The following is a 144179-nucleotide window of genomic DNA, read 5'->3' on the forward strand; positions in this document are numbered from 1 at the left end:
AATAAATTATTTGATGTTCTTGGTGTCATAAAATTTGGCTTAGCTTGAGGCGCCGTTCGCATCGATACATCGTTATCATATCTATGTACCGGTCTTGGTTGATGATTTTGTGGGATACCAAATTTAAATTGTTGTTGATTCGTTGTTTGGGGGAATTGCCTGTATCCAAATTGAGGTGGTCCACCACCAAACTTAAATTGTGAATTATTAGGATTATTAGGATTATATAACCCTTGCTTTTGGTTGGTACCGAATTGAAAGTTAGAGAAATTAGGTTTAAATCCTTGAGGTTGTTGTTGTGGTTGTATTCCAAATTTGAAATTCATTGGAGGCTTATTTTGGTGTTGGGGTAATTGATTAAACTTATTAAAATTATTTTGTGAAAAATTATTTCGTGATAAATTATTTTGTGGTAAATTATTTTGTGGAAAATTATTTTGTGTTAAATTATTTTTTTCATTAATATTTTGAGTATATTTTTGTCTATTAACACTACGTGATTTATATTGGTTAAGGAAATTTACTTCTTCCATTACTACACTGAGCGCGTCTTCTAGAGTTGTACATCTATGTAATCGGACAACGCGTATCATATCTTCGGGCAAATTGAAAAGGAAAACATTTAAACATGTATGGTTATATATATTCATCTTCGCGTTCTTAATATTCTCGTCCTCTATTAAATTAATTTTTGAAAATAATGTGCTACGGACGCTTTGGATTCGATTACAAAAGCTTAAATATGACTCGCCTTGATTAATTTTAATATTTTCTAATTCAATCGAAATACATTCTTCAGTTCTAGGATCTCCGAAATGTTGGATAAGAGTTGTTCTTAGCTCCTCCCAATTATTGATGTCTTGTCTCTCGCTTATTAAGTGGCTCGCCTTACCTCTAAGGCGGCTTGTTATAACATGAAATATGTATATATCTTGTGCTATATTCGGACGTTCTGGCCTAAAGGCTCTAATGACATACTCACTTTTTTTTAAAAATAAGTTTAATAGTTTTTGTTCCCCATCGAACTTAGGTATAATATTTAGAATATCAGTTGGAATTGTGCGTATTTCTTGCATTTTAAAAAAAAATATTTATTACAATAATTAAAAAGTTTAAATTTATATTCTTTACTTATTTACTAATTCAATATAATTTTCTTTTGTTTTCAATTAAAATCTTTATCAACTTAAAATTACTTAAATCTATTTTACACAATACACAGTCAAACGGAAATAAAATGGGACAGGTTGGAATGCGAAGAGGTTTACTCACATAAGTCTGCAACCCATTTCTTCTATTTATAACTGCTTCTGCTTCTTTCACTTTTTACCTTTTACCGTCGAATTACGCGATCAATAATGACTTATTTGTTTGGTCGTAAAATATCCGTTAAATGCGTAAAAACACACGCGCAAACCTACACTCAGACTGATTTTAAGTCTTCACAGGCACAGGATCACGACGGATATCCTACCGGCTGCGCCAGTCAAATCGCGACGGTTATCAAAGGTTTTTTTAAAAAGGAAAACTTTATTAAGTAAATTACACTTAATATTCTTAACTTATAGTCGATACGAGACTCTTATTCTAAGTTGGTCGATGTTAGACCCTATCACTATGGTGGTCGATATTAGACTACCTTTTATATAATCATAATCTTACAGCTAAAACCCCTTACATGATAACTTTGATTCGTGGTACACAATGGAATAATAAGACTAAGCATTGATTGCATTAATGCTTACGGTGCTATTTGGGTATCTGTGTGACATTGTAACTACCTACTAAGTAATGAATAAATACTTGATGTCACAATTCTTGAAGTGCATTCATTTTATTTCACTGATACCCGTGTTTCATTCCTAACTCTACGGACATAGAACGGTCTACTATAAAGCCGACCAATCAGGGACAGCCTACAGTTGACAATTTGACAAGTTTAAGATTGTAATTTGACGGTTTCACTTCGATAGATTACAATCTACCGAATAATATTACGTTAAATTGTAAGCAGTAGGTACGTTGAGGTTCACAATCTTTCGACAGTTCACAATCTCGCGAGATAGATTACAAATAATAAAAAAAAAGTTTCATTTATATAATATAATTTAAAAAAAAAATTGTTTCAGAAGATGTTATGTAGATTCTAGTTGTATTGAATCTGAAAAGACTTCAGTTTTGTCAGGTATTAATGAAGCTGTATTATTCCAGATATCTAGCAAGGTCTCATTATTATGTTTGTTATCTTTGATCTGTAAATATGTATATTTGATGTTTAATCATCATCATTAGATGTTTTCGGTTGTTGATGGATTTAAAGAAATAATTCTTTGGAAAATTTTAAAATTTTGAAGATCCTTATGTATTTTTGGTGCATTTTTGGTGCATTTTTGAGCCTGCTTTTTATATAATTCATTTTGTATTATTGGACATTGAAATCAGTTATTATTTCTGCACAGCACCCGTTGCTACATGTGTTTTTCATTTATTAATATGTATAATTGAATTTAAATGCGATAACTGCACACTGGCACCCTGTAAAAAAAGTAAACTAATTTGTAAATAAGCATTAATCTATAAAAATATAAGAATTAAGATTATAGGTTGGTTACGTGAGAAACAAAACGGTAATTAATATGTCTTCGCCTGTCTAATTCTATCTTGGAGTTTAATTGCCTTGGAGGCTGTTTTTGATCGAAATATAATATATATGTTAATTAAGTAAGGTTATAATTAAAGCGCAAAAAACATGATGTTTGTTTACGTGTTTATAGGCATATATTTACTTCATAGGGACTGGTGCGACGCCAGAAATGCGTTCTGGCAGGTTCTTGTTGATCAATATTTAATTTGAATTTCTAAGCTAATACTTAACAGATAAAAAAATAACTTAGTATTTAGGTTCTATAGTCACTAATAAATACTACCAACATATTCGCTAAATAATAGTGTTGAACCGAGTTTAGTTTTTACCGACATCTAATGCCCAAACGATTATGTATTTATTGTATTATGGAACTTAGAGAGTAGAATAATTTCATATTAACATTTTCATACCTGTATATAACTTTGCCTCATAATATACATATGAATATGTTATTCGGTTCTGACGTCACCCAAGTTATGAGCTGAAACACTTGTAAACTGGTAATATTTGTGAGCTGCTGCGCAGATTTATGTATTTTGCCTTTTGTTTTATGTTTGCGCATGCGTCTATTTTACTATTTACAGAGATGTATTGTTATTTTATTAAATTTATTGAACTATTCTGTACTTTCCATTCCCATGTACAATACATAATCCTACAAATATTAACAGCTATTCAGTATGATATAAATCTACTTGAGTTTTTATTATCATTCAGTTAATTGTGACACGTAGTATCACATTATTAAATCTGTTATTATTGCAGCGTGAGCGACTTTATTGGCTGTATAAATGGTAATGCCAAATTTATATACATTTTATCTTCTGCCTGCAAGATTTTCGCGCCCTCTTCAACAACAATGTTTATTTATGAGTATAGTTCTACATATAAAATAAAGTTTCCTCGGGAATCACACTATCTATTGGTTATATATCCCCTAACTACAGACAGGCCCGCTACCACACATAATTTAATAATATTTATTAGATTTTTATGAAATCACAATTTTTAAAGAGTCTTTTTTTTTATAAGTGAGTAAATAGATCGTAGAAGTAGATAGGATAGGAGGAGTAGTTGGTAGTAGAGAAAAAAGAACAAACATTTAATATATTTTATTACATTATAAAACAGATAATTAAATCGACTTATGAAACATTAGACTACATAAGCTGATGTTTGACCTTTAAGAAAATTCTCGGCCAATGACGGGTCAAAGTTATACAACTATTAATGCTACTTCAAACTAGCAATGACTATAAGTATGTAATATTAGATGAATGTCATAAGGGCCAGGTTTGTCCCAAAAGCTTTTAGGCTGCTTATTACCCAAAAGGGTCAACTATCTAAATTTTTTAATGAAAACAGTTTATCCGAATGAATATAACATCGAGAAAACAGTTAAATTACTGAAAGATAATACCAAGTAGCCATGAAGTGATATGACGTATGGTGGAAAATTTTTATCAGTATGTTTACCGGAAATTACGGTTTTTTACAGAGAAAGATAATACAAATTAAATTAATTTAATATATGTTCTTTATGTAATTATAATAAAATTAATTATACCTTTTTTAAGTAACATAATTAAATTATTTTAAGAAGGTACGACTAAAACAATGCTTAAGGAAATATAATGAGAATTTAGAATTATAATTGAGTTTAACAAAAAACAATAATAAACTTAAAATATAATAACTAAAATATATTATAAAAAGGAGTCCCTTTAGGTACACTTTTTTAATGAGTTTTTATGTTATATGGTATTATTTTTATAAGTTAAAATGTATATGTATGTAATTCTTACAATTTTAATTCTACTTTAATTGAATTCTAAATTAGAAGATTAAAAAACGATGGAATTTGTATGAGTATTCATTAGAGATATTGGAACGAAGTTCCTTATCGCGCGTTGTGAAAGGGGGCTAGACGGAAAAAATTCTTACGAAAAGTTGTCACGACACTTTTTTGCTATTTGCTATTGTAATACAATTCTCGTCCGATCACTGAAGTTAAGCAACGTCGGGCGAGGTCAGTACTTGGATGGGTGACCGCGTAAGAACACCTCGTGATGTTGGCTTTTTTTTTTCGTCGTAAGATTGGTGTCGAGAAAATCTATCATACTGTTATGATACCAATTAACATATAAATTAATCGAAAGGAATTTCGTTCCATCCGGGTGTCCCTTGACACCTCTAAAGTTTTATTTCTTATGTGACGTAATTTCTGACGCATAAAAAATTATTGCTTTTAAGTAGCTAAACTACTGAACTGTCAGTTATCAATGAGGAGGTCTAATAAAAGAGTCCACCTTTAATTAGGCTAAGTTCTTGACCGGCTCATTGAAAACAAACAGTTGTGTAAGGATTTAGGTAAATGTTATTGTGTTCTTAAAGATGTCAAATTTCACGACACCATACTATAGTGAGTCAACAAGCTTAAAGGTTTCTATTACCAAAACTCATAATACTTCTTTGTATGTTCTGTTTCTGTATATTACTTGTATTTAAAGGTAAAATATATAGTTTTGATGAGAATATGTCAGCAGTCATTATATGTATAAAATATCAAATACATTTGCAATGTAAGACGGAACTATTTGAATTTAAAAAAAAATACAAGTGTATAATACGCAATTATAATATAACACACGTATACATAATACATTTAAAATTATGATTAAATGTATTATTTCCTTTGAAAAGCGGTATTTTGTCTTATACGCCCGTTAAACTAGACCTCTGCGTTGTTTAAGCATTGTTCAAGTCTTCCAACAAACAAAACACTTGTTATAACAGCCGTATACATCAGACTTGCCTATTCAGGAATTATTAGTAACATTAACACCGGCTTATACGATGTGCATAAATCTTTATTAGTAAGACTGTAATGTATAAATTAGCATTTAAATTTATTGCGCTTTTTCTTATCATTTTCATTTAAATAAATGTTTATTACGTTTTTTATGGATACCTGCAAAATCTATTATATTTTATCTAATTAATATTTACCACGTGTAATAATTAAATGATAAAATTTTAAATAACTGTGATTATAAAAAAAAACAAACAAATTGTGCCTATCAGGTAAAATATTATCTGCCGCAACACAACTCCTGCGTAGTGTTCGATCGCCCGTTGTGAAATACGCGCGCGTGATACCGCGATAATTCTTCCGTAAAATAGTGAATTATTCAAAGAGTTCAAGCGATGCAATAAGTTGATTTTATATAAGCTATTGCAGTGGTATAATATTTTTTTGGACAAAATGGCGAGTGCGTTAGCAAAATTGCAAGGGTTAGGGCAAAAAATGAGGGGGAAAGAACACAACGAGTGCAGGACACTTAATGTAAACATACCCCCAGCTACAAACGTTGACATTGAATTTCGGAACCTCTCAATGAATGTGTCTATGGGAATCACTGGAAACAGTAAGTTTTAATTAGATAATAGTTTTAATTAGATTATTTAAATTTGTTTTCGAAGATAAATAATATCGAGTTATCAATTTATAACACATGTATTGATTATATTTTGTATTTTAATTATGAGGATTTGACATATTTTATGGATTCTCGCTACAATGCTGATAATCATTTTAATAAATTAAACATAATTGATCACTTACAATATGGCTTTGCACCGCCAATGGTTATTTTTATTAAACCAAATTCATACTGCATATACGCATAGTAATTTAGTAATACCTAATGATATAGTGAAAAATCCAATACCAAAGACTAAAAATATAACAATATTGCCTAAACTTTTGTTGCGTTAATTGAAGAATTTCTAAATACATGTATGTACAAGGTAGATAAACAAAAAACTTTACTTTGAACATAAATTGCTTTACCAGTAATGTTAGCTCGACATATAATATATATATGGTATAAATTTCTAATAATCCTATAGAAATAATGTAACATGCATCGTCAGTAAAATGTATGTTGAAAGCAAGTTAGTAAATCAATATAACCAAGAATGTTAAAAATTATGTCAAAACCTCTAACGGTAATTAAGATAATGGATAATTAAATATGTAATGATATTGATGATTAGTGAGAAATTCACAAAATGTAAATAATAATTTGTGATAACTTCACCGATTAATTTAAAACATCAGAATTCCCAAATTAAAAAAATATATTATTAGAATCATAAACACTCCAATTAAAACTTAATAAATAGATACGTTCACTGAACTATAATTGAACATCGGACGCTAAAACAAGTTATGCTTCAAGTTATTATTGTATTATACCACCTACCTCCTTGTGTATTATAAAATAATCATTAATTTTACTCAAAATAATAATTTAATGTGCAATGCAAAAACTTCAAATTTATGATAGTAATCATTTCGGCCTGTAACTTATAAATGTGAACATTAACATTTATTCCACAAGTTTTAATTTATTCATTTACAAACCAGTATAACTAATTTTAAATAAAATAGCGGCACGCTGCTATTACTGCTATTTTTGCAACAAAATTAATTCTCACATAAATACAGCGCGCATAAAAATGCAAGATGAAACCATAGAAAACAAATATCATGTATGTTTATGAAATTCTATATCAGCAAACTGCTTAAATAATAAAAATATCCGAGTAAATCCTTGAAACCACTAGTAAAGTAAGATATCGTTGGATCCAGAGTTCCCCACCGTAGGTATGTTAATTATAGTAAATGTGGGATAATTTCATAAGGATATACAATGAACTACTATCGTACGCAGGTTGAACGATAATTATTCATTGTATAAGTCATACAACTGGTGGATCCGACAATTTTGATCAATAATAATAAATCTATATCTATACTAATATTATAAAGAGGAAATATTTGATTTTTTGTTTGTTTGAAATGAATAGGCTCCGAAACTACTGGACCGATTTCAAAAATTCTTTCACCGTTGGCAAGCTACACTATTCCCGAGTGACATAGGCTATGTTTCATTTTCAAAAAAATTAGGGATGCTTACTAAAACTTGAATACATAATCTAACCCAAGGTGTAAACAATAAACAAAAAACTTCCTTCAATCGCGTGCGCTGCGAAAACTATTAATGATAGAACAAAATGATGTAAAACAATTTTTCAGGACACATCACTATTTATAAAAATATCGCGACAGCATGTCTCTATCTTTTATAGTTATGTCACAATAAGCGTCCTTTTATTATTTTTTTTAAATTATAATACCACCGCTAGAAAAGGCTCTTTATTTGTACCTAGGTATTGATCCTTATCAAAATAAACACCAACGTTTCACATAAGCTACAATTTAATGGCATAACCACCAGAAAAGCATGGTGGATTGGTGTTCTCCTGCCGTTTCTCTTGAATAGTTTACTATATACAATAATTTTGTGGCCCTGGATGAAAAAGCAGCCTGGCTTTAGATTGAGAACACTAGTACTAGTATAGGGTACTATCGATTGATAACCATAAAATGTTCGTTGTTGAAACCAGTATTATAATCAGTGTATTTTCAAAAAGCCACTTTGCGCTTTGATGTAGCGCCACCTTTTAAATAGCATGCAATTATTGTTTCATGAATAAGTATCATTTGAATTAAATTTGTCTTTGAATTTATTTTAATGTTTCACAAAAGGTTATGAAATGACTAGGTATATTGTCAATACATTACCGACATAGTACACAGTTAAATAAATGTAGTTAACACGAGTAACTAATTAAATTATCACATATGAATTGATTATTAACCTATGACGGTAACATTCCACACGCATTAAAATTATTATTATTCGAGCATTTAGTTTAATTAATTACCATATTTCTATAAAAAAAACTCTCATGGTCAACTACATTCATGGTAACTATTTATAATTAAGTATATCAAGTAAAATAAAACAATTCAACACTTCCTACTTCATAAGACTTTAACTTGTTATTTACACTGTCGCGATATGATATGGTCGGATACACTCAGCTCTGTTCTATTACTCGGTACCTATTTGAAATAGGGTAGGGTACATATGCAGATGTGTTAGAGAGGTTGGGGCTGCGAGTACCGATTAACCACACTAGGTATGGGAACCGGAAACTATTGCTGGCTGTGCCGCGAGTGCGCACTAACTTGATCAGACATTCACCACTTATGCGCACACTTAATAATGAAGAATAATTATATTTTGTATCTAAGTGACTGCATTCACAAGAGTGGTAGTGTCCAATATTATTGTTATAGGGAAGGTATAGGTTAACTTGATATTTTTTTCCTTTTCTCTCGAATGTTAAGCTGTTATGGTATCACATAAAAATAAGTTTAAAATAAATTACTTTTACTAAAACAAATCCAGATGAGGTGAACGTTGTTTATTTATTCTCGCAACAAATATTTGTCATTATACTCGGTATGTAGCAGATGTTGTTACGATGACTGGTCGAACTTGAATTCGTATATGCAGTGATGTTAGTTATTTCAACTATGTATTTGCGTGTTTTTCTCACGAGAATGTGCGTGCTCCTATTTCACCATGCCTACTCTATCAGCATAGAGGACTTTGTTTTTAATTTTATTGTAGTTGCAGAAAACATTGTGCAAAACAAAAACCTTGGCGATTAAAAAGAGTGGCGCAGAGTTTATTGCCAGTTCTTCTCTTCCGTTCTACGCCCGTGATTTGAGAACGGGCAGAAAATGTAAAATTAGACGCATTTAGCATTTAATATGTATCTCTTTTTGACGTTCATAAGTATACATTGTGTTACCTAAATGAGTAAATGATTTGATTTATTATTTACAGCTAAATATTCTCAAAAACATCAAATAAAAGTAAAGCTTCACGAATAAGTCGTCTAAAATGATCAAGTAAATCACTGGAGAGTTTTTTTTTCTGATCGCCGAAGTTCAGTGAACGCTACTTTATTGCAACCGCTAAACCTTCATGCTCAGTTGGATGTGTATTTTTGATAAAAATCTTAAAGTAAAATTAATACAATGCCTTATTACCTTCAGGCAGAAAATATTTTAATCACTTAAATAAATAAGTTCTGCCCTGCGATTCTGTAACTCACTTTTCGACGACGATGCGAAAACCGCTGTGTGAGTTCGAAAAGTGAGTTACAGAATCGCAGGGCTGGTTAAGCTTGGCTATAGCAATACAACTGTGTCTTTGGTTTGGTTCAAGACAAAAACGGTATTAACGATCTTAGACGCTTTGGTAAGATCGAATGCAAACATTATCTTTATAAATAATCGTAAATGTAATAAACAATTATAATATTAATTCAGGAAATAGTCACTTTAAAGTTTGTAACAATAAACAAAGGTTTTATCGTTAATTATCGACTTGTACAGTACATCACACCGGCACATTACACAGAATTACAAATAAATGCAAAAACTGTTAATGTGTTAATTGTTATTGTGATAAGGTCAAACAAGCCTGTATGAAGAATCTTCATTTAGTATTTGTATTAATTAATCGCAATGTGTGGGACTCGAATCTCACATAGACTCTCCGCAACTAAAAGAGCCACTCCACTAATCCTCAGGATTTATCAGCGCGTAATAGGACGCAAATACAAGAATTATGTATAGATGGAAAGCAATATTTACTGTTCTTAAATATTTATATATTTTTTATAGTTAGTATTGTATATTTTGGTACATCTGACATTACAGTCATAATACACGCAACAGCCACGCAACTTACAACTGCAACACAGGATGTTTACATTGCTGTCTCAATCTATCAATGCTTGACCGTATCCATATATCCGATCTTAACCAAGTTTAGAATTGATATTAAACGCCTAGTATTTTCAAATATATTAATTATAAAGTAGTTTTCATTTGGTCCTTAAATAATAAAAAAACTATTACATTTTAAAGCTAATTAGATTATTTATACTCTTAACTTAACACATAATAATAATTAAGAATAAATAATTGAACACTTTTTCTTTATTAACTTGAATTGATATTTATTTATTTATTTAATTATTAGTAATCTTACAGCTAACATACATAATATTACAAAACAAACACTTAGACAGTACAGAAAGCCAAAACAGATTACATAGATAAACAATATTATATACGAAAAATAAAACAAATAAGCGCATCAATAGACAAAACTATATACAGAAAACTGAAATTTAATATTTAAAACAACAAATAATACTAAATATTTCGAATCACTACCTAAACAAAATTAGAGTCTTCCCGCCTCTTCAAATATTTAAAATAGAAGAAGTTAGATATACCATATTTATTTTTTTAATTTTAAAACATTTTATTATGAAACAACCAAATTACAGAATATAAAAGTAATACTTAATAACCTTAAAAAATAATATTATTATTATATTAATATAATATTATTATTTTTTCGGATTTACAACTCAAATAATGAATTAAGCAATTTAAATGCGTTGTTCTCTCAAGGGCAGGTTCATAGTAATTCTATATTTTAAGATAATTATGTTTCCTGAAACGATGTATATGAAACGCAAAAGATAGTTAGCTACATTTTATCTTACCATAAAAACCGCTTTCAAATTAGTAATGGCCTTATAGCAATGCCTGTTTTGTCATGGACTAGATTCGCAAGTGCGAAGCGCGTTCGAAACAAGTTTAACCATATAACTGCTAACAACTATTTATGACGAATATTCAAGTTCCTTGTCCTACCAGTAAAACTACTGCGATAGCAATCTCTCAGTTAAAATAAATGTTTACGAATGTAACTTGAAACTTGTTGGAAACTAGATGATATTGCAGAATTGAATATTTGTTTTTTAAGTCCACATTAGTATTTACACATATACATACAAAATAATATCCAATGAAATTATGACGGAAACAAAATCTTTGCCCACTCTTCGATACTTCGGTACACTTCAGTACGAGAATTGCAGTTTCTAATACAAACGCATAAATTTTCAATAGTTTCCTATTGTTTACACAGATAATATTCGAACAATAGCCGCTTCTGTTCAGTTCCAAATATGATATTATTATTAATAATCTACGTAGAAATTACATAACTGAATCAGCAAAGAGAAAATTAATACTCTTAATTAGCCAGATTATGTGCGCCATTTAGTCTTTGAAGTTTTAAGTTAGAAGTGGTAAGGCGCTCGAGACTGTTGACTCTTTAATTGTCTTTAGTTGAATTTTATATTATACTAGACACGTTATTTAAAAATAAGGACCTTATCATGAATAATATCATATATTTCTTAACCTACTAGCACCAAAAACTTTGAAAGGATTAACTAAATACGTTATTTAATCGTACCATTAGATTAAAAAGTGTACCACGTTTAAATGTCTGTAAAAACTAAGTCTATATATCTAATTAATTGATGTGAAATTTTTACCCAATGTAATTATTGTAATTAAGTATTCTTTCACAATGAACTGACTCAAAACTTTCCTAAATTTTATTAAAATCTACTCATTAGTATTAGACAATAGATTGTTTAATTAAAGCACACTTTTACCTGACTAAATATTCTTCTTAAAAATTGGCCAACCTTAAAACACAGTTAATGAGAAAGGTCCCCAAAAAACATCATCATATATTGTAAAGAAAATGAATATATGACATGTTATTATGAAGACCTCAATACATATTTCAAACGACCTTCCGTATTTATTTCCGGTTATCTTAAGGAAAATTTATTATAAAGGTAATCATATTCTGAGCCAGATATTATAATTAGGTTGTAGTCAAGGACAAGATAATTTTGTTTCATCATCTGTCATTTCACAAAGTATGCTTTTTCCTTAGCTTACTTTCATAAGGAAAAATTAAAATAGAGTCAGATTTCTAGCGATTTCTCTAGCACTCGCCAGAGACGGGAACGATTAAAAGTCGGCAACATAAGAGATGGTTGCCGCGGATGAGGATGCCGAACATAGAGGATGATTGCCGACATTGAATGACATCCAATTCAATTTAATATAAATAAGTAATTCAATATAAAGTCAAAGGTTATTGCCAGCATAAAACGAACACGTTTAATTAAGTGCGAGAGCAGAGGATTCTTGGAGAAATTTTAAGAATTCTAAACTATAGTACCCACGTTTTAATTAGATTGCATATAATAATAATAGATGTGACAAATGACAATTATGGATAATTTTTAATGAATAATAAATAGTATTTAAGTACGACGCAAATAACGTACAACGTTTAGACTGATTCTAATTTAAATATTTTCCGATCATCGAGAATATTCTTTCGTAATCGTAAAGTATTGAATAATTGAATTGAGTACATTATGTTATTAAATATTTAAATATTGTTTACAAAATCCTAATCTGCGTTGCACAATACTGGTGTTATCACCGTATAAAACGTTCGTGTCACAAAATATTATGTAGCATATATTTCATATGTGGTTTAACCTTTAGTACTTATAATCTATATTATTGTGAAAGAGCTATTGTCCAGGACGTGCTATCACAATATTTACATAGTACTCTGAAACGTCCATTAACTTAGAATTATTTTAAGTACAATAAGCCAATATAAGAAGCATAAATATACACACTGATCGTATTCATAGACGTGCTAAAGGTACGCCTTAATTGGTTTCTCTTTTCACGTATTATTTTCAATATATTCAATAGAATTTAAGGAAATATAGTACGATAATGATTTAGGAAGAAGACAGGCCGGTCTCTGTTCTTTATTGAGGCCCATGCAGGATATAGTGCGCAAATAAGAGCACTCTCATACCTGGATATGGATCTTTACTAGCACATCAGAGGCGCGGTATTCAAAGTAGAAACATCATCTATTGCCTATTTATTAAGATAAAAAAACCTTGGTCTTGGCCTCAGATTTCGTTTATCTGTTTCGTAATTATTTAAATAGGTAAATAGGCCTCTGTGCGCACGACATCAGGGTTGAGGGTCGCACGCTTAAGGCACTAGACTACTTCTCTGTGTTTGCTATTTATTAAGAACATCGGTTTTTTTTAGAAATAATAGTCGAATGTGAAATAGACGGGATTGTTGGGTCATTTTCAGGAGAAGTGCTAAAGAGACGAGTAAAAAAACTCTGAATTGCCCTGAAACGCTTAAAGCCAATGAAGAAGTCCTGTATTCTCCCCTCCAATACAAAACTTTGAAAGTCGATGTTATTTCATTCTTTAATCTAAACCTCAAGCGAGCCTATTCGATATTGAACAACTAAGTGAGTTGTACGTCATTATTTTATGTCAACTAAAATGAAAGTAATTCACACTGTTACAGGGTATAATTTCATATCAATATCATGTCAATTTAGCCTTATAGTTCAAAAACAGTTACGAGAACTATATATATTTTCCAACTATTATTACAGTTGTAACAAAACTAGTTGTCAACTGAGATAAGCTATAACTCAAGTATTTTAAAGTATTCTTGAACTACTCTAAATGATCTACATTTTTGTTATATGTTTCAGGATGTTGTTATTTAATAATATAGTAGGTACATATCTAAAGGTTTATTGAAAGTCAAAAGATCAAAATGCAAATTGTATAACCATTTAAATACTTAATTAAATACAGGAAGCTCTTATATATTTATTAATGACTATATAGTGTTGTTATATATTAGTGAGATCTTGTTCGATATAATATTTATTATTCACTAGCTGCAAAATGGTAATGGTAATAAAAATAGTAAATTTTGCTATGCTATCCCATAGAAACTATTCAATAAAATTGGTCCAGCCATCTTCGAGCTTTGCGCTTAGCAGCATATTTTGGGATTCATTTTTATTTGTATAGATTTATATTGTCATAATAATTATGTCTCTAAACTCCTAAATAGAAATCTATGAAATCATGTCAAAATTCATATAATAAAAATTTCACCTTCTAAGATTATATTTTAAAATATTTAATTAGTCTATTTAAAAAAGAAGCAGGAAATACAAAAATCGGAAGTAACAAATGCATATTTGGCATAGCAAAGGTCAACTTGCAAAAATTCAAGCTTAATACAACTCGCAATTTTACTTGAGAAATTTCAATTACATTATATATTATCCCTGTTTGTCCCTGTAAACCTATTTGTTACGTAATTGTTAACCATCTAAATTAAGATAACGTCAGTGTTTTAAATATAAGAATAAGGGATTGTATCTAATTACTTCCTTACAATTACTAAACATTAGAAAAGATAATAATATTATGAAGAGGTAAAGTTGGCGTTGTATATATATAGGATAATCACTGGTTCTACTACTCGGATTTGTAAAGTGAGGCCGAGAAAATACGGTCGAACGAAAAAGATTCTTACAGATATAACACTACTACTTTTAATGGTCTAGTGAATAGGCTATCTCGCTCTTACAACTTGATTACTAACATTGATGAAAATATTTATATATTTTACTTTTTTAGTCTTCCAACTTACCATAACTTTGTTTATCATGCTCTTAATGAGGTTTATGTTGTCATTGAATATTAGGTTTTCTTTTAGTTTTTCCCTTGCTAGCTTGGTTATGTTCTAAAATAATTGATGTGTATGTGTGTGTGTGTGTGTAAAATTTCTGATGTCATATTTTCTTGTATAATTTTATGCATACACGTTGTTTTAGAACTAATAAATAAATAAGTTCTAGAGAAAATTTTTAGAGCTTGATAATTCCTGCAAAAAGGTCAGCGATAGATTGTCTAACTTTTATATAAGTAAGTCCTCCGCCACGTCTATCCGTCTTTATCTTTGTGACAAACTATAAAAATACTGCGCGGAATTCATTGCGGTTTTTACCAACATCTAGAATATTTCATGAGGAAGGTTTACGGCTCACCGTTGTCCGTGAAAAGCCAGGGCAGCCTAGCGATTCTGTAACTCACACAGCGGTTTTCACAGCGGCGGTCGCCGTGTGAGTTCGAAAAGTGAGTTACAGAATCGCGAGGCTGGTCGCTAGATTTTAATAACACCGTTTAGTTAAACAGACACGCAGTCGCTATTACTTACACAAATTAGAATACAATAAACGTTTTAATGTGTGCAATTATAATAATAATAATTGTCAATTCATTATCGTTTATTAAGTGTAATTAAGACTTGGGAAATATGATGGTGAAGAAAAACCGGCATTCTGAGAACAATTGACGACATGTCATCATGTCTTAAAGGCCTACATCCCATCAGAGTTTAATCAAATCAAGGCTGGTTAATAAGCATATAATTTGAGATGTTTTTCATTATCTACGTTATCATTATCTAATCTAAGCTATAATTAGTTAATTAAGTTATCTAATCTGAGTTTTTAAGAACAGGGGGCTCACCTGATGTTAAGTTATACCGCTGCCTATGGACACTCTCAATGCCAGAGGGCTCGTAGAGTGCGTTGCCGGCCTTTTAAGAATTGGTATGCTCATTTTTGGAGGACCCTTTTTCAAATGGTTGGGAAACACTTCAGTGGGAAGCTGGTTCCACATAGTGGTTGGAACGGGGCAAAAAATGCCTTAAAAGCGCTCAGTTAACTGGATAATAAATTAACAAGATTTGTAATTTCTTAATAATACTATGTATGTTAGCTGTAAGATTATATAATTAAATAAATAAATAAATAAACGAGAGTAAATAAAGACTGTCAAATCTTAATATTTACCAATCATTTATTGTGAAAGTCTATGCACTGCGTACCATCGCGGAGGGCAGCAGTATTTATTTTGAATTAATTTATAAACATCTCTTGCCGTTTATGCCATCTTCAAACCGAAACAGGCTTATCGCCTCATCCTGATAAGGAAGTTTTGGAGGATCCCTTTGGAGTAGAGACTCTTGGGCCGTGGAGTTCAAGGGCACAGGCACTTATTAAAGATTTAAGTTGGCGCCTAGTAGATGCTTGGTGCTTTCCTCGCTCAACTAATAAGTATTGCAATATAGCGAGGAAATGCTGCCAGCGTTAAAGGTACACTGCCACAGAAACCAAACTTTTTAAATTTATTGAAGTGAAACTTCTTTATCGGGGTTGGAAAAAAATTTAGTGTAACATTTTTTCGTTACGCGTCACATTTTTCCCTTACGCGCCATCTTTTTCTTGTCCCTACCACGGTTGATCCGAAGAGATTCGAAGCCATTAGTAATAAAAATATATAATAACGATAACAATGATAGTAATACTAATAATTCTATTACAATTAATGAAATTCTGTAATAATCTTAGTACTACATAGTAGTACAGTAATAAGTTAAAATGAAATAATTGTATTTGTATTCATGTCAATGATAATAAAATCCTTTTGTTAAACTTTATCTAATTTAACTTTATTTAACCAATTTCTGTAAAGTTGCATATATGTAGTAGATAATTTTTCGAAAAATAAGGTCATAAAGAAGTTTCACTTCTTACGTGTGTACACCTAGTACACGCACACATTTTTTAAATTATTTTATAATTTTTTTATTACTATGTAGCTTAAGAATATTGTTAATACTGTATATTTGTGTGTCGGTAATAAATAAATTAATATATCTAAGAAAGTTCAAGGTCACTATATGAATGTTATAAAATTATAAGCGATACTGTTATATTTCTTAATTGTTTCTGAGTTATCGAATTATTCTGAGCACTTTTAACAGTTTTGTTGTGTCTAACAAAATCTCATAATAAATTAATGAGGAATTTCAAAATAAGTTGATTAAAAAATCTAAATGGGTAAATGGTACATGTTATCAAACATGTCTGTCAACCGTTGAATTTTGTGTCAGACATCGATAAGAGACGCAAGCACCGATTTAAAATCCATTTGAACAGAATTTTATAAGGTTCCTGAAACTAGAAGATGCGAATCGAGTATACATTTGAACCAGTCAATATCGTAATCTTAATAAATAAATGAAACACCTTGGGTATTATTTTATTTTAAAAAAATCTTTGAAGATGTTTTTAATGACATTCTACGCCCTAAATAAATGTAATTTTAGACACAATTCATTAATTTTTAAGTAAATTATTTTTTTTTGACTATTTTTGATAAGTACAAGGTGTTACATATATAATAAATTATATTTTAATTTTATCTAAAATAAACGCGAATTAATTAATTTAATTATTTAACTGACGTACCTAAACCAAAATATTAAAATTTTCATCACTTACAATTAACGTACCTAAATAATAATTGTCTTATTGGTCCAGAAATAAGAAAATAAATAGGTTACTACACAACATATAAAAATATATATTCATGATCAACAATCAATTGGTGTGAATTGTCCAAATTAAATTAGCACCTGCTCCTTATATTACAGTTTAAGAAAAACTATTTATATGTCTTAAAAATATTAAAGATGAACGATATACATAATAAAGTCTACAAAATCGCAACGTAATTAAATAAAAAAATATTAAAATATAATTGTGATAAAAATAAAAACATTGCCGAAAAAAATTAAAAGCTTCCTATACAACAAAACAAAATTAAGTTATTCAATGTCAGTCAACTCGTAACCAACACTCGAATTGATAAATATTTGCTTAATTACTTCTTATTACGCACGACGCGACGTTTAGTTGACGTACAGTAAAAATATGAGTTCGCAAATATTCTCAAGTAGGTAGGCTACTTGAGAATACTTAACTAGGTAAACCAATAACAGATTACTTATGCGATTTACATCAAGAGTTTTTAATTTTTTCTTTAATTCTACTGATACAATTAATCAAAGAGCACCAGAAGTATCTTCCATATGGAAACGTTTTTACGCATAACAAAATTGGTAACCAGTCATCTATTATTTGAATTAAATTGATGGAGTTTTTTGAGTAAAAAAAAGTCCCCGGGTTTGTAAGAATCAGGGTTATGATTTTTTTGAAAGACGAAACAACGGAGCTTTGATATTGAACAATTAACAGCATCTCTAGAACTTTTAAAAACATTCCTTAAAACCAGTCAATTAATTACCTGCAAATACCACTTGTACCGATCATCTTGTTCTCAATAAAAATAAAAGTATTATAAAAACCCAGTAAAACTCGTTTAATTGTAGAGGGTAGATCTACGGGCTATTTTAAGTCTACGTATGTCTGCGTGTTTTAACAATCGAATGTTCCAGATTGCAGGATGTATAGATACAAAATTTACACTCGTTATACTGGTTTAGCCACATTAAAATGACATTAATTACGAGTAGTAAACATTATGTACCACAAAAAGCGGTGCCTTGGCCGTCGATACACATTTTTATACTAAAATAATAAGTCCTGAGTCCTCGTTTCGATATATCCTTTATAACAAAGAGAAAGGCACACAATTGTCAGTCGTAAGGATATATGGCGAAATTATTATTATGTTTTTTTTTATTTTTATTTATTTATTTATTCTATACATGATCCTAAATAGAAAGAAGTTGGCGTGGTGGAAACACAAACTGGACACAGTTAAAGTTTTTTTGGACAATTCACACCGATTGACCTAGTCCCATGCTAAGCTAGTGAAGCTTGTGTTATGGGTACTAGTCAACGGATATACATACATATTATGGATAGATACATATATAAATACATATTTAAACACCCAAGACCTAAGCACGACACCAAATGCTCATCACATCGATGTTTGTCTCAGCCGGGGATCGAACCCGGGACCCATGGATTCGCAGTCAGGGGTACTAACCACTAGACCAATGAGCCGTTTTCATATTAGTTTGGGAACAATAAGATGGGTTAAACTGATAATGTATGCCTTGTCTTTCAATAGTCACAAAACACTCAAAATTATAAAATTGAGGACGTAACTATAACAAATATAATTGGCAAAAAATAAAAAAAAACGCGTCCAACAATCCTTGTGAAACAAAGTAGTAAGTCAATCAAAAAATGTGAGAATTGGCCAAGTTGAAATAATTTCGATCACCCTCATCAAAATTTATGAAACTAAAATTATGTATTTCGAACAGCCTTGCTCGCGGTTCATGATAATCGTGTACTGACTCGGTATTAATGCAAACAATGTTTAGTTATGTATCCCTATGTTATGTTGGAATTAAAGATAATTGCTATTTTCTATTTAGGTAAAAATTTAAAATTTATTAAATTCTTCTACAATTCGTTTGCACCAATATCCACCATACCTAAAGATATTCTGCACATTTCAAGATTTTTTTTATTTATGAAGAAGAATGGTCTCACAATTTATATGCTTCTTTAAAAGATGAATGTACCCGTGCAATGTGCTATTGATTTGATCTATTTTGTACAAACAAAAAGGATAAAATAACAAGAAAGGAGTATACAATGCCAGCCCAGTTGATTTTTTTTTCGTATAGAAAGTTGGGTGAAGTTATTCGCAAACATATGTTTCTATCTTATATCTTATTAATAAATTACATTCATTTGTATTATTAACATTATAAATTACATTATCCATTTACAAAGTTGCAATCAATACGATGTATTAAAAAAAAGTTTCCCGTGTAATTGTATATTTTATGAATAAAAAATAAAGAAATAGTGAAATAGTGAGTTTAACGCGCATTGAAACTGCTACAGTTATCACAAAAGTTTGGATCCAACGTTATTGGAACATATTCAGACACATTTTGAGTATTTATGGCATTATAACGTGAGTCTATTTTTGTTTTTTTCATATATTTTGTTAGCGCGTAAAAATTCGAGGTAGTATACCAAAATTCGTGAACGTTTCATACGCATTTAACTCATGGTAGTTAAAGATACCAAAGCCACATTGTGTATACTGTCCACTAAGATTAAGTAGATTTATCTGAAGACGGGATAATTAGTGGTAAATATAAGATTGGTCGATAATTAATTAAGAGTCCGCGACATTTTACGATAATACGTAGTATACCTACCTACCTACCTACGTAGTACATATCACGGGGAAAACGTTTGGCAACAACTTGAGTTTTTATCCTTATTTTCGTAATTCAAAAATTTATATTAATAGCATAAGAGTACAAGGAAAATATAAATCTACATTGTTTTATATCTGTATGCTAGGTTTACTATTTTTTATTATATTTTAGGCGGAATGAAAAATTTTGATAAGTGGCAAAATAAGAATCGAATCAATATATCATAATGATCATCATATATTTTTATATTTTGGCTCGGATTTTTTTATTTTTTGTAGTTTTTCTATCGTCATATCAAATTCATGTACAAAAATTGGATGTAGTCGTCTTGGCTTAGAAAGGCTGATTTTTGTTTCTGTTCAAAAAGAGTGGCGAAGAGTTGATTGTCGGTTCTTCTCGTCCTTTCTATGCCCTTGATGTGAGAACTGGCAGTTAAACTAAATTCAGCACCATTTATTTTATTTATTGCCGTATGAAAATGTACATTAAATACTATAAGAATACAAATTGTTTTGATATGATATAAACGTAGACATTCTTAATTTATGCAGGTACATCGCGTTCACGATTTTTTACTCGTTAAGTGCTGTATTTTTTACAATATTTACCGACGTCTGATCGCTGTAATTGATAAGTTTTATTGATAACGTGACATATAAAATCATAATTACCTACATTTTTTATCTTTATTTGCAAACGTTAATTCTAAGTTTAGATTTAGTTAACTAGCTCATGCCCGCAACTGCGTTTGCACAGACAATTTTCAATAATAAGTCAGTAATTGCGATAAAATCGCTCGCTCAACGAATAAGTATCGCAATACAGCGAGGAATTGCTGCCAACGTTAAAGGGACACTGCCACAGAGACCAAACTTTTTAATCTTGTTTTAATTTTCTTTTCATTATTTTTATTATTATTACCAATGTAGGTTAAGAAAATTGGAAATACTGAATATTTGGTTGTTATATTTAGACAGAAATTCTCTTCTCCAGTAAATTTTTGAACGCAGAGCTCGTGTTCCCCAGGGAGGTGGGCCAATTTCTAGCCAAATCTGGTAATGTGCTCTGACTTTGCCTTAGCGATTACACGTTCGCCGATAGTTGCATCACAGGATGTCACCGCCTCTGAACGTTTAATGCATTTTCGCTTGCGACGCAGGGCCGCCTTACAAGAACGCTTAAACCAAGGCTGGGACTTACCACCGACCGGCACCGCAGAGAATGGAACAAAAACTTCCATACCCAGCAGGACCACTTCCATATCCGGCGACAGAGTCAACGACGGCATCTGGAGTAGGGGAGCGAGGGGCTAGTTGTAACAATTTTAACAAATAATTGAATATCATGAAGTGTATTGGCTAAATTACTACCAAATAAACGTTGATCGATACTCTAACTATTAATCTATGAAGTCGAATTGAAATATTATCAAATCTACAGGTAACTATCTCACAATTATGATTTTTTTGAAAAAAGGGAAGTGTTACAACTTACCCCGTGGTTGGGGCTAGTTGTAACATCTGTTGGGACAAGTAGTAACAACAAAAAAAACAAAAATGTGACACCTTCAATCTTTATTTTTCGCAGATTTTTAACTTTTTCTCTCCCCTTTCGCTTTTCTATATCATCTTTTTTTGCTTTTTCTTCATCTTTTCTTCATATTCCAGTCTCAAAGCTTCTTTTTCAGGCGTATCTGTCAGAATAGGAGACTTCCTTTTGCGTCTGCAAATTATATTTGTTTTTCGTGGTGGCGCCTTTGGTAATGGTCTAATCTTTCATTGGGAAAATTGATTTTGACCAGAGCAACTTGGAGTTGGTTTGTACGCAGTTTCAATGTGGCGTATATTTCTGTTGTGCTGATATCCACTTCAGGAGCAGAATCTAATAAATAGTTGCGGATGTTCAAGGTTCCACGATAAATTCTCACTTTCATTTAGAACATTTTCTGATTGTTCTGTAGGATCTGGACGATCAGTAACATAAGAGGGCGCAAAGTCACTATCTTGGAAAATATAAACATTCAAAGACCAAATACCAGAAGCTTTAAATCCACTGATAATATTTGCAGGGTTCAAGGCAAGTGATAATGACACCTTCACTACACTTCGGATGTCATAAATTGCCATCGTTTTTACTGAATTATTATCCATGCAGTCTGTGCTCTGTTCACGTGGTTTTTATAAGGGCCGTAGACTCCTACAACCATAGGTAGCAAATTGTGGGAGCAATGGGGGGGAAACGATAACATGATAACATTGTTTTCTTTGGCTTTTTCGCCAACTGCAATATTCATACGTGAGCCATGATTATCGAGCAGTAACAGAATTGGCTCTTTCTTGGTAGGTTTCGCGTGTTTGATAAAATGATCTATAAAAATCAAGAATTCTTTTTCAGTCATCCACCCTGAAGAATTGCCAGCTCCAATGCAATCTTGAGGTCCACCGCGAATGAACATTTCCGAGTATTTAAGCCGCGGAAAAATAAACATCGGTCGTCAGTAACTTACAGCAATCTGGGGGCAAATTGTAACATGTTACAACAAACCCCGAGGTTTTGTTACAACTAGCCCCTAGATATAGTTCTTAATATTTATCACGATAACTATTAAATCAACTTAGTAATCTCGAAAACTGTTACACATAATCATAAATAGTTATATTTGAGCATAAAATAAAATACATAAAACTTCAAAGCTACGAAAATAGTAAAACTAACCAAAAATTTACGTAAGTAAAATTATAGGTTACCTGTCAACAATAAAGCGTTTGCACACACCCACTCACAACGCCGTCTGGTGGGATCCTGGCTGTGGTAAAGTGGCGTGGCACTTTATAAGTTTAAGATTAGGTAAAAAAAAAACGTGAATAAAATTCAAATTCCTATTGAAAAAGGTCTGTTACTATTTACCCCTGTTACAACAAGCCCCGCGCTCCCCTACCCGACGAAAAGCAAATGGGCCTCCAAGGGTAGGACGCAAAAAAAGACCGCATTCTATCCCAATCTGCTGACTTGTAGTGCCACATGCGGCGACAGCCTGCATAGCGATGGGGCACAGGGCACGTGAATGGCACAATTCTCTGGACAACTAAATGATCCGATGTAGTTCACCGGATGCGAAGTCAGCAGAAGGTCCAACAAAGAGGATTTATGACTATCCACATCTGGTATTCGCGTAATCGCGACCATTTGTGTCAAGTCGTATTCTAAAGCAAAGTCGTGAAAGGATCTTCATGCGTCATCAGTGGTTTCAGAGCCGAGCCAATCAGGTGGGCGATGGGGTCGTCACGTTCCGCGGCGATAAAACAGCCGTTACAATACTAAAAGATTATAATTTTTTAATCCTAAATAACATATAATTCGCCGTCGTTATACAATTACTGTCATAATTAAACTATTCACCTTGAGATCTGACCCATGTTTTTTCGTCTAAAAATCGCAGTATAATTAGGCGCAGTTAAAATTCATACGAGTAAAAACAATTTCCGGAATCTAGCTGGGTATAATTAAATATTTATGAATTTACGTAATTCTACAATTAAAGTTTTTTCTCTAGACCTAATCTAGATATAAAAATAATTAATTAATTTATTTATTAACACTTCGTTGCATACAGAAATATAATAGAATTGACATAATTAAATGAAAAGGAGGGCAACTGGCGGCCTTATCGACTGTGAGAAAAAAAATTAGGTAAGGTAAGCAAGAAGTGCAAAAAACATAATACATACACACGCAGACATAAAGTGAATTCATTAATTTGATCCGTAATTGTGTAAATAAATACAATTATCGTGTTAGGGGGTGAAATTTTGTTGTTGTTCAGGCGTCGTCATTAGAAATCAGAGAGGAAATCTGTTCTCGTCGCCTTGGGACGCTTGAAAGAAACGGACATATCTAATCTCTGGCTACGCGTAGACTGTAACATCCGCGATTCTACGCGTGCGTGTATAGGTCCCATAGCGGAAATCCCGAAACTGACCGACTCATCGAGCACATCCTTGGCTACAGGTTTCCTGCTCGAAAAGGTCCCGTCCACCGAAATCGTGATACTGGGCAACTTTTATTTATTTATTTAGTTATCAAGCTTACGACATCACACACAGTCCTAAATTTACTAATTATTTTACAAAATCTTACATCTAAAATGTGTGACAATTAATGCAAGCATAAGTTTCTTAAAAAAAAAACAATTAGAAATTAAAAAAAAATATAACTAAAACACACACGACAATACAAGCACACATTAAAATAAAATAATTTTTTTAACATAAACATAAAATAAAAATTTTCAACAAAAGAAAAAAAAGAAAAATCATCAGAAAAACAGCGAAATTAGGTTCGAGAAAGGCACCCCACAATGCTTTCTCTAAAACCGATCAGCCCACTACCGAATATATTCAGCTCCGGATAAGCTGTGTTCAATTTGTTAAAATCGCGAAGAATTCGAACGAGAGGTGCCTGAACTCCTAGGTTGGTTTAACTTTAACTTCCACCATGCTGAGATGCATACCTCCTTCCACGTATTCAACGAAGAGCGGTTCGAATCGTCAACGATCAATCGCTCTTCGACCGACTGATCCCTTGGCGTCGGGTAGAGATGTGGGGTCCTCTGCATCTTCTACCGCATTTACCATGGAGAGTGTTCAGAGCAGTTGTTCGGATTAATACCTGCAGCCGAGTTTCATCATCGGACCTAAGCATATAAAACATTATTATTGAATAAAATTTTAACTAATTATCATATACTTACAAACAAGTTTTATCGACGTTATGATTAAGTATCTAATACTGATATTAAATTGATTTTTATCAATTAAATTAGGTATAAGTATTTTTTAATAATGGCTACGTTTGCTTTGCCGACATCATTTCGATGTATATTTCTGTAATAAACTATTTTTTTTTTATATGGATTATCCTTTGCACGACGGGATAAACGTGAAAATTGTTTAAAGCAAGATAATTCTTTATTACTACACGTATATTGAAGTGTTACTTAGATTTAAGAACCCTTAAATAAGTTAAGTTAGTTTTTTGTTAGCGTCGCAACCCCTTATTTTATGTTTATTATAAGCTCTTGGTTTAAACGGTTAAAGCCAATATAGGAAATAGCCGCCAATATAGCCAATATAGCTTCAAACAAAGAGTTTCATTTCTTTCAACATCTCTCTAACAACCGCCACCGAACTTAATTCGGGGCAAAGAGGTTTTTGTTCGGCTATAGGTCTTCGCTTCTCGGAGCCGCAGTCGCACTCTCCCCTTCGCCTTTGCATAGTTACGGCGCAGGAGTCGATAAAAGATTACCCCTAAAAATTTTTTGTTAGGGGTAATCTTTTATCGACAGCCTTTTGGCTGTAACCATTATTCATGAACTTAAAGTTAAGTTCGGTGAGACCTTTTTTAAAAAACATTAAGGTCCTCTAACTCAAGGAAAGACTTAATTGGTATGGCGAGAGTTAGTTCGTACGCTTGCATCGAGTTAAGCGCAATATACCGTTTTGCATCTTTGGTCGTACGTACACTGTTAAATATTCACTTTGCTACGAGAGGGTACCGATATTGTCTTATAATCAGTCTTGCCCTTGATGTTGCATTTCGTAATGGCTAACATAACGTATAATAACGACGTAATCTAGTTTGGCCTTACACCGACCATGATATTGTCATGTTGACTACTAATTTATTAAAAAGAATTGACATTTATTAAAGAGAATTGATAAATGTATACTGAGGGCTGCCATCTCGAAAATACTCGTATATTCAAACATTAGATATATCTGTGATTATTTATTTAACGTGGTTACGTCGTTGTAATTAATGACTTAACTAAAAAAACTTAACGGTCGAAAACTTGTCTTGAAACAGGAAAGCATTTTTATTTCTGTGTCTATGAGGTTGTCTAAAGGTTTTTAGAAAAAATTGCGAATAAGGCTTGTTATGCCTTAATATGAAAAATATAATCAATTCTCCTAAAGCATTGGAAATATGGCTGTAGATCCTAGCTAAGAGCAACACTAAGTGATGGCAAACCTTGAAGAAAATAACATAATCGCTGTATTATTATGTGCACGTTATGCTTCAATTAAAAAATATACGGCCTTTGATTCGAGACATAAACGGTTTGCCTCCCTACTCAATTTGCAAATTACTGGCACAAGATTGTTTTGTCATATAGTTTTTCTGTGTCATGCAATATTATTTAAAGATTGTTACAAGTTCCCGTGAATTAAAGGAGAATATAAATTCTTGAACGAAAGAAAAGACAAATTTTACTGGTTTTCGCGGTTTGCCGTTACTTAATAAAACCCTTTTTTATCCTCATTCTTTAAGTTTTGGTTGTACTGTGAAGGATTCACACTTAACAATTTTAATTAAATTATGTCTTTTAACATTGTAAAAACAAAAGCTACAACGCCGGTATTCGTTTCTCTTAAGGAAATTATTTCTATTAATTATATAATAAATACGATCTAGACTAGTTTGTGCGGTTTATTCCTTAATGACGATAGGTAATTACTTCGTACTAGCCTTGGCCTCAGTATATGTAAAAGAAATGCAGAACGATTAAAGATAATATATAAGCTTAAAGCTATATACAAGTATTCGTAATAATTGTTGTCAACTTTATCCAAATTGATTGAATTGCAATAATGTGTTTAAGTTTTCCTTATCCGAAATATCTCAATATATATATACTATATAATATATGTTATGTAGCAAACGCATCGGCTAAACACGTTTTTATTGCAACCAACTGTTACAGTTAGGCGCTACGTCACAGTTGTATGGTGCAACTCATATACCTACATATTATGTTATAACAATTATCGCTCGCTATTTTCTAAAATAGCTACGGTATACATATACTTTATGGATTATTTGTATTTCCATAAAATAAATGAATCGCAAATTGGCAACTATAATATATCATATCGATAATATTTGATCGTTGCTATATATTATATTTAAGGAAGATAGCGTACCAATTCTTGAAAGGCCGGCAACGCACTTGCGAGCCTTCTGGCATTGTGAGTGTCCATGGGCGGAGGTATCACTTAACATCAGGTGAGCCTCCTGCCCGTTTGCCTCCTATTACATAAAAAAAAAAAAAACATAAGCACATTATAATTTAAAATTTACCCAAAAATATACAATTGCTTTAATATAAATTGTATTTAAGACTTCTTCTATGGTAACTATTTATTAAGAATAGACCAAAGACCAAACAGTTCAGACGTCTATAGTTACAGACAATTCTGATTATATATATGTACTAGCTGACCTGGCTCACTTCGTTCCGCCCTACAACCTTATAATATCGTTGTTACTTTAATTTAACTTATTTTAGGATTTCATTAATGTTAAGTATTACATTAATACAACTCTTTTGCAAATACAGAAATGTTTTATTGCTTGCCATTGCGAAAGAAGAATGGCAGTTTTACACATTAGGCATCTTCTCTCTAGCGTCAATATGGCGATACTGCATGTTAAGCACTTTCTGATATCCAACATCTTTTGATCAGGATCAAAGCATGGTTATGCATCTCCTCATTCACCTCAAGATCGGAATTTCTTGAACTGACACGAATTCGACGTAAAATGATGCGTAGTTTTGTCAACAGATGGCACCATATGGTTTTTGCATTCGTAAAATTAATTAATTTATTTATTGTTATTCGATAACTTATCCGATATTTTATTGCTTATTCTGCTATTCGGGACGGAAACAAATCCAACAAATCAAAAACCATTGCAATCGGTCCAGCCGTTCTCGAGTTATAAGTGTTGTAACAAACACGACTTTCTTTTATATATATAGATTTACATTATTTGCTATATTCCTGTTATCGACTATTGTATATGTTGTCTTCTCTTTGGATCTCAAAAAATATATTAAACTTTTAATTTTTTATTTGCAATTTAGAAAAAATTCAAATAAAGATATAAAATTAACAATACCGTAGAAATCACGTAAATTAGACTTTTATGATAATTAAAATTAATGATAAGAAAAAATACGACGCACAAAAAGCGTTCATTGACGTAATAGGAATAATATATACAATTTATTACATCAATATTTAAATAAAAAAAATTCTTATGATCAATGTTTTTCCAAAAATATTTATAATGCTGTCTTTATTCTAACATTTATTAAAATCTTGTTTTGTTCGCATTAATATACTTAAATCTCTCTTGAAGGGTAGCGCCACTGGATTATATTGTTTTAAATTATATTATACTTCGTTTTTATATTTGATATATATTTTTTATTTATACTTAATACTACTGCTGATTTTCAAATAGAATAGTTTCAACTATGTTATATCATCGTGATTAGTTAATTGGGATAGTAAATTTCTAATAGCTTCTCATTAAACGGGAACGATGACCTGTTGCAGTTCTATAAAGGTTACTAATGTAGCCGATTTATATCACTACGATACAAGATAACGTTCATGTAAAAAATTTTTTTATAAACGTTAGAAAATTATTTTAGTAGCAACCAAACTGCTAAAAAGTTTTATCATTTATTCATGTAGGTAACTTAATGTACACTTATGAACGTCAGTACATAAATTGAATGCATTAATTGATGAATAAATGAATGCTTAATTTACAATTACTGCCAGTGCTCAAATCAAGGGTGTAGAACTCACCAGAATAACTGGTAATAAACTCTCCGTCGCTATTTTAAATCGCCAAGGTTTTTTAACTAAATATGTGTTTCTAAGCATTTACAACCAGCTCTTACCTCATGTACATGTTAAAGGTATTAAGGCAGAAAATAATTAACACATAGCCGAATATATACTGATCCAAGTTGGACCGGTCACCACCAGTAGCGCCTGTTCAAGAGTACGACGCATGGAGCCATCGGCCCCATCGCCATCACAATTCCGTTTAAATGATGATGACAGTCCTTGAACTGTGAAGTTGGTCAGATAATTTAAAAACAATAATAAAATAATTAAAATGTTCTTCCTCGGTGCAAAGTATCAATGGTAAAGTTACGTTTTAAGGTATATGTGTTAGATTGCAACATCTACAAATATAATATAAATCTATATCATTTTGCGGTGTTCTCAAACTGGTTCGTGCCCGAACGAAATATTAATGGATGCACTAAAATACGTTTTTCTCTATTATACAATTAATTTTTAAATGTCACTAATTAAAAAGTGGTATAGCAAGCAAAAATATAATGATATATCAAGGTTATAGTGTTGGTACGATAAATTTTAAAACAGTAATAATTTATAAGTAAATGTTAATGGAATGTAAATTTCTACAAATGCATTTTATCTTTTAAAATAATTATACACCGGGTGGATAAACGATTAGCATCATGTTAATAATGCTTTATAAAGTCTCTAAACAAATTTCCCTTTGTTTAGATACCCATGTAACTAACCCAGATGCCATGCGTGATGCAATAGGTTCATCGGTCCCGATCGGTGGCAAGTCACAGCCCTGGTTTAAATGTTCTTGCAAGGCGGCCGGGCCTTGCTAGAACGGAGAATGCTTCAAAGCGCGGGCGGAAGCGGCGACATCTTGTGATGCCAATACAAACGAACTTAAAAAAGCATATAACTCTGCCTCCAGGTCCTTCAAATAGGAGGGCCACGAGCTGATTATTATCAGCTCGTGGCCCTCTAGATACCTCGCATATAATGTTTCATGATAATGAAAATATATTCCTTTTAAGAATTGGTACACTGTTTTCTTGAATTTACAATGAAAGTCGTAACGATGGAGCCAAATATATGTATTAAGATCTCTAAATAATTATCTAGCGTAGCAGAAATACGACTTAAACACGGTAAGATATCAAATTCCAATGTCATATTTCCCGTATCATCAGCCGGTAATAATAATTATCGTAAGCATCACGTTATTATAATAATTAATGCCAGTGCCACAGACTAAAAACAACAGTTATAATAGTTGAACTTTGTTAAACGGAAATCTCTGTAAGTAGGGTTGGGCTACAGATGAATAAATTTTTACATAAAGAAATTAAATATCTAATGAATTAACTATAGATCCAATTAGCACCATAAAAGGTGTTTAACTCTTCAATGTAAGCTAAACGAGTATAAATATCGCAGCTAAACTTGGCCTCTATTTGAGAACGGCTTTATTAACCAAACATAATAATATTACCATTTAAATGGATACAATTAAGGACGTCGAAGAAAGAAAAATAGCTTGGCTAGTATAATTGATTATTAGCAAAAACTTGCAGTTTGTTAAACCCAGACGTTGAAAAAAAATGTGTGCGTGCTTCTTTATGACCTTATTTTTCGAAAAATGATCTACTATATGCAACTTTACAGAAATTGGTTAAATAAAGTTAAATTAGATAAAGTTTAACAAAAGGCTTTTATTATCATAGACATGAATACAAATACAATTATTTCATTTTAACTTATTACTGGACTACTATGTAGTACTAAGATTATTACAGAATTTCATTAATTGTAATAGAATTATTAGTATTACTATCATTGTTATCGTTATTATATATTTTTGTTACTAATGGCTTCGAATCTCTTCGGATCAACCGTGGTAGGGACAAGAAAAAGATGGCGCGTAACCGAAAAATGTGACAAATGTGTATAATTTTTTTTCCAACGCCGATAAAGAAGTTTGACTTCAAAAAGCAACATGGCGCGTAACCTGCTACAAAATTTCTCCCATACGTCGATAAAGAAGTTTCACTTCAAAAGATGGCGCGTAACGGAAGAATGTGTCGCGTAACGAAAAAATGTTACACTAAATTTTTTTCCAACCGCGATAAAGAAGTTTCACTTCAAAAACTTGATAGATAATGATATATTTCTATGATTATCATTAACTTATAATGTTTCTAGTTTCATATTTATCCCATAATTAATTTTGTATATATTTAATATACCTGATATTTTAATTATTATGCCAACTTGGAATAGGGCATTATTTTAATTTCATTCCACTTCATAGTTCATGTCCACTTGCGAATTAACGAAGCAAGTAAATACTTATTATCTTATAATAATATGCATTATCTTTATAATAGTTCTCGTTATAATGACATACGTACACATGTCACATCCTTGAGTTACGGTTGTGTGACTACGTAATATAGCTTGTTATTTTTGAAGTGAAACTTCTTTATCGGGGTTGGAAAAAAATTTAGTGTAACATTTTTCGGTTACGCGTCACATGTTTCGGTTACGCGTCACATTTGACTGTTACGCGCGTCTTTTTCTTGTCCCTACCACGGTTGATTCGAAGAGATTCTAAACCATTAATAACAAAAATTTATAATAACTATAACAATGATACTAAAAATTATATTACAATTTATGAAATTCTGTAATAATCTTAGTGGTAATAAGGTAAAATGAAATAATTGTATTATTTGTATTCAAGTCTGTGATATGAAAAGCCTTTTGTTAAACTTTATCTAATTTAACTTTATTTAACCAATTTCTGTAAAGTTAGTTGCATATAGATAATTTTTCGAAAAATAAGGTCATAAAGAAGTTTCACTTCTAACGTGTGTACACTAACTAGTACACGCACATTTTTAATTTATTTTATAAAGTTATATAAATTATGATATTAACCAGAATTTTAGGGACATAAAATAAGTATAAAAGAATAACGTGATACTTAACTTTTACTTAGAATATTTTTTGTTATGAATGTAATTTATAATGTTATAATCTCTACAAATATTCTCGTATCATAATGAACAAGATTTTTTAAAGTGGACGAAGTTCTTATACAATTATAATTTACGTGTATTGCCGGAAAATCTTCGCTTTTAACCTCAGTGTTTTAATATATTGTACCAAACACCATTTACTTGAATTGTCTTTGCTTGTACGAAGACATGTGTTACCGTCACCAAGGGATTTTGTTTGATATTAATAAAAAAAATACGATCTGTACCTAAACAAAATCTGGAAATAACTAATCGATTTAATGTTCATAATAAGAAACTAAGAGTCTTGGAATACGGGCTGTTGTAAGAAAATGGTAAAAATATCTTCTATTTGGCTTGGTAATGTAAAATACCAGAAAATTAACAAACACATTTAAACTTAACAAAAATAAGAAAGATACATAACAGTAGAAACCAGAAAACAACTGAAAAATCAATAATCTCCTATCAATCTATTCACGAGAATCTAATTGACGAACCTGTTCTTGAGCATAGATTTCGACTTAAATGACGTTTTGGAATAAGTCAGAGTTAAGATTAGGCGATCATCGATCAACGGAGAAGCAGTTGTTAAATCGAGTATTGAATTTCTTTTTAGAATACAAATTTTAACTCAAATCTCGTATTAAATCAACAATCAACGCTTAAAATGCAATTTAGAACACAGGCCTTAGTATAACACTATCTTATATATAAAATTCTCGTGTCACAATGTTCGTTCCCATACTCCCCCGAAACGGCTCGACCGATTCTCATGAAATTATGTGTGCTTATTGGGTATGTCTGAGAATCGGACAACATCTATTTTTCATCCCACTAAATGTTAAGGGTAGTCCACCCCTAAATATTATTTTTTATTTTTAGATATTTTTTTCTGTTTTTATTTTTTTATGATACAGCATTAAAAATACATACAACCCCTAACTTTCACCCCTCTATGATCAACCCCTATTTTTTTATTATAAATGATATACATGGCAAAGCGACGTTTGCCCGGTCAGCTATTCTTATATATAAAATTCTCGTGTCACAATGTTCGTTCAGATACTCCTCCGAAACGGCTCGACCGATTCTTATGAAATTTTTTATGCATATTCAGTAAGTCTGAGAATCGGACAACATATATTTTTCATCCCCCTAAACGTTGTTGGTGGGACCACCCCTAAATTGTTATTTTTAGACCAAACTTTTTGTTTTTATTTTTTTATGATACAAAAATACATACAACCCTTAATTGTCACCCCTCTACAATCAACCCCTATATTTTATTATTGTATATAGTTATTTTTATTGAAGTAAAAAAATGTTTCCTAGAAATAATATATGTAGATGGCAAAACGACGTTCGCCGGGTCAGCTAGTAACATATAATTTGTATTGTCATCGATCAAAAATGATATTAATAGCGGCAATAGCGGCAATTATACCATTCAATGAATATTCTGTACTCATTATAATTGTTATGATAACAAAACTTAGATAACGGTGTGACTCGAAGTTTTTTTTAAACTTTCCCTGAACCTTTAAATGCATTGGAGATAATTTTATGATAGCTATTTCATTATACTGTCAATGGTAGAACTTTAATAATCAAAGCTCTAGATTAAATAGAACTGGCGTCAAAAGGGCTATTTCTCTATACTCTATTTCAATTATTTTAATTCATGTTATAAACGATAAAAACCTAAATTAAACGATAAAAAAATCAAATTCGAACATCCGTGTTTTGCTTGGTTGACTGATCAAGTTTATTATGTCTACCCACATTTTTGGTGCTGTTCTGTTTTGTTATTTTATATAGGTACCTACATCTGTGCGCTCTAATTTCTAATTTTTAATCTTAGTTTTAAATATGTGTTTCTCAGTAAGTGAATTTTGTATGCAATTCTTATGAGAAATAAAGTTATTGTTAAACCCCTAAAAATAAATATAATATAAATTTTGCACGGCGTAGATATCAAGTAACTTTATTACCAGTGTCTTTTATTTTTTGTAAATATATATTCTTTGTTATCGTATTACATACCTCCTCACCTTGAAATACTGCATTCAAGTAAGGGCTTCGTAAACATTTGTCAGATTGCTAGTAACTGATATTAGACGGTTTAAATGCTTTTGTATTAAAATGTTCGTAATTTTTTTTTTTTTTAATTTCTTTATTTTACAAAAAAAATATAATACAATCATAACAAGTTACATTAGCAAACCGCTGTGGTTTATATTCATGTAACCATAACAATCTTGTTTAGGAGCGCGACAAATGCATATAAAAGTAGTTTTTTAGTTTGCTGTTTATATTGGTTGGCGTTAAGGTGGGAACTGACCAAAGTTACGATGTGTAATGTAGCATTCGCATCGAGCGTGTAACGCTGTGTTTTAAAATCGGCGTAACATGCTCGTCAAAACTCTGTGCTCCACTTTCGCCGCCAGTGTTCACGAGATGTGATAGTGATAATGTTGATATCTTTCATTCTATTTAATTATTGTTTCATCCAAATTAAGAAGAAGAAAAAATGTTACTGGACATAAAACTTATTTAAAAACACAGGCGTATGAGGTGGTTTGTTATTGATTGCAATATTAAAAACCAAATGATTACTGGACAGTATAAAAACTTTGTACGCAGGTCTCGATTTTGAAGAACTGTTGAATTTAATTGGACCAACAGTACTTAAAAAAGACACAAGTTATAGAAAATCATAATCATGGTCACTAGCGACGTGCGACGCGTAATTACTGAACCGCGTAACAGTCAAAGGATTCGCCAAAAAACCGACAGCCAGGTGGAGCACTCAAAGCGAGCAACGAGCGGCTCGTTGCTCGCTGGTTTCCCCGTAACACGACGTACTGACTGCACGAATGCTCGCTGTGTACCATTACATTACATGTTACATTACACCTCGTAACGTTGGTCAGTTCCCACCTTTAGGCAATCTAAAGGTGGGAACTGACCAACGTTACGAGGTGTAATGTAACATGTAATGTAATGTTACACAGCGAGCATTCGTGCAGTCAGTACGTCGTGTTACGTCGTGTTTCCCCGTAACACGACGTACTGACTGCACGAATGTTCGCTGTGTAACATCAAGGTGGGAACTGACCAACGTTACGAGGTGTAATGTAACATGTAATGTAATGTTACACCGCGAGCATTCGTGCAGTCAGTACGTCGTGTTACGGGGAAACCAGCGAGCAACTAGCCGCTCGTTGCTCGCTTTGAGTGCTCCACCCGGCTGTCGGCTTTTTGGCGAATCCTTTGAGTGGTACGCGGTTCGGTCAGTACGCTCTTTGTCACAAGTCGTCCCGAGCGCACGCGCGTCGCGAGTAATCACACGTCAATCAATCAAACATGGAGTGGAACAAAGAAAAATCTCTGTATTTCTCTATAAAATGGAAGAAAAGAGGAAGTGTTGTGGAACCCAGCTCATCCAGAGCAAATAAATTCAACAGTTCTTCAAAATCGATCGGAGACATGCGTACAAAGTTTTTATACTGTCCAGTAATCATTTGGTTTTTCAAAGTTGCTATCAATGACAAACCACCACATAAGCCTCTGTTTTTAAATAAGTTTGGTCTCCAGTAACGTTTTTTCTTCTTCTTAATTTGTATGAAACAATAATTAAGTAGAATCAAAGATACTAACGCGTCCTCGCTGTCGGCCATCTCGTGAACACTGGCGGCGAAAGCGGAGCACAGACGTTTGACGAGCATGTTACGCCGATTTTAAAACACAGCGTAACATGCTCGATGCGTTACACGCTCGATGCGAATGCTACATTACACATCGTAACTTTGGTCAGTTCCCACCTTTACATTACATGTTACATTACACCTCGTAACGTTGGTCAGTTCCCACCTTTATATGTGATTTGGTAGACCATTTATTAGCCGCGGTAGCAAATACCTCAACGTTCTCTCGCCGTATACGTTGTTTGCTCTTGATGTACGGAGCCGGACATGCGTTACCGCTCGGGTCTGTACGTCATGCTCTACTCTTTTTTTTAGTCATCTTGAAAAAAGTCTATGGCTCTATAACCCAAATATGTATTAGCCACCAAAACGAGAAACTGCTGCAGCTGAAAGATTAAAATTTAACTTTTATTTAAACAAATTTTTAATCTACATATAAATTGTGCAATTTCTATAATAATGATGTTTGGTAAAATATGGACGTGAGCTAGAATGCTGCAGAAACGAGCATAAAATTTAAAAAATTTAACTCCGAAAAATATTTAGTTTAATTCTTACCTTTACCTTGCTAAATCAATTAACAAACAATTCACTACCGTATTATAATATTATAAATACATTTTATTGCGAGGAAGTATTTTTCTGAATATACTCATGACTACAGTTAAGTTCGTTGACTGCAAAGATTGACAAGTTGGCAGGTGGATTGTGATTCAAAATAATAAACAATGTTTTTTAGGCAGTGTTTTTTTTGCTTTTTACAATATTGGCGTTACTGTAAACAATGGACAGCGGTACTATTTACGGAAACGAATTTGATATTAAATTAAATTTTATTATTTATTAGAATGTATTTAGCATTAAACATTCAGAGTATTTGATGTTAAGGCGTACCACTGATATAGATGGAACTCAACCAAGAGCTGGTTGGCCAGCATCGTAGTTGTGTTGTGTTCGGCCTATGACTATCTGGAAACTATCTGCGTCCATTTCTTCAGGTTTTTGATCGTAGGCAGGTCATTGGCCTCCCGTGCCTCCAACCACAAAAATAATTTATTATCCAAAAGTGAACCAAGTACCAGACTGGTGGGTTTCAGCCCGTATGTCCTGTATAAAAACCTTTCTATAATTTTGTAACCAACGAGCGATACTATGACAAAGTGTATTAAAAGTGAGAGATTTAGATACTATACTTTGGTAAACATAAAACAATATTCGAATAGGTACACGAATCACAATAGTTTATAAGCTTTTAGGTTGAGTGGTTTAGGAATGCTTAAAGAACAAAAAACCTTATTTTACTACATTAAATATTTTACAAAATTTCCAATTAGCCTAACTTTAACTCCGTACTCACATATAACTTATATATTAATAGGTTAAACTACCCAGTTTCACCGTGTTTTTTGTTAATAGTTTCGTTTATTGTGGCAGTTATTTTATCTAATTTACAAATAATACTGAAACTAATATTTTTTATTGTTTCCAGAAAAAAAAACAATCCTCAACAATGTCTCGGGACTGTTCAAATCAGGCCACCTCACTGCCATAATGGGGCCATCAGGTGCTGGAAAATCGTCGCTTTTGAACGCACTCACTGGATTCTGGTAAAATATAACGTATTAGCCTAAGATAACGAAATGAATTCCAAAATGAACAAACCATGAAGATATGAAAAAGTTTAATTATGTACGGATGCAACAATACTTAAGACCTTTAAAAAAAAAGAATAACGAGAATTCCAAGTTATAATGAAACAATCTTATAGTTCAGTTATCATTCATATGCTTACATTAACCAACGAACAATAAACTTGTAAAGTACCTTTAAGGTTTTTACCCTGTTACAAATATTTCATTACAAGGAGATGATTAACCTTGCAAACTTTTTACAGCGTATAATATTGTTAATTTATAAAACATCTGCTTTATAAATTATATGCACATAATATCCATTTTGAATTTCCGGTAAGTATTAAAACGGAGGTATAGTTAGCCAAAATTAAATTAATTTCAGTTTAAACGGTGTAGAAGGCACAGTCAGGGCTGGTGAAGCAGTATGTAAAATAAGAAAGGATATATCGAGCAGCGCGATACGAGCTTATAGAAAGAAATCCTGCTACATCCTTCAAGATGACCGCCTGGATCCGCTTTTTACAGTCAAAGAACTTATGACCTTCGCTGCGGATTGCAAACTGGGGAACATGATCACTCCGAAACTAAAAAAAACTATAGTGAGTAACGTGACCGATGTCAGTCAATGTCAGAGATTAGATTATTTGCCATTTGAATCTCTAAGGATTAAATACTTAAGTAGCAGTTTTTTCGATGTGTAACAGTTTTTTTTTTTAATTAATTTATTTATACTTTATTACCTTAAACAAAACGTACATATAAAAAAGCAGGTTACAAAAGTTATAAGGCAACAGGCAACCCTAATGCGGAACAATAACAAAGAAACACCTAGAGGGTAGAGTACAAGAAGTGCATGAATAATTAACAAAAAAAACTTAAAATAACACGTAACTATAACTAAAATAAAATAAAATCTAAAGAAAAAATAACAAACATTTAAAAGCGAATCAAAAGGTTAACTGAGTCACAATAATTAATTTATATAGGTAGAGCTAATTACGAGGCAAAAAGACAATCATCAAAAAGAAGCTTTTTAAATAAATTTAAAGACTGAGCTCGTCTAATATCAATTGGTAGGGAATTCCATGGATACTTTGCACAGTAAAGGAGGAGTGATAGTTTTGTGAATAGGAGTTTCAAGAATAATTATTACTTATTTAAGAGAAAAACAATTGCCCATAAGTACTCGGAAGTTTCCTATAAACCAGTCCAGTGAACAATTATGACTTATGGCACATTTTTTTCTTATATTAAAATAAAGTAAAATTGATACAATTTAACAACAACCATATTTTTATATTTTTTATCTCAATATACAACGTCATTGGGTCCGGTTTTGTATTTCTCAAAGATAACGGTTTGCGAATGCGAGCAAGGTACGATTTAATAATGCATACTGTCTTTTGCACACATATTGTCTTGCACTGCAGTTGCCAATGTTGTGTTAATTGAATAGATTTCAGACTCTGCTCTAACCATGAGATTTGCAGTCGCGACTTATTACTAAGTGTGACGAATTAAATACGTGTTTTATTATAGGGTATCAGACTTAGCTTTCATGTGGAACATGGTGTAATGGTTGCAGCTCCTTACAAACGTTGTGTAAAAAAAAACATGGCGATTAAAAAGAGTGGCGGAGAGTTTATTGCTCTTCTCTTCCGTTCTACGCCCTTGATTTGAGAACTGGCAGTAAATGTAAAATTAGAAGCATTAATATGTATTTCTTTAATGACGAATCACAAGTGTACATTGTGTTACCTACGTGAATAAATGATTTTTTGATTTGATTTAGCGCCTCGACTTTGAGACACCCCTTAATGGTCCACTGCGCAAATTTATCATGCGTATGGCATTCCATATATGCGTTTTAAATGCGGCGGATTGATATTTACTCACTAAGAGCAAAATAAGTTTAATGGGTCAAAAGTAGTCTTAAATAAAAAATAGCATTTATTTATAGCGTGACTTTTTTACAGATATCAGATATATTGGAGACACTCGGGTTAAAAGGCCACGAGAACACAAGGGCTGGCAATCTCTCTGGCGGTCAGAGAAAAAGGTTGTCTATCGCTGTGGAGCTAATTGACAACCCTCCAGTCTTATTTCTGGATGAACCAACTACGTAAGTAGATATATCTATTTCTTAACTAGGATAGCAAAGATGTAGTTAAATAGGCCGGTAGGTAGTTCTAGGAGGTGTAAAGTTTAAAAGCCTTAATGTCCTCCTGTCCTGAGCGTCATGGTGCTCCTGAAACCGTTGTGGTAAATTACTGCCCGGATATTTCCATCTCTGACGATACAGCTCGGTGAATGGCATGATATCTTTCAGGACATTCTCTAGGGAGACTAATTTTCCCTTGCCTTCTACGCTAGGCTGTTGAGAGGTTTTATAGTTCCTCAAAGCTCCTATATCCCCTGCTACCCTGGTATACCATTTGGGTTATCATATCCACTCAATATTCGGCGTTGTTGGCTAGTTTAGCACTACCCAGAGGACACGTGCAGGGTGTTTGAATGGGGACAGGGAACACGAAGCGATCGATCAATATCTAGAAATTGTTGTAATTAAATGGCAATATTTTAAACAAGAGTATTTTGTCTTTGTTCTAGTGGTCTTGACAGTCTTACAACAAATCAGTGTATCAGCATGCTGAAGGAACTCGCAAAGGGAGGACGCACAATTGTTTGCACTATACATCAACCTACAGCACTTATATACAAAATGTTTGATCAGGTATGAACGTTATAATTATAAGATAATGAGACTTAAAAGTATTCTATAATTCATGTTCCTACATATTTTTTTTAAATATTTTATTGAGTGTTGTACTTTTTGTATACATTTTAGATAAGTGTTTTTAGGGTGACGCGTCATTTGTTCATTAATATAAAAATTTTAAATAATCAAAAAGAATAAAAATTAAAAATGTTCTATCGAGAAAAGTGTATTAGATGCTTGTCTTAACAAAGCTGGCATAAGTATGTAGAGATATTTAAGTGAAATTTGAATGAATTTAAAAAAAGTAATGTTTTTATTTCCAATATATTTTTCCAATTTTGAAAAAATAGATTCTTAATTCCATTGAATTTCAACCCCAAAACTCTTGCATTAATGGATGAATTTTTGTGATTTTAAGTCGACATTAATTTTAATAATTACCTACAGGTGTACATACTTGCTGAAGGAATGTGCATTTACGATGGGAATAGTGAAAGCACTGTGTCATACTTATCATCTATGGGTTTTAATTGTCCCGTGTACCACAACCCTGCTGATTACAGTAAGTGCAACATGTAATAATAATATTTTGAGTTATCTTGCTTTAATGGTCTCAGAACTGCTTTCATTTGACGGCTCATTGGTCTAGAGGTTAGTACCCCTGAATGCGAATCCATGGGTCCCGGGTTCGATCCCCGGCTGAGACAAACATCGATGTGATGAGCATTTGGTGTTGTGCTTAGGTCTTGGGTGTTTAAATATGTATTTATATGTATATTCGTTGCCTATCCGTTGCCGTTGCCTAGTACCCATAACACAAGCTTCACCAATCACCAGCTTAGCATGGGACTAGGTCAGTTGGTGTGAATTGTCCAATCATAAAAAAAAATCTGTTTAACGGGGTATCATTTTATTGAAATATAAGTTTAGGTAAAAATACGTTATCATAGAAATAGAATAAATAATAAATCCTTTTTCCCCGTGTAAATCAATTATTTCCATCGACAAACGGCTCGAACTAGAGAACCTAAGATAATTCGTCAACCGATGTAATATGATTTATCTTATTTGGGTACTGAGTTTAATAATACTAAGTGGATTTGTAGATATATTTTTTCACGTGCTTAGTGTGAGATGTTAATTTTTATTACTACTTTGGTATTGTGTAATCTTATACCAACCTTGACGTGCAACTACGAATACCGCCGGTACTCTGTAATTCCCAAAAGTGATAATGATCCCTATATATTGAGATTTTGTATCCAATTTCAATGTGATATTAGGACATAGACGGGATTCCCTCACTTGACTTAATCTTATTTAGTCCTGATGAATCATGAGACTACGATTTAAATCTCTTATTATATTACTTAAATCGCACAATATATTACTATAACAAATTATTTATGTATTTAAATTGTATAACCAAAAAACAGTCCTATCTTATAACAAATAAAATCAAAAAGGTTTATTGGTGGTACTATAGAATTAAGAGCGGGCTATAATATATTTTTCGTATATAATATTGTTTATCTATGTAATCTGTTTTGGCTTTCTGTACTGTCTAAGTGTTTGTTTTATAATATTATGTATATTAGCTGTAAGATTACTTATAATTAAATAAATAAATAACCAAAACCACTCATCGTAGATTTGATTAGACTATGACTGACTAAAACGTAAGAGGAAAGAAAAGAGACGCAGTATATGTATCGCGCTAAATCTCGTTTCTGACCTCACCCCGAGTATACTTACAGCGGGATGGCGATGACGCCGCGTGCCAAGTCACCTATATCGTATATTTACAAGCAATATAATCGAAATAAAACGGAGTTAAAATTTGAGTCTGTCCTTTGTTAACTTGATAATAAACCTTTTTTTTCACTTCGGCTACTGCTACTATCTATTTCAAACCCCTAAGTGATAAGGGGTGTCCGCCCAAAAAAATATTTTTTATTTCTTACACAATTTTTTTTGTTTTTAATTTTTTATGATACAGCATACAAATACAACATACAACCCCTAATTCTCCCCTCTGCGATCAAAACCAATGTTTTTATTATAGTAGATAGTTATTTTTATTGAACTAAAAAAATTTTTCCTAGAAATAATATACATGGCAAAACAACGTTTGCCGGGTCAGCTAATAGTTTCTATACGTATATAAAATTTAAATAAAGAATATTAGATTACATGATGTGTACCTACTATGCTTAATCTAAATTGTTTTTATAGCAAATGTATTAGTATCTAAATACATATAATAAATTACAAAAATACAAAAATTTTATCGCTTACAAGATCACCATAATCGTATTATATAGATCACAATTCCAGATATACGGAAACCAATTTTAAAAAACAACAAATTTAACAATGTACAGGAAATACCTGTCTATAATTCATATAAATTATTCATATTTTTTTGCTTTACAATAATTATATGACGAGTCATTATAAAATATTTTCGCTGGACATATTATATATGTATATAAAAGACATTATAATACTGGTGGATCAGATGTTGTAAACATAATAACAAAAAACAAGTATCGGTTGATATGTTAACTAAAAAGAAAATAAACATTCGCAACAATTCTTTCTCCGTCTTTTTATTAAGATAAACATGGTTGCTTTCTGGACAATAAAGCGCTGCACAACCCAAAGTTAACGTGAAAAATTACATAAATAACTTTTCCACAGACTTATCTTGCCGGACTGACCAGTGTTGGCCTAGTGGCTTCAGCCTGCGACTCTCGTCCCTGAGGTCGTAGGTTCGATCCCCGGCTGTGCACCAATGGACTTTCTTTCTATGTGCGCATGTTACATTCGCTCAAACGGTGAAGGAAAACATCGTGAGGAAACCGACATGACTTATACCCAAAAAGTCGACGGCGTGTGTCAGACACTGGAGGCTGATCACCTACTTGCCTATTAGATTGAAAATTGATCATGAAACAGATTTAGAAATCTGAGGCCCAGACCTAAAGAGGTTGTAGCGCCACTGATGTATTTTTTATCTTGACTTAATAACTATTTATCTAAATTATCCATGAACTCATATAAATCGGTCCAGCGGTTCATAGACCAGTGGCAAACATGATGACAGTTTTATCTAAATAAAATATTAAAGGACTAAAGAAGTCGTTTTAATTGTGTTGTTCAATGTTTAAGGCGTGAATAGGTCCTTTACCGCTTTATTTACAGTTTTAGAAATCGCGAACGGAGAATATGGAAAGTTCAATGAACTGATGGCAGCGCGGTGTATCCGAGATCAAAAGATTGAGAAAGTCCTTCCGCATTTAGAGCAAGAAACTCCCTCACCTCTATCATACGGAAAGATGTCAATCATGGTCAGTCAGCCTCATGAGGCTTACAGGTTTGGAGTACTTTTCAAACGGTGTCTGAAACAACAGTATAGAGATTGGGTCAGTATATAAATATCAACTAATTCTTATACTATATCTAATTTAGGTTTTTTTAATTATAAAAAAACAATACATATTTTTTTCTAATTTTAATCTTCTCATTTTTCTTTTAAATTAACGAAACTTTAACTTTAACAGTAAGAATATTGCTACATATTATAAAAATCAAACAATCAATGACCACGCTAGAAAGCGATGGACAAAACCGGTACCAACAATGAATTTATTATTACAGACTGTGACGCATCTAAAAGTGATATTACATCTATGCCTGGGTATCATTCTTGGATTGGTATTTGATAATTCAGGCAACGATGGATCAAAAACATTTAGTAATCTTGGCTTCCTCATCATATCATCTACCTATCTCTGCTACACGTCTGTTATGCCAGCTGTTCTGAGATGTACGTATTTTTTTTATTATTTATAACTAGCAACCCAGGCCGGCTTCGCACGGTCAACCGTGAAAAATTATATACCTAAAGTTTCCTCTTGAATAATTCTAGATTGAAGTGAAAACCGCAATAAATTCCCTGCAGTAGTTTTTAAATTTATCGCGAACAGACAGACATACTTCTCATTTTGCTATCTTGTTCAGTTGGTTTTTGAATATATTACAATGGTATCTCTATAACTCGAATGTCAAGAGGAATGCAAAAAAAAATGAGTAACGAGTTTTCGACTTAACAAATACTTCGAGATACATATGTTTTAACTGCTGAAATTTCGGCTTACAGAGGCGTGATTTCTATGTGTATTTTTCGATTGTATGCAATGATTCATTCATTGCACGAGTACAAGACAAAAACAATAGATTAGAAGCCCCAAATCCGAACATTCATTTTGGATTTAATTGCTAATACTTTGGGGAATTCCAAGTAAGACGTCATTATATTTTACTAACTACGACTTATGAAGTCTCCTTTTATAAATTCGAGTTATAGAGTATAAATATGTATTATCAATATACAGTCTAATTAATTCGAGATACCGCTTATTTAAGAGTTCAGCGGTAGGGAATAGCATTTTTTTTTCGACTTACTGAGGATTTCTACTTAACGAGGTTCGAGTTATGGAGATTCCACTGTATTTGAGGAAACTTTTAAAATTAAATGTTCGATTAAATACAAAACTTGTGTGTCCTTAAGTATTTTGAAATTTAAATGGAAAATGCAGTAGTGTCTTTTCAGCAGAACACATTTGTTTTCGTTATTTATGCCTGCATAGTTCATTAACCTGGGCTTCCAGTAAGGTCGAGTGTTTATACCTGTCTGTGAAACAAAATTTAAAAGGTGTAACCCCTTAAAATTTGCTCTCAATACAAAATCACCAGACAAAACACGTACATACTTATTTCATTTAAAAAAATCACTTAATGTATAAATAACTACCTATGCGTCGGGTTTCCTAATGACGACCACGACAGGTTGATAAAAAAAATCACCTAAATAATATTTAATTGCATGTTTATTGAGTATGTGGAATTTATAAAAATGTATTGTGGTCCGTAGCATGGATAATTCCATGAAATTGATCATTGCACGGAATGATTCTATTTCATCCGATGGTCACCAAAAACTTTCAATATTATTGGATCGCGTTTATGATAAATTAACGATATTTCAACTGACTTTAACCGTATCGTTGATATAATATCTGACATGAGTTGGTTGGGTATAATGTCACTATTACTAGATTTTTCACGAATGATTGGCCATATCACGAAATGGCCATGCTGTTTGTATCTATGAACGCTGAATCCGGACTCTACGCTCTTGATTCGAGAGTCGGCAGTAAATGTATTTTTATTTATTGGTACGTTTGAAGTGAACGTAATGTTACATGTATGTTTTAAAAAGAATTACTGTATTCATAACTAAACTCTAGCAATCACTTAAACACGAAAAAAATACTTTAATAGAAATTATATATAATTAAGTTGTTTTCTGTTTCAGTTCCCGACGCTTTACCTGTATTAAAAAAAGAAAATTTTAATAATTGGTATGGTCTGAAAACATATTATGCAGCTACTTTGGTTACTACGATTCCAATACAAGTAAGATTTCAGCTTATGACTATCGCGGCTATATTATAAAAAGATGAGAATGAATAGACTAAGCACCGCAGTCATTGAAGTTGTAACTTCAAATTTGTAAATTTTATTACGTATATCATTCTTTCTTCTAAATTATTTACTTTTATTACCCGAAGAAAAACATCATGGTTCACACCCGGGCCTCGAAGGCACGACCCTGTGGTCCTCTTAAAGTTTAAAATACAATTATTTTATTATATTAATAAAACCCACCACCAGTTACTGTTTTTCAAGCGCAATATAAAATACGCATTAGTAACCAGTAGTAGTAAAAAACGTTTTTTACAAATTAAATCGATTTTTCAGATATGGTACAGTCTTGTGTACTCCTTGCCAGCATATACGATCACCGGACAACCGCTAGAGCTTTCTCGATTTGTCATGTTTGTCCTCATCCTTGCCAACGTGACTCTTTTGGCTGATGCGATAGGCAATGTCATCGGATCCTGTCTGAACCCTATTGTAAGTATCAAAAAACATTCAATCTTTACTATCCGAGTCCTCTACAGAAATATCAATTTAATTCACAAGCAAAGAAACCAGATGTAATATAAAATTGTTTTATTTCAGAATGGAACATTTTTTGGCGCAATTATAACGTGTATTATGCTCGGTTTTGCTGGTTTCCTGGTTCTGCTGCCTCATATGCACCCCATCATGCAGTTTATATCATATGGCTCTTTTTTGAGACACGCCTTCGAGGGTTTGGTCTTATCTATTTACTCATATGGAAGAACACCCATTTACTGCCCCGACAGTGTAGGTTACTGTCATATGAGGTGAGTTTGTATGTGGTATATATAATGTAAATTGTAAAAAAAAGATTTGGAGAATGCTTTAAAATTAGTTTGGTTACATGTGACTCTCCTTATTTCCTAAAAATTAACTTACTTGATGATAAAATGTTCTTTTTTTTCCACAGGTATCCTAAAGAACTAATGAAGGAGCTTAGTATAAAACCAGACAACTATTGGACGGACGTCGCCATACTCCTATCAGAGATTGTTGTTTTAAGAATAGTTGGTTACTTGACATTGAGACGTATGATCAAAAAAGCTAATTAATACTGTTTGTGTATATAAAATCACTTTATATTGTCATAACACGCACCATGACATGGTGACAACTATTTATTACAAATTTTGTATATTAAATTACAAAAGTTTTATAATAATGTTATGGTAACCAACCAATTATTTTCTTGGACTTAACTTTTATATTATTAAAGCCAGGTGCTAGAAGTGTTTATCATATAATAACTTTGCTCAAGTAAGAATAAACATACCAGTGGTAAGAAATTTAATTAGTACAATCTTAAGTGTTTTTTATACTGTGTTTTCTTAAAGGAGCCATATCCTTACCTACAACTTGATAGAACTTAGTAGTATTCTATTAAAAATTCATCCTATAAGTTCATATAATAGAAAGTTACCACAAGTCTTTAATTTTTATATTGGTGTAAACAATAAAATATGTTATAAATTAATGTGGATGGCCAACTATTTAAAGATAAGTAAATGTTTTGTATAGAATAAAGTGTGTACATAATTAGGTATTATTATTGATAGCTGATTCATTACTTTAATTATATAAGCAGGTGAATATATTAATAGTAACTTTGTGGCATAATGATTGGACACTAGGGATTTTAGAACTTATAATTTTTGATCAAAATAGTGTTTTACAAAGTAATAGTAGTTACTATATTTAAATACTGGAACAACTAATCTAGTTGTTGGGTGAAAATTAACTAGTGGCTCTCAAAATAAAACGAAAATAAGAATGATTTTGTTTTTCTTGTTCCATCATATTATATGCAACATTGTAGCAATCTGATTGCATACATGACATGTTTCCGTGTAAGTAAGTTTTAATAAATATTAATATTATATAAGTATGGATCTACTTTAAGTTTACACTGCACTTCTTTCAAACTGTGATTATTATGGCACTTACTTAAATATGTTATTAATTATTATTCTTTTACTAAAGATTTGTGTATTTATATTTACTAAGGGTATGTCTTAGTAAAACAAGTGTTTCAAGAAAATACCTGTGGTGAAAACACATTTGTAAATTTCACGATCGCGAATTTAGAAAAGTATAATTCTTCGTATTTATTATACATGATAGACAAAAACAGAGTCATATCATGTTCGATGATATATAATATATTTGCTACAACTTACTTTAAAAATATACCTATTGGATATTAAGTTGTAAAGTTAGTTAATAAAAATATGAAAGATACTATTGTTTTATTAATAAATTTTTATTATTAACAGGTTATATTACGGTTTAAGACCTACTTATCAGCAATCCATGCAATCAGCAATGTCAAATGTGCAATTAAATTTAAAAATTATACATCTTTAACAAGTTCCGACAACTACATTATTACCGAATACCGATTATTGAAAAGATATCGCCATTCGCCAATTAAATATATGACATTTGACATCTGTCAGTTTTAGCTAAGAAGTGAGATTAATGTGAATCATGTAGTGAGGCAGATTAGAACATCGATAAAGCATAATGAATCGTAATAATTTAGTTATTGACTCTAAGTGCGTTTTCCAATTACAGAGCATAATGCGAGTCAGTGCCGCACAATGCCGCATAATACTCCAGTCAAATTACGAAATAAATAAACATGAGCGAACACAGTTTGGGGATTTTGAGGATCGATAGGGGGGTGTATTCTGAGCATAAATTCCAATTTGAGGGGTTGTACTGAGGTCAGCTCAAGGTCATTTCGATGGAAACGCGTTTAATTCGATATCTCGAGAATGGTTAGTGTTAGGCGAAAAATTGTAGAGACCTTTTCTTTTTCTAACTAAATTTACTAACTTTTTTATTTGAAACTTTTTTTTATAACATTAATATTTTTCAAGTTATTACTCCCGCAAGGCAGAAATTTTACTTTTTTTTCAATTTTTCGTCGTTTTCTCCCCAACCATTCAATTTTATTAAATTATACCGATCATCAAAGTGTAGATCTTTTAATTATGAACAATTTTGTTCTTAAACTTTTTTCTGTAATGCCAATACCTTCGGAGTTATAGATTACTTTACCGAGCGAAATCCGCGCCACTGTCGCAATATAAAAAGGTCAATCGATTAAACTATTTAAAAATTTGGCATTTAATATTCATGGGTTAATTTGGGTAAGAAGTAAATTAAAAATTAAAACTGTTTCACACATTTATTGATAGAAAAATAGGTTATAAAATTCGGAATATTAAGCAGCCGAGGTCGATGGAAGTGATTCGTGAATATTCGTGGTCCTGACGGTATTGGGGCATACGTCGTCCTCGTCCATAGCGTCAAGATCATCGTTGTCGATAACGTTAGCGACATTCGAACAATAGTTCTCTTTGTAATTGGTGCAAATCACTGAGCAAAAGAGGCCGGCCTTTCTGCATCCGCACGCTTTGCCGCACGTAAATTATCCGGAGCTGGTTTCAATGACATCGCTATCGGCTAATAATTACTGATTAATTATCATTATTAATGATATATTATGATTAATAATTTACTGAGATCGATTGCGTGCAAATGCAAAACCAAATGCAGCAAAGCGTGCGGATGCAGAAAGGCCGGCCTCTTTTGCTCAGTGATTTGCACCAATTGCCAAGAGAACTATTGTTCGAATGATGATCTTGACGCAATGGACGAGGACGACGTATGCCCCAATACCGTCAGGACCACGAATATTCACGAATCACTTCCATCGACCTCGGCTGCTTAATATTCCGAATTTTATAACCTATTTTCTATCAATAAATGTGTGAAACAGTTTTAATTTTTAATTTACTTCTTACCCAAATTAACCCATGAATATTAAATGCCAAATTTTTAAATAGTTTAATCGATTGACCTTTTTATATTGCGACAGTGGCGCGGATTTCGCTCGGTAAAGTAATCTATAACTCCGAAGGTATTGGCATTACGGAAAAAAGTTTAAGAACAAAATTGTTCATAATTAAAAGATCTACACTTTGATGATCGGTAAAATTTAATAAAATTGAATGGTTGGGGAGAAAACGACGAAAAATTGAAAAAAAAGTAAATTTCTGCCTTGCGGGAGTAATAACTTGAAAAATATTAATGTTATAAAAAAAAGTTTCAAATAAAAAAGTTAGTAAATTTAGTTAGGAAAAGAAAAGGTCTCTACAATTTTTCGCCTAACACTAACCATTCTCGAGATATCGAATTAAACGCGTTTCCATCGAAATGACCTTGAGCTGACCTCAGTACAACCCCTCAAATTGGAATTTATGCTCAGAATACACCCCCCTATCGATCCTCAAAATCCCCAAACTGTGTTCGCTCATGTTTATTTAACCCGTTTTTAGCCATAATTTGACTGGACTATAATGCTGAAGCTTAATTGGAACGTGAATTAGTTTTCAAATGCATCAGCAGAGTGCGCTAAGTCAGTGTTGAAAAAAAAATGTTCTGAATAGAGTTAGCAACCTCATTAATGTATTAATAATGTTGTTAATAATAATAATTGGTCGAAAACTTTTTACGCTTATTTTAATAATAAATTATTTCATTAACATTTTTTTACTGAAATAAGAGAAAACCTTTAAAGAATATAAGGTTTTAACAAGCTAAATTAACAGTAAAATATTTAGTTTCATGTAAGAAGTTTACATCATTTATGTTTTGAGTATTTTTTTATAAAATGATTTCTAAAAAAATTATATACTTTTTCAAAACCATTGCAATGTTTACAAAAGTATAATCCTGTAAATTAAATTTGTTTACAGATCCGAATTTTAAAATAAAATTGTATTCATATTTTAAATGTGGAATATAAAAAAAGTAACTATTTATACCTTCATCCATACTTATATTTATTTTTTTTTAGCAGTTTGAAATAACTTTAATTATTTTCAAAATCTACGAGGAAACGAAAGCCTTACAAATTTTTCAACAATAAATAATATTTACTAACGAAAATTTTGATATATGCCAACTTAAAGAAAAACACTGGTAAATTTTCTGTCACTGTGTTGGTATTGATTGCGAGAAGCACGCGAGAGCATAAGTTTTGAGAGTGCTCAATTGTGCGAAGCGTTGCTGTAGTTGGAACATTCAACGTTGAGCATTATGCCGCATAATGCGCTCTAGTGCTGTAATTGGAAAACGCACTTAGTCTTTTTGGTATAAAGGCTAGGAAGAGTAACTGCACATCAAAATTGTATAAAAAAATGGTAAGTTACTTTTAGATACGGATTGTGCGGCTGACTTTGCGGCGTATTGTACTCAGTCTACAGTAGGAAGACCGCGGCTATATTATTGACTGCCGCTAAAATATTCGAATAAGCTCTGTACCTTCATTGTCAAACAAGTGAAACCGTATTTGTTAGATTGCCAGCGTGGCTTTCGACCCTTGTGTAGTACAAGCAGCAACTTACTATAGATAGAACTAACGGTAGATGTTTTGATACTTTGTATACAGGAAGGTGTTTGACGTTGTGGATGATGACATACTGTTATCGAAGTAGGCCAGACTCCAAAAGTAATATTTTTTCTAGAATTGCACAAACTACGTTTAATAATATCAATTAATTAATAGAGTATGTACCTATACAATTTTTAATAATAAAAATACTAAACACCAAGCGAGAGAAATTATATATTACAAAATATGTAGTCAATGTATCGTTTAGAAATTTCGACAAAGGACGTTACTTTATCGGAATTCGGAACTAGTCGTAACTATATAAACCAGACAACTATTGTTGTATCTCTTTTTTACGCATTAGAATAGCCTCCCAGAAAAAGGATGAAATATGATATTAATGTTCATGTTCTAGAGCTGTAGATATTGTGCGTTTTCCAATTACAGAGCATAATGCGACTCAGTGCCGCACAATGCCGCATAATGCTGAAGCTTAATTGGAACGTGAATTAGTTTTCAAATGCATCAGCAGAGTGCGCTAAGTCAGTGTTGAAAAAAAAAATGGGCTAGCTGATGGCGACGTGTATCTCGTTCGTATAATATACTTAATATTAAATTTCTCATGTAAATAAAAAATAATTTTTGTAATGAGAAATAAAGTTCTTTAAACATTAAAATGTTCTGAATAGAGTTAGCAACCTCATTAATGTATAAATAATGTGGTTAACAATAATAATTGGTTGAAAACTTTTTACGCTTATTTTAATAATCAAATTATTTCATTAACATTTTTTTACTGAAATAAGAGAAAATCTTTAAAGAATATAAGGTTTTAACAAGCTAAATTAACAGTAAAATATATAGTTTCATGTAAGAAGTTTCATTTACGTTTTGAGTAATTTTTTTTAAATGATTTCTAAAAAAATTATATACTTTTTCAAAACCATTGCAATGTTTACAAAAGTATAATCCTGTAAAATAAATTTGTTTACAGATCCGAATTTTAAAATAAAATTGTATTCATATTTTAAATGTGGAATATAAAAAAAGTAACTATTTATACCTTCATCCATACTTATATTTTTTTTTTAGCAGTTTGAAATAACTTTAATTATTTTCAAAATCTACGACGAAACGAAAGCCTTACAAATTTTTCAACAATAAATAATATTTACTAAAGAAAATTTCGATAAATGCCAACTTAAAGAAAAGCACTGGTAAATTTTCTGTCACTGTGTTGGTATTTATTGCGAGAAGCACGCGAGAGCATTAGTTTTGAGAGTGCTCAATTGTGCGAAGCGTTGCTGTAGTTGGAACATTCAACGTTGAGCATTATGCCGCATAATGCGCTCTAGTGCTGTAATTGGAAAACGCACATTATATATAATATGTATTACAGTTTATAACATAGAGTAGGTTTAATAATTTAATATGTATCTCAACTTGGTCTGTGCGTTCAAAGAACATTTTTATAGAAAAATATACACTAAAACAAATAACAATCAGTGCTGGCAACACTTGGGGGTTTTCCCCCCAAAATTAGGGGTAATCAAGATCTCCAGGGGTTTTTTAGCGGGTACATTTATTTAGGGGGTACGTTATTCAAGATTTTTTTTTCTACAAACACGATTCTATAAAATTTATGGTAAGCTTCGAACGCAATCAACAAACTAAACCAAATATAAACTCCAAGCCTGGCTACAGCTTAAATATCGAAAAACAATACTTTCATGTGTCAAATTTGTTCCTTCTGACCGTATGATCAAATCATTTAACCTCAATATGTAGGATTTTAAAAATATCAGCAACAGCAAAACACAACGCGAAAGCCAGACGAAGCCCTCGACGAAATATTAGAAGCATAAGCTTTCCAATGACATTTAATAATATTGTATTAGAAGTAAAAAAGCACATTGAAGCAATTCGTTTTTTTTATTTTAATTCTGTCTCGTTTAACTGTAACAGAACACATAAAAAAATATTGGTTGTTTGTAAAGTAGGTTTACGATCGAGATGTTTACGTGATAACGTCTTATAGGCCAGTCATTATAGACATTCGAAATCGAAAATTTGATAATAATTCCAAAAGTTTTCAAACTTCGGTCAAGTGAATGGTACATTGGGACGACAATAAATCTCATTTTGCAACCTTGTCCGCAGTCCGGAACATTGTTAAAATTGCAATTAAATTAATTTTTGCTGTATGGTCGTGAAAAAAATTCCAAAAGTTCTGCAAACTTGGGGAAGTTTTCGATATAATATTTCATATCACGTATAAAATTTGCAACCAACCTAAGTGTACGGAACATTTTTTGTTATTTATTTTATTTTCGATATATCTGTCAAATTTGCAGAACTTTTGGAACGTTTTCCTTCAGTTTAATAAAGAAAAACATTAATTTTTAATAACAAAAAATGTTCCGTACACTTAGGTTGGTTGCAAATTTTATACGTGATATGAAATATTATATCGAAAAGTACCCCAAGTTTGCAGAACTTTTGGAATTTTTTTCACGACCAAAACTTATTTTTAACAATGTTCCGGACCGCAGAGCAGGTTGCAAAATTTTATAGTTTGTTTTAATACCACTCCCGACCTTACATCAAAATTTGAAAACTTTTGGAATTATTATGAATTAATTGTCTTGACTGACTGGTCTATTATTGGTGATATAAGCTTTTGGGAAGTAAGGAATTAATGAAGATAACAATTTTTTCAAATTTTAAATTACATCTTTCGTTTTATTCACACTTTTGATGATAAATTTCGGGTGTAAAATGACAAGTTTACTTATTCGACTATGATATACATTTTTCTTCATACATTCACGGAATGACACAAGTTTCTGAACATGTCACCCGACTAAAACGATTTTAAAGACGTTATCACGTCAAAAAGAAAAAGTACAAAAATACAGAAAAAAATCTGCCAAGAAACGTTAAGAAAACCTGAATTTGAAGAAAGAAAAGTTAAGATATAAAAATCAGAATCGTTTCATCTCATTGTTATTACCATTAATATTATTCGGTCATTGATTAACATAATATATAAATATGTAAAATGTACTCTTATAAATAACAAGAAAAATTTTTTACTACTTCAAGGTATTTTTAATTCATATTTGAAATTACCTCTCAAACCAAGTGTACAACAAAAACTTAAGGGTTTTTGATCGACAAATACCCCTAGTATTTGAAGTTGGTCTTAGGGGGAACATTTTGTAGGAGTTGGCAACCCTGATATCAATAATATAAAATATTCTTGGCCTAAAGGTCTAGATACCAGGCCATAAACTCCAAAAAAAAAAATATAAAATATTCTTCGCGTTCGATAAATGATTATAGGTATTAGGTGGTGTCCTTAACAGGTGAAGAATGGCAACTTAATGTTTTTGTATATTGAAATAATATCCCGGCTACAATTAAAAACATGTATTAGTTTGAGCTATAGCTAAAGCACTTATGGTACAGGTATACAATACAATATGCTCTAAATAATCGCGCTAAGACTGGAAGGATCCTATATGATAACCAATTAAAAATACTCATTCCTAATCTTCATAATCAAGCAAAACATCAAAATGTGAGTATAAAAATTAAAATTCTGATATGAATTTAATGCTTAATGATTTTTATGCTCTTTTTTGTCTTCCTTGTTTTATACAATATAATAATTATTTTAGGTACAAAATAATAATTATTAGTTTAGTTATCATATTTACTTTAAATATCTGTCATGCTTCGTATTACAAAATATTGGGGGTATCCAAACAAGCATCATCGGCTGAGATAAGACAAGCCTTTAAAAAATTGGCCATTAAATTGCACCCTGATAAGAATCCTGTAAGTACATAATATACTCTTTTACATTACTTTGTTAAAACATAAACCATTTCCGTAATATTATTGAAACTGAAGTACATATTGCAAAATATTGTGTAGGTGGAAGTGTAGGTGGCACACATCTACTTCATTCTCATTTGACCTTATTAGCAGAGTTATCTAGAGTTCTATAGATCAAATCTTTTAAATTAAAAATTTAACTTTTTTATAATAGAATTGTCATATTCCTTAACAGATTTTGTTAAATATCAATCAAATATTCTTAAATATATTAGTTAATTCTTAATGATAATGTTAGGCTATTAATTTAATTGAATATAAAACATGATAGTAGTATATCATGTTTTAAAAGTAATACCAACTATATAGGCAACATATAATTTTACACCTACTACCTTCTTTTTAATAATAAAAAATCTTTAGTGGGAATAAATACACACATTACTTACAGACTAAAATAAATATTTTACTCTTTTAGGATGAAGAAGAACGAGAAACGTTTTTCAAAATTACTGAAGCATATGAAACACTCAAAGATCCTGAGAAACGCCGTCAATATGATATGTATGGCTCACACCTTGCATATACACGGAAACATGACTCTCAATCTCAATCTATGTATAATGACATGTTTATAAAAGGATTGTATCACCGAGATCCCAATGTGGAAAATATAACACCATCTACGTACAGTAAGTATTTTTTTAAAGGTTTTCATTAAACATTACATTTAATTATACAAACATTTGTTTTCAAAGCAAAAAAAGTCCAATTGTACTAGGAATGTTAGTCAAAGGAGTTTTCTATAATTTCAGCAGTTGGAAATTAATTTATACTACATTCGAATTATTTATCCTCCATTTCAGAAGCATTCCTAAATAGTGAGCTACATTTTATTAACTTCTATTCTCCATTCTGCCCGCCATGTCAGAACCTGGCAGATGATTGGAAAAAATTGGCAGAAGTGTATAAGGGAGTAGTAAGTTTTAAATTTAACATAATTTTCTACACTATAATATGTTAAAGAGTAAAGATTTGATTGTCTGTTTGCATAAAATAGGCTCCAAAACTACTAAACTGAATTGAAAAATTCTTTCACTATTACAATTTGACAATATCCCACAATATAGGCACAATATAGAATATTTTTAAAAAAGATTGAAATCATAAATTTTTTATAATGTAGCCCAAGATGTGAAAAAATTCTAATATAAATCTCTATATGTTTAGTAGTGTACGCTGCGGAGACTTGACAATAGAGCAAACATCAATATCTACAGAAAAGCGATATGTAACAATAACTTTTTATACCGCCACATTTACCCTACCTAGGTATTAATGTCAATATAAATCACTTCATATTCAAGATTATATCAGCATCTGTAGATTCATTTTTGTATTATCCATATCGAACATACATTTCAATGTGAGTAATATCAAAATTTAAATGTAAGAAACAGTAATCTAACTGGATTTATCTACAACAGAGAATGAGCACGAAAAATTTGGCTTATGCTTACCACATCTCAGGTTAATATTTAAAAAAGGTCAAGAGTTTTGTCTGTATGCTTTGTTAAACGTCAGAAAGTATATCGGCTTCGATATGAAACTTTTTTTTAATTTATTTTTTAATTTACGGAAGACCCACTTTAGTGTGTCATCGTCCTACGACCGAATAAAGAATACAACTTGAGTTGAACCTGAGATAGAATATAAAAGGGAATATCATTTTGACTGGTGTTACCATTCTTCCTCTGGGGTTTACTTATGAAATAATCAATAAAATAGACACAGATATAGACTCTTTCTCTTGATTCTGGTAGGGAACACAGACAAATCTGTATTCCCTACCAGAATCAAGATCCTTTTGAAAATCCTTTCCTTTTTAATCGGACTAAGGTACCCCAGAAAATGAACATTTACCGATGGAATGGTACATTCTTACTCTTACTCCCCTGATGAATGCAGTTTTTACCTTATTTTCCACAGAGGACTGTTACTGTACTGTGTGATACTTGCCTGATTTAGGAAAAATTATATAAGAAGCCCTGCTGCTACAAAATTGGCTAATAAGTACATATAAATATAAGTATTATAACAGGATTCCTGGAAAATACATCCACATAAAAATAAAAGCAACCTGTGTAACTGATGTTGATTACTGTGAATTATAAGAGTGTCTTACTCTTTTAAAATTATTATTAAAAATCAATTAAAGCCATTTTAGTTATCAAATTACGATCTAGCCTAACTTAAGACTATATTAATAAATTCGGAGGTAAATTTATGTTTGTATATTTTGGTGTTAAATTGTTAATAATAAATCATTTATATTGTAATTGATTTAGTAAAAATGTTTTTCATAGGTTAAATTTGGCGCTGTGAACTGTAAATATTACAACTCGTTTTGCTATCACTCAATGAGGATAGGTAATTATCCAACGTTGTTTTTTTATCCTAATGTAAGTATTCATATGAATCATAAATGTGAAGCTTTGTGTTTTCATAGACTTTTTAATGTAGCACGAAAAGCTTATCAAATTATGTTTTTGAAGTGAAACTTCTTTAGACGAATGAGGGTAAATTTTTACGGAGAAAAAGCAATAATAATAATGTCACGAATATGTGCAGCGTTTTTGTCGAAGAAAAGCGAGAGATGGATTGAGAGAGTGAGAAAGGGCGAACGTAGAATTAAGCAAATAGCCATGGAGCGAGAGGTGGGAGAGAACTATAGTGAGAAAGATTGAGAGAGAGTAAGGGAGATCCAGAAAATACACGCTATTGGTTGATGTATTCGTTTATTAGTTACATATTAGAACTTTAGATGGCAATTCTGTCGCATAAAGTCTTGCTCATTAAACGCAGATTTTTTATTTATTTATATTAGCACGTATACAGTCTGTGAACAGTGTGAATGGAAGATATACAAATACATGGAGTGATCATATACTGGTATATGATCATCTATTGGGGCTTTTACCTTAGTATTAATTAATTTACAAAGAAGTTTCACTTCTTACATGTGTACTTTGTACGCACGCACTTTTTTTTCGCATCATGCTACCCTGAACCTTTTATTTTTTTTTAATTAATAAGTTCAATTAATGTTTATTTTTAATTTCGTTAAAAACTGTTAAAGATAGATTATGTAGTGCTTAAAAGCAAGATTTCAATAGCTTAAGTGTATTAAGTAGCAGAGTTTGAATAAAGCTTTTGAGTATTGCTTTTTTTCGTAAATCAAGTTTGTTGCTTCCCAGGAATCAAATCGGCTATAGGTTTGATTCCTGGTCTATAAACATATTGAATAAAGAAAAAAAAAACAAATTATTGTACAGCAAATATTGTATTTACTTACAGGGAAACGAAGGCAGTTTCGTACAATATACTGGGCAGCATACTTATGAGGATTTGGAGAAATTTATAGTGCTTCATATAAAGGAAAAGGTCACAATACCATTTGTAAAGACTATTTTAGATATCAATCATTCAACGGCCTATGTCCTTGATACAGATATGAATGAGAATATGCTACTACGGCTTGCCTATAGATTGGTAAGTATAACATTAATTTATGTTTACAATTAAATTATAATTTATATATAAACCTCATCGTATACGGTATGTCACGGTAGTGTGTTCCAAAGATTTGATATAATAATCTATATATTATATAGAAGGTATTTTGAAATGTCATAAAAATCATCAATTATCATCATAAAAACTGACAGTAAAATAAAATAGTCAATAATTCTTATTAACCCGTCCTGTAGATTTTTGTGTCTTAAATATTGTTTATTGCTACTTATTTAACCAAGTTTATTACGCCTCAAACGTTAATGAATAGAAGTTCAGTGGGTTTTAGTTGTGTGGATAGTTTTTGTAAAAGAAATACATATTAGGGTAAGATTAAAGAGTCGAGACTTGCTAAGTGTGAGTTTCGTATGACAAAAAACGTATTAAATTTTGACATATTATGGAAATCGTAGTTCATACCAAAACTCGAATCTCGGCTTAATGAGCGGAAGGGACCCAATACGGGCTCCGCTATACTCGTAAAGATGATTTTCATACATTTTCCACCAAAGCGGAGACGATCGGAGCGGAGTGAGCGAGTTGGAAGAGTGTCACATACGAGGTTAGCGAGTTTCGTACGGAGTCCGTGGGAAACTCGCTGAACTAGTTTTATTATATTTCATACAATTACTTCCACTGCAAAAGAGTACAGCAGAGCGGAGCAAGCGAGTAAAGCGGAGTCCGCTGCGTATGCTCTTCAAAACTAGTTTTGAACGGAGTCGTCTTGCAAATCGTTGTACATTCGTAATAAATCTCCTTTTGTGGGCCTTCCTCGAATGTGATTATTGATCCAAAATCTTGATTTGCGCCGGATATGTTTCTTGCTTGCTTTTATTGTGATACAGTAGTAAGATTTTACTTCCCATATTAATATAATCATCTTCACTAGAAGAATCTGACATAGTGAAATTCACAAAAACGTCTTGATGCTACGAAAGGCTGCCCAATACTGGTGCTAAGCTCCCCGCTCGCAAAACGACGCACAACCTCACTGGATGGAGCGAGAACTAGGCAGAAAATGAACGGAATAGTCGTTCATTTCCCGCTTCCCGCTCCGCCTAGTCGAGCTCGTTGCCAGTGAAAGACGAAATAAATTATTATAAAAACTCTTTCTTAGTCAAACGTAAAAACTTTTATCATTTCTCGCTCAATACTTACGCAGTGGAAGGCGGGCATAAGGCGGCGTCCTAATTGGGAGCGATCGTACGATGGCGCGATGCGTTTTACATCTCACGATCAAAGTGGTCGTGCGATGACCTAACAGGTGTCCTAATAGATCGCGCGATGTTCATCGTGTGATGCCGTCGTTCACCCCTCGCGCGTCGACGCATCGCGTAGTAACCGATTAGGACACTCAAAAGAGATCTGTTGCTTTGATTGCATGATCGCACGATCAAACGCATCGTACGATCGTTATTAAAGCATTTCATGTGCTCGCACGTTTACTTGCGAGGTTCTAATAGGACACTCTGATGAAATCTGTATGTTCGAACTCATCGCACGACGAGAACGCATCGTGTCATCGTGCGATCTTCGCCACTTAGGTCAACTCGGTCGGATTAATGAAAAGTAATTTGTATGCTTTGTGTGTTTTTACCTTAATATTAATATTTTAGTACTGGCTTACAAGTATAGTTAAAATTGATGACGATTTAAAAAAGACACTCAAGCTAGATTTGGAATCTAAAATTCTACTACAGTACAAAAATAGAACGGTGTGGATAAACTCAACTGATGAAGAGACTATTATTAAGAATGTTGTGGGAATACTGCCGCCGATTGAACAAGTCGGATTAAAAAAGATACAAGTGAGTAAAAGAATTCATATAATAAAACTAGCTGATCCGGCCAACGTCGTTTTGCCATGTATATCATTTATAATAAAAAATAGGGGTTGATCGTAGAGGGGTGAAAATTAGGGGTTGTATGTATATTTTAATGCTGTATCATAAAAAAATAAAAATAAATGTATCTAAAAATTAAAAAAAAAAAAATTGGGGTGGACTTCCCTTAACATTAAGGAGGATGAAAAATAGATGTTGTCCGATTCTCAGACATACCCAATATGCACACAAAATTTCATGAGAATCGGTCAAGCGGTTTCGGAGGAGTTTAACTACCAACACCGCGAAACGAGAATTTTATATATTACTTGATAATACATACAAATATAGATTGAAATTACGTTTTTTGTTTCATAATACAGTTGTTTTAGATATTGCTTGATATATTTACTTAAATAATTTTTAAACATTATTCATCGTCTTAACCGTCATGTAATCCGTTGTTTCATAGATTTTAGTTTTTTAAAAACATTACCCTTACCCCCTATTTCATAAAGACACAGGCAGGCGCCATAATTGTCAACTGTCTGCGCCTTTAAAGGGGCTCCTAGACGGACCATTTACATGAGTAACACTGAAAATGTTTAAAACTGGCCAGTTAGAAACATTGCTTATGAAAACTTTTTTGAATTTCAATTTTAGAACTCTTAGGTAACCTCATGTAGTATATTGCATTCATTTGGCATTTGTTTTTGTGTTGGAAAAAATTCGACAGCAGCGCCCTCGAAGCAGGATCCTCTTTAACCCCGACAATGCTTAAGCGCACTCCGCAAAACGGACTGTCGAATATTTGACTATGGCAGCTTCCGAGATAATGAGTCATCCGCCATACAGTCCGGACCTGGCGCCCTGCGACATTCATTTATTCCCAAGAACTAAAGATAAAAATCGAGGTATTCGCTTTACGAGCCTTGAAGATGCGGTGAAAGCTTACGAAAATGCCATACAAGAGACCCCTAAGGAATAATGGGCCCACTGCTTTTCTCAGTGGTTCCATCGAATGCGTCGATGTGTAGAGAGGAACGAAGATTACTTCGAAGAACAATAAAAGTATTGGCCACTTTCTACATTAAGCCGTTTTTCATTTTCTAAACATTTTCAGTGTTACCTAGGTATTCACGAAAATGTATCTACAAGGGTGTGGCTGGTAAAAGAGGGATAAAGATTCTATAGCCATACTTACTGTCACTACTAAATGTTTGTAAAAAAATTGCAGAATATAAAGTAGTAGTAGTATAGTATAGTCATGTAACGACTTAGTTTAATAAAATTACCATAACATTGCAGGATATCAGAAATGAACTGCGTAATGAGAAAAAAGATCCATGGGTCCTATATTTCTCTACACAGGGTGATAATAAGCTGCTAGTCCACCATTTGAAAGTTAAAATGCGTAATATGATGTTTGGTGAGTTATTTTATATAGAACTAGCAAACTCGGCGAACTCCGTGTCGCCACCAGATGGCTTCGTTTTATGTAACATTTCGTTTGGTGATCCCGCTTTTCTGTTGAAATTTTTCCTGAATTTTCTTCGCTATAAACCTCACGGTGCCCGAGACCTTTCCAACGAATGCAAAACCGTGGAAATCGGTTCGTGCGTTCTGGAGTTATAGCGTCAGGAAGGAAAACCCGACTTATTTTTATATAGTAGATTTTAAAATGAGAATTTTTAAGAGAATTGTAAGATAATTTCTATTTTTTTCCGAATGCTTTAGCCATTTTTATGAATTTAGTGTTACCCTACCTAAAACGGTATTGGTTGTAAAATTGTCATAAGTCACCGTTTTAACATTGAAGATAATTAAGGCTCAATTTTTTTCCGTTATATGATATTGACATCCTGAATATTATGGCATGTGAGACAGATTATTTAGTTGATCACTGGATGAATTCACAAGAATTGCATTATTTATAAAAAGGTTTAAGTTTTATTGTTTGTTTATATTATATAAATTTAAATTTTTATATTAAAAAGTTTAATCTTTATATATATAATTCTTCTGTGAGTGTGTATGTCACTGAACTTCTCTCAAACGACTGGAGCGATTTTGATAAAATTTTTTGTGTGTGTTCAAGGGGATCTGGGAATGGTTTAGATTCACAAATCAGCCCGCCAGATGGCGCTGCAGTCGGTACTTTCATACTTTGCTTTACTAATTGCTTGAAATATCATGCAGGACAACGTCTGTCGGGTCCACTAGTAAATAAATAAAATGATATTCAATTTTGCTTCAACAGGTGAAATTAATTGTGACAAATTGGGTGAGCTATGTCACTCTTTACAAGTGAACAAAGCCCCAGCGTGGGGCATATTGAAGCCAGGGGGCGGCTACCAAAGGATATTTGGGGAACCGACGCGGGATGTTCTAGAGAAAGCTGCTCAAGCGTATAATATGCATACGCTCTCTATTTCGGATTTCAAGAAGATTCTCGAAGATGGTAGGTTATTCTGCATTTCGTTATAATAACAAATAGTCCATTGAAAAGTTACATTTGGGGTTGCGTTTTTTAGAGGACGCAATTTTATTTATGGAACATGTAGGGGGGGTCAATACAAGCTTAACTCCAAGTTTGTGGGGTTGGCGTGCTTGTCCCCCGGCCGCCATCTTGGATAAAGGGGTCCAAAAACCATGTTTTTGGCTATATCTCCTGAACTATCCATCGTACATAAAACTTGTAAAGACACATTTTGTAGCAAATCGCTGTGCCTACAATTATGTTTATGTAACTTTTTATCATAAATCCAAAATTTAAAAACGTGGTTTTTGGACCCCTTTTTCCAAGATGGCGGCCGTGGGACAAGGGTGGCGACCCCACAAACTTGGTTTTAGCTTTACACTGACCCCCCCCCTACACATCAAAAAAATAAAATTGCGTCCTCTAAAAAACGCAAGGTTAGGCCTAAAAAATGTAACATTTCAATGGACTAAAAATCTTTTAACGATTTAAGATGCGTGCACCACTGTAATTTAACAAGTTAGAAATTCAATCTGATTTTAATCATTTATTGGTAAGAAATTAAGGATTTCTAAAAAAAAAAATTATTAAACCTTAATAAAATAAATTTATTATGTACAGCTATTGAAATGATTATTTCCTCATCTTTAATCCATTCATAAAAATATATTCTAAGCCGTAATAGCAAGACATGCATCACTTAAGTGTAAGTTCAGTTAAAATAGGAGAATTCCTTTAAAAACTATAGTATTAACTTTTTAAATTTTCCTCAGCGAGCGTAGATTTGTCATTAAAAAAATGCACTTCTCAGTCATTCTAATAAATTTTTACGTACTTAGTACTAAGTTTTCTCTCAGGAAGAGCTTAAAAAGCCTGTTGGAGACAGCCTTTATATTTATAAAGTGTGTGTATGTGTGCAATAAAGTATACAGAGAAAAATATTCCAGATACAACCACGTGGGCGCTATTAATTGCTCCGTATAAAACATCGTGGCAGCATATGATCGAACCCTTCATGGAAGCTTCTTTTGAGTTTACCGAATTCGGGATAAGTGTAAGTGCTTATATACTTCGCGTATATAAAGAACTTGTGTGCTCTTAATGTAACGATAATATTATTTGTTATTATTATAAACATCTGTTAAAACCACAAGAATATATACATAGTAAATCCTCCAACCAGTTTTACATTATTGTCAAAGAAATGCCGATACAATAATTATACGTTTTTATTAATTATATGTTACGTATAATATGTTGCTTTTGTGGCACATACATAACAACTTCAACATCTCGTAGTAGTAGTTAGACTGATAAAGGATCTTTCCCTTACATGCTGTGAAATTTCATATGCTCTTCCTCCGGGAAGTTCCACAGTATGAAACACCAAAGTTGCCATTTCGTTGACAAACTTTTCTATTTTTTTTTTGTTCTTAACTCTTGTCACTAAAAGTATTCGATAATAATATAGGAACGATAGTTATTGATTCCCAGATAGCAAAAATCTCAAAAAGCCCTCTAAAGATTAAAAAAAAATGGTGCGTGTACTTATGTACGCGTGTAAGAAGTTATACTTCTTTGGCTTTCTAAATTTTTTTTAAATATAAATAATTAATATTTAACGTAAACAATTTAATAATATTTAGTATATTATTCAATTATTTATTAATATTAATAATTATATATTATATTATTAATTCAATTTAATAACTAGGTATGTTTCATAACCATTTAACTAAGTATCAATAGGTCTTTGTGAAAAAGCATTGCTAAATTTCTTTGAAAAAATAATTAAAACTCCTTTATTTGTTTAAAAGGTAACTACAAATGTCATTATGGTCATTCAAAATTCTTGGCATAGGTGCTAACGTCACGCATATTCTATTTCTTTTTACTTGTAGATTGTCTTATTCCCATCTCGCTTGCGCACGCTCGGCGCCCATACTGATAATTTTGTGTCACGGTGCGCGCGCATCGTAAAATTTCACTCTCATTATTATCTCATATTTTTAAAGAAGTATAAAAGAAGCGCCTAAAGAAGTATAACTTCAAAAATAATCCGTGAATCGGCCGCCGGTTTTATAATAGTGACATTGAAAGTATATGACATCAAATGCCAAACCATAAAGACGTAACAGTGTAAACATATTTTTTTTTATAAATGTACAATTGAGCTCAAATCCCTCGCTTCTCTTTTTGCACAGACTCCGAGAACTTATCTTAAACAAACCCTATTTATATTATCTTTCGCAGTTTGGTGTAATGTCGTGCAGCGCACATACGAATGACTACTGCCGATCTGTGTCTGAAAACAATGCATTGATCGCGGTACAGGAGAGGGGAAAATTGCACAAGTATATATTGCAACATTTATTTTAAAACACCCAATAATAAATAACATAATAAAATCATAATACAGTATATATTTTAACGTTTTTAGAAATTATTATAAGCATATTTATATAGCTTTGACCTTAAATATTTCAGATATCGTGGAGAAATCGATAAATCTAATATTGTGGAGTTTGTTGACTCAATTAAAGATATAGATGGTGAGTATTATTTTTTATGAATTTTTCGTATAAATAGGTGTTTTAAAATGCGAACTTGATTTGCTTCCAGAACTTTAGCTTTTTGAATTTGAGTTGAAATATATCCATATGTTTCTCGTTTAAGTTGTTGCTTTAAAGACACTTGCGCAATTAATTTTTAATTTTCGGCCTTTACAGTCTCCTGTCTTAGTACTTTATGTGTCGAAGCCACAAATATGTGTCCGCTTCTAATTACCACGATTCCCTATAATTTCATTTTGAATTTACATTATGTTTCGCGTTTAAGTTCTACAATGGTTGTAGCTTTCAAGAAACACACTCGCGCTATTAAGTCTGATAAATACAAGTAGAAGAATCCCTCAACTACAGAGGCATATTCTATGTTATTTAATAAGAAAAAATAGTATATGAACGAACTACATCACGTGTACTGAACGACTATTTTTAATACAGTTGCGAAAAAATTATGCAATTTAATAAAATAATAAAAAAACAATAAACTCAACTCACTAATCATTTATTTCTTATACAAATTATTGTTCACATATACATTGGTACAGTTTTTTATACTAACTGGAGAAGTTTTAGGTTGCATATTTATTTACTGTTTGAGACAAACTATTATTTATTTCGTATGATTTTTATGTATATTTAATATATAATATAACAAACAACTAAACGCGCAAAGAACATTTTTGGAAAATGGCGCCAACCGTAAAAGAATATAAGCAGATTTTTTTTTTTTTCACCCATTCTGGGTAGGCAAAGGGAACTATGCCCATACAGCCAAGTCTTCAGTACAATTTTTTATTGATATGAAATGAAATTTAAGGAGATGAAATGAAATCTAACCTAACTCATTGAATCAAATCATTAAATCTTATATTGAAACAAAGCAGTAGCTTCTTTTTAGAAATATTTGCATGAATCATAAAAATTTCTATGAATTTTTTTTATTAAAAACTTCGTGGTTGGTTTTTTCTTTTTAATAGACATTATTTTGACAGTTGGGAAAGAAAACGCACTAGTTCGGAAAAGGTAAAAAAAAAGCACGAGTGTGTAATAGCCCACATCCCGAACGCTATACGTCCCTGCAATACGCCACTTTTTGAGCAACTGTATTAAAAAATAATTTCTTTAGCTAATGCGCCGTGCTTAGCATTAGCTTACTTAACGTCGTCTGTTTCAAATTATTGTCAAAATATATTATTAACTTTATTTTGGGCTTCTTTTTTAACATTGACAGGGCTACTGGTATTAAAAATCTACATTGAAATTGCATCGCTAAAGGCCGATTTACATTATCTTAGTGTTTAGGAGAGTGCTTTAGGATAGTACTTTAGTTGAAACATGTAAACGCTACTTGCTTTAGTAAACGCTACGCTAAAGAACTTGCCTTTTAAGTTGTACTAAAGCACTCTCCTAAACACTAAGATAATGTAAATCGGCCTTTAGGGAGCGTTCAAGTATTACGTCACGCAATTTTTGGAGATTATTGACCCCACCATTGTAACGCGCCGTAACGTTTTTCTGTACCTAGTAATACATTTCGTGACCACCTAGTGACTCGTTATACCTAAAAGTTACCATTATGTGGTGTAAAGTACTGGAAAGTCGAAAATAATATTAAGAATAACGCGTAATTCAATCCCCGCCACGTATCGTAACGTTTTACACAATGAACCCCCCCCCCACCAATTTCGTTACGTAATACTTGAACGCTTCCTTACAGACTTTAGCCTAAGCGAGCAACAGGTACTGGAGATTAGTGATGTCCGGTCACGTGAATATGCATGGGTCGTTGCGTTTCTGCCAGTACATTATGGTCATGTCTGCGATGAATTATTGCATGAGATGAGAATTGTCTCGAAACGGGTGAGTTTAAAGAGTAGTAGACATTTCGCTATTTCAGTCACCGGTTTCCTTATATTTAAAATGTATTTTAATGGGATCGGCAACTACCAGATAACTTCAAGAGCACTTTCGATCCAATATTGAGTTTTGGTTATTCCAAGATTGCGATTTGCGAACATTGTATAGTCGGCGCTACGGATATTAAAAGGACTAAATCGAAATCGCTGTGGGTTTTAGAGCTTTATAATGATCAAGTGGCGCTATAACTATATGTGTCAAGGCACAGGATCTCAGATTGTATCTGTTTCTTTGATAATTGTCTTTTGAGGACAAGTGATAGGACCTTTTCTGTGATGGTTTTGCTGGTTTGCTCTAGTGTTGCCCAAAATCAGTCTTGGTCTTGTTCTTGCATTTTCGCAAGACCAAGACTGAAAACGGCAAGACTAGACTTAAGCCTGCAAGACCAAGTGTATCGGCGCAAGAGCAAGATCAAGACTAGCCTAAGTCTCGTCTTGGTCTTGCAGTTGGGCAACACTAGTTTGCTCAGTGAGAAAGAAATCCATCGGTACACAAGCCATTAATACTATATGAAAATTTATTTGAAAGTGTGAGAAGTCCAGGCTAGGTTTGAATAGAATTTTGACCATAACACGTCCTTCAGAAAGGAAGGTTTATGGGTATCTAAAGTAATATTAAAAAAAAAAAATATTATAATTATAGAAATTACTTCTACTGTTCATAGCTAAATACCAAATATAAACTTTTTTTAAATGAACCATTATAAAACGCCTTATATAATTATTTTAGCTTCGTCCATTAAAGTTCGTACGCGTCGGCGCCCTCTGGTGTCGGAACGAACGTACGGGCGGTTTTTGTAACAACGTACGCGCGCCAACCTTACGCGTCTATCCTCTCGCTTCAGAACATTCTACGTGAGTTTTTTATTTATCCCGCAGAGTACATAGTTAAAATATTTAAAAATTTACTTAAAATGTCGAAATTAATCTAATTGATTAATTTATAACAAAAATCCTTAATAACTTTTTATTTATATTTTTAAGACTTATCAAAACATTTTTTTAAATACAAAGTAACTTTGTAATAATAACATTGTCACTTGAGAACAATCGGCCCTCGGTCTATCGGATTATTTAAAATCTGGTAATATTATTTATATGAATATTACAGAATACCCCTACAGCAGCTGTCAAAGGCGCCGTATATACTTGAGTGGGCTTTGAATCATATAGACGACTCCATCGTGAATTTGAATACAGACACATTCAACTCAGAAACGCAAGGGTGAGAAATTATTGCGTTAAATATTATTATTTTTTCATTTATTACGAATGGTTTTTTGTTTTTACCTACTTCGAAAAAAGGTTATCACTTTTACATGTATGCATATAATCTTCAAATTAGAATAAAGTATGATGATTTATTAAAGCTTCCAATGATTGGCTTAAGTTTGAAAAAAAATTAGAAAACATTGATCACTAACCCAGGTTTTGAACGTTTATGTCAAATTGATAGTTTCATTAATGGGACGGCAGAACGTTTGCCAGAAACAATAAATGTTAAGCACCCAAAAGTTCAAATTCTACTTAATCATCTCAGCGGATGTGGAGAGACCCCTTTTCCACTTATATTCTTTTCACAAAAATATTCAAAATGATCGAAGACATGTCATGTAATACTTATTAGTGTAATATGTAATGTTACCTATTATCGCGTATCCAAGTATATATAGTAATACTAGCAGACCGGCCAAGCGTTGCTGTGGCTAAGGTTTTTGTCATATTACATAGTAGTAAACTATTCAAGGGAAACGGTAGGTGAACACCAGTCATGGGGACCACCATGCTTTATTGGTGGTTTGCCATTAAATTGTCGCTTATGTGAAACGTTCGTACTTTCAACACAGCGCCATCTGTTAAAATTGTGACGATCAAATAATTAACAAATAATTTGCAATAAAATAATATTGCGGGTATAAATTGAGATGTAAGCTATCCTATCTTTTCAGTTAGATCAAACTGCACACGGTGTGCAAATTTGATTGATATCGGTTCGGTAGTTTAGGAGTCCATAGCGGACAAACAACGTGACACGTAATTTATATATATTAAGATAATCAAAATCAGCATACAATTTACTAATTAAATTAAATTAGTAAATAACAAAATTAATACTTACTTTTCAGCTTGGGTTACTTATTTATATCAATATTAAGTTTACTTTTTCAGAAGTGAGAAGCCATGGGTCATATATTTCCATACGTCGGGATGTTACAAGTGTTCCGAAATGTACCTAGATTTCGCGATTGTTGCTCACGTAAGTAGATTTTATGTTTCACCAGTTTATTTTCTGTTTCACCGGAGCATTTTTACTTGACTCGAATCCCGTTCGTGCAGTATGGAATTTTTCTATGTAACAATCGTACGTTGAAGAAAAACATGACACTGATTTTTCTAACGTCTTACATGTCAACATTTCAGCACCTCAACAATGTGATAAATTTTGGTAAAGTGAACTGTATGTCGGAGTGTCAAATTTGCCGTCAAGAGTACATAATGAGCTACCCATTTATTCATATATATATGAACAAAAATGAGCGACAATCCTATAGGGCTGTAGTTAACATTGAAGTAGATACATACTCCGAACTCTGGAAAGATATACGAATGGTTTCGAAGACCTATAACGACGACATATTAGCTAAATTCAACAGTTTCGACATAAAAACCCAGTACTTACGAGATGAATTGTAAGTTAATGGCTGAGATTTGCTATTGTCAAATTTCATCTCAAAGAATAGACGATTTGACAGATCTAATAAAACGAGGTCTCATGAGTCTGCAAAAAGAGAACCGGTTGCAATGGTAAATTATTTGTATTAATAATTACATTTCTTATGTAGAGAGCACTGGTTACGTTATTATATTAAAACCTTAAAATATGCTAAATTAAAATTAAATTATTATATGTGCATATAACCGCAACGCTGATTCTCTTTTCGCACATACTCTACGATTATCGGTAGAAAAAAACAATGTTAGTGGAAAGATCGACATCAAGGCCTAGTCAAAAACTATAACGGATATTGTTATGGTAGAACTACTAAGTACATATGAAAGATACGTGATGAAATTTGCCATATATGCAGCTAGTACAGTATTCAACATTCCAGTGCATTTATATAATATTAGTTGATTCAAATCTCAACTGGAAACTATTTATTTGTATTTCATTTATCAATATGTGAAAAATGTTGTGATGGATTTGGTTATTCAAATATAATATACACTTTACTAAATCATATGGAATAAAACCAGTGGCCAACAGTTAAATGTTGGAACTTCTGATTTTGAGTAGTGTTTGTCTATTTAATCATTAGCTTAGGGAAAATTTAAATCTCAAATGTATCTTAATCTTGAAATCTCATAGCCAATAACCAATTCCTAGTTTCTATAATTGTTACGAACCTGATAATTAAATTGATTTTGTACAACTTCATAATTTAACAGTATGAAACTATCAATTTTAGCATATCTTTAATTATTAACATTTTTATATGTAATGTTACTTTACTAAATCTTTTTAAGTTTTATTAATTTTATCTGACTTAGATCTTTAATGAAATCCTATTTACCTTTTTATTATGATCCTTATATGGCTTTAACAAATAAGTTAGTAGGAAATATAACCAGCATGTAGTAAACTTAATAATATTAATACTGTGTTAGGTTTAAGCTAGTGGTAAACATTTTTATCTGTCAAATAAATTTTAATTCAATTGCAATTGAACTTTTAATATTTACTACTGAGAGCAGTTGTGATATTTTGTTAGTATCAACTAATATTTGCTAAAACTAGTTGAAAACGCTATTTGATGTTTCAAAGCAACATGATAAATATCTATACAAAAATATTATCAGAATATCACATACTGAAAACTGATACTTAAAATCTGATGGTATTGAACCTCCCTTACTACAATCATTACACACTTTCAATGATTTCTCTCTCACTGCACACAAAGTCTGCTATGGGAAACAATAAAAATTATTGCAATATAAAAATTTGTTTTATTTCTTTGCATGTACAAGGACATTGAAGAATGTAACATCAATAGTGTTATATAAGCAATAATATCAAGCTATTAATGGATTACTGGCATCTTCACTGATAACATCTGCAAAAAAAGTACTATTGAGTTTGCATCTTAACTATAGATTTGGAGTCACATCAAGCAATGTGTAAAGACAAAGATGTTAAACAAATAAATACACTCAGAAGCTAATCAAGTGTATTTGTAACAAATTATTGATTTTTTTACATACCAAGTCTTTGAAGTTCTGAGATTATATATGGTATTATAATCATGACAAAACTTAATTAAACTACTACTTTACTGTAGTTACATTGTTACAGCTTAAATTGCAGATGTACTTACAGTCAAAATCTATTATAACAACATCAAAGGGACTATTCATATTTGGTCGTAATAACCAATAGTCCTATCAGCCAATGACATTGGTATTAAGAACCTAATACAATAGAACTCAGCCGGGACCTTTGATTTTTGTCAATCTAGCAGGTATGTTGTTCTAAAAGATGTTGTCGTAAACAGTTTTGACTGTATGAGTAAGCAGGCAAGTGTTGTATTATGATCACAAACTTACGTCAATATTCCTATTTAACTGAGCATCTATGATGTCTTGATCAACACTACAAGGTAAGAAGAAATCTACTGGATCAAAAAGTCCTTTGGAATCCAAAACAACTCTATCTTCACCAATTTCCAAGTTCAGGTCTTGTAAGTCTACCTGCAATCAATTTTTATGCCTTTAACAGTGTTTTATACATACAATACTAAGCAATATTTAGATACAGTGATATAAACAGAAAAACATCTGATTCTGAATTATATGATGCAAGATATACACATGACTGGAGTTTTAATATGTAATTTAAAAACAATACATACTGAAGCAGGTATTTTAAATTCAGCCATAAGGTACTGTATTTCCCCAGTTGGTGGTTCCCTCCTGAGTCTATAAACTATTTCTTTCCTAGATTCTTTTGTGGGCTTCTTTATCTCCTCAATTAATGGCTTCACTTTTGCTTCACATGATTTAACATCACGGATTTGTATCCTATGTGACTGTAAATTGCCAATAGATTTCCTATTTTTTAGAATAGTATACTTAGACATGTCTATTTCAAATTGGTACTTGTCTTGTAACCCCTCAAATACTACTGTCAGAAAAAAAGTCTGAAAGACCTCATCCTTTTCTATTTTAGAAAAAAAGTTTGTGTTTATGGCTACATCATAAACAGTAGCAGGTATTCCAGATTTATCTGGTTCCATTCTTCCTTCACCAATGCTCATAGGCACTCTATAGCTAGATGGGTTGTCTGAGCTAAGAATCTGCATTAATTCTTCATTAGTAATATCTTTAGGACAGGGAATGGCATCAGTGCGGCATACATTAACAAAAAGCTTTTTGTTGTTCTTTGTAAAAGTCTTCACACAAAAACCTACAATGATTTTTTAAATATTATTACGCTTTAGTTTTTATACAAGATGTACATAATTTGTCAATGTTACCTGGTGTTGGCTGAACAATTTTATAAGGATAGTTATCAGTAGTCGCAAAAAGTTTGTTAAGTTCATCTTCCATTGGATTTTCCTACAATAAACAAATTAATTAAATGTATCTACTGAAAATTTAATAAAACTGTAACAACAACTGTGTTGTTAAAGCTACCTTAATAATTCGCATGTTTTGCTCCATGATAGTAGGATCGACCTCTAATTGTATTGATTTAGTCATTTTGGTTGCCAAGGAGAATGAATTTGTTTATAGCTGCGGTCGGTTAACCGAATTGCGAAGTTTAAAAAAAGAACTATTTGTATTGTAAATTCCGTAAGAGCATTAAACCAAAAATGGATCAGAATTTTTTGAGCTTAGTACAAAAATTTTAGATTTGTAACCAGAAAGTAAACCCCTTAAAAGGTAACACCCATTACAAATAATACATTAAAATTAAAAAAAACTCAAAACTCAAGAAATAGAATTTACTATTGATCACAGACTAAAAAGACTAATAATGATATTGACATTGACGTTAAATAAAAGAAAATAGCGTGAAGTACGTAAAAGCAAATCTGTGGGCATATACCTATACAGTCATTTACTATAGTCCTTTTCACGAAAGAAGTCCCCCAGACGCGGCGCTGCAATCGCATGACGTAATGTTGCCATTTATGAGTAAAAAATTTACCTATTTTATTTACATTTAGCAGATGTAATTTATCAAGTAATATTATTTTCTGCATACTTCGATGAAACAATATTTATGTTATGTAAAAAGTATATACATATTTATTTACTTATATTAGCGGTGTTCTACCTACTTACAGGGAAAAGTTGAGAAGATAGGGTAAAGAAAAGCAATACAATTTTTTATTCAGAGTTTTATTGCAAAATTGTTGGGTTACAATTTTTTTCGAAGTACACACCGCTGTTATACCTTCGTTTGTAATTCTTGTTATAGTTATTTCTGACACACCTGCAATTAAATTATGAACAACTAAAAATAATAATAACTTTAAGTTTATAATGCTTATGTAATATATGTTTTAATTTCAGTTACCTAGTTTCATCACGTTATGTATTTGTTCAATTTTGTCGCAAAAACGAATTTATATCATAAAAGTCCCATCAATACAGCAAAAAAATATTAAATGGCAACTCTAAAAAGTACCTGTTTTGGCGGCAATTCTCTTCCGAACATTGTTTAGTTGTATTAAAACACCTTGATTCTTATGTTCCGCTTCACAGAACTCTTTCACCTTTAATATCATTTCTCGAGCCGAACTTTTTACAACTTTTGGCATTGTAATCAATATTTAAAATGCACTAAGCTAGTTAAAAATTCACAAAAATCTACCACAACAAACGAACTTGATAACATCGACGAATGACAACATTGCCGACCTGTCAAATTTAGTTCCAAAAATATCCGCGGGACTTCTTTCATGAAAAGCACTATAGTCGAAATATCCAAATACATGTTTAAATAAATACCAACGGCAAACGTCTGAGTGGGCTAGTGAATATATGAGAATGTGAGCCATAACAGCGTTCATTGGCAAAAAGTTGAAGAAAATTGTTTTGAACACTGTGTCGAGAAATAATTGTAACCTGGGGGTCTAGCCAAGATGGCTTAACAGTAGTGTATGTAGAAAGTCGAAAACTAAATTTGTATGAAAATGACAGCTCGTGTCGACAGTCGGTAGCCTAGGCCCTAAAGGCGTGAGTCGGGATACAATAAGCGACGCCATGACAGTGCTACGAAAAGACATACATTAACGCTTACGCTATTCGGTAGCCAACGGCCTATTAATGTTTCGGCAGTGTAGAAAAAACGGTGTTTCTCCGCCATGTTTTAGCGTGATCTCAAAAGCTGCTGTTTGCAATAATTTAGTACAACTATTGCCATCTTTAATGGCTACCGTTTTAAAAACATGTCATATTTTGGACGTTTTAACGAAATGGTTTTAATTTGTTATCTGTCTTTTTTAACGTTCTCGAGTTATTATAATAATTTAAACTAGAGTTAATATTTTTAAGTTAAGAGTTTTAGTTTTTCTATGAATCAATGCGAGGATAACATAATAGACACAGATAAATATGAAAATATCAAGAAAATCAGCAAATTAGTAGAGGTAAATCCTAGTTATATTGGATATCTTTTATTGATATTTATATTGCATGTAAGTTCATGAAATTGTTCTTTAATTTGAAAAATACATATACCATTTAATATTGCATATATTATGTAATCACAAAGTAAAATGATTGTACATTTTATTTGTATATTTCAGATGGGAAAGCAGTCACTAATGAACATAATTAGAAGTTCTAAATATATTTTATAGTAATTATAATAGAAGCTAATGATATAAGACTGATTTAAATTAATCAAATAGAGTGGATTTATACTTTATGAACTTTGGAAATATAAAATCTAGTGAGCAATACTAAGTAATGGTAAGCAGATATTTTGTTTACTTATTTACTAAGTCAATATACTAGAGAAGTTATTATAATATTGTTAATGAATGAGAAGTTTAAATTCAAGTCCCTTGGGAGTTACTGACATTGTGTGACAAATTAAGTATATTTTTAAGTTTAGAATTAAGTAAAGAGTTTTAATATTAAAGTTACCTATTGAAAAAACCTTGGACCGATCTTACAGTTTAGTTTATCAGTTTTCTATTTGATCAAAGTACTAACTAAAATATTTTCTTTTCAGAAAAAGAGAAGCTAATAAGACAACTAAAAATATTTAAAAAACCACAAATGGACAAGTTTTATTAAAGTCATATCTTTTAATTAATTTAAGTGGTCTATTATGTACCTGAAAATGAATTTGATGATGGGGAATGAAGCATTTTATGAATAATGTAAAAAATAAGACAAGTGGAGTATGAAATAATGGTTGGTTAAGTAACATTACCTCATGAACAGGAAACAGTAACTGAAACTATGTTCTTCCACATTTAATCTTAATAAGTTCAGCAGTTTGAATGTTAATGTTATAACATTAACATTCAAACTATATTATTATAAACAAACTGCATTTGTAGATTTTGGGAAGAATTATATCTTTACTATAACTATTATTATTTACAATTGTTGTGTTAAGGAAACATCACTATTTTTTTAATCACCCAGGATGTATTCATAGTAACTGTAGGTATCATAGTAATTTTATGAAATCATCACAATATTTAACGTTAGGTTTTATGAATTGAACAATTTTTTTTATATAACAGCACACAAACAAGATATTGACATTGCTGCAAATTAACACTTACATTTATTAGTTAATTATCTACATATATAAATATGAATACATCTACATTAGGTAGTAATGCATTGAATTTGGTGCACCTGTGTGTGTTCAGTGGTAATGTCTGTATTGTTTAATAAGTTTTTACATATGCTTATTTTTCTATATAGACTGCATTATGTTAAGGAAGATATTTGGTGCCTTATTGTAATAAAAAATAACCATAACTGAAACATTTTTATTTTGCTACCTGTTTATTTAATATTCTCAACTATTAGTAGGTACGGGTCATTCATATATGTATTATCTGTATATTCTTGTAAAATAAACTAATATTGTTAACCACTTTAATGGCTTTTCCTACTAAAGAAGACATAGGTAAATTCCCAAAAATAAAACTGACAAATACATAACATACAATGTTTATTCATTTCTTACTTAAACAGATTTTGCATTTATATATTAACTAGTAGCAAATCACTGATATAACTTATAATTTCATACCAGACTAAGTTTCTATTTTATAATTTTTATTAATCCCTCTTTTCATTTCATTGAGTACTTGCTGCTTTTCAATTCTCACTTTCTAAAAGTATAAATTTATTATAAACAATCAACCTTTATGACTCTAACTTAAACTGAAATTGTTTGTTGGACATAAACAGAGATAATTCCAACTAGTAGCAAATCACTAATAAAATCTACACTTATATATAAATCTGCTTGCAAATTGACATTAAAAATATTCAAGCACAAACACCAAATCTAATTAAAGCTTAAATCAAACAGTCTACGTTTTTTTTCTATCGTTTTTTAATTCCTTGGACTTTATCAACTTCTAGTCAACCTTATTTTCACTCTTTATTTATCAATCCACAGTACTATTTCTATTGTTTCTTCTAAGCGGTAACAAAATATGTTGCTTTTTCATTTTGCAGATTAGTTGTGAGGTCAAATCCTAAAAATATCAAAGTATGAGTACTACTAATTATTATATATCGCGATTATGCAATTTCAAAATATTGTATTTATTTGTAGCCTTAAAGTTCTGAGAAAACATGTAACAAACCATAATTAATTTAAACATGCAATTAAAATTCATATATTCACTTTGCACCTTCCGTAAATTCCACTTAAATCGAAAATTTATAAATTAATTTATATAATGCAGCTTCCAATTGCAAATTTACAAAAATATTGTAAAGTTTTAACTTCTATTTGTTTATAAAAGTGACATTAGGAATACATTTAATCCAGAGACAATATGAAAGGAATAAGGTGCTACGAACAGCAGCTCGCATCTACGCTGTCGACTTTGCGGTAATGTATCGACATGCCTCTTGGCTACGAACGAAGCGTTTTCGACAGTACAATTACGCAAAAGCGGTAGTGTATGTAGAATACTTTTCGACACCAATATGGCTAGACCCCCAGATGCGAGCTGCTGTTCGTAGCACCTTATTCCGTCATATTGTCTCTGGATTAAATGTATTCCTAATGTCACTTTTATAAACAAATAAAAGTTAAAACTTTACAATATTATTGCAAATTTGCAATTGGAAGCTGCAAAAGGGACATTAGAATGTCAGCAAGGTCGGAACAATTTTCGATTTAATTGGAATTTACGGAAGGTGCAAAGTGAATATATGAATTTTAATTGCATGTTTAAATTAATTATGGTTTGTTTCATGTTTTGTCGGAAATTTAAGGCTACAAATAAATACAATATTTTGAAATTGCATAATCGTGATATATAATAATTAGTAGTACTCATACTTTGATATTTTTAGGATTTGACCTCACAACTAATCTGCAAAATGAAGAAGCAACATATTTTGTTACCGGTTAGAAGAAACAATAGAAATAGTACTGTGGATTGATAAATAAAGAGTGAAAATAAGGTTGACTAGAAGTTGATAAAGTCCAAAGAATTAAAAAACAATAGAAAAAAAAACGTAGACTAGTGTGAACACTGAAATTAGAGTTTGATTTAAGCTTTAATTAGGTTTGGTGTTTGTGCTTGAACATTTTTAATGTCAATTTGAAAGCAGATTTTTATATAAGTGTAGATTTTATTAGTGATTTGCTAGTAGTTGGAATTATCTCTGTTTATGTCCAACAAACAATTTCAGTTTAATTTGGAGTCATTAAGGTTGATTGTTTATAATAAATTTATACTTTTAGAAAGTGAGAATTGAAAAGCAGCAAGTACTCAATGAAATGAAAAGAGGGATTAATAAAAATTATAAAATAGAAACTTAGTCTGGTATGACAGTAAAACCCTTAATGAACCTTTGATTCCATATTGATGTTCCAACATCTTAGATTTTAAGTTTGATGCTGATTTTAAGTTAATATTTATGTCAATTAACTTTTGGTTATATCAGTGATTTGCTACTAGTTAATATGTAAATGCAAAATCTGTTTAAGTAAGAAATGAATAAACATTGTATGTTATGTATTAGTCAGTTTTATTTTTGGCAATTTACCTATGTCTTCTTTAGTAGGAAAAGCCATTAAAGTGGTTCACAATATTAGTTTATTTTACAAGAATATACAGATAATGCATATATGAATGTCCCGTTCCTACTAATAGTTAGGAATATTAAACAAACAGGTAGCAAAATAAAAATGATTCAGTTATGGTTATTTTTATTAAAATAAGGCACCAAATATCTTCCTTAACATAATGCAGTCTGCATTATTTCATACTCCACTTGTCTTATTTTTTACATTATTCATAAAATGCTTCATTCCCTATTATCAAATTCATTTTCAGGTACATAATATAACACTTAAATTAATTAAAAGATAAGACTTTAATAAAACTTGTCCATTTGTGTTTTTTTTTTATTTTTAGTTGTCTTATTATCTTCTCTTTTTCTGAAAATAAAATATTTTAGTTAGTACTTTGATCAAATAGAAAACTGACAAACTAAACTGTAAGATCAGTCCAAGGTTTGTTCAATAGGTAACTTTAATATTAAAACTCTTTACTTAATTCTAAACTTAAAAATATACCTACTTAATTTGTCACTTTGCTGCTGATTGTCAATTAAAGTTTTTAATAACCAAACAATGTCATTAACTCCCAAGGGACTTGAATTCAAACTTCTCATTCATTAACAATATTATAATAACTTCTCTAGTATATTAACATTTGTAAATAATTAAAGAAAATATCTGCTTACCATTACTTAGTATTGCTCACTAGATTTAATATATTTCCAAAGTTCAAGAAGTATAAATCCACTTTATTTGATTTATTTAAATCAATATTATATCATTAGCTTCTATTATAATTACAATAAAATATATTTAGAACTTCTAATAATGTTCATTGGTGACTGCTTTCTCATCTGAAATATAAATAAAATGTACAATCATTTTACTTTGTGATTACATAATATAAGCAATATTAAATGGTATATGTATTTTTCAAACTAAAGAACAATTTTATAAACTTACATGCAATATAGGTAAATATCAATAAAAGATATCCAATATAAACAGGATTTACCTCTACTAATTTGCCGATTTTCTTGAAATTTTATATTTATCTGTGTCTATTATGTTATCCTCGCATTGATTCATAGAAAAACTAAAACTCTTAACTTAAAAATATGAACTCTAGTTTAAATTATTATAATTACACGAGAACGTTAAAAAAAGACAGATAACAAATTTCATTTAACAGATTTCCATTTCGTTAAAACGTCCAAAATATGACATGTTTTTAAAACGGTAGCCATTAAAGATGGCAATAGTTGTACTTAATTATTGCAAACAGCAGCTTTTGAGATCACGCTAAAACATGGCGGAGAAACGCCGTTTTTTCTACACTGCCGAAACATTAATTGGCCGTTGGCTACCGAATAGCGTAAGCGTTAATGTGTGTCTTTTCGTAGCACTGTCATGGCGTCGCTTATTGTATCCCGACTCACGCCTTTAGGGCCTAGGCTACCGACTGTCGACACGAGCTGTCATTTTCATACAAATTTAGTTTTCGACTTTCTACATACACTACTGTTAAGCCATCTTGGCTAGACCCCCTGAAAGTTGAAGTATTTGTCAAATGTCAAAATCAAGATAGATTCGTCAACTAGGAATTCAGATTCTGAAATTAGGTCGAAGTAGTAGGTAGGTAGTGAATAGTGATTAGAAAAGTAATTTTTAGTATATAAATATTTAAGAATAATTTGCTGTCTTCAGAAAGTACATTTGACTTTTGTTGGAGTAAATTTCTAATTATGATAAGTGATTTTATGAAATAATCTAGGTACGTGTTGCTTTCGTCATTATCATGTAAAGATAAAGCAATTATTTTAATTGTAAATTATGCCATATTTTATGGTTTTATCGACAATTTTATTATTATCAAATGAATAATTTCATGATATTTTGATAGATCCTATGGTATATGTGGTGAAGTAAGGTATATGGAGTAAAATGCATCAATTTAAACAGTTAATACTTGAAGGAATTATTATCAGATGAAGTCTAGTGACTGGTATGTGTACGCGTAACATTCTAATCAGAAGGAAAACAAAAAAATAACCTCTTGATTCAATAACTTTCTTATTTTCTACAACTGTCACTAGCTGCTTGACCTATACTGATTTTAGTGTTTTCTTTTGATTAAATTGTTATGAAGTCATCCTAATGACAGCTGATTTTAAATTTAATTATTGATTTATGATTTTATTTCAGGAAAATAACATATGGCTGTAAATCAATAAAATGGCTGATAAACATAGTTTAAACTATGAGGTTAGAGAATTAAAATTGGGATCAAGTTTCACTAACAATAAAGCATCACAATATCACACAATTAAATGCAAGTATTTAACTATATTTAGTTTTATGTAATCTGTTACAGCTGCAGCCTAGGAGAAGGCCAAAATGTAAAAGTGAAGGGCTTATATTATGTCTAGAGTTTTTTATTTCAATCTAAAATGTATAAACACAGTAGTGCTATTAAGAAATTTTAAATTCTTAATCTTAAATGAATGATCGTTTTAAATTTATGGGTTGTTTAACTTTTATTTCAGATGACTTCAAGCCAGCTTCTGTTGATGTTAATAAAATGGCCACTGTAGATGTAGGAACTAACAATCAAGTGACTGTAACTGTACCACATTTAGGTAAGTATCCATTACAGATTAGTAATGATAAATAGCAGTTTAATAAAACTTCTATAACTCTAAGCTAAGATTTAAAGAAAATCAATTAAAAACTTATTGTGCCTTATAAATTTATATTTTTATAAATTTGACTGCCATAAGTAAATTTTTATATTAAAAATTTAAAAATGGTGTGAATTTATTAAAATTAAAAATAATTATTCACAGATGGCGCTGGCATACCACAGACAGTGTTTAAGGGAAATCAACGGCCTTACACAAAAGAATGTGTGCTTATAATAGATAGAGATACAGGAGAAATCACATTAGAAAAATTATCAAGTAATATACAAGTAAAAAAGACAAGGTATAAAGTGTTATGTTGTGTTTTGGCTTAAGAAAATTAGAACCGTTGATCTTATTTTAGTCTATCCCACTGCAATTTACATTATATTTCACTACTTTTATAATCAATTGTGCATCATCAAAGCATATACAGGGAAAATAGCTAATAATTTAATGATTTATAGGTGAGAGGTTTATATTATAATTTATTCAAATTGAGTTTGTTATTTTAATATAAATCTTTCAGGCAAGAGTCTATTCAAAAGCCACGCCCCTTAACTCCTATTACAAGCGATCTCACAAACACCACACAAAGATCTACATCGCGTACCCGTGTTGCAACCAATCGTCGAACTAACAATAATACTGGTAAGTTTTTTGTATATGTTGAAATAATATGTACTTATTATATACGTAATATATTCCTGTTAAACCAACATTTGGGTTGGTTCCTAGCTTTCTGTGCTTCAAGAAAGTTACTAAGGGTAATTCAAATTGCTTACTATTTTTATATGATAAACCTTTTATTTAAAAACGTTCTAAACTACCTTTTAAATGGTATATCCTTATTATTGTCAAAATAATAGATTCTTACATTATTGAGGTCTATAATATCTTAAGATTAAGTTTTAATTTAAATATCTGCAATGATGTGGTATAATCATATGGTCCAATTTCGGCTGGAGTTGGGTTCCCATGTTCAATCCAATTCCTATTAATATATCAATTTTGTTTTTTAGTATTAGGCATTTCCTCTTTCATAATGGCGACTTTATTTTGGAGAGTAATAATTTTACAATATTGTGAGACGATCTAGTCTATTATCTATATTACAGGCACAGCCAATATGACAGCTCAAGTAACCCAGCATCATCAACGGTTTAATGGTAGTGCAGCTCCCAAGGCTCATAACATGGTGCGTTCACCGCCCAGAGTCAAAACGTCTCCACCCCAAGCGCCGTAAGTATATTTGCATTCAATATTGAAGAATAAGTAAAAGTATACCAATGTTGGCGAGTCTGACGTCATGGGTTTGGGTACCGGCACCAATGGATTTTCATAGTATATGCAAATAACATTCAATCGATGAAGCATTTGATATGCAAAATTCAATAAAACAGACGCAGTAATCTTATATGCCATAAAGCATTATATTGGATTATTAATACAAAAGTTAAACACTGAATACCAAAAATTTTCATATTTTTTAATATTGACGAGGATTTTTTAGCTAGCATTTTGTGGGACCATGAAGAGTCAGAACAAAATCATTTATCTTTATAATGTCTGGCAAATGATAGCTAAAAATATTTTTTCTAATCTCACTTTCGATGTCAACCGTAAGAAATACAGTATAAACATGTATAGCAACATTGAATGAACAGCACATTGGCTTGTTTTAATAGAGTTGTTGTTAAATGAAAAACTTTACTTTGTTAGAACAAGGCAAACCCATCAAATTTTTTTGTTATTTTAATTACTCGACTTGATTGAACTAATGTAATTTTTTACATTTTAACTAACATGCTATTTCTCTACAGTTGGTCAGCAGGCGGCAACAGTACACTAGCGTCGCTTCCTATGATTGGTCTGGACGACGCTCCCAATGGTCCTAGCGCTCCTAGTGTGCATGCAACCAGTGCACACGTGCCTAGCGCGCATGTACCTAGTGCGCACGCTCCTATCGCTCACATCCCAAGCGCCCATGTGCCAAGTGTGCACACCCCTAGCGCACCCATTGTCCCTAGCGTGCATAGTGCCCCTATTGCGCACGTTCCACCACCGTCGCGGCATCTGCCGCCTCCCGCGCCGCCAAATCCAGCTACAGTAAGTACTTTAATATACACTCTAACTGTGTAACTGTAGAGCTTTACTATCTATTATTAGCAAAAAAACATTTTTATTACAGTAGAGATATCTAATTATCAGTATTTTGTTGCAACTGCAGGAATATGTTTGCAATAACAGTGTAAACTCTTTATAACGTCTTTCGCTATAACCAAAAACTGTATATAACGTAAAAATAGTTCAGTTCGGTCTTTATAACGCAACAGCCACTCTCTATAACGAAGACATTTTCATATTCAGTGTAATTTTTTTTATAATCAGCTTACGAAACTAACCTTTTGAGGTGCCGAAATTTCTAAGAAAGACACCTGAGTTCATAAACAGTCGTCTCGCCTTTGTTATTCTTAGATTACATTGCCTCTAGGAAATTTTGGTCTCAGTTACTAAACGCATCACCGTCACCTATCGTCTATTATTAGTCGTAAACAAACATTGAAATTGTCAAGATGGCCAGTAAAAGAAAAGCGTTAGTGTTTAGAATAATTTACCTATTGATAGTAATAAAATTAGAAATTATTGTAATTGGTTAAATTTGGTTGTTTTTTCTCATTCCTAACGAAAACTCTATAATGAATAAAAATGCTCGGTCCCTTGAAATTCGTTATAAACAGTTTACACTGTATCTCAATATATGAGTTGGTATTAAGCTTCGTTTTCTTCATTCTTCAAGCGAGTTAAATAAATTAAGCGCTGGAACAGCTGACAATGGTTTATACTTTTTACAGCAACGTCAAGATGACAGCTCATCTAGTTCATCAAGTGATAGTGACAGCGACAGTGGTAGCGGAAGTGACAGCGATGAGAACGACTCTAGACCATCTATTCCTTCTGGTAAGATATGAATTAAAAAGTATTTAATCCTTTTGACCTTGAAAATTGTTTTATAATTGGAAAGTAGATTTTTAATAGGTCTAACCTTTTGATCATCAATTTCTTTATAAGCCTGGCTCGAAGGACCAATAGTTTCTTTTATATAACAAATTGATAAATTTCATTAGGTTTTTGATTCATATATTTATACAATAAGATGTTATGGTTACACAAGTTAATTCATACATGCAGGTGCACCTAGCAACCCAGCCTTACCAACGGATGTCCTTAACGACGATCTCTGTTTGTCTGAATCCGGCAGCGACTCTGACTGACCACAACACACGCCTTTGTTTCACGGACATTTATTCTTTTGAATTAGTTTGCCCAGTTGATATCATTAACCTCATTAACTTTATCAAGATAATTACTGTTGAACTAATATTGTCGTCAACATAACAGAGGTAATTTAACACGATATGTCTAATGTCGCGACGGTCCTGTACGAACTGTTGGATTTTTGTTGAAGTATTTAAGTCTTAAGTTGTCTGTTACAGAAGAAAATATAAAGATCTTTTTACAAATGTGCTATAAACAAATAGGTATTACATATTTGGCCTTATAATGCTTGTGGCAGTTAAAAAAGACAAAAATAACTAAATAATACTATTTACCTAATTATATATACATATAGTAACGAAAAAGTGAAATGGTTGTTATTTTATGACTTATAAAATAAATGATGTGTAATTAATTTGTTTTGATGATTAATAGTTTTACTTCTGAACTTTTAATGAATTTTTAATCTTTCGTAAGTTGACGTTTGATTTTGAAATCTGTTGAATCAAATTAGCTATATTTAGTTGAAATACTTGAAATGCATGCTCAATTTATGTAACAGCAACATGTTATATTGCTATCTTGAACCAGTTTTTTTGACATTATAATTAAATGGTTTGTATATTTCATAATATCAAAAGTAGGTAATGATGGTATCATCTGGGTAAAAATTGAGTACTCAAAACTTAATTTTTGCAGGGTTACATCAAGCACAAAATTTATTTATATTAGTTTTCCTCAATAAAACAGTCTATACTTGCTTGTTTATAAACATAATTAAAATTAATTGTTCAACTGAGATTCATTAATTGAGATTCGCATTCAGGACTTTTATTTATGCTTTGTTAGCGTACATTATGCTTTGTTCTAACAGCATAAAGTGTAGTACGTATAGACCAATAAAGCTCTCAGCATCGTAAACTAGGGAGTTAATTTTTCGTACGTAGGCGCATCTCGTACGTATTATACCTTAATTGATCGCTATGATTTTACATGCTCCATAAATATATAATTCTTAAAGATTAGAAAAATATCTTCTATTCAGTGAAACAGTAATAAAAAAATAAAGTCTTGATATAATCCTGCCTATAATTCGTTAGAATTACTCCAATGTTAATAATGGTCAGTATAATGTATATTTTATTAAATTTAAACGATTTTGATTCGAGTTGAATTTGTCAGAGACATGTTATTGGCAAGGTTATTTGGTTTTAACGAAAATAAAGTAATTATCTATCTTTGTGTTAAGATATACGTTGCGACTTAGCGCGAATTATGCCTACAGTATGTCAATACGTTTTTGACATAACGGAGTAATTCTTACAGCTCAGTCTCGACTTTTTAGTCATACCCTCAGTCTTTGGCGGTGATAAAGTAGCAATACATATACAAAACTCCGACGTACTATGTATGGTTTGTATTTAATAAAATTTACAATATACTGACCGGCGTATGTTAAATATAAACGTGCCTCAATTTATATAGATAATATATTTTTTATTTTATGCCAATATGTTTAATTAGATATAAGGGCTTTGTTCGGTATCGCTAACGTTATACATATTAGACTTAATAAATTCTGCAATAAATTATTACATATAGTATTTGTTAAAATCTTAAAGTTAAGAAATGTTGGTACTATCAGCAAACACTGTTATTACAGTTCATTATTGTTACTGCCCTCTAGTATTTCGGATAATCGGCTTTATTATAAACCATAGATTGAAGGCAGTGTTTTTGTTACCATGGTTAAAAATTTAACATACATCGTATCAATGATAATAAATATGTTGCCTCAGTCCAAGCATATGGCGGCTTGAAACTTGTGTAAATTATATATTTCAGTCTTAAAAACATTTTATATATAAACTAAAAATATCTAAAATGTAAATTTATTTTGCTGATAGTACTTTGTGTAAATAATAAATGGTACGAATGCTTGAATATCGATGTATCCGATATATTTTCTTTTGGAAAACGTCGCACGAGCAATAATGACACTTTTAAAACCGGTTTGTTCTTAAACTCAACGCGAGCATTGTAATCGTAAATTGTTTTATATATATATTCAAGGATAGGAGTAAATCTGATTACTATATAAATTATAAATATTAATTTATTTATAAAAACTATACTGGCATAAAAATGTGTTTGTTTAAAATCATGAGTAGAGATATAGGAATCTTTGTCCGAAAACAATTTATTCGGTATTTTTTGTGTATTTGTCTTTAGAAAATTATCTTTTATTCGTCACGGTAAATAATCTGTAAAGTTAAAATAATATAAAAATTGTGTAGTATATGTTTTGGTTACACGTATTTTAATGTTTGTACTTACAAGCTTAAGACGTTTATGAATAAGGTTTAGAGTCGAGACGGACCGCTAAGCACTCCCGTAATTCTTACAACGTCAAAATCGTATGAACGTCAAAAAAGAAACATATTTAATGCATCTAATTTTACGTAATACCTATATTTCTAAAACAAATGTCTTCCACAAGGAAGACAAACCACCACAAGGTGGTTTTTGCTGACAGTCGCATATGTCATGTCATTTTTACAAATAATAAAAAAACTTAGTAGTGAGCCAAAAATCTACGGCCCAGAATTTTTTCTTACGAAAATAATTGTACGGATTTTGAGGTATTAGTGCTCATAAATACCATACATTTTAATGTGAAAAACACATATGTTAAAAATTAGCCAAAAAAAGTTGATTCATTAATTGATAATATTATTTATATTTGAAGGTGTCATTGAGGTCTCACGCGGCAAGTGAAGTGGCTCATTAATCGATATTCGGCTACAGTAGGAGTGATTCTCTATAGAATTATAATGGTATAACGAAAATTCTATTAATTTACAGTAATTGTCAACTGTATACAACACGTTGAATGTTTTACAAATTCAAAGATTAGAGAAATTTATTAAAATACGTCATGGGATTAAAGAATTTTCGTTACACGTAAAAATTGTGCCTTTAACTTCTCATTTATATTGTATTTCGTTCGCATAGCACCGTGATACGTCACAGTATATCATTAGTATATTTTATCGTAATAAAATATGTCCTCATTTCTGAAAACCTTGTTTCGTTTTTTATTATAATCAGTACGTAAGATGTCACGTGCATTTTGATAATTTATTCAAAGACGAGTCGCTTCTTCTTCCCTTAACATAAATACTAAAATAAACTTTATGAAAAAAAAATTAATTAAGAAAATATTGTTTTTATATAAACTATCATTATATAAGAACACCTTTGGAGCTACTCCTTAAAACCTGAGCTAGCATCGGAGTACTGGGCGTTGACCTATCGAATGACGTTCAATTTCGCAGTCCCCTCCCCCTTGAAATAAAAGGCGAATGAATGAAACGTATAAAAGCTTTATACAGTACAATAAAGGAAATGATCTAAAGTGATTAAAGTTTAGAATTAATTATCTTACGTAAATTTTCACAACACATAATGCCAAACATAAGAATTATACTAAAATAAACGTTAATTACTCGTAATTTTTCTGTTATTCAATATTTAAATAATTTTCCATCTATTAAACCTATCTCGATATACGTAAACACCTGAGGATCGCAGGTGCCAACTTAGGTCAAAAAAATTGCCGCGTTATAACGGTGTAATGTTAATATTAATCGACTTATTTCCATTACGACAGGATATATTATACGATAATTCTCGTACTACTTTCTACGGTGTAACAATTGTCCGGCACGTCCGCCGTATCACGATAGCAGCACGTACGTGCTTTACTTTACTTTGAAAAATGGAAATGTGTATTCTTAATTATTAACCAAGGACTCGAGCCTGGAACCTCATAATCAGCACTCGAATATGTTAGCCACACTAAGGCAGTTGTCCCATCAACGCGACGGCGAGGAAACAACTAACTATCGGCTATTTTCTCGCTCAAGAAACGTACAATAGATATACATTCCATGTTAATAAAAGATAATTCTCGCTTAGGGAGCGTTCAAGTATTACACCACGCAATTTTTGGAGATTATTACCCCCCCCCCCCAATCAATGTAACGCGCCGTAACGTTTTTCCGTGCCCAATACTAAAACGTTTCGTGACCACGCAGTGACTCTATACCTAAAAGTTACCATTATGTGGTGTAAAGTACTGGAAAGTAGAGAATAATATAAGCAATAACGCGTAATGTAATCTCCGCCCCGCATCGTAACGTTTTACAAGAGGAGACCCCCCCCTTCCCAAAATTCGTTACGTAATACTTGAACGCTCCCTTAGCGATACTAGCTCAGCGATCAGAATTTCATTTCATTTCTCTACATCTATCTGAAAGTAGGTACACGTATTTTTATTTATTATGAATATCAACAATCATTTGAATTATCATTGTTGTCTAGTTCAGACGACGATGATGATGTGTTTTATGATAGCATTAGAGTAGTAATTCTGAAAAAACTGAAGGAAATGAGGAAAAAAAACTATTAAAACTATTATTAATTTTTTTCATTTTTTTTTCTTCGGATTATTGCATTGTCATCGATCTTTGACAGGTGCGCAAAGATTGAATTAAATCTGTCCGTTAAAAGTGGGTCAAAATCGAGTCCGAAGAAGTCGGTTACATACATACATACATACAGGTGAAGCTAATATAAAGTGTGTAAAAAAGAAGAATTTGGATGGATAATATTAATTATTTTAGAAAAGAATACACTGAGTAAGTGAGCGAGTAATCGCGAGTAGGTACCTACTTATACACTTGCTTATAGCCCAGCGACAAAACCATCGGAACTACACGCCAACTCTTTTCTAATTCTAGCTCGACTCGCTCATTCATCGTCGGCGGAGGAACAACTGTCTAATGGGGCAATAAATCGGTGGTATTAGAAGACTTGGCGTAGATTGCATCTATTTCCATTATAGACAAGTAGGGATACGCCTGACAAGTCTAATATTGGATTCCGCACGATGTTTGCCTTCACATCAAGTGGTTATTGCGAAAATTTAAAAAATCCAGCCGTGCACAAGTAGGGTTTGAACGGACAACCTTGGAGGTGAGAGTCGCGCGCTTATCCCACTAAACCATAGTTTTAATTTTAAGAGTAAAAACCATATGCCTATGGAATTTACTATTAAAATTTTATAACATTCGGTAATTGTGTTGCTTTATCGGTTTGTTTGAAGGCGGTTATTAATGCTATAAGTTCTAATAATATACCGAAACAATGACGTGTTAGAATGAATTAACGTCATTCCTGTCACTTTTTGTCGACATTTGAAGATTTCATAATTACATTTTTTTGCATACTAAACGTAGAAGACAGAATATTAAAACGTAGTCGAAATAATATGTAAGTAGGTATAGTAATTCTGCGTGCATTGTGCATAATTAATGAATATAATATGTCCTGAATTAACAGGCCTTAAACATATCCCTTTTATGCGTCTAAAAAATAAATGAACAGAAAAATAATTATGTATCTGACTTAAATTGCGCAATGCAAAAGTAATATATTACTAACAATTCACAAGGCCACAAAAAAAATTTGCTATTAAATTTCAATTAAAAAAATTTCACTTACAAATAATAACTTTGTTTTTATAAGTGACAATGATAAATATGCGGTTTTTGAAAATGAGTTATCTTTATAACTGCTGACTGTTTCAAACCATTATCGTTTATTATTGTTAAAAGCGTTAATGGTTACCTAAAGCTTGAACCTCGATTTTTCATTCTATTTTTAAAGTTATAAGATACACATTTTACTACTTCGAAAGTGTCTTTCTTTGAAACGATTGCCTTTTTTGTTGAGAATAAGGTTTTAGGAAGCTCTACGCCTTTTATAAAGGCTATCTACCTAGACTTGCCATAAATACTGAAATAAAGAAAAAAAATCTATTGAAAAAAGTAGTTTTATACATTTTAAATATAAAAAGCTTATTCGAAGTGGTCTACATTGGCTGTAATACAGTCCTTTAAACGTTGAGGCCAGTTATCAATAGAAGCTCGCACTCTTTCCATGGGAAAATTCTTCACTGCCAATCGTACGGATTGTTTTAGTTTACTCTAAATTATCATGGCGTTTAGCCGTACTCTCTGACCATAAATCATAATCCAATGGGTTAAGATCGGGACTAGACGACGGCCAGTCTTCAGCTCTGATGAAGTCCGAAACGTTCGTTTCCAACCAAGACTGCGTAGACCGAGCTGTATGACCCGAGAAGGACTATTCTTGGTTATTGAACATGGTGTTGTTAAGGGGCTTCACTACCTTCTCAAGAATTGTATCTTGATACACTTGTGCCGATATTTTGATACCTTTTTCACAAAAGTATGGCTCAGTCACTCCTTCATAGCTAATACCCCACCAAACCATCACTGAAATCGGATAGTGCCCACGTTGCACTGTCGACTAATTGGGAAGTCTCCTTAGACCTTTGAGCATAAATACGGTCATTTTGTTTGTTAAAATGTTGCTCAATTGTACAAATTTTCTTATACATAAATAAAAATTGTCTGTGACCTCCCTTTGCGTGCCGCTTCAGTAGTTGTTTCGATTTTACCATCCTATTATTTTTATAATTATCAGTTAAGAAATGACCAGTATGAGAGACGCTTATAGGCTACAATTCCTTAGTCATCTTTTAAAATTGTTGAGAGATGTCTCGAGATGAAGATAGCTTAGTTGCTATCTTCATCTCGAGATGATATATTTGCTTTCGTAATATAATTTTGTAATATTATTAAAATTTATGGTAACGATGCGATAACGATGCACCCAAATTGGGGGTTCCAGGGGGGGGGAAGGGGGGGGATTCGATTTCGAGTTTCAGTTGAACAGTTATTTAAAAAAAATATTAATATACTAACCTAACCTAACCGATCTAAATAATAATTGGTTTTTTGGACAGCTCCGGCGCTACGGGAAATGAGGTTATTTAAAAAAATATTAATATACTAACCTAACCTAACCGATCTAGATAATAATTGGTTTTTTGGACAGCTCCGGCGCTACGGGAAATGAGGTTATTTAAAAAAATATTAATATACTAACCTAACCTAACCGATCTAGATAATAATTGGTTTTTTGGACAGCTCCGGCGCTACGGGAAATGAGGTTATTTAAAAAAATATTAATATACTAACCTAACCTAACCGATCTAGATAATAATTGGTTTTTTGGACAGCTCCGGCGCTACGGGAAATGAGGTTATTTAAAAAAATATTAATATACTAACCTAACCTAACCGATCTAAATAATAATTGGTTTTTTGGACAGCTCCGGCGCTACGGGAAATGAGGTTATTTAAAAAAATATTAATATACTAACCTAACCTAACCGATCTAGATAATAATTGGTTTTTTGGACAGCTCCGGCGCTACGGGAAATGCAGCCCCTCCACCCTTGCGTACCAAAGCACAGGCATTTTATTCAAGCCTCCGCAACCTCGGTTTTTGGTCAAGCCTTAGCCGCTACGGCTTGCATAATGCCTGTGCTTTGTTACAGCGGGGTGGATAGTGGGGTGCTCTGATTCGATTTTGGGTACTTTTTGAATAATTTCAAAATTTTCGGAACCATACACTAATTGAAACATGAAGTTAATGTAATGTATGTACATTTGACAAGTAATGGGTAAATTAGGTTCAACTTTAAAATTAACAAATGAGAAAATAATCGATCCGATTAATTTACCGAGAATGTCACATCACTTATAACCAATAGAAAACGAGAATGTCACATCTCTTATAACCAATAGAAAAGTAGATAATGGCGGATTGTTTACAAATTTCAATACATTTTACAAAACTTTAAAAATTTTTTTTAAATACTTTGACGCATTTCCGGCAGCTAAAATCACTTGGAGGTGTTCCAATCAAGGTCCCCGAGACTCCTGCATAATCAGTATCATCAGATTCGGGTGCATCACTCTCACACCCAACCCGTCCGGAACGTTGGTTTTAAGCCAGGCTTAGGTGCCTTGTGGAGAATCCTGCTGGAAAGGTTTCAACGAATTCTGGCTTTAACAGCATTAACAGCCTTTGTAGTTCGAACAGCACGCGGTCGCCCCGATCTTTTCTGGTTTTCGACAGATGAAGTGTTGTTGTATCTGTTGATAGTACGATATGCAAACATGCGGCTGATACCAAGTTTTTGAAGTATCTAGAATATGACCGACGGCTCCATACACACTTTGTGCAAGACGATCACTGCATTCCTATTTTCTTTAACACCCCATTCCGTATTGTAATTTGATAATGCACACGAAAAAATATGTGAAATGGCGCAAAATCGAAAGAAGTTTCTAAAATATTATACGTGTTCCAGATTTAAAATAATAAAAAGTTGAAAAAAATGCATTTTCATTTGTAAAGGTGCGTACAGACTATATAACATAACATGTTATACAACATTGCTATACAACATGTTTCAGATAATGTGGACACTGAATGTTATAAAACATGTTATAATAACATGTTATTGATATGTATGCTAGGACGAACCCAGCATCTACGTTTTTTTGTTTTTCTTTTGTTATTTAAAATGGTTATATAACATTGTTATATTGCATTGTTATTCTAATGTGTACAGTATTGTTTTATGTTATAATGTTGAATATATATGTTGTGGACGTGTTATAAAACACAAGTTATATAATATGTTACATAGTCTGTACGCACCCTAACAGAACTTATGGCCAGACTAGTTCGAAAACACCATTTTAATTTTTTAAATCAGTTCATAGACTACATTTTCTTCTAAGTGCCAAAATGTTTAGTCCGAATAGTTTCGGAAAAAAGTGTCTATGACATAGATGGACACACAGACTTTACGAATCTATAAGGGGTCGAATCTATTAGGTTACAGAACTTTAAATTTACCCGTTCCCATTTATCCCATCAGATGTGTCTCGATGTAGGCCCTGAAGAAAGTCAACGTGAGAGCAGCTTGCCATAGATGTTTTAATTGCATGCAATGTTAAAAAAAATCTTACCCTAATCTCGATAATATTCAAACTCAAAGTAACGTTCTTCATATATTATATTATATTATAGGTAACCAAGTACACTTATGAACGTCGATATTCGATATAGTGGTCCCGAAATTAATAAGTTTTATATTATTAAAATTTCCATTAAGGTTTTCCATATATCATAATAGATAAGAGAATGACACCGATCGGATGTTTTCCAATGTTATTCAGTATGTCGTAAAGCGCCATTTTCTAATAATTAATAATAATTATTAGAAAAAGTTATACCATTATTTTTCATTTGCTGGACTACAACATTACCATTACATATTAGAACGTGGTCAACGTAATTATGATAAACAATTTTGAATGTTGATACTATATACTCGATATTGAACAGTCTTGCCAATTCAATGTGCGATTCGCATCCCTGAGGTCGTAGGTTCGATTCCCGGCTGTGCATCAAAGACTTTGACTGATTTTCTATGTTCGCATTTTACATTCGATCGCATGGTGGTGGCAACGTGACGAAACCGGTATGTTTCAGACCCAAAAAGTCGACGGCTTGTGTCGTAGGTACAGAAGGATGATTATTTACTTGCCTATTAGAAAAAACAAATGATCCAGATCTTAAAGTTTGTTGCATCACTGTTTTTTTTTATATAATTTAATTAATTAATCCAATTTAATAATTCGCCTCTCTCTCCTTTGAATTATTTTTACGCTCTGGTAAAACGAGGCAGTGCTTCAGGTAGAAGTTGGGTAGGCATGTATCGACGAAGACCTATGTAAAAAACTTATGTACACAGTTTTAGATATTACATGCCAGGATATATAAAAACACAATCGTTTATTGAAATAATTTTTTGTTGTGACAGTGCCAACGTTACAATTATGAAATGCTGAGCGGCAATTCTTGTCGAATAATATTATCAAATAGGATTTTATTAGTCAGGTAATATTTTATCCACGTGTTCTAACGACCTTTAAATAGGCCACTAAACGCGTAAGTTTGCGTTTAATTAATTTTTATTATTATAACTTTAGCTCAGTTCTGGACAAAACAAAATAAAATAATATGTAGTAATAAAATATATTTTTTTTAAGTTTTTAAAATATACATTCTATTGGTGAACTAGACATAATCGGAACTCAAATATTTTTGCAACGTAAAAATATCATATCTAATTTTGAAATTTAAACCTAAAAACCTTAAAAAATATAATATAATAACTAAAATATATTATTAAAAGACCCTTTAGACAAGGTTCCGAAGATTTTGGCAGCGTTCCCCCTTTGAATTGCTAGACTTATTCTTTTTCCGAGGTAGCTGCCAGCTCTTCGGTCTCCTGTGATGTCGACTAATCTTTTTGCTATTTCCTTTAAAAGCCTTATAGCGCTAGGACCCCAAGGACCAAGTGTCTCGACACTGAAGGGGATAAAATCATATTCGGAGCCTAGACCCGTGTATTTGCAAGCTTTAGATTTTTCAACCGCTTCAGAAGCCGCACCAGCTCTGTTGTTGGTTCCATGTATATGGGAAGGGGCCAGCATGTCTGAACAGGTTGCATCCCATACCAGCACCCGACCCATCTTCCATGGAATCAAATTCATACCGTCCAGTCTCTTGCCATCGTCTCTTGCGATACCAGTCGGCTCAAGTAGACTGTGAGGCTGGCAAGGGACCGGCGTATGATATCGTTAAGTGCGGCATGTCTCGAGAAGCGGCCTGCACTTTTTTGGCATGACAGTCCATGATGTCCTAGCTTGTCGACATGACTGCCACAGGGACATTTATAAGGAACGCAGACCGGAACCCAAAGTCGTAGACAGGTTGCGATTCGGAGCGTGTCAGGCTCAACAAATGTTCCTGTATTTGACGAAGGATACGCGTGAAGCTAATAGTCGGCCTAATGCGTACTTACGGCCAGAAGCCAAGCATGCGCCGAACCTTTACTACAGCTCAAAAGATTGTCATTTGCAGTTTACGTTGTACCAGCTCCTCTGTGAATTTGGAGAAACTGGAAAATTTTGACCTGCGCATGCAATTAAGAAAGCGTTTCTAGCTTCTGCTGAACTATGGACAGAAGATGGGAATGCTGGTAAAGACACACTGGAAATTTTGCGAAAGTAAAAAATATACATATTAGGTCCTTACATATGAAATTGGCGTATTTCGTACTGGCCACTTTAATCACGATTTTCTCCTCTTTGGTAAGGAATTCCAAATTCAAATTTGTACAGCTATTTACTTATGTATTTGTGCTTCGATGACAGTCATTCATTTTTTTTCTTCTGGTTTTTTCTGTTTGCGTCACTCATTTTACAAAATGGAAAACTTAAAGTATCGCATATTATTTACGAGTACGAGTTCCGCCGTGGCACTAGTGCTGCGGGAACGACTCGAAGGGTGAATGATGTGTATGGCGGTCATGTTGCAAAAGCAAACACAGTTCGTTTTTGGTTCCAACGTTTTCGTTCTGGAAATTTCGACCTGCTGAACAAGCCCCGTGGACGGCCTGAGACCCAAGTTGATAATGAAGTATTGAAGGCTATTGTGGAAGCGGATCCATCGCAAACCACGTCCGAGTTAGCTGCAGGCTGCGGTGTTAATGATAAAACTGTTTTAATTCACTTGAAGCAAATTGGGAAGATTAAAAAGCTTGAAAGATGGGTACCTCACGAACTGACTGAAGCAAACCGGCAAACGCGCGTCGACTGCTGCGTTACATTACTGAACCGGCACAATAATGAAGGTATTTTAAACCGAATCATTACCTGTGATGAAAAATGGATTCTTTACGATAATCGGAAGCGCTAAGCGCAATGGTTGGATCCTGGCCAGCCAGCCAAATCCTGCCCCAAGCGAAAATTAACCCCAAAAAAGTTACTTGTAAGCGTTTGGTGGACTAGTGCCGGTATTGTTCATTGCAGTTTTCTCAAATCTGGCCAGACTATTATGGCTGATGTCTATTGTCAGCAATTGCAAACCATGATGGAAAAGCTAGCGGCTAAGCAACCTAGGCTGGTCAATCGCTCCACGCCACTGCTACTTGACGATAACGCTAGAACACACACTGCACAACAGACGGCTACCAAATTAGAAAAGCTTCAATTGGAATGTCTAAGACATCCTCCGTACTCCCCGGACCTTGCTCCAACAGATTACCATTTTTTTTCGAAATTTGGAAAAAATTTAACTCTGATGGGGCAGTCCAAATCGCCTTCACAGATTTTATTGATTCCCGTCCGACTGTTTTTTTTAGTAAAGGGATCAATGAACTACCTATGAGATGGCAAAAGTGCATAGAAAACAATGGTTCATACTTTGATTAATTAAATATATTATATTTAAAAATATTCGACTTTTTGTTCCTCCCATACAAAACGCCAATTTCATATGTAAGGACCTAATATTATACTGCTTTATGGTATGTAAAGCAATAATTACATTAACTTGAAGTTGTCAGTGTTGTTGTTAATTAGCTCCCGGGGAAAAAAATAATGTGCAAATAAGGAGAGGAATAATCCTTGAGAGAAACTAATGTATGTATTGACTTGATATTGTATCAACTATATGTATAATTATATTTTGTTTTTATAAAAATTGTACTAAATAATCAGAAAATGAAATACATAAATAGCCCAGATGCGGTCGTATGTATCAAAGTAATGAAAAATAGTGCCGTTAAAAAAATCTACGATTTTTTACTGAAAATATTTTACTATAAATACTATTTACACATATTTTATCTTTCTCTTCAGAATTTAATTGATTAATTGATCGTTTCATCTCTACAGGAAAGTCCTTCTTAAAGTGTAACTTCGACTCAAAACCTCGCAATGTTGTACGCTGTTGTTCAACGCTCAGTGAATCATTTTAGTTATTATTGAGACGTGGTACTTGTTAGTGTTTTTCAATTAGACATGACGAAAAATTCTAATCATGTTACAAATAAAATTCAGCTGGTGAGTTACTGAAAAATATTTTTACAAAACACCCTTTTATAACAAAAATAGTATTTATTTAATTTAATTTTAACCTACGTACGTAAAAATAATAAATTAATATAACTGCATATTAATTTATGTAATGGTGGTTTTATTTAACATAAGTGTTTTAATTCCTAGAATGAAGGAGTCTTTAAAACTTTATAAACATGGAAATACTTACGTATTTGCTGTACTTACGTATACACTGTTTTGTATCATATTTTCTGTGCTATATTACTCTCTATAAATAATGCATACCTATCACACTATGAGATTTCATCAATCAACAAGTCAGGATAATCGACTCACACATATCAGAGCTTAATTATAACAAAAATAACGATGAATCACAATTAATTATTAAATATGTCAATCAAAAATGCAATAGACAAAAATGTTGTTTTAAACATTTAAAATCCAATTTAATGATTCCGTTTTACGCATTATCGAAATAACAATATTAATTAAACATACGTCGTTTCAACCCGCCGATATACAAAAAAAACATAATTTCCTCTGCAATACATATCACTTACTTTTTCATTATTTCAAAATTAGTGCTCTTTTTTATATTAATCTGCTAGTGACATAAACTAACTATAACAAGTGAGCGTTTTTTCAATGGCAGCATCATCCTACAATATCTTATCTTAATATATATATAAATTACGTGTCACGTTGTTTGTCCGCTATGGACTCCTAAACTACCGAACCGATATCAATCAAATTTGCACACCGTGTGTAGTTTGACCCAACTTAAAAGATAGGATAGCTTACATCTCAATTTATACCAGCAATATTATTTTATTGCAAAATATTTGTTTATTATTTGATAGTCGCAATTCTAGCAGATGGCGCTGTGTTGAAAGTACCAATGTTTCACATACGCTACAATTTAATGGCATAACCACCAAAAAAGCATGGTCCCCATGACTGGTGTTCTCCTACCGTTTCCCTTGAATAGTTTGCTACTATGTAATATAACAAAAGCCTTAGCCACAGCAACGCTTGGCCGGTCTGCTAGTGTATGTATAAAAGACAGTTACTTTTGGCGGCGTCTAAATAAAAATTGAAAGATAAAAATAACCGAAAGGTAGAGTATCATTCATTTAACCTTAATTATTTATGATACAATACAATTTGGCGGAAAGCGGAAACTATGACGCATTTATTTTTATTTAAGAATTAGAATATCATTTCGTAGATTTTGCTTTACGAAATTAATTTTGATTCTTGGTCGGTCACTGTCCATCGTCCTCAAAACTCTCTGGTACTTTATGCGTAATTTATAAGACTCGGTCTGGAATCATTTAATGAAGAATTAAATTATATCTTGAAAACCTTTCTTTCGTTAAAAAAGTAAAAGGCGAAATAATGAATAAACCTATATATTTATTACGAATTTTAATGATCTTATCTGGATGTAAATTGTTATTCAAATTATATTAAAACAATAGTATATTGCTACTGAATTATTTTTATGAAATAAATTATACGGTGTACTATAATGAAATTTGATTCTGACGTAAATTAAACGAAATTATGGTTTTTGTTCAAAAACTTTAAGGTTAACAATCGTCCGTTATTAAGAAGCAAATTAGTAACGCCAAACTTGCCTGTAAGATATTACGTGAATTTTTTTGTAGTTAGTTAAAAAAAATAAAGTTACGTTAATTTGTAACGATGTGCGTTTATCTCAATGAGGCATACTGACTCAACTTTAAATATGCAATAGAATATGTAGCACGATAATAAAATTAACGGTAGACACATTTTTGAAACTAGTAATATTTCCGAGCTTCAGATAATGGACTGTTTTATTACTGTAATTGGCCTGATTTCAAAGAACTTGTTTTCTGCAAAAAATTAAGAACTCCTACTTCGGGTTTTTGCACATCATATAAAAGATGACGTGCTAGTGTGATTGCTTGATTAATCGTTCTTAAAATAAATAACTTATAGACCACAAGCCCATGAACAAAAAATACCTGTGAAATGACCCAACCTGAATTACGCTTAGAAGGCTGTTACTATATCTGAAAATAGCTCTGAGCACTATGCCGTCATTTCTGAGCGGTACATGTGAGTACGTGAGTGAATGGACTTTCAGAGGTACAATGGGGGAATTTCGACTAATTATTAATGTACGGCTTTGTTATAAGTGTATAGATGATTAAAAATAAATGTCGAAAAACCTAGTGCCGTACAAAAGTGATGGTGCCGGAAGTCGGTGCAAATTTTTAATTCGACGACAGTTGCAGAAGCAATATAGGTCATTTATTACTGTACGGCATTTGTGTGATTCCTTTTGGACACATATACAGATACTTTACCCGTAAACGCCGTACATATTCCCAGCGGAGCGGTCGTAAGCCAAGGGTCGGAACCCTACCCCTACACCCATATACCCTAACATGTTCAAAATATTATTTAACACGGACAATAATGTTTTATAATTATGCCGTCCAAATATTATAGTTAATATTTGTGTAATTAAATATTTATCGAAATTTCAGGATTTACCAAGTTCTTACTGCTGTAAGATCAGAGAATAATGTACGGCAACTTGTTTTTTTACATAATGTTACTAAATATTACCGTTGTACATTATAGCCGTTCATAATAAATGGTAACAAATAAAAATATTATGATACAAAATATATGAAATTTCCGAAATTTAGATGACTAATTCAGGTTGGGTCATTTCACAGGTATTTTGGTTTAACCTGATAATCCTCAATTGGGACTTGAATTTGGCGAATAGCTTTTGCTACCGTGTTGGAAAATTACTTAAGCGTAAATCTTTTGTTGAAACCAATGCGCAATTAGGATTTGCTTCAACACCGTCACGGTTTACGTGAAATCGACACGTGAAACTGTAGGTACTTTACTGTACGTATTTCTGAAAACTATGGTTCGGTTCTATCTCAGAGTCTAAATTCGTACACTTAACCATTAGGTTTTCACTTCTTCTATACGGTACGGTAGGCTTCTTATATACGGTATTTCCTTTTATTTGTTTTCTCATCTTTCAGATTCTACTTATAGCTGGGATGACATGTTGCTGTATATCCGACGGTTTCATCTTCGGTCAAATGTCAGGAATGACAGATGCCTTAAGAGCTTCTAACAGCACGATACCGTTAACAGATGATGACATATCATGGATAGGTTATACGTCGTTCATATTATTCTAGAATAGTTAATATTAGGTTTTTATAAGAACTATGAATGGAGTTGAATGAAAACATCAATTAACATCCTTAAAATAAGTGCCATTTTATTTAATTTTTAACATTAGTCGACATCGGGCACATAAACATATTATGCTGAATTATACTCGGGACGTCGAGTTACGCAAATTATACGTATTAGGTAAATTCGGGTTTATATTCGTTTTTTAATTTTATTATAATGTGTTGTACTCGCATAAACCAAATACAATATACATAATTATATTTAATAAAAACTAACGGCATTATCTAAAAAGAGATACATGTAATATTTTAGACAAAACTTATGGAATAAACATGCAAAGAAACCAAACGGCTATAATGGGTCAAAAAAATTTATATGAATAAAAATATACCTATTTATTTTATAAAACTCTATAATATTTTACAAAGTCAGAACTGAACTTTTACCACACCCAAAAAAAAGTTGAAAAATGTAATTTATATTATATCAATATTACAAAGAGTTGTGAGGATACTACAATTGCAGTTTTTTTTTCGTAAAAAAAATATGCTCTCACACTGTAGTCTTAAAAATTTATAAGGCTCAACGGATTTGCCACACATTTCAGTGAATACATTTTAAGGCGCCTTATTTATTTATTATTGGCAACAAAATTTGGTAGAGTTGGTATAGGTGAACCATAGTCAGCGTACCTGGGTTTAAGTTCCAAAATGAAGCAGAAAAATTGTAAAGTCAATTATAAATATGATAAACAATTGTGTTATATATTCTATGGTCTATTAAAACAAACATATTTTCTTACAGCATCCACAATCAACATTACCTGCGTAATCGGATTCTTGGTAGTGGGTATTCTGGCCAAACTTCTGGGTCGAAGAACATCAATATCAACGCTTAGCGCTCCACTATTAATATCCTGGATCATACTTTACTTCGTGGGGGACAAAATTCTTCTTTTATGTACCAGAGTCATAGTCGGAGTCACTTTTGGAGGAGTAGCAATGCTTGTCTCTGTCTGCATTGTGGAATATTTAGATCCCAACGTACGACAATACGCCTTCTCATTTATTTCCAGCGTTGGATCTCAGGTTGGCGTAACATTGGGACATGTACTATGCCTTCTTATGGATTGGAGATATGTTGCGTTAATAGGTTTGGTACCAACAGGGTTATCTTGCTTGATTCCTTTATTTTGGACCGAAAGTCCGTCATGGCTGGCGACACACGGTAGATTTGAAGAATCTGAAGAGGCTTTCTGGACATTACACGCTAAAAGTGAAATAAGAGAATCTGAGCTTCGGGAACTAATCTCGCACGAGAAACAGAAGAAAAGAGAGTTTTTGATGCAGAGTAATACGAATAGTGCGTTCGTAAAATTTTTGTTTGCATGTAAAGAGGTATATTACTGGCGAATCATTATTATTGGTGTTATTATTGGAGCATATAGAGCTGCGGCCGGTCGTATTTTGCTATTTACATTAGCTTTAACAATGATACAAGAAATAACAGGAGATAGCGATATTTTGTTATATACTATAGTCGTCGACGGGTTTGGGATATTTGGTGCAGCATTATCGTGCTTTTTGGTAAAGAGATTTCCGATGAGAAGACTCTTGCTCATTTCTGGAACTATAGCAAATATTTTACTATTGCTAGTGAGTGCATCGTTATACTTTGTGCCAAATGAAGAATGGTATCCATGGATAAAAATTCTCCTTATTGCATGTTATTGTATAATCATTAATGCCGGACCATACCCCGTCTTGGACATAGTGCTGGCTGAAATACATCCTTTGGATATAAAGGAATTTAGTATTTTTCTAATTGGAGGGCTGGGGGGGACGATTCAATTTTTATGGATCAAATTAGCGGGAACAATGTTTGATAATATAGGCTATTCTGGAACTTTTCTTTTTAATTCTGTTGTTGTTTTCGCTTGTATAATTTACATGTGGAGGTATATGCCTGAAACTAAAGGTAAAACTTTACAAAATGTCGAATTATTCTTCAGGACTGGTAAATTTGATCACATAAATAATGAACGTCTTCGCGAATTGTTATAATGACAGCTGTTTGGTAGTAATACGTCTTTTAGTTATTGTATGTACATTGTACACATAAGTATAACGTATATGAAAATATTTTTAAAACTCAAGTTAGAAGAAGTCAACACTGAAAGTGACTTCGACTTTAAAGTTCTACATGAAAAGCTTTATTTAGGGGGCCGATTGACACATTGATCACAGACTTTGAGGTTCATTCATTGAAGATGAAACCATTCATATGTTTATTTAGACCTGCCCTGCGATTCTGTAACTCACTTTTCGAACTCACACAGCGATTTTCGCATCGGCGGTCGCTCTCAAATCAGTCGTGAAGCAGTCATTTTATGATTTGGCATTCTGAAAAGGTGGGAGCTTGTAGTTTATTGTTTATCAGAATGCCAAATCATAAAATGACTGCTTCACGACTGATTTGAGAGCGACCGCCGATGCGAAAACCGCTGTGTGAGTTCGAAAAGTGAGTTACAGAATCGCAGGGCTGATTGTTATTTATCAAGTGCAATCTAGTGGCATTATGTGAATAGGAAAACTCCACTCGGATCTTATCCGATTTTTTATGTATTAAAGTTAATATTTTTTTTTGAAACAAGATAAAGAATATTTTTTAGCTATCTCAAAAAAATGTTTTACCATAAAAGGTATTTTCTTTTCGTTTCTGTGCATAATTAAGCGAAAAATTATTAAACTTTAGTATTCTAGAACGATATTTTTTTTCTTAATTTTTCTTTTTTTTCAACTTAATTTTATTTTCTTCCTCACGCTAAATGGTACTCTACTACAAGCATCAACTACCATGAATGTACCGAGAATGGTCAACAGTTGTAAATCAGCTTAGGACAATATGAATATTTAAAAAACAATTATCTCTGCAAAAATGTGGAAACTACGGATACATTATAATTATTGATTAATGGCTATTAATAAAAAACACAATTATATGTTATTATCCTGTCAGATTGGACAATATTTATTGATTTGTATCCGTGACATTGTTGATAAGAATAATTGGTTATAAATAAGTTTTTATATGGATTAAACTCCAAACAGAGCATAGAAACGAGATAGTTCGATTATTTATTTATTAACACTTTGTTGCATTAATAATAATTCATATACAATCAGAGAACATAAATTATTTATCTACTAAACCTTTTATGTGGTAATTTTCACCACATAAATAAATGATTTCATTCGTTCGCCTTTCATAAAGCCCTTACAAAGTTAAAAAATTATTTATATTTTTAACAATTTATAATGCACGTTATGCACAACCTTCAAAGCTGCCATAGTAAGGTAAAAGAAATACTAAGGTAACGAGCAAAAAGTGCATAACTAAATTTACAAAAGAAAATTACAGATAATGTACACTTATAAAATTACGAAATTAACATCTACAATAAAACTAAAAGTTAATCTTAACACAATTAATGTATATTTTTAAATGTGATTTTGATGAAGGACAACTGATTCATCTTCATTTGAACAATTTCTAAGCGCTTATCAACAGGAAGGAGAAGAAGAAGAACAAGAAGAAATTAAAGAAAACATGATTGTTGAAGTTGAATATGAAGAGTATGAGTCAGATTAAAGTAATAAAAAAAAGTTAGAACGACAGTTAAACTTAGTAACCCATATCAATAATCTTCATACTATTAAATAATTTTTGTTAATGAAAATAACGTCAGAAAGGTTCGTAGAATAGGCCTACCGGGGATACCACGTTAAAAAAAACGCGCCGAGTACACTACCTCACAGGTGGTGTGGAAATGTGTGCATATTATGTAGACCATGATTCTTACAAGCGCAATATCTGGGAAGTAGTGGGTCTTAGAGAAAAAATTATCGGGACTATTTTTATAGAGAATTTTAAGATCTACAACTTTGCTCTGAGGTACTTTTTCGATAAAACTTACCGTTTTCGAGAAAAATCCAAAAAACCTAAATTTCGACCTTGGGCCCCGAATAAGTCCCTAAGCTCGCATGGGACTGATGGGGACTTTTGACACTTTATTCCTTGTGGTAAACCTAAGGTCTCTACGAAGATTTGGCTTTGTCGGAATTTTCTTTATTTGATCACTATTTTTATGTCTAAAATGACCGGGCTACTAGAAGACTTAAAAGACAAAGTTATGCAGGTATTGTGGTGGAATTTTCGATAGACATCTTATAGAAACCGCGGAGTTCCCATGTTAAATTAAATTAGACCCAAAAGTTAAATTATTTTTGAATTTTTCTAAAATAAGTGAAAAAATTGCCAATTTTCATCATAGAGGTATGCTCTGCTGAGAGAATGCGAAGCGTTCTGGCCTAGGATTTAAATATGTTGCCTAGACATCTAAAAGATCTAATAAAAACCGCGGAGTTCCCATGTCTAGACCCAAAATTTATTTTTATTTTGAATTTTTCTAAAATAAGTGAAAAAATTGCCAATTTTCATCATAGAGGTATGCTCTGCTGAGAGAAAGCGAAGAGTTCTGGCCTAGGATTTAATTGTGTTGCCTATACATCTAATAGATCTAATAGAAACCGCGGAGTTCCCATGTCTAGACCCAAAAGTTATTTTTATTTTGAATTTTTCTAAAATAAGTAAAAAAATTGCCAATTTTCATCATAGAGGTATGCTCTGCTGAGAGAAAGCGAAGAGTTCTGGCCTAGGATTTAATTGTGTTGCCTAGACATCTAATAGATCTAATAGAAACCGCGGAGTTCCCATGTCTAGACCCAAAAGTTATTTTTATTTTGAATTTTTCTAAAATAAGTAAAAAAAATGCCAATTTTCATCATAGAGGTATGCTCTGCTGAGAGAAAGCGAAGAGTTCTGGCCTAGGATTTAATTGTGTTGCCTAGACATCTAATAGAAACTGCGGAGTTCCCATGTCTGTACAATATGTTTTTTTTTAATTTAGTAAAATGTTTGAAAAATGCTCATTATTTCGTTTTCTCTCACTCTTCTTTTCTTTTTTTTGATAATTAAACCTTTTTATTTTTGGATTTAAATGATAGGGAACTATTACACTTGAAATTATTGGTTTAATGAGACCTTATTAATCGAAATCGGTAAGAAATGCTCTGCTGTCATCGGGAAGCTGGCAAGACTTTCTAAAAACTATCAGGAACTATAGAACTATTGAGTGTGCTGCCAGAACTCTAATTTTTTTGTGCTCTGCTGGTAAGTGCTTGGCTAACTTCACAGACACAAGACTGTGTATCACGACAATTTTACGCATTTCATTTGTATCCCTCGTTATACGTAAGTTTTAACTACTTAAGTGCGCAAAATAAAGCACTCCTGTTTTAACTAAAGCATTGACCTGCCTCTGTAAGCGTAATTTGAGAGAAACAGTGTCATGTATATCAATTAATACCGGGTACAGAATTTAGCGAAACGAACATTTGATTTTTATTAACACTTTATGCTAATCTATGTACTGTTAACAAATATGCCTTATTGAATAAAGATGTCCGGAAATCTTATAATCATGATTGGAAACTTTATTACGTGTAAAACAATAGTTAAGTTGATAAAACAGCTTTTGATAAAAAAATATTACTTATATTTATTAATGTTTTTATATAACTAGTGTTACATCACATGTAGTCAACTTGATAATTTCATTTCACATTCCATTATAATTATAAATCATAATTATTGTTAAAATTTCTTTCTAAGAAACATTTTTTTTAGTTCAATAAAAATAACTATCTACTATAATAAAAAATGGGACAATTAAGGGCTGTATGTATTTTTGTATGCTGTATCATAAAAAAAATAAAATCAAAAAGTCTTGTCTAAAAAATAAAAATTTAGGGGTGGGACCCTTAACATGTAAGGGGATGAAAAATAGATGTTGTCCGATTCACAGACTTACTGAATATGCATAAAATATTTCATAAGAATCGGTCGAGCCGTTTCGGAGGAGTATGGGAACGAACGTTGTGACACGAGAATTTTATATATGTATTAGATTATCTTCCGGCTGGAAGTGCAGATATATGGACCAATTAGAAATAATGTAAATGTAACACTAACTTTTTTCTTCGCTTGATTGGCACCCGCAAGGAAAGCGGAAGTGTGGCCGTCCTAAACAAACGAATAAAAAGGCTTGGTGCGATGATTAATTAAAGTCAAGTTGGTCAATATTAACTTACATTTAACATTTATTAGATTTAGCGTCATTTAAGAAGTTGACGATGTTTCTGATATACAACTCGAACAGTTGATATACATCAGTATACTTATTTAGGATACTTATGGGTCGGGTGCATAATGTGGATATAATGGGGGACTGGGTCTACGGGTTCCAAGCAAGAATCTGAGGTGGTGGTCTGTTGGAAGTACGTTTTACAGGTTCACGGTTGTATGTTTTCAGGGTTAGGCAAAGTGCTGCCTATCCTTGTAGCAATACAGCTGAAGAGACTGTGTTACATGTTCCGACCGACTTTCCAATGTATGGATATGACAGGTATAATACTGAACAAGCTATGGGCATAAAAGGAACAGAGACGAATTTAAAGGAAATAATGTTCGTCATTAAGTCAAGAGGCATCTTTTTGCAATTTGCTGTAAAGATCATACAAAAAATTGTTAAAAGAAATAGGTAGTAGTGTTTAATCATCCGGGTTACCAATACCATTTACGTAAGCTATTTAATACTTCCGACGACTACATAGTCGGGGATGTATATAGAAAACATTAAAAAAACTGTTGGATGGAGCACGCGCATTTTCCAAGTTGGTTAGCGAGGCGCCACTCACGCGAACGTGCACGTAATTAATAAGATTTATATTTATTTGTACTCTGGCTGAGTTTACAAGAGCTGGTTGCTACATTATTTTGTTTTTATGTATTTTTAAGTAGAATTATCGGTGAAGGTAGCCCTATCTTATTTGTAATAACTATAGATAGATTAATTATATGGGAAATAATTAAATAAAAAATCTAAAAGTATCTAAGCTAATACGTTTTCTTTTTACCAGTTCTTATCTTCTTTAATTATTTCAGAGCTTTTGACAGGGCCCACATATTTATAACTCAGTTATACACTTATAGTGCGGCCAAATGAGTCCTTTTTGAAGTTATACTTCTTTAGGCGCGTTATGAAAAATTTATGAGAGTGAAATTTTACGATGACATAATTTAAAAACAAAATTCTAATAAATATTTATTTATTTAATTTTTCAAATGTAAACTGAACTTTATTGACTATAATGACTCCTTTCCCAGTCTATGATTATTTAATTGTAATTAATTATTTGCATGCAATCAAAAACTATTTTAAATAATGCCAAAGAAGTATAACTTCTTACGCGCGTACATAAGTACACACACCCTTTTTTATTTATTATTGATAAAAAAAAAATGTTCTTTTTTTCAATGGTTTTATTGTGTAATGTGAGTCTAGAATCTACATTATAACACACAATCAAGACTTTTGTAGCTTCAGTTTAAAATACAATGTACAGACTACATACATCCTATATTTTATATTTATTTCTTCGACAAAATATATAATATAAACTCCTTAACATAAACTCGTCACAACACTTTATATGATAGTATTGTAAAATATACTCAGTATATTTAAACACAGTTAAAAATTACAGTCTTTTATTTGTATGTAACTTACAAATTAAAATGACACCGGTAACGGCGACAACACATATTACACATATTATAACTACCAATTACCAAAACATATTTATAAATATATATATGTTTTTTTATGATTGGACAATTCACACCAATTGACCTAGTCCCATGCGAAGCTGGCGAAGCTTGTGTTATGGGTACTAGGCAACGGATATACATACATATATAGATAGATAGAAATATAAATACATGTTTAAACACCCAAGACCTAAGCACAACACCAAATGCTCATCACATCGATGTTTGTCTCAGCCGGGGATCGAACCCGGGACCCATGGATTCGCAGTCAGGGGTACTAACCACTAGACCAATGAGCCGTCAAAATTAAAATTATACATGCTAAGTAATAAAGGGACTTGATCGTTGTGACTAGATTATTAAAAATCTCTAGTATTTATATAATTGGCTATCGTAATTTCATTAGATGGTTTATGGTTGTTCTTTGGTGAAGTATATTTTTGCTCTATTTTAGTAAAATCCGATTTCAGGCGTTTAGATCACTAGCCGCTATTGTTTTTATGTTTAATAATTCCTTCATTTGTTCTTGTTTTATGTTATCGGAGTCATGACAATTATTATTTTTTAAATACAATTCAATTTCTTGTAATGTTTTACCTTTAGTTTCCGGTAAAAAGAACCAGAGGTAAACAAGACATAGAAATGTTATAAAAGCGTTAATGAAAAATACTCCATGGTAACCTATGACAAGGAACATATCTGGGGCCAATTTAATAGCTAAAAATTGGATGACACCAGAAATAGCACCGATTGTAAACATGTTGAACGTTTTGAGCTCTAGTGGATGAATCTCAGTTAATATAGATTCTGACACTGGATAAGGTCCAGCTCCAACAATCACTAAATATGTCGCAAGAAGTAAAATTTTAATCCAATTAAAAACCTCATCTTTATCCGGCTTCAAATATATTACAAGGCCAAAAATAATAAGACAAATATTAGCTAAGAATGCAGTTGGAAATAACAATTGTCTCATTTTGAATCTTCGCAGTAATAAACATGATATGCAAGCGCCAAAGACAGCAAACCCGTTAGTTGTTAAGGTAAATAAAAGTATATCAGATGTACCCGTAATGCCTTGAAGAATTGTTATTGCCAATGTACTGAACAAAACCCTGCCAGCTGCAACTTTATATATATTAACGAGTAAGGATAAAAAGAATATTTTCCAAAAATACCGTTTCTTAAAAGCGTCCTTTAACATATTCAATGCAACAAGGTTACTTTTCATTTGTCTATACTTAGTTTTTTTATCTTTCTCAACAGATATAAGAAGTTTTAATTCTTCTTCCGCATCCTCTCCTGGCGTGCGAAGTAAACGAAAGGTCTTTTCACATTCTTCGAATCTGCCTTTTCCTGCTAACCACATCGGACTTTCAACCCAAAAGAATGGAATCGTAGCGGATATTAGAGAAGGAATGAGCCCAACGAGTGCCACGTTCCTCCAATCCATTACCACGCTTAACATGTGTCCTAACATAGTTCCGACAAGAGATCCCACGGAAACTAGCATATTAAAAGACATGAATCTGATATTAGGAGACATATATTCGCCTATGTTTACATAACTTGTAAATAAAATACCTCCGTACGAAATTCCTGCAAAAAGTCTAGATAGTAATAAAACTGTTTTGTTGTGAGCTGTGTAAGTCATTATCCAGGATATAATCACTGGGATTGTTGCTATAGTTACGGACAATTTTCTTCCAAATATTTCTGTTACCACAGCTATTATAGCGAATCCAACTATGCATGTGACGTTAATCGTAGAAGCTGAAAACAAGTTCTTGTATAGTTATTAAACCTCAAATACGTGGTAAACTAACAATGAATTTGATTTAATGTTTGAAATTTGTAATTGTACGTAGTTATGTATCATTAAAAATATAATTAAAACTGATTATAAAAACTGGTTTATATCATAACAGCGTTACAGGGTTATTTGATATAATAAAATGTTATGTTTTTTGTGTTTTATTGGCAAGCCTGAGCTCAATCAGATTTTGAAACACTATTATGTCTGAAGATCTTTCTATAGAATTCTGTTACTTTGACTTAGTTGACCTTGAATAAATGTGTTTAGCGTAATAGTGATAACAGAAATCAAATTATATTACCAAGTAGTTTTGTTTGATTAAGTACGGTCAAATACCTAGAATGATATTAATCAAAAACTAAATTAAAGAAAATTACCGATCCATGACAAATCATTATTGTCGAGCGAAAATGAGCCTTCAGCATTGTGCAAAGCTTCCAACATCCCAGACATTTGGCCAAAAATGAATCCGTCGGAGACGCTACTTACAGCAATCCCCACAATTACGATAGTCTGAAAATAATTAATTTAATTATACAGTTACTAATTGTAGACGAGTCTTCGTTAAACATTTTGAAGGCTTAAAAATGATTACTTAATAGATTTTATTACTCTAAAGATAAATATTCTTAGCGAAACATGCTATGTTAACAAATAAACCAAAATGGCAAGATGGTGGGCATAGCAGCATATATGTCACCATAAAAAGATAAATTGAAGATGACGGGACTCGTAATGCGAAACATGAATATGTCAAAATGAGTAAAATATTAATGAAAATGTATGGCGCCTGAAATTAGATTAACATTCATATGCAAAATGTTACCGGATTACCGAATAAAAATGTTTTATTTAAATTACAAAGTTTTATTATTTATTTAAATTATTGTTTACGGTGAATCGTTGAATACTGCTTGCAGTTAGGTACGAGCGCAGACATTAAATAATGTATTATATATATAGGAGAACATGGTAATGTGACCTCCGCAGGTATTTATTTATTTATAAGTTCTAAAACAACGTATATGACATCACAAATTTTACACATTTACACCAGCAAGGGAAAAAATTAAACAAGCAACCACAAAATGAAAAACAAAAAAAATAACTAAAACTAAATATAAACTTATACCTCATTAAGAGCATGATCAACAAAGTTACAGTAAGTAGGAAGATTTTGTAAAATATATACATACAGTATATTGGCCCCCTTGAATATTAGTTTGTTCGCAAAACTCAATCTAATTACTAATATAATTTTGGTGCAACGGGACCATTTTGGTATAAACAAGTTGAAACTAGGCCAAACTTATTTTTCAACTGTGAGTTTAATTCCATAATTTATAATAAAATTGATAGTTTTTGCTGTTGTTTTTACCATCGTGTTCGTGACACTGCCTTCTTCAGGATTTATAAGATAAATATAAATTTTTCAATAATTGTTTTAGGTTGTTTAACAAAATGTTTTCAATAATTTTAATTTGGCCCCCTGACATTGATTGTATCACGGCCTCGAGGGCCACATAACAAGTAAGTCTTGTTTATCATTATTCACATTTTTATTTTGCTTTTTAGTTTCAGTTATCTAATACAAAGCCTATATATTCGAAGAAGAAATAAAAGACGTGGGAGTCTGAACAAATGAAAAAAGCAATCAGGCAGTGAGGCCTTAAAAGTCATGGGATATAAAAAAGCTGAAAAACTGTTTTCAGTGCCCAGATCTACACTGAAACGGTTAGTGAAGGATCCACAAGAGTCTTTAGAGTTACTTGTACACAAACCTCTAGTTTGGAAACCACTTAGTCTGAAAGAAAAGTTAGTGGAATATATTTTGTTTCTATGGAGACTAGGTCCTATGGACTCACTAGGATAGATGTTACAAAAATGGCTTATCAGCTGGCGGTGAAAAATAATATTCAGAATACTTTTAAGAAAGAAATAGCTTAATAAAAACTATCAGTTGATCTAGTGATGACAAAATTTTTATTTTATTTAGCGAGATTCATTTGTTTCATACGCAAATAAATACGAAACCTAATAAAAATTTTCTTATATTTTTAATACCTTTATTTAAGAAATAAACCTTCTTAAACAAAGTGAGTCAGCTCCTTTTCCTCTATATATTATTTATAAACACATTTAATAAAGATAAAATGAACATTTTGTTTTTATATACAGTATATATATTATATATATAACACTATCAACGGTTCTTGCCATTATGTAAGATACTTCAGCGCAATCGTTTTTATTTTTAAATTAAACAATAAATAGAACAACAATATGTTAAAAGATTTATCATTTCTTAGAAAAACAATAGGTATAAATCTCATTACACAAGTGCAGTTGCAATATTACATTACGGACAAACATTTAAATAAGTTTTAAGGTATGAACAAAAATGGTCAACTAATTACTAACTAAAAACTAATTAAAAACAATATTTTTTAACGATTACTAATTGGTATTGTTATTTACAAATTAGTTACTATCCACAGCCTGCCAATAGTTATAATTAATATTTAGTGGCGTATCCCTTATTTTCAATAACAGCACTGCAACGACGTGGCATTGATTCAATCAATTTCATACATTTTTCTAGGGGGATTGAATTGCATGCATCAACAAATGCTTCATATAGCATTGAACTGGTGTTATGTTTGTTTGACACTTTCTTTTTAACAATATACCAGAGATTTTCTATCGGATTTAAATCCAAACAATATGCTGGCCAGTCTAAAACGGATATACGCTGTTCGCTAAGGAATTATTTGTCGCTATTCGCCGAATTTAGGGTTATTCTCATGCTAAAAGATCAAGGTTACTGGAAAATGATCGTCCGAGTAGGGAATCATTGTGTGCTCTAAGATATTTTTGTATTGAGCCATTGTACCTTTAACCTTCCTAACGGGTTCAACCCCACATCCGTAAAAATCCCCTTAAACTTTAATGTTACCGCCACCGTGCTTGAATATACTCCTTGTGTGTTTATAATTAAACGCATTGTTTACAGGACGTCGAACGATGTGTTTTGGTTATTGGTCATTGGTCATTACCAATTGCATTAAAAATTTCTAAACAGAACAATTTACATTCTCAGCTATTCTTCTGTACGCCCACTTATGATATATATGTAAATTAACAATAATTTGCCTAGTTAACACGTCATAACTTTTTTTTTCATATTAAAAAAATTCATATTAAATTTTGAATTGCCACATTTTCAACAGTTCCATGTGTTTTGGTTATTGGTCATTGGTCATTACCAATTGCATTAAAAATTTCTAAACAGAACAATTTACATTCTCAGCTATTCTTCTGTACGCCCACTTATGATATATATGTAAATTAACAATAATTTGCCTAGTTAACACGTCATAACTTTTTTTTTCATATTAAAAAAATTCATATCAAATTTTGAATTGCCGCCAAAATAGTAGAAAAAGCCAAAAAAGAAATGTTATTTTCCAATTTCAAAAAAAGAATGAGCTGTGGATGCTTTTTTTAAATGTTTCTAATTAGGCGTCCAAGCGGTCAGTATCTTTTTTACAAACATTTGAACATTGAAGCTATACTTTCTTTATTCATAAGAAGTGCTTCTAATTATATGACCACCACTGTATGTTCTGACGAAATCTAATGACCAAATAAATTTTCGTTTTTCTTACATTATAAAATATGAGAATTATTAGTTCTTACTAGAGACACGTTTCATTTAAAAAAAAAGAATATTCAGTCTATATAAGTTTAAGCAGATATTAAATACCAAACTTACCTGTTTGGTAATGTATCCAGGGACGCTTCTTAGGCACATAATGCGTTTTTAAATAGTTATAGGAAACAGCTGTTCTACTTATGGTCTATTTAATGACTAAGAACGTGCACCATGTACCAAGATTATTTATTGCTTTAATTACGTCATCAAATAATTTAATTTCCTTTTTGTAAATCGAGATCGCTATTAATTTCTAATCAATTAATGTCTGATATCCATGCACCGTTTTGAAGAATCTTAACTGATTATTATAGTTTTTATATTGTTATGAAGATCGGTGGACAGGAATGTTTCTCAATTCTTCCACAATTTAGAGACATTTTCAGCATAATGAAATGTGATTTATAGTCGTTTCGGGAGAGGCTCTATCGCATTCTAGAAAATTTTAAATCGCATAAAGCTGCTCTCCTTTCCAGGAGGCTGAAACATTTTATCAGGATGTTTCAGAGCTGGTGTAGTCGAGTGTTACATTTCTCAGAAAACCAGTTTCCAGGCGTTTTCAGGACTCGTTATATCCCTTTTATAAAGGAATATTTTAGAGTGAAATTTCTAGGAAAGATAAGGACGGAAAGATACGCGAGAGATAGGAAAGATAGAAAGAGAACCTTCGCGAAGCCTGACTGAAGATTCTAGAACACCGTACGACGAGGACGGAATCATTCTGAAACGTCTCCTTGCTATCTCGTCGGCAGCATCATTGCTGAGTGACCTTTTTTGCACAGTAGGGTTACCCTGTTTGTCAGGGTTATTTCCTCCAGTGCTTGGTGACACAGTTTTCTTACGCCATCAGCAAAAACGCACTGTCAGATAAGCATTTAATTCAGAAGTTATTAATTTTTAACCACTGTACAGCTCTGGCTGCTTCGGTGTTTAAAGGTAGGTGATGATGTTGAGATCAAGAGAGAATAGCACCAGAGCCAGATCCAGATCAGTCTATAAACGCAGCTCTTTCAGGGTCGATTGAGCATGTTCGTCTTCTCTCATTTGCACGTGATATTTCTTTTGACGCAGCTGTGAGCGGTTGATACTCTATCGCCCTGTTAAGATAGATAGAGATACTGATAATTTATAGCTGTGTGTGTACTATAGTGGTTATTACCCCATAGACCTAGGTGCATAAGTCTGATGGTAGCTAGTGCTACCTCCTGCTGTATGTAGAGGTCTAGAATCACGCCTAAGTATTTGATTTCCTCTTTATGTGACTAACCCAGTTATTGCGTATGTAACGTACCTGCGCATAATGCGTTTATTAAAAGTATTGACTGAATGGGTTTGCTTGAGCTTAGTGCAACTTTTAACGTTTAAAAGTATTCGGAGTTAATGAAATCGTTTAAAAGCGACATAATATTCCGAAATTATTTATTTAATAATTAATAATGATAGCTGTTGACGGTATTAGGTATTAATGTGGAACCTATGTGAAATGTTTTTCATTCATTATTATCCCTTCTCAAAATCATAATTATAGGTAGGTATATTGGAATTATATCGAATAGTTTCAATATATAATTATAACCAATCATGGTTAAGTTTATAATTTACTAATTTTTAAACGACTTTGAATTATTGTAAAGAGAAAAACCGAGGTTGGTTTCTTGGCATTTTGGCGTAAACGAATTAATTTTTTGTAGGAATCCTATGTAGTGACAATAATTATAACAGTGGCATTATGCCACTGTATTTGTATGCCACTGGCATACAAATACTTAACAGTAGATTATCTATTTTCATGAATGACGGCGACATATAATCTGTCAGCAGTCAAATGTCAAATGTAGGTATGACATTATATCTAGGTATATACTTATACTAGGCGTCAGCCGTCAACAAATGACTTACAAGTTACCAGCATCTCGATTCTACACGATTAAACGTAATATGCAAAACATTTTATGTAAAAGCTTTAATTTTTTTTTATTAAAAGGGCATCAACTTGTAACAAACATCTAACGTTTTCTTATTAAGGAGTTATTTCTTGTTAGTGCTCACAAAATGTCGACCCTATCTTCAATTTCAAAGAATCATTCTAAAAAAGTAAACAGCATTCGGGAGCGTGATAAAAACAAATCAACAGCCTCCGAATCTGGTGGATCAAGTCAATGTGATACTCCTCCGTTAATCGAAAAGGTATTTGTAATTAATATAAATATTTTTTACTTTTTTATTTATTTTTATTTTAACTTTGTACAGGTGGTATGCATTTAATCTGAAATTTATTTATTGTCACCTGTTTAAAAAAAAGCGTTCTGGCCCGAAAAATCATGAAGTGGTTTCACACTGATTTAATGTATTAATTGATTTTATTATTATTGTATATTTAACCAATAGTTAGTATTTATATCTTTCAAACTAGTAATTCATAGGATAGAATAAAAATTACTATTATTTAAAGAACTGGGCTGTGTTTTAATAAAAATAATATGTCTTCGAGCTGTTTTCCCTTAGAATACAGTTATATTTAGAAAGATTCAGGATTGTGAAATAAAATTAATATTAATGTTCACCTGATATAATCAAGAGTTCCTGTTAACTGTACACAATTCCAAATTAATTTAATATTTATATATATATATATGTAAAGTTCTAATAAATAAATAATAATTACAGGATGGATCTACATCACAGGGTAAATTTGCTGGTATTGGGCCTGATTCAGTACATTGTATGGCTGACCAAATAGCTGTGGAGCTTAATACTGAGGCTGCAACAAATCTAGCTGAAGATGTTAGCTATAAGCTACGGCAAGCCATAAGTGTATGTAAATTATCATAAATTCAACATCTACTACTTAACTAAACATATTTTAAAAGTTGTTATTATAATATAATAACAACTTGTAAAACGTACAATTAAAGTTGAATATGTTAAAATAACAAACAAATTCAATGTTAACTTAAATTTAGTGTAAGCTTTATATTAGTGACGCTAAAGACTAAAAGCACTACACATTTTCTGATATTATAGAGAGGTGTGTAATATGGAATGAAATGTTAAAATGAATGGAAAACAAGCTAGCCCTATCAAAGTTCTGTAATTTTGATGTTTTAAAAAGTTTGATGAAAAATTTATTGCTATGCATTGGCATACCTGTCCAGTTATCATCTTACACCATCACTTTTTTACATTAAAAATGTATGGTATGGTGAAAATTGTCTAGAGCTTAGTTTCAGTTTCAGTATTTTATTGTTTTTCATTTTGATCTGCACAGGCTATAGCGTTACACAGTGAAATGATGAAGAAAACTTCTGTAGACAGTTGGGATGTAAACACATTATTAATGTTATCAGATACAAGTCCTATTGTTGGAACAAGTGCTACCCAATATGCTACATTTGGTGATGACAAAATGTGTTGTGAAGTTGTAAGTATTAATATAATATAGTATTAACAATAGCAACCCGTTGAACATACAGAAAAAGCATAAAAATGTTTCAGGATTTTGAAATTGCTTAATTTCTAAAGAGATTGTAGATTGTAATTGTATTTGAAAATTTTACAATTGTTAAATTAAACTAAACAAATCATACATTTATCTGCGTTAAATATTATATCACATTATGCAATGGGTGTGAGTGTGGAGTTTGTGTATAACTGCTTACTTCCAATTCACGTTTCCTAATTATTGTAATATTTCCAGGAAAGTATAGTAAATGTCACAGAGCAAGCACTGACAACTCAAAGTTATGCGTTCGCAACGGTGCCTTCAATGTCAGTAGAATGGGTCACAGATGACAAAAATTTAAACAGCAACAGTCAAATTAGTACTAGTCTCCAAAACTATTATACAAAGGTTGCAAGAGGTAACTATTTAAAAAGTTATTACAATGGAAAACCAAGTATATATATATATTTATGTGAGCATCATGCCTTTTAAAAAAATGTTTACGAGGTTGAAACTGAAAAATGTGTAGGCTGTTAATATTATCATGGCAAATTTATCTTAAATGTTGGTCTAACTTGTGGAGGGGTACACTCCTGTCTGTTTTTGTGTTTTACAACTTTTTCAGGCATTTTCTATGTTAGTTTAGGATGCATCAAATAGTAATTTTTTATGATCTAGATTCTAGAGAAATAATTTTTGGTAGTACCATTGGAAACAACTGGTTTGAAATAAATTATTCCACACATAGTCTTGAGTAACATCTCTGTGATATAAACCGGGCGCAAAATGATTAGTAAACCAATAATGATTATTCTATGACATGAATTACATCTTCAAGTCTTTAAAAAACCTATTTGGCAAATATAAGCGTTAAAATCTTTAGGATAACTTTATTTTTCAATAAGTAACTGTCTATTTCTTTTAATAATTGGGAAAATACACCCTACCAGAATTCATATGTACATGTTGAAAATATATATTTTGTATGCATTGTTTTAAAAGTTGTCACTAAATTAAACATACATACATAAAACAATTGTGGTAGGCTTTAAATTCAACCCAAAACCATATCCAGGAAGCTATACGCCATTTAAAAAGTGGTACAATTATAAGTAGTGTTTTTAACTAAAATTATTAACCTTTTTTTCAGCAATATTAAATCTCAAAAAGAAGCCAAAACAATTAGCTGTTGAGGATCTCACAACGAATACACGAATAGGACCGATATTTCCAAATCTATTTAATTTAGCAGTTTTAGTATTGAATGATGATAATTTAAATGCACTGAATGTTCCGGCAAAGAAACCCTTACAATCAAATGTCTTAGATATGGTTGATGCTCTATGCTCAAATCCGTGCAGTTTGGATACTAATATTCAACAACAGGTAATAAATACATCATAATTGATGGTAAAGAATTTTACTTTAGGTTATTAAATGAATTTGTAATAAACAAAATAGTAGCTTGTTGGGAATCAAAAATCTCGATAAAAAACAAACAGTGGCGCTACAACCTCTATCTGTCAGACTAATAATATAAATTAGATGACCAGCTTTCTGTGCCTGACACATACCGACGATTTTTGGCTAAAGCATGCCGTTGTCATTCACCGATAGTCTTAAATGCAAGGTGCAAGCTCAAATACCTAAGCGAACACTCCTCAGTATTATAAGTATGAAGATTAAATAAACTTATCAAATATACAAAAATTATAAAAAAGCTCAAATAATTTTTTTTTTCATGCATTTTTTTAGATTTGTATAAATAAGGTTAATTAATAAATATGACTGTATTTGTCAGATAAGTGTTATAATTATGTAGTTTCATACACAACAGCAGTAGTAGATTATCTCCTTGGGGATAACATTTTCTTATTTTTACTTTAACGTGAAAAAATTATACATTTTTAAATTAGTTATTAATGTCAAATAATATTTTCAGTTTCAGAGATTATTTCCAGTGATGGTCTCAAATATATTAGGAAATGGATCGTTGGCTGAGAAGATGGTTGCTATATTAACTAAAATCACAAGGACCTGGCCTTCATTTATCACAATAGGTATTTTTAAATCCATTTATTATAAGTCGAAATTGCCATTCCCTTCCGCTGAACCCTTAAATACGCGGTATCTCGAATTATTTAGACTTAGTAACTCAAACAAAATGTTATTTCCCACTAAGTATTGATAATACATATACTCTATATCTCGAATTTCAAAACGGGACTCCGTAAGTCGTAGTTAGTAAAATATAATGATGTCTTACTTGGAATTCTCGAAATAATTGCAATAAAATCAAATGAATGAATGAATGAATGTTCGGGTTCGGCTCTTCTAATCTATTGTTTTTGATTTACACACGTGAAATTAATGAATACATTCATACATTTTTTTAGAGTACAGTTTAATGAATAAATATGTGAGTCATTTTAATATGTAAAAAAATATATATATATATACTACAAAACTTAAGTTGAATTGTTATTCAAATTCGAATTCGAATAAGTCGAAATTTTAACAGTTGAATCATATGTATCTCTTTTTAAGTCAAAGATTCGTTAAGTCGTTTTTTTCTTTTTCTCCTGACATTCGAGTTATCGAGATTCCGCTGTATTTCACATTAGCGCTCTTAGATGACCGAATAATGTGTATATAGTATAATAATTTCACGTTTATACTAAGGAAACATTTTCACAAGTAGTATGGACTGACGGACTGACAAATAATCAGACATTTATAAAAAAAAATCTAATGCATTCGTCGTGCTACGTCGTCGTCGTACTACGTACATGTATGTAGATAACTCGACAAGTTTTCTATAAAAACATACTGTTATAGACTGACGTCAACCCTACTTCTGTTCTTCTGTCTGTTTCTGTCTGTCACGTTTTCAAGGCTAAACCACTGAACCAATTTTAAAGTAATTAAAGGTATAGAGATATCCCTTAGGAACCTTTATCTTTTAACGTGAAAAAGGGGTTAAAGTACGGAATGAAAGTTTGTATAGAACTTCGATATTGTCTAGACAAGTACCTATTACCTAAAAAGTTTAAAATTCTGCCCGGACTAGATAATTTAATTAGACATACATTTATGGAGAATTTATTTTAATTTTAGGCAAAGGAATCCTATTCGACTATTTATCTCAAGGCACAAAGGAGCGTTTAACAGCGCCAATGATAAGATGTATAATGGCGCTCGGTCGTGACGCGCTAATACGTTGTTTGGGTGACCATTTAGATCACATAGACAATGCTGCGCACGCGCCAAGAAGGAACCATAGACACGGTGATCTACGGGAAACTATGCTTGTGAGTTATTATTTATGTGTTTTTGGCATATATAAAGTTCGTAGTGCAAGTGAATTTAATGAATTTTTACAGGATGTTTGCACATGTTTACTCCGATCTGAACCAACTACCTATCTCGAAGACTTTGTGATGACAGACTATACTATGTACGAAATTCTAGGCGATTCTATAATGCCCAGGCGAACGATATTTCCTTATACAGGTAATATTATTAATTTATTTTCGTTTTTAAATTAAGAATTTTTTAAATTTGAATTTACTAGCGTTATGCTAATTGTACACTCTATGACACAAGTCTAATTCTATACTCTACGGTTCCTGGGTCATTCGGGTGCTTTAAAAATAAGAGGATTTTATTTTTACTTTATATTAGGGAGCGTTCAAGTATTACGTAATGAATGTTGGGAGAGAGAGGGGGGGGGGCCCTTTTGTAAAACATTACGATACGGGGCGGGGATTGAATTACGCATTATTGTTAATATTATTTTCGAGTTACACCACATAATAGTAACTTTTACGTATAAAGAGTCACTAGTTGGTGACGAAACGTTTTACTATACTTGGGTGCAGAAAAACGTTACGTTGCGTTACATTGGTGGTTGTCCAAAAATTGCGTGACGTAATACTTGAACGCTCCCTTAACCACTCGCGTACAATAATGTCTTAAATATTGAAATGCTAATTGCTGTGAAACGAATGCTAAATGAATGCAATGTAAATGCAAATGAAGAAAGTGCCTGTGTCTGGCTATACTCTGGGGTCGTAACTCCGATTTTTGTAATCGCCACGGTTATAATACAAAAAAAGCCTGATTGTGCAAAATGTACAGCCTTGGCTCGTACAAATAAAAAAAAATCGAATGGCGATACAAATACTGGTCTTTTTTGGATATTTTTTCTGTCTAGGCAAGTAGGGGCCTGATTAATTTTGGGATCTAATTGTATGGGAATACAGGATCGAAAGTTATTTAATGTTGAGTTTGGTTTAAGTACATTTAAATAATCCTTAACATCCTCATCGACAAGGTCCAAATTAATCACCATGATATTTAATAGGATTTTTTTTAATAATAAATGAAATTACCCGTAGAATATATAATGGTACCCTTTCCGCACAGACTCTACGGCTGTTTTACAGTACTAAATATAAATCAAATATTTTTACAGAAAAACCCAAAGATGAAACTGAAACATCTGAGAAAACGTGTGACGATGATTTTTATCCGCCGCTGAGAACCACCTTACGTCGACCGAAAGTGAAATTATTACCTCAACACGCAAAAAGAAAACATGTCAAACCGTGCGAGATCTTTGAAATAACACATTTGAAACGAAAAATCCATATAAAAATTAAAAATTGTCGGTCAAAAGATATAAAGAAGGAAACTAAACTTTACAGTAGTAGTTCTCACATGAAGGGTGTAATTGTTGCTAGTGGATTGTTAAATCGATTTAAATACAAATTAAGGAAAACAAATATATTGCCTATTTTTGGAGCTTTAACATTGTGATATAAGTTTAAACATGTTTTGTAAATAATGATTATTATTAAATATGGATTATTAGTAATTTGGGTTTTTATTCAATACTAGCTGGCCTGGCGAACATCGTACCGCCTAACAGTCGATTCTTTTTCTTTTTTTTTAAATACTTATTCTGCTATTCGGGACACCGGTCTAGCTAGTAAGATAAAAAAAAGAAAGTTGATAATACAACAAATACATTATGTCAAAAAATAAAAATTTACCTTCCCGGAACCTCTCCACTAACACTTGAACTTTATGATATGGTATTAAAGTTCAAATTGCCTTTAAATATTATTACGAATATTTTGTATGGGAATATAGAAAATTGTTTTTAGACTTTTTCACTCATTTTTTTTTAATTTTTCTCTCCGTAAGAACCATCCTCGTACTTCAATGAATATTATAAAAAAAGAATCAGACAAATCGGTCAAGCCGTTTTCATGTTATGTCGTGACAACGAGAAACGGGTTTCATTTTTATATATATAGATAATGATTAAGACTTTGTCGGCCTAGTGGTTTCAGTCAATCCCCAACGTGGTCACGGCGTGTGTTAGACACAGAAGACTGACCATATACTTGATAATTAGAAGAAACAAATGATAACGAAACATACAGAATTCTAAGGCCCAGACCTAAAAGGTTGTAGTGCAAATACATCATAATCAGACCATTAAATAGTTTTTAATGGTCTGATTATGATGTATTAAACGATAGATCGTGACGCGTGTCTGTGAAGACGAAATACGGTTGACCAATCATAATCGTACTCACTGAAATAACGAATCTTTGGTAATCCATATTATTATTATGAAAGTGGTTGGTTGAATGCTATTTATTTTATCTATTGAAATTACATTTCCTTTGAATAGGATGTTTATCGAGTAAAACACGAAAAAAATATTGATTTTTTATTCCTATTGAGAGCTTCCAATCGTTGCGAGTGGTTTGTACGCAAAAATCATGATGACGCAAGCTTTCTTTTAAAATTATCTTTTAATGTTGACTCAATATAGCCTTTTCCTGGTAATCACTTTTGTTCTAAAATATTGTATAGTCGTCCCGTCACCAACATCCGGAATCCATATTGAGTCAAGAAACCATCCTTTAGCCAATCAATAAATAATTTCCTCTCCGTTGGTGCGTTTGAGGTGGTCTTCATAGACAAGATTAATAATATTCAAATAAACACGTTATGTGCTTTTTAGAACCAAATTTTTCGCTTATATCATTTCATTGCAATTAATATTTTAGATTAATTGCAAAAAAATAATGATCAAGTTCCATCATATAAATGGACATCAAATTAAGCGGAAACCGCGAGGCGTGGCTATTATGATGTACCTACCATAAAGAACTGCAAAACAAATAAACTGTTTTCACTTTAATAAAAAAATGTATTATTCACATTATGGAATTCATTTTAATTCGCTACGGTCAAGACAATGATTTATTGTTGTATCGACAACATCTATAGTTAGTTTTAAATACAACCTCTATGGAAGTGAGATATTCCAAACATGTTATCGTTGTTTTTGCATATCGGTGCTTGTAATGGGACTAGATTACCTAAAGGTATAAAATGTACTGTTTTGCCTTAAAAACAAGTACAAGTATGGATATAAGAGGATTTTCTAAAAGTAATCTTAGCAAATAATTTCTAAATTATGTTGTTATTCCTTTCGCTAACTTCTCTAAAGAGCGTAATATCCTTACCAATCGAACAGAGATGTTAAGAACTCGACTTGGTAAATGTGAAATCTGGTATATCTTTAATATGAATCCTATATGGTTTTGCATATAACAGTATGAAGTTTAGTATAAAATTCAAATGACTATGTTGGACACGGGACACCTTGAAATCAAAATAGCAATTTAATGGCGTCGAGACATGGCGCCACCGCACCTGTGTCGCGTCGTATTTGTGAAGATCAATATTATGTGACCTTTTCCAGACATTACGTATTATAGAAAGCTTTTTGATCGTTTATTTTTAAATTCTTGTCAACGAGGAATCAATGTATTTATGCTAGGCTGAGCGCTTCAACGCTTTTGAGACTAAACCAAAGGTTTTCTAGTTATACTGTGTGTGTGTGTGTAATTAAACATAATTACACACAGCACCTTCAAATTAACAGATCTTATCATAAACATATTAAAAGTGTCGAAGTAAGTAAGTTGTTTTCAAAATAAAGACGACAAATTATTCTTTAACCATTAGTTTACGATTTAGCAGGGTTGTTTAGACTAGCTACGACCCGCAATGATTCTAGACTCCAGATATTTCTAATGTCTAATTTGCATAATGTTGATGAAATTATAATAGGTTCCATAAAAAAATGGACTAAGCATCAACAGTACGCTTTATAAGGTTTTAATGTGTGTCTACATCTATAAACACAAATTAAGTTTAAACTCACCTGACGAAATGTGTGTGGCTCTAACATTGTGAATTGGTCAGTTAAAGAAATAATTCTTTGACACAACTTCGTTACTCGTATAACTAAAATAATTGTTTACACATCTTCCCCATTTTTGTATACACGGGAAGCAATTTAAGTTTTTGTATGAGGATCATTACGGAAAGAATTAAGATAGTGTGGTAATTTCAAATTGTTCATACAATTGCTTGCTTTAGAACGTATTCTAGGAAACCGACAAGCGATTTTTCAACGAACGATTAAAACATCGTTACAAGAAATCTATTACATACTTATACTAAAATATAACAAATGTTTACGTAAAAAATAAATTATGTATAACATGCACACCATAACTTGTGTATATGTAAAGTTTCTTTATTGTCGCCTTGTTATCGAATATTACTTACCAATAAAAAAATTTTTTTTCAATTATTTTATTACATTATATTTTTTTAATGACACAAGTTAATAAAAAACGTCCTGTGACTTTCTATGTGCGTAACAATCGCTCAAACGGTGAAGGAAAACATCGTGAGGAAACCGGCTTGCCTTAGACCCAAAAAAGTCGACGTCGTGTTTCAGGCACAGGAGGCTGATCACCTACTTGCCTATTAGATTGACAAATGATCATGAAACAGATTCAGAGATTTGAGGCCCAGCCCTTAAAAAAGGTTGTAGTGCCACTGATTTAAGAATTAGTAGTAGAATGAAAACCTTAATTACCAATCAAAACGTATTTTATTTCGGCCATAAGTGACCATAAACTCTACTTGTCAGACAAAGGGTAATCAACTGTTGAATAATGATTTGTAACAATTAAGAATTGATAGGTTGAATAATTTTTTATGTATTTGGAAATATCGATACAGTGAATGTTCAGTTTTATCGTATGTTGATTTTTATCTTCGATTGAATAATCGAGAGTTTCTGATAGCAGCAATCTTGGTGACTAGACTTTCTAAAACATATTCAGGCCGGTAAGAGGGTAAAGGTATCTTAAATATCTAAAAAAAAAAGGATTTTTTTTTATCGTTTAAATCATTTTACTTGCGTAAACCTGTAAGTTGGGTGGTTTTTTTATATAAATCTACCAAATTTTTTTCATATAGGTAACAATGCACACTTATGATCGTCAATATAAAAATGAAATGCTGCTAAACTTAGATCTAAAATCAAAGGCGTAGACGGACTAGAAGTCCTGGAAATGAATTATAATAACAAAAATGAGTTTTTTTTAAAATTTAAAATAAATAATAAAATAATGTAGACAATGTTCTAAAAAAGCTTCAAAGTAATTCGGTAGGTCCTAGGTACCTCTTTAAATATAATCGTAAAAAAGGTAAATTTGATTTAATATTATTGAAGTGAAACTTCTTTATCGGGGTTGGAAAAAAATTTAGTGTAACATTTTTTCGTTACGCGTCACATTTTTCGGTTACGCGTCACATGTTTCGGTTACGCGTCACATTTGACCGTTACGCGCGTCTTTTTCTTGTCCCTACCACGGTTGATTCAAAGAGATTCTAAACCATTAATAACAAAAATGTATAATAACGATAACAATGATACTAAAAATTCTATTACAATTTATGAAATTCTGTAATAATCTTAGTGGTAATAAGGTAAAATGAAATAATTGTATTATTTGTATTCAAGTGTGATACTAAAAGCCTTTTGTTAAACTTTATCTAATTTAACTTTCTTTAACCAATTTCTGTAAAGTTGCACATATATAATTTTTCGAAAAATAAGGTCATAAAGAAGTTTCACTTCTAACGTGTGTACACTAGTACACGCACATTTTTTTAAAATCTAAATCAAAGATAGATTAGATTATTATTACCCAAGTTGTAAAGTGTTTAACATTTGTTTAAAGATTCAACTCTTTGGAGCGGAGTAAAAATCATCACGAAAAACGTGGGTTCACTTCATCATTCACCAGTCAGATATTGGTGAAAAACGACCTTATTGTCGTCATGAACATTCTATGTAAAACAGCCTAAATAATTTATTAGGCTCTGTAGTCTCTGCATTTATAAAGGATGTACCACGTTCAGCGACTTACTACAGCTACGCACGGATTGATAAATAAAAACACATCTGACATTTGGACATACAAAAGATAGCAAATTACCCTAACTTTAAAACTGTAGCGTCCTCAAAATTTGCCTGTGTTTGTAAGTGAATATTTTTTATTAAAACTGGATTCAAACAATAACGATATATACTCTTAAATACTCGATAACCTAAATTAACATTATTTTAGATTCAATGGTAAATGATTCCATGCTGTATTTAAGAAGCTTATTTTAAAATACTCCTACTCGAGCTTTTAAATTGCCGAGAACGGTTCAATGTAAATTACGAGCGTAGGCCACAATAAGTGCCTGACCCGACCACGTACTAATTGTCACCTTTTACGATTTAAATTGTTTTACGCATTGACCTCCTTAGTTTATCTAAAATTTAATAAGTCCCACTCAGTACAACCTGCTTAACCTCGATACAAAGCTTTTTAAAATTTATACATTTATGCCACTACAGATTAATTAGTCACGCGTTTAGATAATTTACTTGAATTTTTCACTTTCACCGTATTCAACGTAGAGCGGTTCGAATCGTCGAGGACAGTCACTTTCCGAGCGGCTTGATCTCATGGCGTTGCGTAGAGATGTGGGGTGTCTCGGCAACTTCTACCGCATTTTCTATGCAGGTGTTGTTCGGATTACCTGCAGGTAAGTTTCATTTTTAGACGTCCAGGCAGAATACGAAATTCCATCCGAATCATCCGAACATCCGTCGTTCCACATCAGCGTTTTTTAAGGCAGTTTTTGCCGCCCACCACCACTATGTGGTACCAGCTGCGACTTAGGGTCCTTCAAGAAAAGAGTGTACCAATTCTTATAAGGCCGGCAACGCACTTGCGCTCTGGCAATGTAAGTATCAGATGAGCCTCCTGCCCGTTTACCCCATGTTACATAAATAAAATCTCCAAAAGATAGGCGCGATTGTAAGAAAATAAAATAATAGTTACGTGAAACGTAATAGTGATTTAGCTAAAAGCTCGTTACAATTGTTGGCCTTCAAGGATTGACGTAATATCATACAGAAAGGCGCTGGATTTTAAGGACTGTCATGGTCCACTGAACGTAAAAGCATCGAGACTTAGTGCACTTTGCTCGAAAAATGTAAAAGGCGCAATATATTTGATCGTAAACCTTTCGCCATTGCAATTTTACGGCAAATGGAAATGATATTCTGCGGTCGATGCAAAAATAGAGAAAGCTCATGTTGAAACGTCCAATCAATCATCTTTATTAGCCCATTGTGTTTATACGCTTCATTGCTGTATCTCGCCAACAGATAACGGCAATTTAGCCGACATCATATAATAATACGTTTCTAAAATCGTGTAATATATTTTTATTATTATTTTAATTATTTGCCGCATAAAAATCTGAATAAATTATTATATATATGTGTGTATTTTATGAACATCTTTAGATGTGCCTGCGATAGTCAATTGTAAATTATACTTTGCAAACTATCTTATACCCGTATATCCGTACAGTTATCTACAGTCAAAATCTCATGGGAGTCAGATATGTCAAAGTTCATAAAGAAAACATTTGAAAAATCAGTAACCAACTCGTGAAAATAAAACATACACAAGAAAAGAAGAAATACATCTCTTACTGAATAGTAGCCAAAAATATTAAGTAAACTGAATCGAAGAAGACTATGGGAACTAAGAAGACCTATTAAGAAAGTAAGAATTAATTATTAAACACACATCTGCCGTAAAATTGGAGCTGAAATATTTAACAAACTTATTCTGCCGTATGATATTAGATTACGTAGGACTTTTTTTTAAATCTGGGTATCGCTTATGCTCACCTCAACAGCTCGTACACATAGTTGAGCGTTGATGCTCTAGTATTGATATTGAAAAAATCCAAGAATGTATCATGACAAATTTTATATTATTTGCCTAAAAACATATTTTTGTTACGTAATAGGTATCTTAGCTGTGTATTATCTTATATTAATAAATGCTTAAATAAATTGCGTAAGCTTTGTGCCGATAATATTTTAATAGAGACACGTTTTGCTTGTATTGTTCATAATTATGTATAATATTATCATTGTAATATTTGTGAACATATAGTGTAGGAGTTGGCGCCTGGCGTCTAAATGCAAATGAGAAAATCAATAATGTGAGTAAATAGACACCTTATTACATTTACGCATTCTGAGAAGGTATAAAACAGTAATATATACATATAATAATGTACAATGTAAATGCTAAATGCTTTATAAGCCTTGTGACATGATCTACTGGAGATCACGAGGTCTGGGGTTGAATTATAACAACTCTATACTTCGTTAATTTTGTAAGGAAACATTAATATTGATAGCAGCCAAAGTTAGGAAGTTGATGGTGATTCGGACCTCGCATGAGCTGAGCTTTCCGCTTTTATGTATTTCCTATATTTCTGTGAGCCACAATTTAATTGGCAAAACAATATATGTTCTTCCTAGGAGTTGTACTTAATTTGAAGTTACGACTCATTGAGTGATTGTAATAGATGTATGTATATATTTTGGAATCAAATTCGCAATGAAACAGCTCAGAAATATGCTGTTATTTGCTTTTATAGACCATTAGACAATTAAACTTCAGCATCAATTATTATGACTCACAATCTAGATAAAAATATACACTTCGGTAAATATCAATCGAATGCAATATTTACGATCTGTATAATAAAATTAATTGATTTGGCTTCCAAGAAATAAATGACATAAAATACCTAAGATGTTCTGTTTTGATTGATTCGCGCTTGTATTTTTATGACTTTTTGTTTAGTGTGTGCCGAAATTATTAATATCAGACTTACAGTTTTTTAAAACACGATCATTCTTCTTTTTATAACTAAATGTTTATATAAATCTGAGATCTGCTGTCAAGGAGGAAGTAAAAACGAAATCTGATATGATAGTCGCAATGACACATTGCTGATTTTATGGAAGGACCGACCAAGTCATTTCCTACGTCCTACATGACGTTGAATAGAAAAAACGAACGGAGGAAAATATATGTTCTGGAAATGTCTATTGGAGATGGATGCTTAGGATTTGGTTTATAGAACAGCTAAGAAAACAAGCACAGATACCTACTCATCTTTTCATACATTGTTACCAAGGGATCGTGAGGTTTTTTAGAAGAATTAATGGCAGAGTGGGGGATACTACTAGATGGACAAATCAAGTACATTCCCTTACAGGTTTTACCATCATCCAGTCACTAAAGCTTGCCGAAGATAGGGAGTGGAAGTAATTATGTTTACTTTACGACATTTACACGACCTTCAGAAATGAGAAGTGTGACGACGACGATTTTTGTCGTGTTCTTAAAGTTAAGTTTCTATGGTTTCGCTTTCAGTATTGTACTAAAAATAAATGTACGCCCTCGCCTCGTGGAGCGGGGGATAAATGGAAAAAACCAGGCATCCCTACAAGATTTCTTATTATATTCCTTATTTGATATTTCATAAATCGTGGTTATAATATTTTTCATTTAGTTTGAAGTGGCAAATATTATTTGATCACCGAAATAAGATTCTTATGAAATATATACGATATAAATAGGAGTACTGACCAAAGGACCTTTGGTGTAGCTAACAGATTTTTGCAAAAAAAAACGTGTAAATAATTTCAAAGTAAACGTGTTATTAGATTTACTCTTAGAAGTACTCCATTCGTAGTGAGTGATTTATGTAACTAATGTTAAAGTTTGACCTCATCTAGTGATCAAGTCATCAGGTTTTAACAGCCTGTCATTTGGTACAGTAGTTAATGGTTTGATGATAGCTCTGATACATTTGTATTGGACATTTCAATTACGACACGTTGGTACTGCGATAATTATTATTACTGATCTGAGTCACAGATTTCAGCGATAAAAAGCGTAAATTAATGTTCACATGACGCACGGTCATAATAACTATTTAGTTCCCTTTTTTTAAATACTTTATATAAGAGATCCAAAATATAATGCATACATAGAGGTTATTTTTATATTTTTAAATTATTGTGTTCTAATAAACTTACCTATAGGTACCTAATTTAATGAAAACTTAGTAATAGAGTAAATATGCAGATGCATTGAGACAAATATTTCTACGAGAAAAGAATAGTCTTTAAGAACATGTACCTATAGATTACTAAAATATATCTTTTTATTATTTGTTAGACCTATAATTTAGTTAGACCGTAAACGATCACTTTACTACTTTTAGATAATTCAAATTAATAATTAAAAATTAAAATTCAGATCCTATCAAAATATCTTGCTTGACTGTAAAAATGGCAACAACCTTTGATATTGTGCTAATTTTTACATCTGTTTCGTGATGATTATTTTTTTCTAATAGTCAAGAACGTAATCAGCCTTCTAAGCCTGACACTCACCATCACATACAAGGCATACCGATCACAATTCCTATATATAGCGTGAACATATGAAACGCACTGAAAAACGAAGATTTAGACAACCTAACATACCTTTAGAAATATGTTTCAACTTTGCCTCTTCATATCACTTTACAAATACATAAAGTGGAATAATTATTTAATAAATAAATCAACGATATTTACGATTAAACATTTCTTTTCACTTTTTTATTTCGTGGGTACCACCCACGCCTTGTCGTGAATCATGGTCAAAATATTTTGTCTTTAAAGCGGCTACCTAAAGCTTCATTTAACTAAAAGCAACAAAAGACAATGTAAAGTAAATTTCATCGCAATTCAGAGCCAAAAATAAAATGCTCTGGCGCCACCAATATAATTGCAATTCATTTCATATAAGAATTGTCACATTCATTAAACATACATTTCAATTGCTCTAGAAAATCTCTGCTGTGTAGTGTTTAACACATACATATTTTTATACATACATCGGTGCTAATCACGTGATTCACCTAGTTACACATATCACGGGGTCATATTAACGAATAGGAATTAAATTATGATGAACTATTCACTTCAGAAGAACCCGCAGAAGGTCGTCTGTGTAATGATGTTTCAGTAAAAAATGTGTAATTTGCAAATTTCATCATCAGATAAAATTATCAACCAATCTGAGTTATGTTCATTTAGATTTTTTAACTATTCTTTTAATTGCAGTAAATACAATATATAAAATGTATAGGCGAATATACTATTAAAATAACCAGTGGCCATAACATCTTTAAGGTTCTCTGTATGTGTTGGTGATCATTTGTTTGTTCATGTTGTGATCAGCTTTCTGCCACACGTCGTAAATGTCTAAAGCATGCAGGTTTTCTCAAGATTTTTTCCGTCACCATACGGCCGAGTGTTAAATGCGCACATAGAAAGTGCATTGGCGCAAAGGCGGGGTTCGATCCAACGACCTCTGGGATGACAATCGTACGCTGAAGCCACTAGGCCAACACTGCTGCTTTTAACTATTAAGGTGCTTAATTACTATCATATACCTGTTTAAAAGTGATAAAGTTCTCTTGTTAACTTTAGATTATAAGAATAGATGAAATGTACTTAGATAAAGATAAATAAAACCTAAACTTAATTTCTACGGTAAACGAGTCATTGGATTTCTTAGTAAGTATAAGCAAAGTATGTCTTCCGTATGTCAAAAATATGAGTTTGACATACCAGAGTCATAGGCGGCGTCCTAATTGGGAGCGATCGTACGATGGCGCGATGCGTTTTTCATCTCACGATCAAAGTGGTCGTGCGATGACCTAACAGGTGTCCTAATAGATCGCGCGATGTCCATCGTGTGATGCCGTCGTTCGATGGCTGGCGCTCGCCACTTTAACGATCGTCGACGCATCGCGTAGTAACCGATTAGGACACTCAAAAGAGATCTGTTGCTTTGATTACATGATCGCACGATCAAACGCATCGTACGATCGTTATTAAAGCATTTCATGTGCCCGCACGATTACTTGCGAGGTTCAAATAGGACACTCTGATGAAATCTGTATGTTTGAACTCATCGCACGACGAGACCGCATCGTGTCATCGTGCGATCTTCGCCAATTAGGACAACGCCATACGCGCTAAGTATCGACGCTCGACTACAATACATGTATTACAAGTTGCTCGTCTCTAAAGGGAAAATATTTTCTGCAATTGTGTTTTCCATTGATATAATTAAATTTACGACGTGCGATTATCCTTAATCTCCATTATTAATCAAACCTGCCGGTTTGATTTATTGCGCTAAAGAGAAATACTTACTACATTTATCCTTGTATTATTATACAAAGTATCTAATTATAAAATCAAAGTCATAGTAATACCATTACACTGTATAAAGTGCTAATAATTAAGTGCTGGCTGTTTATTAGAATTTATTAATACATTAATTCAGTTTGCCTAACAGAGGTCGCTTTTCGGATTTGTTGTGTTAACTTGATATATTTTCCTTTTTACATAAAATAAATGTCTGAACTCACGCATGAATATTTGACAACCAATTATATGTCAATCCTTTTTCATTACTCATATTATTTTACATTTGTCAAATCTAAAATACGCAACTATCCAAATATTGTGGATACATCTTGTCGATTCTAAATCTTTATTTAAATACGTTCTTTAATTGGAGTGAAGAGTTTACCGTATCGACGGGATGAACATTTAATGTTCGACAGTTACAAACCCAAGGAATTTATTTTTCTTTTATGTTTGTTTCGTCTTTTTTACTGTTTTAATATAGTACAAAATACTATACAGGACATAGACAAATACGACTAATAAAAAACCATGACAATCGGTCCAACCGTTCTCGAGTAAGTGTTCGTTTATATGGCTACAAAGTAACTGGGTAGTCACGGGCTAAAATTCAGTTTTCACTACATCAGGAGCCTGAGATGTATCTGAGATGTACTTATGTGTAAACATGTATGTTTATGTAACTTCTTTATGACATTATTATTATAGGTACTTCTACTACCTCTGGTTCTAGCTAAACAATAAAGTTATTATAAACTTTAGAGCTAATTTATATGGATATTCAATATTTTTATTCATTTCAAAACAAAATTTAAAAACTACTATACTTTTTTTATTTTTTTTAATTTAATTTAATTAATAAACTTGACAATAAATTTAAAGCTATGTATTATACTGAGAGACTGGTGCTTGAAAAAGGTTGGGAAAACCTGTTATTACAAGTCACCAGTCCCTCTTGGACATGGTAACAACGAACAATAAATAATTTATAAAAAATATATATAAAATATATATATAAAAAAAATAGATAAAAGTTAACAAAAACAAAAGTAGTTTATGTGTGTGTGCGTATGTGCATTTGTGAGTGTGTGTGTGCTTGTGAGTGAGCTAAATTGTGACTAGGGTGGGCGAGAAAAACGTTCCATTTATTAAATTAAATTAGGGGTCGTAATAGATTTTCTGTGGTTTGGTAATCAAGCGATTTGAGATATTCAGTTACTACTTTTTTACAATTGTATTTTGTTAGATGATAGATTTGAAGGTCTTTGTTAAGTTTATTGTATAAATTTGTACTAGAAAGCAATACGAACTATGGGAAAGAGCTGTTTTGAAAAGTTGAGGACGGCATACAGTATCCTTTCTACGCCTTCCATCTACAAGTTTATGATCGTATTCTATCTCACAAGTAGGTACTTATTGAAAATCTTAAATAACCTCAATTTATGTATAAATGTTTTAATTTTTAATAACGAACGTTATTATTAAAAAACCCATTTCATTGCTTTTCCGGATTCAGTTGTGGTTTTAGCTTTGATGGATCAATAATAACTTCTCAGTGACGTTTTGCGGTGACAGGCGGAACTTCAAAAGTATTCGTTGACATTATTATGACTAATGGGGAATACACAATAATTATGATTTATTTTGTCATTCAATGTGACGACATAGATAACATCTCTATTCGTTGGAACTCTGTTTTAATAAGCGTAATTGATTTATTTGTTTTAACCAATTATAAATACTCGTGTTCATTCTAAAAATAATACAGTCTTACACCCTTATGTTTTTTGATGCATGCATCTGTGTCATAGATTCTAGCTTTTTGTCTATGATCGCAAGTGTTAGTTGCGCTTAATTAAAACATAGAAAAAGATAAAATTTGTGAATAGCCGTTGAAAATTGTACGTGACACGAAGTATATTTTCGTTTAGTTTAGTAGCTACATACCAAAATATGAAAAATTTTGTTATACTACCCCATAGAGACTGCTCGCGTTCACAATTACAGAAAAAGAAAACTGTTTTTTTAAGGTTTCTCCGTGCAATTTTCTCTATATAAAACCCTTCGTCAGATTTCAAGGAATAAATTTAAAAAATAAGAATTGGTTCAGCAGCAGAATTACTGCTGCTGAACCAATTGGTCCAGCCGTCTTTGAGTTGTGCTTAGCAACATATTTTGCGATTAATTTGTATTTATATATATCACGCGGAAACTTCGAGACGTTTCAATTTTGAATCCGTTTTGAAGTGTTAAAATGATATCATCATCGTGTTCTATCTAGGTCAATCTAACTAAAATCTAGTTTGAAGAGCAAAATCAAAGTCACCTATGATATGATGACATGAGATACCAGTCGTTTTATATCTGAACTTATGCTAAATATATCGATTGAGATATTACGAATTATATGTTAATTAAATAATTCGAAAATAATAATTGCTCTTTAAGAGCTATAGTTATCGTTTTTATTCATGACAGAAGTGCTTCATTAATGACGATCACGAGTTCTGGGCAATAATAAGATCTGGTATTACATGGATGGCACTAATCAGACTTGTGCACACAATTCCAAAAAGATCACGTGTGTGTTGGCGACCATATTGCAGCTCTTTTTTTGAAGGAAGCTAAGTCGAATTGGTTGAGAAATTCTTCGATACTTGTTATGTATCTTAGGGCTAGGCTTGTAATGAAATAGGAAAATTTTAATCTCAAACATCAGACTAAATATCTGGGATTTAATTAGTAAAGTTTATAATCCTAAAAATACCAATAAGCTAGATTGTCACGAGTCCATTAAAGATGACGTAATTGCCACTTGATTGAGCCGGGATCGGGACAGTGCCATTCTGATTGGCTTCTAATTATTATCTCCGCCTGTCTATCCGCCAGCTACACAGGGTCGAACTTAATTATTTATATAAAACGTAAGCTTTTGGAATCACATTTGCAATTACAATACATTCATAACGAACGAAATATAAAAAAAGTTCTCCTGAACTGTGTTTTAAACTGAAAATTGTGTTAATGTAATTTGGGATGGCATTAATATCATATTGCTTAGTTTATATTAATTAAGAGTGGATTTTAAAACTATCCAGTTGAGATCAAAAATGTAAGTATTCACAAGGATCTTAATTTGGATACAGTTCTTAATACGGTGAAACAGATTGCCTTAGCTAACTTAAACAGGCTACATTCGCACGTGAATCAAACTTCTTGATAAAACGGGAACAAGACGCCCAAAGAGAACTAAACATTTTGAGTTTCTAAAGGTAAATAAAGCGCGTTTTGAGTTTCTAAAGGAAAAATAAATAAAGTGCGGCAAACCATCCACAAACCATGTGGTCGAACATTGGCGTGGCGGGCGCCGCGCGCGCCAATGTTCGACCACAATAATTCGCTGAGGTATGATGCGTGGGTAGAAATCGGTAAGAAAATGGATATACCTATTCCTGACTTGAAAAAGAAAATGACTACACTTTTGGCGTCCTACAGAAGAGAAAAATCTAGAATAGCTAAAAGTTGTCGTACTAGTTCTGGTACTCGCAGGTTTACAAGAGTGAACTGGTCTGACTATCCGCCGAGGTCTGTTCGTGATGGATTGCCTGCCGCGCGCGGCTGTCACGTCCAACTAAATTTATATCTACATATTGGCTCGCGCGGCAAATGAACGTCAACTCTGGACGAACATTGGCTCGCGCGGCTGCCGCTCTTAATTTAAACGCACTTTAAAACTAGTGTAGTCTCGGACACACGAACATAGTGCCAAAATATTATAGAACACTAAGACTGTTAATGATATCTTAGTTTAAGCTATTCACAAATATTGTAGAAAATTAAGTCAACATAATATTACTTATTAGCCATAATTATTGTAAATTGTGAAAAATCTCAGTTTTATACATTTATTATTCAAGGATTTATTCAAGTCCGTATCTGTTGACCCGTTATTGTTGGGAATAGATATAGACAGATAAGTTAGTGAGATCATGAACAGATCTATAACGATTATTTATTTATGCTTTTTGTAATTGTGTTAGGAATGTCTTAAGTTTTCATTCCCGCGTATATTACTAAAGTTACATTGGTATTAATAGTATTTTTGTGCTATCTCATAGAGGAGCCATAACCTATGTATGAATAAGAGTAATATGTATCTATTTATTATAAAATTTATTTTTATTTGACTTATTATTTATAGTCATTATATTAATCTTATATTAATAAGTCAGATATATTAAATTATTTGCAGCTATTATGATTAAGTTATATACTTACTATTACGTAAACATATTTTTGTATTATATTCACAGCAAATTTGTGGAAGGTGTTTCTTAAATTACTTTTCAACAATATTTCTTTGTTTCTTTATGTTTATTCGTATAATTTGTCTGGTGTTGTACCTTTCGTAGCCATTGGACAGTCAGTCAGGACATGTACTACCGTCTCTTTAGCTGTATTGGTGCAAGGGCAGGCTGCATTTTGTTTAACATTAAATCTGCATCCACACTTGGTAGAAATATTCAGCTTAGTTGTTGCAGCTTTCCAGCGTCGTTGTTATGTTGTCACCTCAGCCAGTATCTTCGGAACCTAGCATATAGGGACTTCTTTTAATAACATATTTTAGTTATTATATTTTAAGGTTAGTTATTGTTTTTTGTTATATTAATTTATGTTAGCTGTAGAATTATGAAATAAACTTACATATATTAGTTCTGTATTGCAATCTTTACAAAAAATATAAAGCTTACCAAAAAACTTAATATATGAATACCAATATTAAGGAGATTGCCATTAAAATTATCAGTATTTATTTTTATGAATTATTATGCAGTAATAACTTATTACGTATCTGCGTGTGAATCTCACCCATGAGGTTGTAGGTTCTATTCCAGGATGTGTACAAATGGACTTTCTATGTACGCATTTAAAACTCAAAATGTCTAAGACCCAAATAGTCGACGGCGTGTGTCAGACACAAATGCCTGAACACCTACTTTCCTATTCAAAAACATACAAATAATTATGAAACAGATACCCAATCTGAGGTCTGAACCTGAAAGGTTGTAAAGATATTCAATAACTACAGCTAGAATTGGAAAAACTTGTTTTTAGACTTTAAAAATCAAAAATCAAAATTTTTGATTTCTATGGGTTTCACTCTTAATTTAAACTAATAAAATTAAAGCGGTTGCAATTTTTCCGTTTACTTTAATTGAAGATGTTCCTTCTAATTGAACGGTGTTTTATGGCTGCAATAAATCAATATGTATTGAGGAACTTGTCGCCATCAATTACTTCAAAGTGGAGTACAAGATTTTGTTTTTAAGAAAACAGGCTTCTGCGATTGCGAATTTGATTGTCTTTGATTCTATCCTGACTATTTTTTGAAGTGAAAACTTATTTAGCGGCGTTGTAGGTACACTTTATTGGAATGGGTAAAAAATGTTAAACTCGCGTCAGGACACGTGACCTGATCGAAAATTCGGAGAGTAGACAGCTGGCGCGGCGTATTTAAGGTAATATAATTTATAAATTGTCATGTTTGTTTACGATAGCGCAATAAATAAATATTGTATTCTACCACATAAATGATAGTACTTTTATACTAATAATTAGAGCAATTCATGCAAAATTTTTCCACAACCATTCCAAAATATCAAAAATGCACAACGTTAATACTCAAGTTTTCACTTCTGCCGGCACTCCCGGAGTGCAACCAGTCGTTTTTCTTTAATTAAGTTTCCCGATATGGAATCGCAACTAGTTAATTGGAGTTTTCGCCATTTGGAGAAATGGAGGATTGATAAGCAACATTTTCACGAGACATTTCAGTTAATATCCTGAAGACTATCAGTTTGACTACAAAATCTTGTCTATACAATTGTCTATACAATTCAAAAACCTTCGAAAAAGCCTCCTACAGTTTTTTTGAAGTCAGCTAAAGCTACATTGTTATATTACTTAGCGCACATTAAACACAATTTTGAAATTAAAACATGTTCTACCAACTAAACTGTTTAGCAAAAACACGGGCATCTAAGGAAATTTACTAAAAAAGTAGATTTTAATTGTCTGACGTGGTATTAATACTTATAAAACGCTAAAGTTAATACATCTTAATTATTGTAAATTATTGTTTGTATGTGTTATACATTTAATTAAAAATATGCATGACATATAAATACATAATATCATATATCATATTTATGAAGATTAGTCATCTCTACGAATAGTATTTTTAATATGTAAATAATAATTATAGTTGTGTTAAAATTAATCAATATTCATAAAGTCAGATGGCAAATTACTGTGTACCGATATTATTCTAATTTCAGTTAGGGTTGAGCCAATAATTTATAAATTTTTAAGTAACAATACAAAAATGTCGGCGTTTTGTGTTGTTTATGATGTGACTGTATACTCCTGTTAATTAATTGTAACGGAAATAATTGTACGGAAAAAGAAATACTAAATTAACAAAAATAAAATTATCATATTATATATAATTAGTAGCAAATAGATATAACAAATAATTAATACAATTGCAAAACTAACATCTAAATAGTAAAAGCTAAATTAATGCTAAATTCTAAAACTATATATTTTAATTTATATTTACGTAAAATAAGAACAAATTTAATAACCTCGTAAGCTTCCATTACAGGTAAAAATATTTGGAACTATTTTGACGCGAGTGAGTTTGAGCTCAGTGAAACTGAAACATGAACTTTCAGATAGCATATAAAGCTTTTAGTTTTTCATAAATCTGCCAAATAAAGTTTTCTGAGTGTCATTGCGACTCATTGCGAGCTTGGCGATTTATAAGAGTGGAGCAGAGTTTATTGGTAGTTCTCGTCCGTTCTATACCCTTGATTTGATGGATGAAATATAAATTTAAAATAGCAAATTTTTGTAATTAATATGGGATAAGACTGACAATATGTCAGCATGTGTCCAAAGACAATATAAGTTCATCACAGTATTCTCGTTTTTGGAAGGAAGGCACAGATCTTCATTCCCAATAAGAAATGGTAAGACATGAAATGTTTCATTCTCTAAGGGTCATAATAAAGTAATTTAAATCAAATGTACAGCCCTAGAAGCCACTTTTTTGCGGATCCAAGTCAGTGTTTAATTCTCTCGCAAAAAATACTCTCTTTTAGATTGACCACGTGTGTGATGAAAAAACGAAGGCTGATGTCATTGCCGAATATTATAGTGTGATCTAATATAAGGCAATGGAAAACTGGGTCTACCTAATCCAGTTTTGGTTGATGTTCTGTAGCACCGCGTATGTATGTGAGAGTACACTTGTACCTCTATATCACGCTAGAAGAAAATAAATTGAGCTGCAATGAAATTGCTCGCTTTTGGCCTGCTCGATTGCCTTATCAAAAAAATTAGAGCTAAGAATGTGAAATGAAATATTATATATTTGAATGGATGGTGTTTCTTTCTTGGCAATGTTCTAAAATTTCTTTAATATTTGTATTTTTTAAGTAATTGTAATTAAGTGTAGCGGGCCATGCGCCATGGGAACTTAGAAGCAACATTAGTTTATCTAGTTCTGGGATCTAATAAGTTAAATAAAGGCCGACTTTATTTCGAATACTATACATTTATTTGTCATTTCCATTTTGTTTATTGTCAAAAATATTTTTGTGTTGAAATAAAAAGTTGACCAGTAGCTTAAGGTCAGCATCTATTGTAGAACATGACTTCATTGCACAAAAAATACTTCGACAATCGTTTGATTGACGTAACGTAACGTGTTAGTCTACTCCTTGTTAGTAAAAACATATCAAAGAAATGCTTAAAACAACATTTGCCGATTGATTTGCAAACGTCAAAATGGTCTCATTATACGGCCAAAACCAATACGCAATCTCAATCCAATTTTAGCTGTCATAGACTGACAATTCAATCCATTTCTAAAGAAAAGCATGCCAATATGCAATACATGGACTGAGATACCAATCTAATTATTCAACCAATCGTTCAGAGGGCGGATAAGAGATTGAAGATTGCCCTCTGTATGAAAATGAATGTTTACTCATGCCAACAACCTATCTGTCCATTTTGACAGTTGCTTCGAACGGCCAAATCAATCTCGGATTGCTATCGGTGAAACTCGTATGATTTGGGTTTGGGATTGCGACCTAACTTAATATTCATTGGGAAAATTTATTCATCTTCGTGATCTTCCAGTTCTAGTGATAGTGATTTGGAAGTTTAAATGCAATTATCCGATTGGGATAGTAATTCTGAAGCTGGAAAAAGACAACGTACTTCTGTGCGAAGACAAGAATTAATTATATCCAGAGCCTGAATGACGCCGAATTCACATTTAGATTTAGGTTAACAAAAGAAGCTTTGGAGACACTTTTACACAAAGTGATGTCTATCATATATGACTTCTTGCAGGTTTCATCTTTTCATCAACTTTTGTAATTTTTTTAAAAATATTAGCTACAACCAAAAATATTTGTTACTATAGATACTACCTACTAACTCCACTTCAAAACCTCAAGACTACAGCAGAACATCTTTATAACGAATCTCAAATACGAAGCAGAAATGTGGTGGAAAGGACATAATATGGTGTTTGGAAAAAATCGGTTCCCCAAAATCGGTTTGCCAAAAAAGGTTTTGCTTCAAGTATCTCGTGTACAAGCCGTGATAGTGGCATAGTGTTGCACAATATTGCTATTGATTTGCGAGATGAACATTTTGAACTACTGCAACAAGTAGATGAACCAGCTGATGATATTGATCAAAGCGCAATTGACAACGTGGGAAATGCAAGTGTGCGAAGTAATCTTATAAGTGATTATTTTGCTTTATTACTATAATATTTTATAAATTACAACATTTTTGAGATAAATTAAATAAAAATTTAATGCTTTTATTTAAATAAAAATACATCCTCGCTCCAGGCACAAAATCTATTATTTTTCTAATTTATACAATATATTTTTATATTATATAAATTTTTATACAATATATTTTTTTCTATGGCCCATAATTCTCTTTTATGCTCTCTTTCTTCCTCTTCAAATGCCCATTGCTTTCTCTTATTTAGATGCTCTTCCTTTCAATTGACTTTCATTTCCTTCGACAGACAACAATATCATGTCTTTGACTTTTTCCTCGATAGGAGGTAAGACGAGTAGCAGCACTAGGGCCACCTCCGTACGATATGTTTCAGCATGTATCAAGGCAGACTTTTTTCTTGTAGCCCTCTTTAAGCTTTAGCACTGCGAAAGTTGCTATACCCCACTTGTGCTATTAAACAGCGCCTCCAGCGTCTTCCAGCACTGCTCTTTCTCCTGCCAGGTGACTGAGTCACTATTTTTATTTTCTAATATATTTTTATGGTCAGCAACAAGCGAAGTTAGAAGGTCAACTTCTTCCCGGCTGAAATTGACGCTTCTTTCACGTTTTTGCGTAGACATTTTTTTAAGTTAAAGAACCAACCTCGAATCACAAAAACAACATACACAAACTACTTAGAGAAAATTTATATTTGTAATAATATGTACTAAAATACTCAATAACCTAACAAACAAAAATACCATATGACAATGACAGCCCGTTTCATTACAAGTAATATTAAATGACCAACAAAAAGGTTAAGGTTCTATGTTTTTCTATAGAATTTTGTAACTTTACTTGGTTCTATGTTTTTCTATAGAATTTTGTAACAAACAAAACGTTGCATAGCTATTTACTACTTTATCCATACATTGTGAAACAGACCCTAAGTCTTACTTATTTTATTTCGTTCCAAAAACAGCAAACTTTTGGTATGCTTGAACACAACATATTGCATTGAACGAAACGCGGTCGAGAGGCAAGGATCACGCAAAAGATTGCTGTCAATCTTTTGTCAAATAAACAATCGGATAGCAGAAATGTTTATTGGCATGCAGATTGGAGATCGGTCTTTAGATATGAATCAGTCCAAGATTGGTTATAATCATAGATTGATGATACATTATTAATTTTGGCCGATAGTGAATTACTTAAGTAAATTGTCCCCCACCTCGTAAAATCTGGAAAAATTACCATAGATTAATATGATATTTTATTCTATACTATGGTATATGACGACATGTCTCAGGCATAGAAGCCTGATACCCTACTTATGCCTCGCGATTCTGTAACTCACTTTTCGAACTCTCACAGCGGTTTTCGCAGCGGCGCGGCGGTCGCGCTCAAATCAGTCGTGAAGCAGTCATTTTACGATGACTGTGAGATACGCAGCTGTGAGAGTTCGAAAAGTGAGTTACAGAATCGCAAGGCAGTATGTTAAAAATCTATTGAAATTTGATAGTTAGAGTCTGTTTAAATGCGTCTTATCGTGGTTAAACCCGTAAGAAAGATCAAACGAATTCGCAGATCCAATACTTATGCAACAATAACACTACACCTGCCTGCCGCCATAAATTGTTCTCGACTCGCTCAGATGAATTATGTATTAACTAATAACTCAATATATGATGAATTCAATATAGGTTTAATTCCTGTTTTGCGTCTTGTAACGTGGGAAGATTGTTTAACACTGTCATCAATATTCTAGAAAAATAATTATTTGAATACGTAGCACGGACCTCGTTTATTGTTTCTTTGTAGTCAATTCATCCGTACCATTACACAATTTAGATCATTAATTCATCTCGTATATTAAAAAAATTAAAAAAATGTCGCAAGTATTGGCAAATTACGTCCTAAAGAACTGAACTATTAGTTTTTAATTTAATTTTAAGTTCGAGCATAGATCGCCTAGCAGAATAACCTACTTGCCTATTACGAAAAATAAATGAGCACAAAATAGATATCTGAGGCCCAGACCTTAAAGGATGTAGCGCTACTGTTTTTTTTAACATAAGCCCTTGGAGCTGTCAAAGTAGGCTGTTGAGTTCTCTACGGGTGGCTAATTACAGACGAGTGGGAGACCAGAGCGTCTCTATCCGACATACTAAGTGACCGAGTGATTTATGCTGCACCAGTTAAAACCGGATCTAGTAATACATTTTCAATTGGGATTAAGAGACATCGTGTCTATTTCTACAACTTTGATCCAAGGTCGGACTCTGAAATATCCACTCTCTAATTTAGTTTAAACATCACCATTGCTACTGAAGCAAGTACTGGTACCG

The 144179-nt window shown here is 32.1% G+C and overlaps 6 protein-coding genes across 10 annotated transcripts; 4 read left to right on the plus strand and 2 right to left on the minus strand.

Moving 5' to 3' along the window:
• Nucleotides 1-5745: 5745 nt before the first annotated feature.
• LOC125052572 (dnaJ homolog subfamily C member 10-like) lies at nucleotides 5746-71082 on the plus strand. Its single transcript, XM_047653497.1, has 28 exons — nucleotides 5746-6075; nucleotides 17118-17120; nucleotides 37354-37471; nucleotides 37881-38097; nucleotides 39475-39620; nucleotides 40109-40232; nucleotides 40665-40779; nucleotides 43425-43645; nucleotides 43881-44049; nucleotides 45601-45701; nucleotides 46047-46202; nucleotides 46311-46519; nucleotides 54840-54999; nucleotides 55478-55691; nucleotides 55866-55978; nucleotides 57366-57461; nucleotides 58357-58551; nucleotides 60189-60380; nucleotides 61704-61824; nucleotides 62656-62856; nucleotides 63822-63928; nucleotides 65128-65228; nucleotides 65362-65426; nucleotides 67159-67301; nucleotides 68088-68212; nucleotides 68469-68582; nucleotides 69527-69614; nucleotides 69779-71082. Exons 1-28 carry the CDS (start codon nucleotides 5913-5915, stop codon nucleotides 70049-70051), a joined length of 4050 nt encoding a protein of 1349 aa, XP_047509453.1. The 5' UTR covers nucleotides 5746-5912; the 3' UTR covers nucleotides 70052-71082.
• A 270-nt stretch (nucleotides 71083-71352) lies between these two features.
• LOC125052571 (PIH1 domain-containing protein 1-like) lies at nucleotides 71353-73393 on the minus strand. Its single transcript, XM_047653496.1, has 5 exons — nucleotides 73055-73393; nucleotides 72895-72976; nucleotides 72271-72824; nucleotides 71966-72109; nucleotides 71353-71475 (listed from the first exon to the last, which is right to left on the minus strand). Exons 1-5 carry the CDS (start codon nucleotides 73118-73120, stop codon nucleotides 71443-71445), a joined length of 879 nt encoding a protein of 292 aa, XP_047509452.1. The 5' UTR covers nucleotides 73121-73393; the 3' UTR covers nucleotides 71353-71442.
• A 6806-nt stretch (nucleotides 73394-80199) lies between these two features.
• Nucleotides 80200-87701, plus strand: LOC125052390 (ell-associated factor Eaf). Of its 5 annotated transcripts, none has more exons than XM_047653204.1 (10): nucleotides 80226-80288; nucleotides 80557-80658; nucleotides 80859-80985; nucleotides 81200-81292; nucleotides 81500-81638; nucleotides 81864-81985; nucleotides 82453-82576; nucleotides 83158-83443; nucleotides 84190-84295; nucleotides 84527-87701. In XM_047653204.1, exons 3-10 carry the CDS (start codon nucleotides 80889-80891, stop codon nucleotides 84607-84609), a joined length of 1050 nt encoding a protein of 349 aa, XP_047509160.1. In that variant the 5' UTR covers nucleotides 80226-80288; nucleotides 80557-80658; nucleotides 80859-80888; the 3' UTR covers nucleotides 84610-87701. The 5 variants fall into 5 exon arrangements, with proteins under 5 accessions (XP_047509163.1, XP_047509160.1, XP_047509162.1 ...); XM_047653206.1 differs by having other exon boundaries at nucleotides 80256-80427; nucleotides 81864-81989; nucleotides 82457-82576; XM_047653203.1 differs by having other exon boundaries at nucleotides 80256-80427.
• A 9700-nt stretch (nucleotides 87702-97401) lies between these two features.
• LOC125052755 (sugar transporter ERD6-like 6) lies at nucleotides 97402-103132 on the plus strand. The gene is made up of 3 exons (XM_047653771.1): nucleotides 97402-97541; nucleotides 100601-100736; nucleotides 101568-103132. Exons 1-3 carry the CDS (start codon nucleotides 97500-97502, stop codon nucleotides 102824-102826), a joined length of 1437 nt encoding a protein of 478 aa, XP_047509727.1. The 5' UTR covers nucleotides 97402-97499; the 3' UTR covers nucleotides 102827-103132.
• Nucleotides 103133-108755: 5623 nt separating this feature from the next.
• On the minus strand, nucleotides 108756-111029 carry LOC125052483 (facilitated trehalose transporter Tret1-like). Its single transcript, XM_047653362.1, has 2 exons — nucleotides 110688-111029; nucleotides 108756-110267 (listed from the first exon to the last, which is right to left on the minus strand). The coding sequence occupies exons 1-2, from the start codon at nucleotides 110761-110763 to the stop codon at nucleotides 108961-108963; spliced, it is 1383 nt and encodes a 460-aa protein (XP_047509318.1). The 5' UTR covers nucleotides 110764-111029; the 3' UTR covers nucleotides 108756-108960.
• Nucleotides 111030-115905: 4876 nt separating this feature from the next.
• On the plus strand, nucleotides 115906-122346 carry LOC125052617. Its single transcript, XM_047653560.1, has 9 exons — nucleotides 115906-116212; nucleotides 116693-116839; nucleotides 117294-117446; nucleotides 117723-117885; nucleotides 118618-118853; nucleotides 119410-119527; nucleotides 120585-120778; nucleotides 120851-120980; nucleotides 121945-122346. Exons 1-9 carry the CDS (start codon nucleotides 116078-116080, stop codon nucleotides 122286-122288), a joined length of 1620 nt encoding a protein of 539 aa, XP_047509516.1. The 5' UTR covers nucleotides 115906-116077; the 3' UTR covers nucleotides 122289-122346.
• The last annotated feature ends 21833 nt before the right edge of the window (nucleotides 122347-144179 follow it).

This window comes from Pieris napi, chromosome 9 (assembly GCF_905475465.1).
Source record: "Pieris napi chromosome 9, ilPieNapi1.2, whole genome shotgun sequence".
In the NCBI taxonomy this organism is placed as follows: domain Eukaryota; kingdom Metazoa; phylum Arthropoda; class Insecta; order Lepidoptera; family Pieridae; genus Pieris; species Pieris napi.

What these genes read in the sequence shown, in the direction of transcription:
- LOC125052572 (XM_047653497.1), top strand. Translation starts at nt 5,913, where the DNA reads ATGGCGAGTGCGTTAGCAAAATTGCAAGGGTTAGGGCAAAAAATGAGG. An exon ending in TGCACCCTGATAAGAATCCT is followed by an intron (nt 55,000 to 55,477) that starts GTAAGTACATAA and finishes TTACTCTTTTAG; the next exon opens with GATGAAGAAGAACGAGAAAC. An exon ending in CGTTGTTTTTTTATCCTAAT is followed by an intron (nt 57,462 to 58,356) that starts GTAAGTATTCAT and finishes ATTTACTTACAG; the next exon opens with GGAAACGAAGGCAGTTTCGT.
- LOC125052571 (XM_047653496.1), bottom strand. Translation starts at nt 73,120, where the DNA reads ATGACTAAATCAATACAATTAGAGGTCGATCCTACTATCATGGAGCAA. An exon ending in AAAACATGCGAATTATTAAG is followed by an intron (nt 72,977 to 73,054) that starts GTAGCTTTAACA and finishes TGTTTATTGTAG; the next exon opens with GAAAATCCAATGGAAGATGA. An exon ending in AATTTAAAATACCTGCTTCA is followed by an intron (nt 72,110 to 72,270) that starts GTATGTATTGTT and finishes AATTGATTGCAG; the next exon opens with GTAGACTTACAAGACCTGAA.
- LOC125052390 (XM_047653207.1), top strand. Translation starts at nt 80,889, where the DNA reads ATGGCTGATAAACATAGTTTAAACTATGAGGTTAGAGAATTAAAATTG. An exon ending in ATACAAGTAAAAAAGACAAG is followed by an intron (nt 81,639 to 81,863) that starts GTATAAAGTGTT and finishes TAAATCTTTCAG; the next exon opens with GCAAGAGTCTATTCAAAAGC. An exon ending in ACGTCTCCACCCCAAGCGCC is followed by an intron (nt 82,577 to 83,157) that starts GTAAGTATATTT and finishes ATTTCTCTACAG; the next exon opens with TTGGTCAGCAGGCGGCAACA.
- LOC125052755 (XM_047653771.1), top strand. Translation starts at nt 97,500, where the DNA reads ATGACGAAAAATTCTAATCATGTTACAAATAAAATTCAGCTG. An exon ending in TTACAAATAAAATTCAGCTG is followed by an intron (nt 97,542 to 100,600) that starts GTGAGTTACTGA and finishes CTCATCTTTCAG; the next exon opens with ATTCTACTTATAGCTGGGAT. An exon ending in TGATGACATATCATGGATAG is followed by an intron (nt 100,737 to 101,567) that starts GTTATACGTCGT and finishes ATTTTCTTACAG; the next exon opens with CATCCACAATCAACATTACC.
- LOC125052483 (XM_047653362.1), bottom strand. Translation starts at nt 110,763, where the DNA reads ATGTCTGGGATGTTGGAAGCTTTGCACAATGCTGAAGGCTCATTTTCG. An exon ending in TAATGATTTGTCATGGATCG is followed by an intron (nt 110,268 to 110,687) that starts GTAATTTTCTTT and finishes ACTTGTTTTCAG; the next exon opens with CTTCTACGATTAACGTCACA.
- LOC125052617 (XM_047653560.1), top strand. Translation starts at nt 116,078, where the DNA reads ATGTCGACCCTATCTTCAATTTCAAAGAATCATTCTAAAAAAGTAAAC. An exon ending in TTATACAAAGGTTGCAAGAG is followed by an intron (nt 117,886 to 118,617) that starts GTAACTATTTAA and finishes CCTTTTTTTCAG; the next exon opens with CAATATTAAATCTCAAAAAG. An exon ending in ATCTACGGGAAACTATGCTT is followed by an intron (nt 120,779 to 120,850) that starts GTGAGTTATTAT and finishes GAATTTTTACAG; the next exon opens with GATGTTTGCACATGTTTACT.